Below are 134,187 nucleotides of genomic sequence, written 5' to 3'. Positions count from 1 at the left end.
GCACATTTGTTCGTACTCACCCACACATATGAATGTGTCAAAATGACTGTAGTGCAAAAGGGACTATGTAGCTGCAACAGTATGTTATTAGAAAATGAACATGGGTTATAAAATTCACACAAACACAACCCCCCACCCCCTCAAACACACACACACACACACATACACACACACACAGAGAGAGAGAGAGAGAGAGAGAGAGAGGAGAGAGAGAGAGAGAGAGAGAGAGAGAGAGAGGGAGAGAGAGAGAGAGAGAGAGAGAGAGAGAGAGAGAGAGAGAGAGAGATGAGAGAGAGATAGAGAGAGAGAGAGAGAGAGTCACACACCCTGAGGCTTACAGAGGAAAATTTGAGTGGCAGGTAGTGAAGTGAAGCATCAGTCACCGCTAAAACTGACCACTCGTTTGGGAGCTTAAGGCTCTATGGGGAGATGTGTGTTTGTGTGAGGGTGTGATTACTGCCATGAGTGGTGATCTGAGGCCAAGCTGCACAGTAAATATGCCTGAGGAAAACATACGTTTTTGCTATTGTGAATTGCATGTGGACACTAAGGTGCACACACACACACACACACACACACACACACACACACACACACACACACACACACACACACACACACACACACACACACACACACGCATGCACACCCTCACAATCTATTATTACCATTAAGTGATGGTCTGCAAGGCTGTGTGTGGTGTGTGTGTGTGTGTGTGTGTGTGTGTGTGTGTGTGTGTGTGTGTGTGTGTGTGTGTGTGTGTGTTTGTGTGTGTGTGTGTGTGTGTGTGTGTGTGTGTGTGTGTGTGTGTGTGTGTGTGTGTGTGTGTGTGTGTGTGTGTGTATGTGTGTGTAATTATTACAGCTGTACAGCGATATGGACCCTGGAGCCTCCCTTGGGCGAAGTTCAACACCATCATGTTTTCTCTCCACTTACAAAACACCTCTGCAGTCCATTCGGCTTCTCTTCCCTAGGTGCACATCTACTGTGTAGCAGTGCATTCCCACACACTCACCTTCCCTGTCTGTAATGTCTTCCCTGTGGGTTTGAAAAGGCCTCTATATCAGTAATTGTGATGCTGCTTGTGAAACACCTTGGAGTAAATTGTACTTGAATATAGCCAGTGTTCACCATGTAATTTCATGCACAGTCTGTTAAGTTTCCTACACCATTTACTTGCAGAGCACACAACTTAACTGGCAGCACTCACTAGTTTCTGTAAAACATTAGCTTGGCAGTGCCAGTATTTCTTAAAATAATTAAATTTGCCCCTTTCAGCCAGCTGCTCATTAACCTTCGGTTTGACCCCCAAAATCTATTGGACATTATACTAATAATGGTAATAGATGGCATGTAGGTTAGTGGTCTGCATGGACCCTTTTTTTTTTAAAGATAACACCCACCTGCAGCTGCTGTTTCATGCACCATGGACTTTCACAACACCCATCTGGTTCTATAATCCATTATACGAAGTGCTCCTATTAGCTGCAATCTGTATTATGTACCAGTCACCATCACAATGTACAATATAAAATTTGACAGTTTTAAAAGCTCTAAATGGATGATACATGCTGTTTTAGTGTTATGACGTCCAACCAGCTGATGCTAGGTAAGGTAGTTGTTCATTTTCTCCCAAAACACAACATGATTGCCCATGTAATTCTTCAAGTACCTCCAGTGGTTACACAATATGTAGGTGCCAAATGCATCAGAGATGACACCTTTAGATGATCTCATGTGGTTCCTGTTGGTTAAGTAGTCACTTTTTTATGAGTGGAGGTGAGCACACACACACACACACCCACACCCACACACACACACACACACACACACACACACACACACACACACACACACACACACACTTCAAGCAATGTTTGTGAGGAGTTCAACAGTGTTGCTCAGCAAAATTGCTATCACACAAATGAATATGTATGCACACACATACACACACAGTCTAAATACTGCAGGTTAACCTTTAGAAGACGAACAGTAGCCCGCTAGCTATTAGACCTTTAAACACTGCTACTTGAGAAGCATACACACACACACACACACACACACACACACACACACACACACACACACACACACACACACACACACACACACACACACACACAAATACACGAATACACAAATAGCATACAGATAAATAAATGGAGAAGGTGTTTTAAGTAAGAATCTCTGTTTATTTTTCCCAGTAAGTACTCTCTCTCTCTCTCTCTCTCTCTCTTTCTCTCTCTCTCTCTCTCTCTCTCTCTCTCTCTCTCTCTCTCTCTCTCTCTCTCTCTCTCTCTCTCACAGACACACACACACACACACACACACACACACACACACACACACACACACACACACACACACACATACACACACACACAATGTAATGTGAAGTAAGTGGCCCTTTGCAAGGAACAGCTAATTAACTGTAAAATGGACTGATGTGGACAAAAAAGGAGAGTGACTACTGGACTTACCTTGAGAACAGTATGCTCATACCCGAGGCTGTGTGTTTGTGTTTTTGTGTCTTTGTGTGTGAGTGTGTGCAAGACAGAGTGAATCAAATGTTGAGTGAGTAGGAAAAGTATTAGAAAGCCTAGAGACAATTGGAAGGCTCCCCTGTCAACCTTGCCATGTAGTGGAAGGACATTTTGTCTATCCACTTCATGTAAAATTGTCATAATATAGTTCAGGACTGCACAGGCAGATCTATAACTTGTTCAAGGTCAAGTTCAGGCTGTTCTGTAGCTGTCGAGGAGGTATGATGCATGTCACAATGATAAAGTGACAGGATAAACAAACATTGTAAATGTTTTCTTGCCCTGCTCGCTCTGCATAGTAAACCATTATTATGTTTAATTTACATACAGTATGTTCAGTTGCCTTCCTTTATTTGTGATGAATGGACAAGAATGCACTTCTGGGTAAAATCCAGAGATGCCTATGAGCTACACATTTGTGGTCATAACATTTGATGCATGCTCAGAAATGTGTTTCTTTTGTTTTGCTTTGCAGAAGCAAGCAAATTATGTTTTTGGGATCAGAATAATTCATGTAAGACAGAAAGCGATGTTAGATGACAGCTGTTCAAAGGATGAGGGAGACGTCAATCAGTCTGTTTGAGTCTTTGTTTCTTTGTGGATGCAGATAAGGGGATCCCATCCCCAAGGCTGAGAAACTGCCTGGTAGTCACATGTGGCTCCATATCAATGCACAGCTGTGCAATCATTTGGCACCCAGATGAGCCTTTATTATTTATGTTATGTCACCCGAGGTAATCCCTAATGCATGGTTGCTACGATTTTAAAAATGGAGACATGAACAGGTTTGGGAAGACTCCACTAACACAGGGATAGGCGCCTTGGGCTCAGAGTGAGGTGGCCGCTTTTCAGATAGTACAACTGTCACACTGGCAGCTTCAACAAACTTGATATATTTCACGCAGCACATTAATTCATCAGTTCACGAGTGGTTTACACTTAGGCTTGTAACATGCTTAAACTGAACTGGTGTAACCTGCTTATACACAAATGAGGAATTGTGCTTGCCTGAAGGTTAGAGAGGAAGGCTCGGGGCTGGCTGGCTTAAATGAATGAATAATGTTCTCCCATCCCTCAGCAGCTACTGTTGAAGTGCCCTTGGAAAAGGCACTGAACCCCCAATTGCTCCAATTGAGCTGCTCAGTGGCCAGAAATGCAAAACTGAGGCTGCACTGGGTGGTTACCAAATGGGTGTGTGTGAAAGAGTGCGACCAGGGTGGGAAGGCAGCCACTATGCAAATGCTGGTTCATTCTGGCTGTGGCTTGTACCATAAGTTGGTTTACTTTGCCAGTCACTTTGGCAGGTAACTAACCATCATTTGGATGTTCTGCACTATTCTGAAAATCTAGTTGGCCTGTAAAATGGTGAAAGTATTTGATAAATATATTTAGACTAGCGCCACATTGTCAGCTAGCCAACCCTAATTTGAAGGTCTTACTCTAATTTTAGGTCTTTAATTTTTTTGGATTGAAAAATAATGAAAGTGCTGATCCGCTGAAGTCCACTGAACACTTTTTTTGTTCTTCCTGCCATGACAAGATGGTAGCATAAGTATTCATTTGTTTTCTTGGAAATTGCGCAGTTAAATCAGGGTTAAATTATAATGCTGATATAGCAACTACCAAAATGAAGCTACTCTTTGCTTTCCCAATATCTGTTCCTGTTACAAGTGGAGTCCCTGATCTAGAGGGTAAAATTCAATCTGACTGCCTTTATTATACTGCATATACTTTATGGTGCAGCTATTACTAAAGATCAATAGCACTTAAACTGCTCCATTGATATTGAAACCTGCACTGATTTACAAGCAGATAGGTCTTTGGTCAAATTCAGACACGCATATACACACAAACACACACAAATGCACACATACCATGTGTATATTTGAAATAATGCAGTATCTTCCCAATGTCCCAATGTTGCCCTTGTTCACTGTTCATTTCCTGTGATTGCTCTTTGAGGCACACACGTACTCACACTCGAATGACTGAAAAAAAACAACTGGCTTTTCATTAGATTGGATTGCTGTGCGTTTGTATGTGTGTGTGTGTGTGTGTGTGTGTGTGTGTGTGTGCGTGCGTGTGCGCGCCGTGTGTGTGTGTGTGTGTTTCTTTCAAAGTTTTAAAGGCCAGCTGGCCAGCAAACACTCTCATACACAAGTACACATGTTTATTTGAATGCACTTGAGATGACACTGTATTGTCTTTTATTTATTACCATATATTCATAAGAAGTTGTGAAGGATGGGTCCTTATAAGTGAAGATAAACTGAAACAACACGCACACAGTGGCGACCTTCACTACAAATAGAGTTCACTGCAGGAGACAGTGTGATTGTGTGTGTGTGTGTTTGTAAGTTTAAGTGCCAACTACCAATGTACTAGGACTCAGGGATTGTCAGCAGTGCCAAGGATATGACACCAGCTCTGCAGAAAACAACTAGCAGATGGATGGATAGATGGACTGGTGGAAGTGGACGGAAATCCTTTAAATTCAACAATGCACTAACACTGCCAGGGTTGATATTTGATTGGTGGCCACCCAAGGCTGTCACTTATAAAAGGATAAAAGGATTCTTTGGGCCCACAGCTGAAGATGTCCCACAACCATGTTAATTACTTATAGCCATAAAAATGATGATGGAAATGATGACGTTTCTTTGGAGGGTTTTAGGTTGCTTGCACTTTGAGTCGCGCTTCGATATTAAGTTACAGAACACAAAGTTAGCATTATCTGTAGCTAGAGTGGCCATGATTATGAAAATTGGTCGAGAAGTACTTACATTTTTCCTTTAACATATAATGATCTTGGAGTTCTAAGGGTTTATCTGCAAGTGCAGTTCTGAGATATTAAACATCAGAGATTTGACATCTTAGCTGGCAAAACTATCATGTTTATTTTTAAATTATTTAATCCATCAAAGTTACAGTTTGAGTTAGTCCACACCCACATAAAATAGCTTTCAAAGACAGCAAATGGGTGGACAGTTCTGTTTTAATTAAAAATAAGTCAGATTGAGCCTGACTTCAAGCTCACAACATATTATTCATGGACAGAAAACCTACGTTGCGCTTAATACATATCATTTCTGAGTATTATACACTTCCTGATATATTATGTCACAGTATCCATTAAATGCCAAAGAAAGGTTGTATCAAAAATTGTGTCAGAAATAACCCGACAGGCCATACATATGACAAAAACCAAAACATCAACGCTCCTACAGTTCTGCAGGTCAAGTTCATTGGCGAACAGTTAAGGTCATTTTTAAATCAGAATGTCAATTTCCATCTTTGGTATCCGCAACCAGCCAGCTGAGTCAAAGTCAATTGAGAGCACTGCATCAGCGTAGTATTGAGGTCCCCTTCTCAGAAATTTGATCACATAAAATGTTACTTGAAATGTCAAACCCCTGGGGGAATCTCATCGATTTCCTGATTTATCCAGTAACTGGTTATCAGTAACAGCAGCAGCAAATAGAAAATGAACATTTCCGCCTACAATTCCTGCCTACATTGCAATCCCTGATGATAACTCTGTTTGACAATTAGACTTACAGTGTGGTATTTAATGTATTTAGTGATATTGACCTGCCTAAACTTCTTGGCTTATTATTGCTGATGTTATCACTCACATATTTCTATATTGAATATCATTGATTTTTAACAATGAGCTTCTATTCCTGTGCAGACCCACAGTTTTGCTGTGTGAAACAGTTTTCCTTGTATCACTCAAATGTAGACACTCTCCAGATTTCGGATGGCTTCGAGTGAAATGATACATGAAAACAGTTTAGCTTATCCAGACTGAAATTACGAGCAACATTTGAGTGAATGTCTTGGTGATAAATGGTAGGTATACATTTTCAAACCATCAGCACAGAGGGAACATAGATTTCGCTCATGTGGAATCCAAAAGGATATTTCAGTGTTTTTTCATCAAGTATGACATGCAAGATTACCAATGACAAGCACACACAAACACACACACACATCAGTATTTACCTGCACATCGTTTGGTTTAATAGATTAGAAGTGAAATGGGGGTTGTCTGAGCTTCTCAATGTGCTCAACACATCTTTTAATCTCCCATGACATACACATGATCCTGGCCACATGGGCACACATAAACATATAGGTGTGTGTGTGTGTGTGTGTGTGTGTGTGTGTGTGTGTGTGTGTGTGTGTGTGTGTGTGTGTGTGTGTGTGCTGAAAGGATCTATCTCACAAAGAGAGAGTGAGAGAATGAAAAGCTGTAGACTATAAGCAACGACCCAGATCCTATACCGTCCACACACACACACGCACGCACGCGGGCAGGCACGTAGAATATTTATTATTTTAGGAATCGCTGACTTCACTTTTAAGCAGGTAGCTACTATGCACTGAACTGGTCACGATCTGAGACTATTTAAACATCACTAGGGGGAATAGGTAGAGAGAGGTGATAAGTGGTCGCGTCCTCCCATGAAATTTTTTCATAGACCCTCTGCAAAGAAAAGCCGTCTCGTAGGGCAAATCCGTCCCGTATATCGAGCGTCCCACCGACGCCCACAACAGCGCTCTGCAACAACTCTCTGTGCAAGCAGAGCATATTGAAATTCACCCCACGCACAGAATACTGACATACATACTCCCCGCTCTCCCTCTCTCTTTATTTCCCAACCATCATAGAAAGTGTGTGTGTGTGCGTGTGCGTGTGGACCAGGTATTTCTCATGTTGTGAGGACATTAATCTGTCTCGCCCACCTTATAGGGACAAATAGCAAGTCCCCTCATTCCAGGGTGAAGTTTAAAGTTGAGGTAAATTCCGGTTTATGGTTAGGGTAAGTCTCCAGGAAATGAATGCAGTGGTGGAAACATCTCTCTCTCTCTCTCTCTCTCTCTCTCTCTCTCTCTCTCTCTCTCTCTCTCTCTCTCTCTCTCTCTCTCTCTCTCTCCCTCACCCTGTGTGTGTGTGTGTGTGTGTGTTTGTGTGTGTGTGTGTGTGTGTGTGTAAGAGAGAGAGAGAGAGAGAGAGAGAGAGAGAGAGAGACAGTGAGACAGACAGACAGATGCTCTTGGATAGTGTTGCAACTACCCAGAACCGGGTACTCCGTCAGTGGCGAAGTCCTCCTTATAATGCAACACAGCTTTGCTCCACAGCACCCTCAAGCCACTGTGTTCACCAACCAGCCCAACAAGTCACCCAGTCACTCATTCCAGCAACCCAGTAATTCACCCAGCATACCAACTATACCCGTCACCATCAGCCAATCAGCTGTGGATAGTCCAACCAGGCACCCGGTGAAAACAATCATCCGATGTACCACCCATCACACCCAATCAACCAAGAGGCCACCCATCTATCCATCTATCCACCCATCCAGTGAGGGGGGATCGCAACTCTGACACAAGTGCACAGCACCCGGCTGCGAGCGTCTTACCTTGAGCGCCTCTATATCCAAAGACGTCGAACGGTCCATGACAGAGAGTGAAGTACTGCAAATCAGTCAGGAAAATAGAAGTCCCACAGGCGAAGAAGAGGAGAGGGGAGAGATTAAAACGGATACCAGAAAAGTTGGGATGCTCTCTAGAGTCCCAAAGTCTGCTGCAACATCTCCTGGGTTATTGTTGGGATCAGATTTGTTTTAATATTCCACCACGGCGACGGATTTTCTCAGTTTCATTTCTCCCGGTGGGTCGCTTGGTAAAATCAGGACTCCATACTGTGAAAGTCCCCCAACCTCCAGTCCCCGGGTTGTCCGTATAGGAAACGGTGGGATTAGAAAATAAACAGAAATAAATCAGAATTAACCGTGCGTAATGTTTCAAGCTGCGGCTTTTGCGCACTTGACGACCCAGTGCGTCTTTTTGTTTGTTTTTATATATGAATTGGAAATGTTCTCCTCTGCTGGAATGAAGCCGGAATTCAGACTGTCCTGTCAGTCGGTCAGCGGATGAATGCCGTTATATCCCCTTGAATCCCACTAAATGTGAGTGTGATGTTGTGTCTGCTCGCGCAGTGGTCGGCAACTGGAAGGAGTCCGGATCAGATAGATGATATTCTGCCTTGCCTGGGCGACTTCCATGCGGCAAACCGCCAGAGATACCAGCTCTCCCCGAAAGAAAAGGGAGAGAGAGAGAGAGAGAGAGAGAGAGAGAGAGAGAGAGAGAGAGAGAGAGAGAGAGAGAGAGAGACCTGGTGGCTGAAGAGAGGATATGAGGAGAGCTGCGAGAGTTGAGACGGGAAGAGAGAGAGAGAAGGAAGGTTTATGCTGTATATTATTCCAATGACTGACGCACCAGTGTATGCGCGTGCGTGCGTGTGTGTGTGTGTTTGTGTGTGTGACAGAGAAAGAGAGAGAGAAGGGGGATAGAGAAAGGAGTGGAGAGGAGATGAGATGAGAGGAGAGGAGAGGAGAGGAGAGGAGAGAGGAAAAGGGGGGTTCTTTCTAATCAAGTAGATGAAGCGAAATGCTGCTTTGCCACTGAAGACAAGAAAGAGATTTAAATGCAGAGGCTGTTGGAAGGCTGTTGCAGAAAGTCTGGGGTTGCTGCTTCTGTGTATGAGTGTGTACGTGTGTGTACAAACAGATAGGAGCACTAAACTGATATAAAGGATTTTTAAAAACATGACATAGGGCCTACAGTGAGACCATCACTGAGTAGCACATAGGCCTACCTATTAGAACATTATAGGGTATAATAATATATTGATTAAAAAAAAAAGTCTTTCTTTCTTTCTTTTTCTGAGTGTGCAAATTGTCCTCATCCTTCTCCTGCATAGTAATAAGTTGTCGCCGCCTGCCGACCACCAACCACCAGGGTTTTTTATTATCTGTCACACACCTATTCAATGGAGGACAACAGCAGTTAAGAGGAGAGGAGAGGAAGTAGAGAAGGTTTGGTAAAAAAAAAAGAAGAGAGGAGAGAAAAACTGTGGCGAGAAGATGGGGAAAAAGAGGAGAGGAAGGAATAAGTGAATATAAAGTGGATCTTACTTTTTGGCAGATTACTTTATGGTACATACCACACACCACATCTCTAGTGTGCAGATGAATAAACAACAAATAAGGGACATCTTAACAATTCAATCATTATCAAATAAGGGACATCTTAACAATTCAATCATTATGTACAATACACAATTTCAAAGGCAGATTTTGAAATTGACTTTGCTCAATGAATTTTTTGCTACTGTCTGCTAGAGATTAGATGTGACTGGAGGCAAAGCAAGACAGGTAAGATATGCTGAATAATGTTCTCATAGACTCAGATATCCTCAGCTAGCCAAGCAGAAAACACCTTGCCATGCTGTAACAAGGAGGGATATGATTATCACTTCACCCAATCCCATTCTCCAGAGGACCGATAAAGCTCAGGAACTACTATTTATTTTATTTTATAATTTATCAATATTCTCGAAGTCTGCAGTGACCCAGAGTTTTGTGTTTAGTTTCAAAACTGTGTATACAAGTGTGTATCATGCCAGTATGTTAGGGTTAAATGCTGTACAAGAAAAATATTTTTTTCAGAGCAGACAATGTTTAATATCTAATATATAATAGATGGGTACAAAATGTTTCTGACAGAACAAGAATTTGGAACCAAATTTACTTCATCAGACTTTTCTTTTTCTGTCTTTAGTTTGAGCAGTACCCCTATCTTATCTGTTTTTCCACAAGGCCCAACTGAATACTACACAAACCCTTTATTTGTTCATTATCTTTGGTTGCGTGGAGGCTTCTGCTGCAACTTATCAGTCTCTGTATTAAAGACCATTTCAAGTCCCTTCCACTTCCCACTATTGTGAGGCCATATAGACTTCAGGCTCAATTCAATGTATTTTGCCCATGATAATAGGCACACATATGCATTCATGTAGTAATGCAGTGCAGAACTGAGAGACTTGATAAACATATACACATAGTCAAACATGCACACACTCACAGCTATAGGCCCATTGAATGGCACACTAGAGAACACAGAGGAACATTTGTTGAAGGAGTCAGTCAGAGATAACGAACATCATATTAATGAATGCCTCACTCATTCTCTCTGCTCCTCCCTTTTTGTTTGTCTGACTCTCTTCTTTGCTGCTTTTCTTTCTTCCTTCTCGACACACGTTTCTCTTATTCTCTCTCTTCAACCCTCTCACCCTCTCTTTCTCTTGATGCTTTGCCTCTTTACCCCCAGATTTCTCTCTCTCTCCCTCTCTCCTCTCTCTCTTTTTTTTCCCTTTTGATGTTTGTCTGCTCTCAACCTCTCTCTCACTTGCGCTCTTCCGCTATTTCCTGCTCCTCTGTAACTCAGGGACCCCCCTACCCCACCATCCCAACACAACCACCCACCTCCACCTCTCTTTCTTTTCTATAAACTTTGTGCTGTCGGGCAATTAATCATTTTTCCGAGGAATCGTTATTTTTTATAAGGGAGCAGCTGACCTCGGATACGGGCACGCAGTCCTGTGCCAGCTGGAAATGACATCACCCGTCTCTCCCTTGCTTCTCTCTCTCTCTCTCCCCCTCTGCCTCCAGTCCCCCCTGCATTTTAAAACACTTTAAACAGTTCTCGCTCTCTCTCTCTTTCTTTCTCTCTTCCATACTATCTCTCATTTACTTGTCTTTATATCTCAGCTGCTGGGTCACATATGCAAATGCATAGAATCCCTCTCTCTGATTTCAGTGACTGTTGTGCCGCAACTGTTCATCAAAAACAAAGACAGCTAAGCACCCAATGTAATATCTCTCACAAAAAAAGCACTTGAATCAGAATGAAAGATGTTCCATGCAATAGATAATGTGATGGCACGTGTAATTTTGCATAGTTGACATTTAGGCTACCTGTGTGTGTTTGGTCATGTTATAGATGCTTTACATGTATGCATGTACTCTCCTCTCTATTTATTTCTCCCAACTAAAGTGTCATCATGTACATGTATATATGAGTTATTTTACCTGCACCACTACTCTAAAAAAAAGAAGCAAAAAAAAACATGATGCAGCTGTGCAGTGGCAGCGACTTACTTTAACAGGCTTTTCTGTCTCTCTCTCCATCCCTCTGCTCTCTCCCTCTTACAATGCTCCTCTAGGCTGTGATCAGATAGGAGCTTTATTCTTCTGCTCAAATGCAAAGTGCAGCTGTTTGCTTTGCTAGCTGCAGGGAGAGTAAAAGCTCATGGGAGGGTCACATCATTCTTGTTTCCATGCAGAACAAAGTTTGACAGCAACTTGCAAGTTATCTGGTTAGCATCAGCTAGCTAATCTAATATTCCATAGCCTAGGGGATGATAATTGTTGCACATAAAATAGAAAAGAGAAAGTCAGTGTTTACTTTGCTTGCTTAGAAGGCTATTGGGGCATTTGAGGAGTTCAAGGCTCCCTTGGTAACCTGGCAAATTAATTTGGAACTGTAGTATTTAAAAGTGAAGACAATTAGATACTATATCAGTAATACTGTTATAATTACAGGTCCCCCCAACAACAGTATGAAGATAAAACTATACTGCTAAATTATATTGGAAATAATCATACAGTACAAATGTATTAGGAATCAATAAATGGTGGCAAAGAAAAGGTGGGTAAACTATGACTGTAATACAGATTTATTTTAATTTGAGTTTATATGAGTTATATAACAAACTTATGAAATCACATAGACTTGTTGATTAACAAAAATTATTCGGAATAAGAAGAACAACTGGAATAGTTCATAAATCTTTAATCTATAAATGTTTAAGCAAAATGGAAGTGGAATCTAATATTTTCTGGCTTTCTTCCACAAAACAAAATATTTTTGAAAAATTGGTTATATTCAGTTATATGAATATGTCAACTTGGGCTACAACAAATTGTGAGGAGGATTTTTCACTATTTTCTGATATCCTATAGCCAAATTGAGAAAATAATTTCTAATTAAAATAATCATTGCAGTCAGAAGAGCAATAAATGAAACTGGTAGCTTAAAGTGTATTAACTTTACATTAAAAACAAAAACTTCATCTCTATGCAATAAACATGTGAGGCAACCATTTTACAAATTCTGAAACCAACCCCAGCTAGTCTGGGAATGTTTCCATGATTGAGCTGCTATAGAGTGAATGAATTGTGGTTTAACAAGACTGCAACACGTACTGATTGTTTCATGGTGCATTGACTTTAATATTCTAACATGCGTTTCATTTCAGCAGTGTGTGTGTGTGTGTGTGTGTGTGTGACACGTGTGTGTGTGTGTGTGTGAGAGAGAGAGAGAGAGAGACAGAGAGAGAGAGATAGAGAGAGAGAGAGAGAGACAGAGAGAGAGAGAGAGAGAGAGAGAGAGAGAGAGAGAGAGCAATGGAGTGCATTTTTGTGATACAAACTTCCTGCATACAAAATTACGTCAATCATCACTTGCTAATTTGGGACTTTTGTGTTCATTCATGTGCTTGTCTTATTTATATGTCATTCGTTGTCAGTTCATTTTCTCTCACTAACATTTGATACCACAGGTTCTTTTCAAGTTTAAGTAAGTCATTAGACTTTGCACAAGCCACTTACGCATCTATTAGTGGGCCATTAACACCCACCCGCTACATCCCCTTTTAGCTGGAGGGATTTATCCTCATTGACTGTTTTTGCTGTAACGTATCACCACACACCATTTACATTGTTCTTATGAGCAGTGTTTGTTTTGTATACCTGCTGCTTTTGGCTACCTGGATTCGTGAGATTATTCTACACTGTTTGTAACTTTTGTATCATATTGCAAAATCATTTATTGCCACTGTCATTGGAGTTTTTTGGGGGAACTCAACTCACTGTCTCACACGAATAGAAGAAAAAAAATCTTTTCTTTTCTTTTTAAATTTTTCTTAGGATAAACAGGTCTATCTACAAAGGATCAACAAAGGGTATACCAACTGCGTAGGTATGAAATCTAAACGACAGACAGAGAGGGAGCTTTCTTTGCTCTATAGAGTGAAATTTCAACACAGCAAAGTGGATTAGCACTTCCTCTTGGTTGCCTCTGGGTTAGAGCCAGGGAATTACACAAAGTGGCCAGAAAACTAGAACAATGTAATGCAATCCAGTACAATAACCCTTGACACTTACATACTTACAGGTCTAATGGTTATCTTTTGCTAAGTGTTTTAAGGAGATGATGCTGTAGTTTTTGTGGTGTTTTGCACTGGATTGCATTACACTAAGAAGTGCACAGCATCCACATACATCAAACACAAAAAAATGCCATAGAGTCAACACTGACTGTGAAAACGTTCTCCATGGTAATATCAGCCAAATTAATTTCTTTGTCAAAAAGTGCTTAGGTATTATTTCATGGGTACACAGGGAGACACGTCATCCCCAACGATATCACACAAATCATTTGTCCCCCTCAATTAACTCGATCACTCCATCCAGAACATAGAGAAACAAAGAGACAGAGAGAAAGTCTACAGTTGGTTCAGTGACATCCAATTCAGAATACACTTTGACAACTTTAGGCACAACTGTAGACTAGTGATTTTTAAACATCACCAATGAATTTGTGTTTCGTTAAAGTTAGAGTTAAATTTCTGTGCTTTGGTGTCCATCCAAGAAAGAACAGCCTTTCATTTATTATTACATGCCCTCTTATCTACCTATATGCCAAGTTCAGGTCCAGATTTATACTAATGCAGAGTATAGGGCATGGACGGTTTCACATTATACACTGGGAATAACCCAAGACTGAAATTAATGATATGCCTTAGTTTGAGATGTGAATATGTAAGATATTTAAGACATTTTTTATTATCCAGAAAGGTGTAAAACTGTGTTTGGCCCATCTAGCAGTTCACATTACACCTACACACACATCACAACACTCACAGTGTGTCCTTAAAGATCCACTTTCATTTAGCGTCTCTCACTCTGTAAAACTACAAAACCCAGAGGCTTCCGCGATTCAAATCTCTTTGTGCTGATTGGTCTACTCAGAATCCAATCCGTTGGCGGAGACGTGTCTTGCAGACAGAGCATCCTTCCGTCATGGCGTCTGTTTGGGCTAAATCCTTCGCTAAACTGCCGACTGTGTCTGTTTTCCTCCTGCTGTTGATATGTCTGCCACCCGGGGGAGGCCAAAAAAAGAAGGAGGTAATGCTTCAACTGCCTAGATGTATTTTTTTAAGCGAATATTGTCGTGTCGAAAGGGGAGTCCAGGTCTATGTGTGATGTGCGTTAAGCTAGTGAGGGTTAGTCAGAGTAGGACAGGAAGTTCGCCGGAACCAAGCTATTATTATTCAGGAAAAATAAATGCCATTCGTATTAGATAACGCTTAATGGTATTTTTTCCTAACAAAGACACACTACTTATAATTTGTCTGGTTTAAGCTTTGTTTGGGTCCTATTCTGGGTAGCTAAGCATTGCTAGCTTTCTGCGCATGACAGTATTACATGGTTATGATTTGATACAGAAAGTTATCTTAAATGGTCCATGGCATACAGTTCAAAGCCTAAAGTGTGTTATAGAACGACTAAATATTGTATTTGCTTCTAAAGAAACTGCAGTATGAATTAAAGATTAACCTCCATACTCCAAAACATCGCTGCGTGAGGGCTAAGATACATTTTATGTCGAAGATCAGTACAGGAAGCGCTTGTACTTTTTGGAAGCTTGACAGTAGCGAGATTAACACAATATAATGCAACCTGTACAATTAGATGCAAGCAGCTAGCTGCATGTAGGTTGCTGTACATTTCCGGAACAACCGTATACCACTAACGATACTGTTGGTTTAGAGAAAGCAGACTCATTTTGTTATTTTATTGAAACTACAGATAGCAGGAAGGGAAGAGAGGAGGACGTTGCTTTGACTTGTTTGCTGTATTTTGTCACCGGTCTGAAAGGATATTGTGTCAAATATTGCGTCTCTTCACGTGCTTTGTATTAGATTAACTGGATTTGGTTTTAAACATACTAGTTTGATTCTAGTAATGTCACACACACATATTGTTGATGGGTTTGGTGTGAACTGTCTCACAGCACTATGAGTGTCATAACAATATTGGATCAGTTGCTCTGACAGTGGAAGTGTAATGTGCAATTTGTAGTAATCTTTGTGATTATTACTCATAATTATTCATTTGTTCCAGTGCACTATGATCTCTTTAAAGCAAATTGAATCCAAATTGCTATGTGTGCCTTTCATAAGGTACTTTATCATGTATGTTTATGGGGTGACTATAAATAGGGTCTTTAGTTATGCATACTATTGATTCCTGCATTTTGTTATCTATAGTTTTTTTTAAAAATTAGAAATACTAAGTATTATTTCTGATGCATCCCCATCAATATACGATACATAGAATTATGACAAATACTATATTATTAATTTGAGCATGAAATTTCATTCTTGACCATGGAAATAGTAGTTTGACAAATCTAAACCCAAGATTCAATATTATCTTTTCTTTCAACCAAGCTTTGTAGACTGTGAAATTATTTTGTTGAACTAAATTACTCAGAGCCTTTGTCCAATTACACTACAGTCCAACACACCTGCACAGCAGCCGTCTCAAATTAAACCCCTTGAACAGCTTACGTGTTAAGTTCTAGGTTTTATCTGTGCAGCTAACATTTTTAGTGCATTTACTGACATTTAATGTGAGCACCCTCTGCCATGTAAAAACCTCACATTTTCACACAATCAAAGAAATAAGAAGTGTTCATCCTCCTGTAGTTTAGTTATAAAATGTCTGACAAATTGTTGAACACCTGTCCCGCTGCGTAGCCACCAATGACAGCACTGATTGCTGAAATTGCAGTCACATTAGAAATCGTACATCTGGTCTGGCTGAGGAGTTTAGTTGAACTCACCAGCATTCAGCACAGCCGAGATTGTGTAAAAAAAGAGTGTCAAGAAAGAGATTATACTTCTTTAGTCGGCTTCCTCTCGATTCCCTTTAAAATAATGTTTGCAAGTAGATCATTTAGAGACAAGAAGAGGCTAGACATTTGAAGCATCAGACTGATGACAGATGCTGTCAACGATTGTCAACATGGGGTTCAAATCACAGGTTTCAATCAGTGAAGTTTAGTGGGCAGTCTTAATTTGTAGGGACCAAGAAATCTGTACAAAGTCAATGTGCTGTTAAGAGCTGCAGCGATTAGTTGAGGAATCATTTAGTCAAACAAAGAAAATTAATGTGGAACTATTTTGATAATTGATTAACAATTAAAGTATTTTTTAAAAAGGAAAATACGTTTTATGATTTCAGGTTGTCAAATGTGAGAATTTGCTTCTTTGCTTGGTGTGACATTGTAGTAAACCGATGACCTGCTGTTTTATCAACCAAACAATTTATTAATGAGAAAAATAATTGAGAAAACAATCTGCAGATTAATGGATAATGGAAATAATTGTCAGTTGCAGCCCTCGTGCTGTTGTTAGTTTAATGTTGCACCACCTCATCAGCACCTCTCTTCTCAGCTGACTTTGCATATGAATAGAAAATTGATTGAGTGGACAAATTGGGGAATGAATCAAAGAAGTTAATGCATGGACAAATACTTGACAGGTCAACAAATATTTGAATGAATGAATAAATAATGGAATATGAAAACAAATCGATTAACAAAGGACTGACTGATTGAAAGTATAAACTGATGAATAAATGGACAGATTAACCACTGATGGAAAAGTGTTAGAATGAGTTGAGAGAAGGGTTGAATAATTTAGACTGACATATTTGCCCTGCAGTTCCCTGCAAACACACATTTTTTCTATCAGTCATTTTGATGGCTTGCGAGGTGTGCAGCATGCTGTGTGTAATGAAGGTGTCATAACCATTGGAGCTGTGCAGACCTTCCTCACTTTTTTATTTTAATATTTTGGAGATAATACAAAACATCTTTAGCCTTGTTAATATTTGAATCAGGGAGCTATAGATACAAAGAACTGGATAAATGATTGTATAGAACCAAAATGCATTTCAAGATGTGTACAGTTATGTCTTGAAATTGAAACACAAAGATCTGGAAGTAGTATATATTTACATATATTTGCATTTGAGACAATCTCACTGTCATCTCTATCAAAGTGTGGTCTGTGGACACAATATAATCTGTGCATGACTGAAAGCAAATTGTAATATTTATAACAGTTACAATTTTAACCTTTTTTTGCCCAAGGACAGTCTGCTGACACCAGTACTTATTTTCAGCAATGCCTTGCTTCACATTCACAAAAGTACACCAGGGAACTGCCCATTATAGCCACAGTCTGCGACTGTTAGGCACTGACCTACTCAAGGACACAACTCTACATTATCTAATGAGTGACACAGAGAGCATTTCTCAATCACTTACCCAGCTGAAATTTATCCAGCTATTATTAGTTTGCTTCTTTGACATTGACGATGCAACTATCTTTAAACCTTTAAGTTAAATATTTTGTCCGTCAATCATTTAACTTTGGTCCATTCTCTCTGAAAGATCTCTGCACTTTGCTGGTTCCAGCTGCATAACTGTCCATAAGAAGATGGCTCTTAGTATTACTGGGGACAGCTGTACCAGGTAGTAGACAGCAGATAGCTACACACACGCATGCATGCTCACAGAAGACATACTTTCAATGAGCCACAGGAGAGATATTGAGGAGTTATAATGTGAGAAATGTACTTTCCCAGTTGCCTGCCTGGAGCTAAGGCAAAGGTGGTGGACGAGGTGGAGGAAGATCTTATTTAGCTGGAAATGGACAAAATGGTGAAGCAGCACTTTGTATTCATCTCACCAACTTCTGCTCTCCCTCACTGCCCTTCATCTTGCCTTGGTCACCATGAGCTTTGGCTCTTAACTGTAGTGCGGAATAACATGGGCTAACGGTTATAATTAAGGCTGTCCATAAACATTCAGACATTCAAATGTTTGTTTGTTACATCTGTATTGAAATATTGAGTCAGTATTCAAAGCTGTGATTATTTTATTTGTCCGTCCTTGTCTCGTTTCCCCTCCTTGGTTCAGCAGTTAATTATTATGGCTATAATGACAGCTGCACAGCAGACTAAATCATGTCCCATTTAACAGTTGCACTAAATGCAATTTTAGACTGTCTCTACCTTTGCAGTATGGAGAGAGGGAAAGGGCAGAGAGACAGAGAGAGAGAGGGCAAAAGAGACTTCTGTCATTAAGACATTGCAGGCGAATCTTTTCTGTTCATTTCTTTTTGTAGTGTGACTGATTATCTACCACATGGAAAACATAAGTGTTCAACATACTGATCTTGTCCATGCAAGTGTTTCCATTGCTCTCTGACACTGTAGTAGGCGCTGTGGACAAAGACAGCAAACACAGGGAAGGCCACTGTAGAAGAAGAAAGCATGAAAATCTGCACAAACAGTCATTTATTAAAACTTTTACAGTGGCTGCGTTTCACTGTTATACAACATGTGTGTTGTTTGCTGGAAGCGCCTGAGTGAACTGTCATTACTGCCTTTTTTTATGCTGTGTCATTGTATGTATTGGAACAATGCAGGATAATGACATGACGAGCTTTAAACTTTAAGAGTCTCGTCTGAAACTTACCTAACTACATAACTGTGATGCAAATAGGGAAGGTTGATGGAAATGGAAGACAGCGCCACACAGAGGAGTGTACAAGTGTGTTGGCTAAACTACTTTTGAACCAGATACTGCTACATGTTTTTCTGTCCTGATCGACAGCAAATAAACTTTATTACAGGTTTGAAGACAAGGTCCAGTTGGGTGGATAGTAAAAAAAAATGACACTTGATGCTGTTAAGAAAACTCAAATCAAAACTCTAACCGCTGCCGCCCTCACATCACTAAGGACATGCATATTGAGTCTTTCAAATATTTCTTCTTGGTGGCATGAAATCACATCTCTGGCAAATGTGTGACTGATGATGAAGTTCAGTTGAGGAATGGCACCGTCATGCTTTGGCTATACTTAGAAGGCAGAGTGGGTCAGCGTGCTAATCTTGCTTCATGATTTTGCAACGGAATTTCAAAAGTGTGCTGTATCCTGCCGAAGGAAAATGGTATTACTGTCAGTGCCAGACCCCAGAGCACTGAAAGGAGCAGTTTTCAGCAGCTGATATTTATGTTCCAGAAGGAAATTGTCCTTTTCCTTATTTTTATTTTCTTATAGCCAATCAGGATGGATGTATAGCCAAGTGAAAGATAACAATAAAATTGGACTCTAATAGGGAAAAGTAGAAGTTGGAGAGGAAGTTAAGCATCAAGATTGTGACAGAATAAGACAGGAAGAAATGAACCAAAATAAAACCAAAAAAAAGTTAGGGCAGTGGTGCTGGACCCCTGTCTTTTTAAATCCTGCTATATGCCCCTGGGGGAGTGGAAGAAATAGTCATGGAGAGAGAAGGAATATTTATAGTCTCTCAATACTCCCTCGTTCATCACCCCAGCTCTGCTAGATATTATATCTAGTTTGTGTTGTGTTTCTGTCTTAAGGCTGACTACAGCACAAAGAAAGAACCAATGTAAGCACTTCCTATACCTAGGCATATGGAGGCAGGGGAGGTAAAGAGGGGGGGGAAAAGTCCAGGGCAGCAAGCCTGAGGCAAGGAGAATTATATATATCTAGAGAGTTATATATCTGTAGAGAGATAGAGATTGCAAAGTAGTGGGCTTGCTACCACACCCAGGGACCCGTCTAGTAAGTGGAACGGAATAATAAGAGCCATCTACTTTTGCACACATAGGTGCAATAAACTACTGGGTAGGCCCTTCAGGGCATAACCCGAGCCACTTGCAGAGTTTAGACCGGGGCTTATGAAGCTAAACACTGTGTAAGCAGTATTGACTCTTGGTTTTCTGTCTAACCTGCTCATTGGAGAATAAACCATAGCTCACTGTTTAAACATTCTGTACTATATGTTTCTGCTCATGGACTATAGTAGAGCAATGGGACTGTCGGTGTTTCCCCATGGATTTCTCTGCATATTTATTTTTTGACATGTTTCAATTTTTCAGTTTGTGCAAGCACTCTTAATGACCATTTCCTACCACATTGATATACTTGGGGTGATATGATAAAACAGATTTCATGTTGGGAGATATTGCAAATATCTGACACTGAGACATAATGTGTGTAGCTGGTATATGGCTGTCTTCAACTTCAAATCATACACACCTGCAGAACACAGCTTGACCACATGTTTGTGGTGCAAGCTGTTTTTGATTACTTAAAATATTGTCTTTGACTGAGCTGCAGCAGTATTATTGCATTTTTCCAAGTGAGCTAACTTTAGCTTTGTGTTGCACAGTGGCAACCCACTGACAGACAGCCTGTGATGTACATTAAAAAAAATGCTTATTGTTTTCTGTGGAAAATCCCATGCACCATTTGGCATCTTGACACGTGTAAACTACAGGAAAGCATCAGTTTTTATTACATTCACTACTAGCACCACTACTACTACAACAACAACAACTACTACTACTACCACTGCTTCTGTCTTTATAGGGCATTCAATATGATCTAAGGTACAGGATGGTGTATTTTGTGCTGATGAGGCAAACCGTTTTTTTGCTAGGTTTGACAAACATGACATCACTGTTGAACGTGAAAGAGCTCGCTCCACTATCTCTCTAAGGGGGTCTGATGTTAATCTCAGTCCCCCTATAACAATTACATCTGATGAGGTCTGCTCCTAGCTAGGGATGTGACGATTACAGATTTTCTTGGTACAATTATTGTCAGAGAAATAATCACGATATTACGATTATCGCGATTATTTTTGCATTAATTAATTTCACACTACCGTGAATAAGTTAAATCACATGAACACTCCTTATAGGTCTTATTTTAATTTATTTCCCTCTTTGGATGCTCTCATAACCAAATAATATAGCAACAATGTAAAGTAACCAAAAACTACAAGAAAAATGATAATAATCCCATTTGGAATTAAACAAAAATCACATCTGCTCTGTAAACAATCAATAAATGCTACATATTACTTCTCTCAGGGAAAACATATATAAAGGCTACAGGACCTTTACCTGGACTCGGGAGGTTTTTTTCTGTAAACTACACTACAAAAAATATTTTTGAACATTTCTTTTGAATCTGTGAAGAGAAAACACAAGGAAAAGACATATAGCTAGCTTTTGGCTTACAGCTGCCCATTAGCAGCTTAGCTACCCCTTTAACATAAAAATAATACTGTGAAAATAAATAAATAATAACTGAAATTAAATACAAGCTAGCTATGTATTTCCTTTTAAAATAAAACAAGGGGTGAAAGGCTACAGGTCCAAACTGCAGGCTTGCTTTGAGTCTTTTCAGTTCAGGTTAAAGTGCAAGAATGTCAGCATGTTCACATGCTCAGTGCTGAGTCTTGATCGCTGAGGAGAAAGGATATGGCCACTTGTGCTGAACACTCTTTCGGAAGGTACACTTGTGGCAGGGATACAGAGGTATTTTCTGGCCACTTTTGAAAGCATTGGCATTTCTTGCACATGTTCCCTCCACCAAGCCAATGGGTCATCATCAGCACTGACAGTAGGGAGGGACAAGTACAATTTGCACTCTGAGTCAACTTTGTCTTTAAGTGTTCCCATTTCACTTCCTGCGGCAGCTGATCTGTTCTTCTTTGCAGTTGTTATGTGCTTTAATAACCCAGACAGGCTCTTCTCCTTCCTTTTTGTGGTGATCGTGGTTGATGTGGTGGTGGTGGAGGAGGTACCCTGTTCAGTGGCAGCTGGAGGCTCTGATGTGTGCTGTGCAAGTGCCAAGGCTTCATCTCTACATGCTTTGACGGTGTCATCCAGATTTTCAACAAAGCTTCCTTTGAACCTTGGGTTGACAAAACTGCATATGTTCAGCACTTTTTTCATTTGGCCTGTATATCTCAGGTGCTGTAGCAGGTCTTCCCTGATTACCTTCTTCATTTGTTTTATGAGATTGCTGTCTTCAGCTTGTTCTTCTAGTATCTCAGTGTTGATGTGTTCCAAGACTGGCTTCAGGGAGGAGAGTGTGACCTGTCTCTCTGATGCAAGGATGTCAGTGAAGTCATGGAGAGGACGAAGGAGCTGGCTTTCCTCCTCCAGGACAGTGATATCATTGTCCTTGGGCATCAGATGCCAGGTGGATCTGTCTCCTGCTAGCACTCCACAGATGGCCTGCTGTTGCTCCAAGAACCTTGACATCATTTCAAATGTGGATCCCCATCTGGTGACAACATCATGTATCAACGAGTGCTCTGGGATGTTCAGTTCAGCTTGCTTCTTTTGAAGCTCACGTTTCCTTTTCCAGCTTCGAGAAAATCCCTGCACCAAATGCCTGCATGCTCTGGTAGCAGATTCTACCCTTGGTATCTTGAAGACTTTGGAAATGGCTAAATTCAAATTATGACCAAAACAAGAAAACCAAACACAGGGAAATCCTCCAAAGGCCTTCTTCGTGTTACTTGCATTGTCTGTTGTGATTCCAGACAGACATTCTTTGTTTATTTTCCAGTCTGAGAGCATGTTCCCCATCATCTCTGATATATGTTCAGCAGTGTGGTCCTCTGGAAAATAACTCAAGTCTCACTGTCTCAAGACAGTGAGAGAGTGGATATGTAGTGGATAGTGAAGCTCATGAAGGGCTCACCTGTACCACCGGTGCTGGTCCATAGGTCAGTGGTTGCACCAAACCACTCACCCTCTGACAGCTGTTCCTCCATACCCTCTTTGACTTCGTTGTACATGGTTGGAATTTTGTTGGTTGAGAAGAAGTTTCTTGTGGGTACATTGTACTGTGGTACAGCCTTTTTCATGAGATGTAGGAATCCAGGTTTTTCCACAATCTGATATGGCATCATGTGCTTGTAAATAAAATATGCCACAGCTGTATTAAAATTCTGAGCTTGTTTAGAGGTAGGAGCATAACTGACACACTTTGCTAAGGATTCTGCAACAGTCGGCTGTTGAGCTGCCGTTCCTCCAGAATAGACCTGAAGGTGCCGGTGAATAAGAAAAGAGAAAATAAATTTAAAACATCCAGTTGAAAAAATATAAATATTAGTGATTATATGCAAATATTTGAAGTGTTTTATAGGACCAAATATTAATCCTCAGGGGTAATGTCATATATACTAAATGTTTAAGCTATTAAAATCATTTTAATAATTTGTTTGTCTAATCTTATGTGGCCAGATAAAAATATGTATCTATTATTTTGGTCCTTTCATTTTATTTTTAAATTACATTGCCACAAATAAATGGAGGTAATGATAAATGTTCACTGACTGAGGACCTTTAGAAGATTACATTACTTTTTCTTATACAAGCCATTGCACAGTGATACTGAAACTGTTTGACGACTTACTACTATGAGACATGTTCGGCCTTACGTAATGTTACGTGAATGCGGCTTAACTTGTCCCGTTGCACTGTATGCCGAATCGGTGTCACACACAATTAATGGCAAATGACACGGTAAGTATTTTCTACCAGTTCATTGTTTTTTTAGGTAAACATTGACATGACTTAACCCAGTTACTATTTACCTTTACTTTTGCGTACAACGCCGGGTGGTTATCCCGCAGGTGCTGAAACATATTTGACGTATTGCCTGATTTCACGGCAACTTTTTTGTGGCATGTCTTACACTTAGGCAGGCCGTCTTCCCCTACTAGGTAGGGGAAGGTGGTCCCCTACTACAAGTATCTTGGCGTCCTTGTGGATAACAGGCTGGACTGGAAAGAGAACACCCGAGCCATTTTTACAAAGGCCCAGTCCAGGCTGTTCTTCCTCAGGAAGCTTCGGTCATTTGATATCAGCAGGTCACAAAACCGAAATAGGATCAACAAGTTAATAAAAAAGGCAGGATCCATCATTGGTTTGCCTCCTGACTCACTAGAGGAGGTCATGGAGAAGAGAGGATGCAGGAAACTCAGTAGCATCCTGCGCAATAAGGACCACCCATTGTTTGGTGTTTTTAGTGAACTGAAGAGCTCCTTTAGTGCCAGATTAGTGATGCCAAGGTGCTCTTCAGAAATATTTAGAAGGTCCTTTATACCTGGTGCAGTGAGGTTTTTTAATGAACATTGCTGTTGACTGCTGAGTGTTGTGGATTGTTTGATTGATATTGATGTGGTGCTTTGCACTTAACTTGTACTGCCTGAGTCTGTATGTTTCCTTGCTGTATGTTGTCTGGCTGTTTGTGTGAGAAGGTGACATTCAATTTCCCCTCCAAGGGATTAATAAAGTACTTCTTATCTTTATTCTTATCTACAGCCCTTTTTACGTGACTAATGCTATGTGATGGGGTCAGCTGAGTTTTACTGCCAGCCTTCATTAAGTTTAACAGAGAGAAGGAGAGATGTAGTCAAGGAAGAAAAAGCGTCAGGAAAGAAACACATGGCTATAGACAACAAGCACTGGCCCAAAGATGGATAAAGTGATTAGGGTTGCTACTATCTTTATTGTTGCTGAATGTGTTGATTGAATATGTTATTTATTATTTAGTCTCTAAAATTTCCCAGAGAGAATAAATAGTTTGATTGATATTTGATTGATATATCATACAAATCATCATGTGTTTATAAATAAAAAACAATGTTGATTTCTTCCCATGGAGCTGACATGTAAATTTACTGGTTCAGTACATTTCTGCTGTCAGTCAGCCTGGTGAAAGGCTGACCGACAGCTGCTTCCATAGTTCTATAAATAGAGATGCTGAGCGCAGGTTGGAGCTCATCATCATCATCACCATCACTGGACAATGATGATCTTGTCCACCATTCACTGCGTTCAGTGTCTCAGTCCACAGAAGTATCGGTCTGTTAGCTGACTGACGACAGAATGAGCTGTTACAAATCCATGTTTCTGTCACATATTTATATCACTGCAGGTATGAGTTGTCGCATTTTCATATTGTTTACTCGTTACGTCCCCAGTTTGTAAAGGCCTTTATTGTGGGACATTTTATCTTGTCAGGAAAACAGCAAGGGGTATGACCCCACCATTATTAATGAGGCCACTTACCTTCTGTTGACAGTTCAAAAAGTGTTTGTGAATGGGACCTAGTGCCTTAACAAATTTATTAAGTGCATGATTACCAAATGTTTTGGGGATTTTTTTGGTACCATATTACTTCCATGAAAAGTCAGCTCTTTAAACAAACACACTGTGCCTGTTATCATGCTGTGTATGGAACATGGATTGTAGTTTCAGTATTATCGCATGCTGTGTAGGTGCTGGTGTCAGTGTGTGGAGTTGGGAGGAATGAAGTTGTTTACTGTGTATGCCTGCATGTGTGTATGTGTTACAAGACACCACACTGGGTTTGATTTAGGCTCAGTACTACCAAATGGTCCTGTGTTTTTCTTTACATTTTTGTCATTTTTTGTTAAAAGCTGCTGCACTCTAGCAGCAGTTGTGAACAAACGCTTACATCATTGCTTCTTTTCATCTATCCCTTTTCTGACACACTTAATTATCTCAGTTATTTCTGCCTTTTGTGAAATGGGCCTTTTCCTTTGGTGCTCATCTCTTTCTCTCTCTGTCTCTCTCTCTCTCTTGTGCATGCTTGCTGATGCTGAATCTCTGTTGATTCTCTCTGTCCATTCTTCCTTAAATAAATAAATATGTTTTGAGTGTGAAAGAGAGATGAATCTAGTATCCAGTCCTCCCTTTCCCTTGTGTGTTGCCAATAAAGTCCAAACTGCAGCTAAAAAGCAGCCATAATGGTGCCATATTTTGTGCAGTGAAATGTTTCAGTGTTCTTCCAGTGAATTCAGGGGTGATTTGTTTGGATCTCACTCATTAGCCATAGTCATCTGAATTATTGATGCAGTAGTGTCAGGCCTGTTTTCCCAGTGATTGATGGCCTGTGTTCCCAAGTCATTTTCTTCCTCTGTTATTCCTCCCTCTCCTCCTCCTTTTTCCCTCCCCTTTCCAACACTTCTATAACTAATTTTCTAAGTGGCAAAAGGATTTTATCTCCTGCTCTCAATCTCCTTATCCACCCCTTTCCCTCGTGTGTCACCTCTCTTGTATTTTTTTTATGTCAACCACCTTTCTCAGCGCACCCCTTTGACATTTCTATAATTATGTGGTGTGATGAAATGATTAGCGTACTCCAATGATCCTGAGAGCTCTGCGAGATAGGGTTATACAGTCCTGGTAGGTTCAACCAAAACTGACAGGTCAAGGGGGAGGAGGTAGACAAAGCACTCCCCGGTCCTTTAGGTTGGGGGTTGTTCGTGGAGTTAACTACATCATCCTGGAAAAAAGTGTTACATACAGAAAATTTGATTTGAATATGCATCTTTAACTCCATCGTGGAGCAGGTAATGCTGTACAGATCAGAGACTTGAAGAACAACAAACCATACCACAAAACAGGCTGTAAACATTCATTAACACCTGCCTCAGGGGAACACTAAACATCTTGCGGAGAGGCAAAGTAAGCAATGCGAACTTGTGGAAAAGAACAAGTCGGAATCCTGTTGACAAATTTGATGGAGGAAGTGGAGTTGGATAGGGTGCAGCCTCAGAAATCTAACATAAACATCACCCAACAAGCCCTGAAGTGGAATCCCCAAAGAACAAGGAAAAGTGGTCGCCCCAGCTGGAGAAGAGGTGTTCAGGCAGGAATTTCTGGAAGTGGGCTTAACTGGGGAGATCTTGAAAGAAGAGCTAACAATCAAGTGAGATGGAGGACATTTGTCAACACTTGTCATGATATAATTTCTCTCTTTTACTTCACTTTGTTTCCTACTCTTCTCCTCACCTGGTTCTCCCCTGTTCCTCTTTGCTTTCCCTTTCCCTCCCCTTTTCCCTCCCTCTTAACTTGCCGTTTTCCTGACATTTTTGAGGCCAACCTTATTAAAACTGAAAGGAGTGCAGGGTTGTTTTTACTTGTTGTTGTGAACATTCATTTCTCAGAGCCATTTATCAATAGTATAGGCACTTGCAGCCTCTGAAATGTCCCTCTCCCTGTTGCCTGGTTAGCCATTCAGTGAGTCATTTCTTCTGCTGGATAGTCAGTTACTTATTTAAAAAGTCAGTTAGTTATTTATGATGTCAAGCTTGTTGTGGTTGTTCAATCTGTCATTTATTTAGTCACAATTATACTGACTCACTTAGTCAGTCATCAGATCTGATTGTCAGTCAGTCGCTTGGTAACCTGTTTAGAAAATAACTCAGTCAGGAAGTCATGCTCTCAGTGACGGGTTAGGGTTATTTTTCATTCATTCAGCCAGTTATTTAGTACCAATTCATGTCATATTGAGTTTACTGGTTTCAGACTAGTTAATGGTGTTTATGTCATCATTACATTTGTATTTACATCTGAGAAACATAGCTTAATAACTAAATAAATAAAATGGAATTACCTGCATCATTTCAGGCCAAGTCAGTCTTAAATTAAACCCAAATTCCCAAGTTTAGAGTTGAAGAGTGCAAACCAGGTTATTTTATATGGCAAGAAATTGCTATGTCCCCATAAATCAATTACAAACTCAAACTCCTTGACTTCTGTGTGACTGCCAAACTTTAATATGTTAATATCCCTATGTTGTCTGACTGTTGCATCAGAAGAATTAATGCTATGATTGCTGATGAGACCTTTTGGTTACTGGCCGGACAGTCTGTCTAACTACTAACGGCTACCCTACCATACCTCCTCTCTGATCATTAATTCCTGTCTTTCTTCATCACTCCTTATCTCCAGAGGGAAAAGTTGTCATAACTCTCTCCTTTGCCCCCTCTCTCCTTATCTCTCTCCTCTCTGTCACTTCTCCTCTCCTCTCATCCCATTTTCCATTTTCTTTCTTTATCCCTCAACTTTCCCCCTTGTCCTCCATGCCTCTACTCCCATCCTTCTTTGCTCCCCTCTGTCGTCTCCCCCATCCCACACCCCTGCAGTGACAGGCTTTGCCGTATGGCTGATATGAGGTGGTATATTATCCCATTGTGTATGTGTGTGTGTGTCTGTCTGGCTTGTGGCTGATAAGACGTCACACTCTTATCCTCCCAGACAGACCTGTGTTGCCGTGACGGTTCACAGGCCACACACACACTCTCATACTCATACACAGTTGCACAGAGAAACACATAAGTATACACGTTAACAGATATGCACTTACAGTCTTGAAAATGTACTGGATTGAAAGCCTTATAGTGGAGCTTTTCCTAAAGCTGTGTATGTGTAATCTATATGCGTGTGTGTGTGGGTTTTTCTGTGTACATGTTGCCTGTCACAGATATCTGATGATTCTCTTATTAAACGATTAGTCTTTCTGCTTCACTGGCAGAAAGCCTGTTAACACTCAGAAAGCCTGTTAACACTCTGCACAAGGCTAAAGACTGTGTATGTGTGTACATTTGTGTATGTGTGTGTTGTTTTGTCTTTCTCTGCATAGTTGTGAGACTGTCATAAGACTGCCTTATTGAAAACACTTTTCATGAGAGCATAAGTAAGACCGTAGGGAATATGGTTGGGTACTGAACTTGGAACTTCAGGGTATTGACTGAATTATATTGGTACTACCCAGTACTGATTCATGAGAGTGAGCGCACATTTACCTGACTGAAATATCTCTCATGGAGGCGCAGACACTGGAAAGGTTACACATTTGGGGATACAAAGAGGACACAACTGATTCATTTTACCAGTCTGCATGTTGGCTATCAAATAGTAAGCATAGCCGTGCTGTGTGTAGACTGTGTAAAAATAAGGTGTAGTGGTGGTATCACTGGTTTAATAGCACCATACTAGGCAGATGACAGGTGTGTTTACAGTGTGTGTGTGCTCTGAAAGATGTCATGATGTGGCTATATAATCACACAGCTGATACACTGTTACATGCTAATCTTATGAAAACACATGGGTGAGACATTTGTTTACTTATGGCCTCAATGTAATAGAGTAGTATTACTTTGTTATTACAGAGAGAGTAAGGTACTGAAAAAAGGTACCGTTGGGTATCTGTTCCAAATTCCAGGTACTGGTAAGGGTATTGGTTAGAGATAGGGATACTCAATATTGACTTTTCTGCCGATATCCGATATTCCCCAACTCTTAATTTCCGATACCGATATCACCCGATACCGATATTTGCAGGCTTTTTACACCAAAACTATTAGGTAACAACATAACATATCTCCTACTGTTGAATTAACACATTATGCCTAATTTCATTGTGATGCCCCACTCGATGCATACTTAAATGCAACATGGCTTTCCAAATGTAAACACTGTCTGACTGTGCAAAATAAGAGAACAACTTCAATTTAAGTTATGGAAAAAAGTGCCAATATGGCACTGCTATATTTATTATGCTGCTTTGCAGTAATTGCAAATTACAAATGTACTATCCATAGGACACACTTGGAAATAGTTCCAAACCACAGACATAAGCCCCTTTTCTGGAGGCGGGACCTTTTATAGGACTCTCTCTCTCGTCCTCTCAGCTGTTGTGTCTCCAGCAGAGCAGGACCCAGATAGGACCCACCGGACTCTGATGGTGACGTCACAGAGGCGACTCGCCTAAAGCATAACAGAGAAAATTACGACAAGGAGGTAAACCTTGTTTCTTTTTGTGTGTACGTGTTCATGGCGGTGGACACTATGAACTTGTTAGCCACGGTTAGAGACCCACGAGTCTAGCATGTTGTTGTTGTTATACGTCATCAAGCGCTCGCCGGTAAATGTCCCATGCTGCGTTCATGCAGGCTCGGAAAGGCTGAAGCCTACAGAACAAATATCGGTTATAAAAACCCTATACCGATACTTCCCGATATTACATTTTTAAGTGAATATAGGCCGATAATATCGGAGGGCCGATAATATCGGACATCCCTAGTTAGAGAGAAAGTGAGAGAGACAGATTGCTTCTCCCCAGAGGTCTGTCTTGCCTTGTTTGACCTGAGGATAATGCTCTTGTGGCCAGAGTGAGTCCTTGTTTGGTAAAGCTACACCTAGAAATAATCGAACTGGGTATGAATTATTGAATTATGTTAACATAGCCTTTTGAAAGCATGTATTTATCCAGGGAATGTCAAGTAACCACCATGGTCTTTCTAGCTCTTCCCCTGCTCAGACATAGTCACTCCTAGGAGACTTTCGACCACTGAGCAGTATTATAGATTCAGCTGGAGCAGGGTGTGGGGTTTGAGGGTTGGGGAGGTGCAGGCATATCTAACCTCTGGGCCTCTTTGGTTATTGAGGTAGAAAAATTCATCTGAAAGTTGAGACAAAAAGTTAGAAATGTGCTCATCCTCCTCCAGCTGCTTGCATTGAGATTTATAAGAATTACAATTCTGTCTAAGCTTGCCTGTCTAACTGACAGATTATTTATGGCCCCAAAACAAGTTATTATACACGCACACACACACACACACACACAGAAAAATGGTAATATAACATGATGAACTGAAACAGTTTAGCATAAAGCTGTAGTCAGGATAAATGCTAAATGCCATTTAGTGTCAGACCCAGTCTTTTTCTCTCTTCCTCTCAATTTCTCACTTTCACCCCCACTCTGTTCCTCAGCTCCCTTTTTGTCTTTATCTTTTTTACTCTGCTTTTTTGGGAAGTAGAGTATGAGTGCAGCTAGGCCAACAAATCAGCAGGGACAGTACACAAGCCCATATTAGCCTTTTGCAGATACATGTCGGTATCACAGTATGTCAGTCAGTAACAAGACATGTCAGTGCAGTGCATGCAGACATGCAAAAATTGCTTGAGATTATTTAAAGACAGTGTTACCATTAAAGTTTGTCCATCCGAAAGCGCTGACAATGCCCTGGCCAGGTTTGGCTGAGACACAACACCAAAAAGACTCATCATCCTCAACTACCAAGCAGCCACAGAGATGGATTGCTCAGATTTAATAACAGAAATGTTTATTTTCAGTGTGTTTTAAAATAGAAGGAACTTGGAATTGACTTCAGGGTGAGCAAAGGCCAATATAACAAAAAAACAAATCTGAGTAGGAAAAGAATGAATGTAACCTAATAAAATCAAAGAAACTTTAAGAAAATTAACTTATAAAATAAGGATTTCAGTTTCAATTAATTTTGCTTTTGATAGATCAACACCCATTAACCAGTAACTAACCAGTACATTTTTAAGAAAAGTTGCAATGTAGTTTTCATTTGTAAAAACTCTATAGCAGTAATTGGTCAGAGCTTGTTTGGCCGGGCTAGCTTGAATTTTAGCTACACTTCTTCTGCTCAAAGTGTTTTTCAGTGTTTAATTACAGTAGCTCTCGATGGTTTAACATACTTGGTCTTGAGGTACCAAACTAGTTCTTTCAATCCCACAATAGAAATACAACAGGCCTGTAGCCATCTTACCATCAACCTGGCTAGATTTAAAAAGAGGCGCTTCTATATTCTGAAAAGGATCATCCTATTTTTTAACATCTATTTTAATTAACATGGGCACAGAAAACAACACACCTTAAATACAGCGGCCAGATCAACACCATCAGTCCATTTCCCTTGTGCCAAATAGGTCATTATCATGTTCCCAACTTAACAGATAATAGGGTTTTTTTCAAAAGTTTTGATTCCCATGCTGTTAAAAACAGGTTTTCTCAGAGTTGAAACTGCCCCAGCTAGAATGCAATGAAAGTGTATCCTGATTCTAAATGTAGTCTTCACTAAAACAAACAAGGACGGTAAGGGAAGGTTCTTTGAACTATGGCTGACAGATCATGTCTTTAATGAGGAGCTTGATTTGTGATGATGGTTGCACCCCTTTTTTCAACTGAGCAACCGGCTGGGCCTTCCCAGCTGTTCATATTATTGACCAGCCAATTAGTCTCAACAGCAGAGCTCGGAGCAAGAAATGATTAGTGCAACTAGCTCACCATCTCGAAGACAGAGACTAAGACAGCTGTAGCTTGCTGGACTAGAAGAAGTTACATTACTGCTATGACAGCAATGTAAGGCTGCATTCAGACTACTTGGATGGGGGGCTTTAAAGCATGCCTTTTGTTCCAGACAATAAAACAAGAAAGGTTCTGGACAGCAGCTTTCCTCTGGTGGCTTTATTGCCAACTTGTTCTGAAATTAGCTCTTTAGTCAGTACGCCAGCTCATTCAGGTCTAACTGCGTCATCATGACAATGGTGTGATAACATGTCTAGAGAGCATTGTGTAAAATGGTCCCAGCAGGTCATGACTACAGTGTCTGCTCTCTCTGTCTCTTCACATGATCTTTGAACAGAGAGATGAAACAAAAGGAATGCTACATCCATTGAGGCAGCATCAGTATAGCAACAGTCTTCATATTATCCTCATCTGTGTCCAATTTTGCAATATATGCCTCATGAAAAATAACTCTATGCTAGTCAGTCCTGCTTTTCCCACAAACTGCACACAAGTCATAATTTTGGCAGCATATTTACCTCAGGTAAAAGTCTATTTTAAGGCAATTATATGAGTAATCAGTGTTCCCTTGAATAGTGAAATTAGCAATACTTTCTCTCTGTGGGGAAAAGAAACATTCTTTGAGTCAACAGAGACACTTGAGACTAAGTTTGCATGTAACTACCATGAATACAACTGTAAACATAAGAAATTCTATTTAAAAAAAATGTTTTTAAAATTTTATTTATGTTGATATATTTTATTTATGAATTGATATAAATGGTCAAAACTCCCACCAATATACTACATTAAGACACCAAGACGTTAAAGAACAGCAACCAAAAATTTGATTTGATACCAAAAATGTTCTGTTATAAATGCATTTTTTCGGTGATTAGATGGCAAGCACATCTGTTTTATAAATTGTTCAGAACCCCTCGTTGTCATTATACTTATGAGAGCCATACTTCCTCTGAATGCCCTAATTTAGCCTAACTTTAGCCCCCTTCCTGACAAGCTAGCATGACATGGTTGGAACCAAATGAAATGACATGGGTCTTGGGTCTTTTTGCCTGTGTGACCTGTTTCAGTCAAGTAAAAAAAAAGGGCTCACTACAATAAAATATCTACTATGGGAACTAACATAATTTCTCTCGAATACAGCCGGACTCATTGAATCCACAACAGTCTCAGCTTTTCATTGCAAAAAAAAAAACTGCATGGGATTAGCATAACGTTGGCAAGTCTGTAAAGGGGAGACTTGTGAGTACCCATAGAACGCATTTTTATTCATATGCCTTTAGATGAGAGACCAAGGGACCCCTTTTGAAAATCTTTTCGCTTATCATAATTTCGCCTAACTTTGGAGCATTATTTAGCCCTCTTCCTGACAAGCTAGCATGGCATGGTTGGTACCAAATGTACCAAAACCAAATCTTGACTCTAGATATAAAACTGAGCCTGCTACAGACTGAAAGACAGTAATGTTGGCTGTTGACTGTTTTGAGGTAACTTGTGGCTAGTTTGTGTTTCCTTTGAACAATTAGCCAGGTGTACTTGTTATATTTTTGGAGATTCCTGACTGCTATTCTTCCACATGTAATAAGTCTAGTGAGACTGAATGCTCACCTAAGCAGAAGCACAAATGTGAATGGCTTATGAGGCTAATTAGGAGCCCATTAAGCTCACAGTTATTAGGCACTATTACTAGTGTTAGCTTTCAAAGGCTAATGAGGTAGCATACTAGGCCAATTACACTTGTATTTCTAATATGCTTATATATGCATTATGCACTTACCCCTGACTTTGACCATTAAAAATTATCACAGGAAGCAGAGGATAAAGTCTGCATGCTGGATAGGTGTATAGTTAAAGGACGGAGGTAGAGGATTAAGTGGAAGGTTTAGAACTAAAGGTTACATGACAATGAGACACAGCACACCTGGGAAGCAGAAGAGAGGAGGGCAGCTGACCTGATAGTCAGACAGGCTTGCAACATCATGACCTTTAGTGAATCCACACCCCTCACTTTCACGTTATAGTCTTTTACTTAACACATAAGTCAGCAGTTGCCACATTTGCTTCTCCCTTTCTTTTCTCATCTTGAAATTCCTGTTTTTGCTAAACCAATTATTGTTGCGACAGTATTTTTGGCAACAAAGGTGAATTCAGGTCAGTCACACAGGAATGATACAGTTCTCTCTTCTACCTGGAAACTGGGAGCTGGGAATATTCACTGATATTTTTTTAACGTTATATAAGCAGTATTTTTTGTATATTTAATCATTTTTTCTTAATTCAAGCTTGATATACAAGTACATATGTTTTTCTGTTGTTGTTGTGTTTTAATTTGTTTAAGGAATTCATCATTATTAAATTCCCAGTGAAGTTTACAGTTTCAGTGCACTGTCTTTATAATTAAACTGTAAAATATCATGCCTGCATTACATATCTTTGTCACAGGGATTTGATAACAACATTGCCAAAAAATGTATTCTGTATATATAAGATTATGGCCGATATATTGATATCGGAATTTTTTTATTCTCTAATATCAGTATTGGTATCCGCCCCAAAAGTCCAGTGTCAGTCAGGGCCTAATGGGAACAAGGCTATAACAGTATAGACTTTGTCTTACCACATTGATTTGACAGCACATGCATTCAGTTAGGTGATTAACACATTAAACAATCATTGCATTTACATGGACCAAAGTAACCAGGTGATCCAACCCATCACGTGAACCATGTGCTATCGTACAACAGGGTTTCTGACCAGCTTCTTCCACTTATATATAAACTAAAGACTTGGAAAGTAACAGTGGAGCAGATGGATGAAAGGACAGAAAATTACTCGGACTAATGCTTCATGTATTTAAAATAATTCCATCCAAAGTCCTTAAAGTGAAACTAATAAAGTAACCTCTGGAAGTCTTAATAACTTTGTTTGCTCCAATAGTCATGCACTCTCTCTCTCTCTGTCTCTCTCTCACACACACACAAACACATGTGCACATTCACACACCAAAAAAGAAAAACACTAGAGAAAAAGTGAATATCTCAATATTTTCATAGGTGTACTTTTACACACTAAGGTTGGGTTGTTGACTGACAGAAAGTTGTACCCCAAAAAGTCTCATAGCAGTTGCCTGGTAAAAAGCTTTACTTGTGACGCAGTGATAAAAATGTTATGTTTGTGTAACCAAAAACTTCACTTAAATCACAGTGAAGCTTATGAGGAAACTAACCTGATTTTTGATAATGATTTGTGGCTGCAAAAATGGGTTTCAGACATCTCATCAAATTACTACAGTGTTGTCTTTCAAATTTCAAGTTTCAGTTTTCTCAAGTTTCAAGTCTCTTTGTTTGAGTTGGATCTAATTATTAAATAGAAGCAGATGGCACAGCATATTAATGTTTCTTTCTTTTCTTCCTCTCTGATTACATCTTTCCTTTCCATTTCAATGTGAACGTTGAATTTATCAATGCACTAAATTCCCCTGAAAATGTAATGCATTTATTTCCCCCCCTTATCAGACCCTATTTCGTCCTTATCAGTCTCCTTGTTGTGTCTCTCTTTTCTCTGTTTCTCACTTTTAGGGAGTCATATGCTAATGATATACTCTTTAATCACTCAAAAACCTTTTAAACACACCCACTCACCATTACACACACTCCATCATAGCCTCTGACATCCTTTGACTGAAGTCCTTGAGGTTCGTTAATCAAGCGGACCTTTATTTCTTTCTAATTTGATTAGGATGGATTAAGAAGGATGTGGCTGTAGATCAAACTGTGTAGATCAAGCTTTTTCTGTTTTATCTGTAGAGCTTAATTACACCTTAAGACCACCCACAGCTGACCCATGTTACTAAATCACTAAGCAAACAAAATGCAAAATGTGGACTCTTTTATCTTCTGATCACATAACACAATGTTTGAAGGCGAGCACTCAGCACAGGCCAGATGATCACACACAGTCACAGCAGTAAGCCCCAAACATGCAGAGCCTTGAATCTTTTTGATTACTCAGACACTCATGGATCATTTTGCTTGAAGCAGCAAGTTGATAAAATTTTTTGTTTGTTTGTTTTGTTTTTTTTAACTAAAGCCTGCTTCAGAGTAGGAGTGAGCTCAAGTAAAGATAACAGGGTGTGGAAAGTCTTGATAGTAACATATCTCCTACATTATGATGAATTAGCCATGTGTCAAGAAGCTGAAGGAGCTCCTCATATTAATTTCCTTTCAAATTCAAGTGGATGGCTCTTTGCTGCAAACAGCACATCTCTAGGGCTTAATTTCGGTATTTCCTTACAAGAATACACTAGTTCGAAATACTTTTTTTTTTCTTTTTTTCAGTTTTTACCCTGAAGTTGGTTTTCATTGCTTTGTTCTTTTCTTTTACTAAAGGCAAACATATATAAACTTGGCTTCACTTTTACCATTTACTCTTCTTCTTATACTCTTTTATGTAATGGTTATAACAAATTACAATAATCCAAATCAAAATAAATTGCAATAACTTTGTCAAGACCCACCTACCCTACCTCTGCAACCCTAAAATACCCCTTATACTATTACTACCACTACTACTACTACTTCTACTACTAGGCTACAAATACTAATACTACATTGCTTAAAGAATAAATATGTGGATTTGGCTTGGGTATGTACCTCACCAATATATGACAACAGTGTGAAATGTGAGATGTGTCACTTATGATAGACTTACAGATAATTGTCACCGGCTCTGCTACTTGTCGTAGCTTTAATGCGCTTTATAGTATGTTTCAGCTCATTGCTAAGCTGTCCAGCAACAACCTTATCTTTTTGGTTCACTCTCACAGCAGTAATTTCCTTTAGTTGATTAACAAGTAAAGGCAAAATTTCCTTCGACAAAATTAATTTGTGTAGACCGCCAAAAAAAACAAAAAAACAAAACCAGAAGTGTTGAAGTACTGAAACAGCTGAGTTTGTTGTTGAAGTGGCAGCCAGAAAGCAGTTGAAACAGCAGCCAAAGTGGATCGCTGAAAGAAGCGCCAGCCGAAGTGCAAGAATTGAAAGGAGAAATATCAGTTGACATGTAAGTGGTGAAAGCAGCTGAACTTGCTTCGAGAGAGACAGAAGCAGCCAAAAAAAGTCAGTTGACATGCAATGGATGAAAGCAGCTGAAGGGTCAGTGAAAGTGCAAGTGATGAAAACGGTCAGTAAGGCAGCCAAATCTCCTGTGAAGCCGAGGAGCCAAAGCCAAAGTTTGATGATGTCAATTATCTGAAGCCTGAACACATACGCGCCACAACACAAATATCAGAACCACACAAAACCCGAACTGTGACCACAGAAGAACATGTAGTGCTGCAGGAAAAAGCTAAACTGTTAAAATAAACTACAAATAAAGTTGAAAGCTGAAAGAGGAGTCCAAAGTCCAGTCCAAACAGAGGCATAAACACCTCAATACTCCATTCATTCCATTCCAGTCCATTCATTCAAATGGTTAGAAATGTGGGAAAAAACTGCAACATTTCTAAAGATAAATTAACATTTTGAAGCCAGAATGAAATCTCCACACAAAAACACATTTAAGTAGTTTAACAGACAAAAATCCTCCAGAAAAACAACAATAATAAAGATATACATTTGAGAATGAGTATGCAAGGTGATCACACTAAATAATAGTATGATTTTTACCACCACCAGTCCTACCCACAAGTCATTATTTTAATGTTTTATTCTTGATTATATGTATTATATATTTAATTTTTTTATAAAAGAAAGAAGTAGCCCTGCTATTACCACCAGTAATGATTAAAATATAATTTATAGTTTGTGTAGTTTTCTCTTCCATACATCTTTGTGACCTGCTTCTTAGCGAGCACTTTCATTACCTACTGTTTTATGTCCCAACCCAGGAAATTCACCCCAGTTAAGTGGGGCCAAGCTCCTGAAATAAGAGTTTACCTAAGTAACTTTAGTTTATCGTGACTTTTTCCCACTTTGATAGCTTGGAGTCCCTTCACAAACTGAACCACATCTCCCCCCTTAGCTCCATCCCTCACATTAAATATCTTGATTGAATTTGGTTGTGATTTGATGGATAAAAAGTTCTTCTTATTAGCTGTGTCTTTCTGATTATAGATGGTTGAATATCTCCTTGAGGATTTATTTTCTTTGTTGACACACACCTGGTCTTTCCTCCACCTCTTTCACCTGTGCTCAGGTATCCTTCAGCTCTTGTTTAGTTTTTTTTTAAATCATGAAAAAGATCCATGAAAGCTTGTTTAATTTCAGTCCGAAAGTCTTTCCTCATATTTTACAGCTTCATGACCATCTGAGGTCAATTATTTAATAGTGGCGATGACTATTTTAAGTAATTTCTTAGCGTTTTATCAAATTGAAGATGGTAGGGAGATTTTGAGTAATGCTGCTATCACCAGTGTGCATCTGACAGTAGACTGTCACTCTTACAACTTCCCTGACTTTGAGTGTTTACTTTTTAGTTTTGGCCTGAACTAGAAAAATTACACTTCACATACAGGGATATTTTTGTAATATGTCTCAACCAGCTTTTTCAGTAATTTAATCTCATAAATATTTGTTTATTGCACTAGTGGTGGAGTGATTGCATGGCTTACAGAGTTCTTAACTGTAGTTCCCCATAGGTGTCTGGTTCAAGGGCACAAAGGTAGCTGCACAGGAGAGAAAAATCATCTTTTTACATCCCTGCTATGCATAGATTTTTCTGCCTAGAATTTGAATAATTTTTTTTCAAATCTCTTTTTAAAAAAATCATATTTGCATCTGCTGTTGACTGCTTTAAGTTAACACCCCCCACCCCCACCCCCAATAAATGTAAATCCTTGAGGAAACTAATTTAACACAGATTTGTTTTGCATTGCATTTTGCTAGATAATCATGCGCTCTCTTAATAACATGCCTTTGGCTGCTAAAGTGAAAAAATAAGGAAATCATTTTGTTTGTTTATTTGCTCAGGTGACAAAATGGTCACCTATTTTAGATGGAAGCCGCATCTAGTTCTAGAGAGCAGATTGAGTCAAGCAGGAAGTCAGACACAGGAACGGCACAGAGTATCCAGTAAAGACTCCCAATCATATATTACATCACTACATCAACATTACGTCATAAGTGGCAGCTTCAAAGCCAGAAGTCAACCTGTCAGAGGATATTTGTCTCTGTGGATAATGAGAGATTCACAAAATCACAAGATTTTCTGACACCACAGTTGCCATGACTGTCCCAGTTCCTGGCTTCCTCTCCAGGTAGAAGGATGGCTCCCTTTTCTCTGGCGCTGTCAGAGCAAAATGCTCCACTTCTGAAATTCTCCTGGTGGGGTATGATGCTGTGCAAAGGATGGAACAAAACTATGTCGCAGCCAGAACACGATGCAGCTGTACCTGGTGGAGTCGAGGCGTTAGACTACACACTGCTACACACAGTGTATTGCATTGATCATCCTACACTGCAATGGGGATAAGCACTTGCCCACATGTGTGCATCGATAAATACCATTGTGGTATCGAATGGCCTTGGGAATGGAGGGAGTTAAAGATATTTGAAAAACTGTCACACTCTAATATCATGTTTGCTGCTGGCAAAAACTAGCACAAGCTCCCTCAGTTCTTGACTTGATTTGTAATACCAACAAGCTGTATTCAGCTTTAGTTGTGTATTACCAGCTTTAAATTATGTTACACATACATACTAAAACGGTAGCATTAGCATTTCAGCAGCATTTAACAGCAATAAAGTCTCTCATATCTACTGGCCTGCCAGCAGAACTTAATTGTTAATATTAATTTTAAAACTACCGTTTTACTTTACCATTTCTTTCTTTGTTTTCTGTCTTTTCGTCTCTTTCTTTTTGCTTGCCCAAATCATTTTCCTCCTTCATGCTTCCTCACTCCCTGATTTCCTCCCTTTTTTCAATTACTTTCTTCTCCTCCCTCCGTTTCTCCATCCCTCCATCTCTTGGTATTATTGGAGGGAGCAGTATAGTGACCATATGCTCCTTGAGTGCCTTCATTTCCCCTATTGGTTTTACAGTAGGACTGGTTGCTTGCTCTGTGTGTCCATCCCCCGTTTTTTATTGGGATGCCTTTATAACAAAATCAAACTGAACTGATGCCCCATAAACTCAATTGGAGTGTGTGCTTTCCCTAGAGAAATGATATCTGCACAGACAGGGAAAAGAAAAATGAAGGGGAAACAGGGGGGCAGGAGAGGTCAAGCAGAGTGACTAAACAATTAGTCTCAGCATACTGCTCCTATTCTGCGACTGAAAAAATGTACAGTAACTACATAATGCTGACCAGTGTGTCCATGTGTCAAATGACTGGACCAGCTGTAGTTTGGCTTCTCATACTATACAATCTATTGTTAAATATTCTTGCATATGTTTGAACAGACAAAGTGTGTCTGGAGAAGATGAACGAATAATGCTCCTTCCTCCCACCACAATCTTGCTCAGGCTATACAAACAACCGGTGAAAACTGAATTGGACTTTTCAAATGCAGAGACAAGTGGAAACAACTGTAGAAATAAGTATATTTTCAAAAAGCTGCAATTTTCTAATAAAACAGTTCTATCTTAAATACCTTAATATAGTTTATGGTCTTAATTCGGTTGTGTTATATTTTGGGGGGTTTTCTGTGAGAAGTGAATCTATACCCCCCCGGACATAATGCACATTGTTTTATCATTTTACTGCAACTTGAAAATGAGTCTTACATTTCCTCATAACTTGCATTTACGTCATCAGAAAAAGTTAACTTGATGAAACTCACAGACACCCTGAATCAGTGGTTCTTAAACTTTTTCTGTCATTCCCCACTTTGGACAAGGGGGAATTTTCAAGCCCCACCTGTCCCCATCGCCCCATCAAATGCTAACAAAATACCACTGAGCTGTAAACCTCAGCCTCAGGGTGGAGTCAGAGGTCATCTCAGTAAACTGGTCTCCGTCAGCAGATATAAAAACAGTAGGTGCTTCAGATAAATATAAATAAAGAGACAGCAGGAAAATCGCATGGTAAAAGCTGCAGCAGTGAACAGTAAAGCACAACTGGCTTCATACAGAGTTGCATACCGAATTGCCCAATGCAAAACTACACACGATAACTGAACAGGCACCAATGAAGAGGGTTGCGCCAGATGCGCAGCTGACTCACTGTGTCATTCATAGGGAAGCACTACCGTCAATGCAGCTCACCCCCAAACTAAACAAGGTTTTGACAGAGGTTGTAACTGTGGTAAATTTGATCAAAACCCGACCCCTGATAGCGCGACTGTTCTCCGCACTTTGTGAGGAAATGGGAGCTGATCATACATCTGTGCTCAGAGCGGAGTTTCAGATCTTTTTGTAGGAGGAACACATGTATGAGACAGTGATGGAACTGTCTTGTGTTTCTCTGCTGGCGCTGGATTGCCAACTTTTGTGGTCAAATTTATCCATTTTGTAATGTTAAAATTATTACCCACACTAGCATCCTACCTCTCTGTGTGGAAGTTTGTGTTGTTCCGCTGTAATTAACATGCCAATGTTAATCATCAACCGTCTCCTATCTAATGTTCTTTTAATATAGGCTGCATGTAGACTATTAATGATTGCTTTGTTTGTGTGCGGGTGTTTTGTCTTGAGTGTTTGATCTTTGTTGTCAATAAAGAAAGGCATTAATAACGATAGGCATAAAAAAGAAAATGTCCTCCCGTTTGTTGCGCCCCACCTGTCATGTCTCTTTTCCCCACCAGTGGGGTGCGCCCCACACTTAGAGAACTGCTGCCCTAAACCAACAAACACAAAAGACTTTTACTGCAGAACTTTTGTCTCCCCCTTATGGCAGTTAGAGGAAACAGTAGTTACCTGGACCCAACTGGTTCTATGAGATAATGTGTGAGCCGGTCCCCGCTGCTACTGTTGGGGCTTTAAGATGTTGGATAAATTGTTTTGAGCATCACAAACCCCACAAAATGGTTTGTTCCATCATCAGAATTGTGTCTTTTTGGTCAGGTAACATCTGTAAAGTCGAGAAGAGCCACACGATTAAATCATTTTATTCCTCATGTTTAGCAGAGGGCTAAACCGGAATTCGCTAACAGATGTGTCTGGTTTGTATGCTCCATAGGTATCCCTCACCTTTGGCAAACCAATCATTACAGGTTGATATAAAACAGGTGCTGTAGTGTTTCCCATAAGTACATTCAACAGTGGCGCACCGCCGCTTTTGAATTATCAGCGCCGCTACAAAAATGACTGTGCTTGAAGTAACGTGACGTTAGCTATGTTGATCACTTGCTCGATTTCATTAGAAGTTGCTAGCAGCTAGTTAACCATATAACTTCGCTTTTGGCTTCGGTGTAGGCTAGGCCTCATAACACAACCTGCCCCCTCCCTTCATAAGCTACTGAAGTAGGGGGAGGATAAAATCAGACAACCCAACTCTCCCGCATATTGATAGCGGCTCCTTGACACCCGCAAATGAGACACAATCTCCCGGAATCTGGAGCGAGCAAGCAAGAGCGCGCACTAGAGAGTGCCTGCGTGTGTTTTTTTTTTTTTTTTTTACAGAAAATACATATTTTTGTGTAGCATACATGTGTATGTTATTTTGTTAAAGCTATCAGACATTAACATTTAGTTGTTTTGTTTAAATTATTATTTATAATTTAATATTACTTTAACAACTCAGGGACATCCAAGCAGCAACATGTTGTTTGAGCACTTTTTTGCATTGTCAATTTGAAATGTTTTTGTTTTTGAATGAAGGGGTGGAATGAAAAATATGTTTTTATCCGATTCATCGATTAATCGAAAAAATAATCGACTGATTAATCGATTATCAAAATAATCGTTAGTCGCAGCCCTATTATTTTTCAAATTTTTCTTCCGGGGGAGCATACCCCCGGACCCCCCTAGTGTTTCTAGGTTACAGACACACAGTACCACTGCTACAAACATTTCTAGGGGAAACACTGGGTGTGCCAGTGTGGTAATGTGGCCAGACACCTGATAAAAAACTAAGCATCAGTCAGCATTGCTTGAACTCATTTGACAAATGCTTGAATGTAATGGAGCAGTCCAACTTTTATAAAGTCACACCATGTGCCTGAAAGGTTTAGAGAGAAGCCGGAAATCTGTAGGGGAAAAACAAAGACATATTTAGATATTCTATAAGCATCACGGAGAGACGCAACTGCTGGCACTAATGGGGAGAGAAATATAAAATAAAATCACCAGAGGGTGACGGACGGGAAGACACGTGGACAAAGGTGGAGGGAAAATGTATTTTATTTCAAATAATTGTTATTAGACAGATAAGCTGACAGATCTCCACCCCCAGCCGCTTCACTGACAAGTCATGGTATTTCTGGGAATCGCAGATTATGGGCTGACAAATGTGGAGCCGGCAATATGAAAGCATGTTGGTTTGACTCAATAGAGATGAGAGATGAAAACAATAACACTGACTGACAAACTGACTCACATAGACAGCACAGACACACTATGAAAATGTGAGTTGGTGTATGTGTTTACAGTTCACAGTAATAACTGTTGTTTCTCTTTCTCTATTCTCAGGATTTCACTTATTGCTTCCAATGGTGTGTGTGTGTGGTCTGTCATAGGCCACTTTTGGGGACACATCTCAGACTCTGTACCAGTTAATTGGGGCTGGCTTGTCCATTTGGGGACAAAAGCCATGTCCTCAGTTTGGAAAACGCTGATGTTAGGGTTAGGCTAGTAGTGGTTATGGTTAGGGTAAGTCTGCAGGATATTACTCTGTGTGTGTGTGTGTGTGTGTGTGTGTGTGTGTGTGTGTGTGTGTGTGTGTGTGTGTGTGTGTGTGTGTGTTCATGGGGGGTGGAAAGTGTCAAGGAGGACAATACACATGAACACACATTCATGTGATTATTTGTTAAAAGTCCCACATGTGTGTACATATGTGCATTTGTGTGTGATTAGTACTCAGCCATGCAGACGCATGTTCATGTACATGTCATGTATGTACGTCTGTGTGTGCATCCTGCTGCCTGTGCACATGTACGTGTGTGCGCACACTTATTTTAATCAATTCAGGTGCTCCTCTCTGTTATAGGATACAAATTCCGACTGGCATTAATAGGTCACGGTAGCTTACTGGTAAAGTAATAAACTAGCAGTCATAATGTTGACGGTTAAAATCCAGTGTCAAGCCTGTTTTCTTCACCCATAGAAAATGCCCATCATATTTGTTTTTGTTAGAGCTTTCCATCATGCTGCATGCAGAGGTGGACAATTACCAACATTCTTCAAAGTAAGTCAGTTAACTTGTTTTCTTATAGAGTCAGGTAGCATACTGTTAGATAAAGACTTATTTAAACTTTTTTCCAGCATCAATGCCCATATATAATAAATTCATATTCATTTCAAACAGAAAATGCAAATACCACACCTCAAGAAGATAGGTTACAAGTGGATAAAATCCAATAAAAAAATCTGACATAATGGGTTAACTGGACAATTTCTCCAAATAAGTATAAAACTCCTCAGATTAAACAGCTACGTGTGAGCTGATAAGGTGCCAAACACAGTATAAAATGATCCTTCTTCCCCACCCTATGTAGATTTGAGCATGCTGCTGTCAGGTCTCTGTCTGCTCCGTTTCCCCCTTTCAGGTCTCTGTCAGTCTCTGTATTGGTTCCTCAACGTCATTATCATCTCCTCCTACACAGCTTGTCCAGTTAACTCAATAAGTCATGAGAACCGCAGTATTATTTGCATGACCCTAGTGCTCTAACACATATTTGCATAAATTAATTGATGACAACATCAGAGATAAAGTAATCATCCCATTTTGCAGTCTAAAGTGTTAACATCTTTAAATCAACATACTTATGTATTTCAATTAACAGTTGTTTCTGAAAGCGAGGTCATGTTTATTAAACGCATTGACAATAAGTTGTCACTTTGACACCAGCTGACCACTCAGGTCAAGTTTTATCCAGTATTTTATCCCATTTTTAATTGGATTGGATCTAGAATTTCCACTGCCCTTACATGTAGGAATTTGAATTGAAATGATGTGAGCCTAGAGGTATAGTATTTGGAGTTTCTTTATAAAATTAATATTTTATTTATTCTATATGGGCATTAATGCTGAAAAGAGTTTAAATAATTAAAAACAAAATATGATGGGCATTTTCTATGGATGAAAACAACATGTTTGACAGTGGATTTTTAGCTGCCAACATTATGATTACTAGTTTACTTGTAAGCTACGTTGACTTAGTAATGCCAGTGGAAATTTACATCCTATAACAGACAGGAGCATATTTTGCTCACTCTGTTCCTCTGCCCACTTGTCCATCTTCATACCTGCTCTGTATCATCTTAATATCCCCTCTCTTGAACCCTTCCTTTCTTCTTCTGCTTAATTTTCTTTCCCCTTCATTGATTTGATCTCTTCCCATTCCTACAAATAAATGAATAAACCTCTGAGTAATGTTGATCTTTTCTTCCCTCTGAAGTTCTTCTGACCTCCTGGTATCCCTTTGTGTGTGTATGTTTGTGTCTGTGTGTATTCTTTTTACTCAACACAAAGTCCACAAGTCATCATAAGTACACTGTGATTACCAGAATTTACTTGCAATTCATTTTTATTGTATCTTGCTTACAAAGACCAGTGTACTTCTTTATATGTGTGTGTGTGTGTGTGTGTGTGTGTGTGTGTGTGTGTGTGTGTGTGTGTGTGTGTGTGTGTGTGTGTGTGTGTGTGTGTGTGTGTGTGTGTGTGTGGCAGATGAGTTTTTGTGCCTTGTTATACGAAGCCAATTTCCAGTAATCCCCCTTTCAATGGGAGAATTGGAGGAAACTGTATTGGAGTCTGATGGCCAAAGCTAAGACCCATTCACTTACAATAGACCTCTGTTTACACCACTCAGAGCAAGGGATTGTGGATTGAGCAAATGCTGTTAGCTTTTCATGTGGAAGGTTCGCAGATCAAACCCCTGACTGGCTGGGGAAATGTATGCTGGCCCTATCCAGTGACTACAAGGGACTTAAAGGTAGCCTGTAGGGGTTTTTCAACACTAATGGTCCTGTAGAACACTGGTACAATAAACTTTGCCCCGTAGCACACAGAGACTTCTAAGCATTTCATGTCACAGTTAATTGTTACAAACATCTTAATGGCTGGGGGGGACAGTGTGAACCTCCCTTTGTTGCGCCCTCATCACTGGACGTAACACATGACAGTCACCTAGTCATGAAACAAAATCCTCCCACACATCCTCTTTGTAACTTGCTGCTCCTGGGGATAGACTTTCATCTGTAACATTTGCTCATATACAGATTGGCGGATTGAAAATTAATGTGCAGAATTCAGACGGCATAACAGAGAATTAAACTATAACAATGTTTGTTTCTTTGAAAGTGTAGAGAAACAGGTCAAGCACTTAGGCAACTTGAATGTTTAGACGTGATTTGGCCAGTTCAGTCACGATGCGTGTCTGCCAAAAGAAGAGATTATATCATCTTGGTATCACTACAAGCAGTTTCTTCATTTTCAAGGGCTTCCTCCTTCCTCCTCCCAACAAGGTTTTTAGCACATATTCTTACCCAGTTTTGAGGCTCTGATTACTTAGAAGGTTATGAGTTTTAATAAAAAAAGTGATGCAGGATGTATAATGCCAATCTCAAGCATATTCTTTGCACTCTATAGGTTATTACTGTTTGAATTTCCCGATAGAGACTGCAGGTAAACTTAAATCAACTTACCAATTGCTAATTAGCTAATCTGCTGACCAAAATAAACAACTCCAGCTGACAGAGTGACTGATCACTTGGTAATACTTGAGCTGGCTGGCTGGTACAGTGGCTGTATGATTAAATAACTGGCTGGCTGATAAACTAACCGTCTTCAATCATGCCACCCATAACCTCTCACTGTGTGGTCAGTCCAGTCTTACATTCCATGTCTCATCCTTTCCCTCTCTCTTATTTTCCTCTGCCTTCATCATTTCCTCTCCTCACTCCACTTGTTTCACTTTACCCTCTCAGTTCCTATTTTTTTTACTTTCACTCCCCATGGGAGTGCTATTTTCTTTTAGTTCTGAACCCTTTTTTATCTACGTCTCTGTGGTTTGTGGATGCTCTGCTCAAGAGAAAATTTTTCTTTTTTAAGTGATTTTATTTATTTAGCCTCTTATTCTTTATTTGGTCTCGATATCCGCTTCTCAACACACAATAGTGACTTTGCATCACAAGAAATGAGGAAACGAGTGGGAGTTGCTAAGAAGATTATAGGAAAATAGAAGAGTAAAGAAGAACAGGAGAAAAGAGAATTGAAGATTAAGTAGAAAAATGGACGTAATGATAGACGGGAATGAGATGAAAAGGGGAATTGGAAGGGAAATGTAGTGCTACCAATGAGACTGCCACCCACCCTTTGACCTATAATGTATGTGTGTGTGAGGGAGAGATAGTGGTTATGACATTCATAGAGTGAGTAACAGAATATGAGACGGATAAAGCAGGATATCTGCAGACAATTTGTGTGTGTTACTCACACACACACACACACAGGCACACAAACACAAGTACACACACATGCGCATATGCACACTCTAGATGTGATTCATTTCAGTGCCCTCTGTGCTCAGTGGGGTAGAAAATAAATGTTTTTAATGGTCTTAGGCTGTTTGGAGTGCTTGTGTGTTGAATAGGTTTGTGTGTGTGGGTCAGGTAAAGCAGGGAGTGATAACACTGATGTGGAGGAGTCACTTGAAGGTCTAACATAAGGTATTTAAATAGCTCTGTGCATGAATTGCTCCTTGGAAGTCTGTGAACTACTTTGTCGTTTACAGCCATTGTTACGCCTTAATAAAGACAATAATGATAACAGGAAATTCTTAAATAGTGGCCATATTTACCTCATCTGAAGAGTAAATCAGGCCTTTATTTGAGCCAGAATATTATTATTATAGATGAGTCTTTTATTTTGAATCCCCTCTGTGTTGGAAGTTCAGATACTAAGAAGTATTCTTATTCTCTGATCTGCTACTATTTGCTGTGTTAATTTGCTGTTGATGCTATCACACCCACAAATCAATTCCAACTGGTTCAAGTTTGCATACCAACAGCGATAGCTTAATTCTCTTAAGTCTCTCTGAGGACAGCACGAGTGGATCCTCATTAATTTGGAAACAAAAGGGCCTTTTTTTGACAAAGCATTAACATGGAAAGTATTTTAGTTTTAACAAGTATTTTTAATGTTGATGGGGATAATATTTGAGTCTAGTCAGGAAATTATTCCATCTTACTCCTGAATTGCACCATTAGTCCACTTATAAAATAAGGTAACAAAATGCTAAACCTAAATAAAAAATATAATAAAATAAAATTCTTCAGTTTTATCTTACAGTACACAGAATATATTGTATCTTACCCAATAGGTCAGAGGCAATGCAAGATTAAATCCCAAACTTCCACATGTGATGGTGAGTCTAGTGGCTATGGTAGAGAGAGGAATATAAAACCATATTCCTCTCTCTACCTCCTCATTTATATCAACAACTCTACTATGTTGACATGTTTTTTAAAAGTGTCACCAGGGCTGTCTATTTCATACCTCAGACACATAACTTGTGTAATAGAAATTATACTTTTGCCAGCTGCGCTGCTCTTCTTTGTTTGTCAGCACTTTAAGCATCTCATACTTCCCTCACAAGTAATGCTTTACTATGGATTCAGCACTGTCGGTCGTGTGTGTTTGTGCACGTGTGCAGACCATTAGTAAGGCAGTGCATCATTATTGCCAGCATGATTGGCATCCAGGAATGACAGCTTTCGTTTTGGGGCTGAATGCACACGGGCCAAAACATGGATAAATGAAATACAAAAAAAAGAAAAGGAAATGTGTATAGAAAGGAATTTGTACCTTCTCTGGACATGCACACCCCATGTGTTTGTGTTTGTATTGCTGTGTTGTACCCCATTTGTGATGTGTTTCGTAGTGAATCTCTTGCCTCATTATACATGGCCCATTAGTGCAGGAGTTTGTGTTGTCTGAAATGAACGAAATCCAGCAGAAACACATGTCATGCTACTGGTTGTCTTGTTCCCTCTATGTCTCTTGTCTTTGTCGAGTTTGTTTCCTGGAAGCTTACTGGAGAAGATTTAGTCTCCAGCTCTCTCTGCCTTGTCTGCAGCCAAGCCTATGACCTGGTGTGTGTGTGTGTGTGTGTGTGTGTGTGTGTGTGTGTGTGTGTGTGTGTGTGTGTGTGTGTGTGTGTGTGTGTGTGTGTGTGTGTGTGTGTGTGTGTGTGTGTGTGTGTGTGTGTGTGTGTGTGTGTGTGTGTGTGCATGTGTGTGTGTGATTTACAGAGTGAGAGAGAGTTTGTGCCTGATTAGCGGCAGGAATGAGGAGCAGTACAAAATTATTTAGCTACCATCTACTTGATCTAATACTTGTGAACTGCTGGGAAAATAGAGGGACGAGGAGGGAACAAGAGTGGCCAAAGATGTCATCATCATGCATCACCACTTGAAACTGGTGTAAATGGATTTGCATTGTGAAGAATGGGCATGTTTTTAAAAGACTACAACCACAAACCTGCAAGTTGAGTTATATTTGTGAGCTGCTTACAATAGAGTTCTTATATTGGGATTATTTGTATTACCACTAATATTAAACTATGAGAAATATTATTTCATCAAGCAAGAACATTAAATGCAATGATCTTAAGTAATACAAAATAAAAAATCCTCTATTACCTGTTTGACGTTTTAGGGAAATGGCTGGAGAAAGAGCAGGCATTTTTATATGTGTAAAACTTGAAAAGATGCTGAGATATGGACAAACATCATGGATGAAAAATGCTTGACTAACTTTCAGCACAGATTCTGCACAGTCTAATTCACAGAGAAATGCTTCATGGTGTAAAATGAGAAATGCTACCTGAACAGATTTTTTATTAGAAGTGGTTGAAAAAACAGGCTTCATCATTAGATTCAATATTTCTTCGTTCATCAGTTTTTCAGAACTCAAGTTTGGCAAAAAAAAAAAAATTATGCTGGTAGGATCTAAGCAGTGTTACTGTAAAAACACACACACACACACACACACACACACACACACACACACACACACACACACACACACACACACACACACACACACACACACACACACACAGCCTTGTGTCCTCAAGACACTCACACACCCAAACTGTCAAGTTAGTCCCCCTTTCCTGTAAATTATCCTTATTCTTTGTTTGCATCCCATCAGTCAGCACAATCTGATAGTTCAAATTTAGATTTCATAGCACCTTGCTGTGCATCAGCCTTGGACTTTCAAAGCAGCCAGTATATGTACTGAGGCCTCTGGCAGGTCAAGGGATTGTTGGAATGCCATAAAGATTTTTGAGATGTTGTCTGTTTTTAAGGCAAGTAAAGCCAAGGATTTTTGATATATTCTGCGAGGAAGAACAGAAGAGAGTAGAAATGGGAAATGTTATGAAAATATACTTTACTGTACATGCACTTGTTCCAAAAAATTGAGTGTTTGTAAAGCTTGAAAACAGTTTCTATTTCTCTACCATTCTCCTTGTCTGTGTGTCCAGAACCTGCTGTCAGAGAAGGTTGACCAGATGATGGAGTGGTCTTCTCGGCGTTCAGTCGTCCGGATGAACGGGGACAAGTTCCGTCGCTTCGTCAAGGCTCCACCAAGGAACTACTCTGTCATCGTCATGTTCACAGCTCTGCAGCCTCAAAGGCAGTGTTCTGTCTGTAGGTAAGTATACAGAGACAGAGAAACACTCAAGACCTAGCACCTACAGTACTCCACGATTTGGCATACCTTTTGTAGTAACAGCCATTCATCCGTCCTCTCTATTTCCTGAGATGAGTGATGGCCTTCTGCAAGTTTACTCAGTTCGCTGAAAATGCACTTACAGTGGAAAAGTCTGTGAGCACCCAAGTCTCACACACGTGCATATACACAAATAGACACACACAAGCACCCAGAACTCATTTGATATTTCACGTACCCTCCTTCCCCATATACATATGGAGTTGCAAACCTTGGAAAACACAGAAAACAGGATTATATAAGAAGAACCTGTGGGTCGCATTGACATTTGGATGAAAGGCACTCCAGCCAGCCATACTACCAGAGGGGAATGAATAAATTCCACAGAACAAGGCCATCAAGACCCTCTTACCCACTTATGTACGTTTCATGCATTGAGCAGTAGCAAACTTTGGATTAAAATTTTTTTTTTTACAAAAACAGATGTACATTATGTTTGCAGCAGTATCTTGAGCAACACGGCACCTAAAAATGATAATAAAATACTAGCAGTTTCATTTGAAATGGTTTTTTAAATTTTTTAAAAACGTTTTATTTGTTTCTTTTTCAGTTATGCTTACAAAAAAATGATCTGCTACACAACAGTGTTAATATCATACTTAGCAAACTCAGAATGCTATAAAGGGAAATGTAGCATGTCACAAACACAATGTAGCATGTCCCAAAACACATATATATATATATATGTATGTACACATATACACACATATATAGTATAGAAATGGTGGAAATAGCTAAGTAAATAATTTTAAAGAAAGAAAGAGAGAAGGAAAAAATAATAATAATAATAAAATTTAAAATTAAACCGAGGGGGGTTACTTTGCTCTCCTACTCCCTTTCTTATCATGTCCACTGAGGATGCAACCATCTCTTCTCTTGTATTCAGTCCATTTTTGCAAGCGCTGATCCAGCATCCCTGGTTTCATTCTTAGATAGTGAGTTAGTTTTTCCATGGAGTATATCTCCTCTACAATGTCCAGCCACTGTCCTGGGCTTGGAGGGTCAACTTTCAACCAGCTCTTTGTGATACACTTTTTGCTTGCCAGCATCTGTCATCAGACCCAGGTACATAGTCGGGGGTTCCCTGAGAACCTTATACTTTAGAATCTCTTCCAGGATCAGAGTTACCCCATCCCAGAATGTTTGTAATTTTGTACATGACCAGAAAACATGGGGGTAATTGGCATTCATCTGCCCGCATTGTCTCCAGCATTTTTGCTGTGTGCCTAATTGTTTATTTTTATTATGGGGTGTGATATTGAAGCAGATCAAGTTATTACCTCCATCTTTTAGAGCTGGTGGAAGATTGTTGCGTATTGCAAATAGAATGTCAATCACTCTCTGACAGTTCAATGTTCAGTTCTAGCTTCCATTTCAATTTCACATATAATGAATTTCTTCTGTTTCATTTTTGTAAGACTTTATACAGTTTAGAGACAATCTTTTCAGGTGTTTGTTTATAGGCACTCCAACACTTCAATCACTACAGAATGTTCTGCTGAAATTCCTTTTTTAAATTTCTGTATCATAGAAATGTGTTAGCTGTAAATATCTGAACAATTCCCCATTTTCCAAATTAAATTTTCCTTTTAGTTTTTCAAATGTTTTAAAACTTTTGCCCTCTAAGAGTGTACACATCGCTGTCATCCCCCTTACTCTCCACCTTGCAAAGATGTTATCAATCACTCCAAGTCTAAACTTGGGTGTTTGGGAAAGCCAAACCAAAAGTTTACCTTCTCCTTCCGATTTATATATATATTTCTTGCATATTTTAAATGTTTTAGTTTTAATATTTCGATTTATTTCGATAATTTTTCAATTTTGTGCCCCTTGATGAACCCAGTATTTCAGCACCATGGACAGCTCTCCAAACAACTCATAAAAGAACTCTGGAACTGTCCATGGTCCTGAAATCTACTTCGGAATGCAGTCAATTGTCAAATTATGCTCTGTTGATATGGTTATTCCAGGATCCTCATGTCTCTATTGCAAGATTACTACTTTGCTCTGTTTCTAATTTAACTGTATCTACATGTTGGAGCAAATATGAAATAAGTGACACACCACTGAAAATGCAGCAATGAGTAAAAACAAAATTGTTATAGAGTAGTGATAGTTTGAATGTAGGCTTTGTCCTGTAGAATGATGGTAATGCTGACTAACCTCTGGGGCTTACAATGATGAATTAAGAGAGAACCTACTGTTTGGTAGCAGCAGTTCCTAAACTTTTTTAGACCATGGCACCGCACCCCCTTAAAGGGATTTTTTGTCATGGCAACCTGAGTCACCCAGTTTTTATTTCATATTACATTAAATAATATTAGGCTACATTATATGAATATGAATTTAATACTCATTTTCACTCAGAATAAAAACAACAGGTGCTGTGCAGATGTAGAGATGAATAATTTTACTTAAGTAAACAATGGATATTATTAAATATGTTAATATGTTACATGTTTTCATTATCCTCCATGAAAATGAGCGTGTATTTAAAAACGTGCAGACATTTTAATGGGACATGTGAGCTGCTGGTTGGGATAGAGACCAATCTGCAGCTTGTCTCTTGTCTTGTTTTCATAACACAAATATGCGTTTGGGAATGTGTAACATTGCAGTGAACGCATAGACAATAATAGATTGCAGCTCTGATGCTCACTTTTTTTTTTACTGCTGAGCTCCTCCAAAACTCCAGAGCCAGATTTTGATATTGATATGTTTATATTTATTGCCTATTTATTCTATTTTAATATGTTCAAAAACATAACATAAAAATGTGTTAATGTAAGTTTTTAAAAATGCACAACAGATGAACAAAGATATCAATCGTGTGGCGCCCCGGCCTGTCTTCACAGCACCCACTTTGGGAACCACTGGCATACAGCACCTACACAGAGGGGTTTGACATTATTTTTTGTAATGCTTTTCTCAGGTCCTGTGAATTTGATTTTGCCTTTCTTGCTTTTTTGTATTCATATTTAAGCTACTCCTTTTTGAAGCACTTTGTAACTGTGAATGGACTGATTTGCAGCTAAAGCCTGGGATAATTGAAAATTGTGGCATTCCACAACAAGTCAGGCTCTCTTTCTGAAAAGTATTATTTGGTAAACCCAGATATGAGCTGGTCAGACATATATCAAGAAACAGAAAAATGTGGAAGTTAGAATTTTTCATTGTTTAGATATGAACATGTTAAGTTAACATCAAGACTCTTGATGTTCTAGTTCAGAGTAATACATGATCGCCTCATGGTGTAATCTTGGCTAGCACCTTTTGATGTTTAGTGTAAACTAAGCTATTGACCCATGTCCTGGTGTCCTAGAGGAAGTCCAGCAAGGTGATGAAATCAGCATTGACCTTCTCCATCCTGACCTGGCCTGTTACTGTAATCAGCCATTCCTCTACTTCATCAGTCACTTGATTAGATAACTTATTCATCACTCATGTCAGCACCTCTTCGCATCCTCTCTCTCTCTCGCTCTCTCTATCTCTGTGCATGTCTTTCTTTGTTTCCCCTCATGAAAAATTCAATGCAGACAGGTACAACACGCACACACTATTTTCACAGTCGTCACACAGCACACACTCAAACACAATCTATTTCTGTGTCTCCTTCGTTGCTTTGCTCTCAAATTCAAATTTGCCTTATTGGCATGACCATAATTAGGTGTGGTATTGTGACAGCAGGTGGTATAAGTTTTAAAATTTTACTCACACACACACAAACACAAAACCTCTCATAATTGTATGTGGGCTGACCCTTGACACATGTAGACCTTAGACAAAAGAGTAAGAGTTGAAGATAGATGTCAGATGGTGACCTGAGCATCTGCATTAAGAACACGATCAGGCAGTGAGAAAGACGGCTAATCACTGGGATCCTCACTACCACATCACTCTTAAGTTTGTCCTAGTTCTATACATATACATTCTAAACTGGCTTATAACTAACTATTGCTCTCTCACTGGAAATATGACAAACCTAAGTATTGTCAAAGACAAACTTTACATTTTTCTTATTCACCTTACCAGTGAATTTGTATTGAGGTTTTTTTTAATCTCATTTTGAAAGAAAGCAGGTCGGGTCTGAATTAATCATTTGTTTTTTATCGATTCAAATTTTAGGCATAAGGACAGACAGGAAACACAGCTGCTTACAGTATACCTACAACAATACATCATTTATATACTGAATGTAATTTATGTAGGAACAGAAATGCAAACTGTCTGCAGTAGTGTAGGGGTTTCATTACCAGACATTTTAAAAGAAATTATTAAACATGTCCCTACTTTGTTGTATTGCTTAATTTATGATGCTTTGGTGAGGCCGATATGGAGACTGCTATTAGACTTAAATTATGCGTTGTCATAGTTACACAGATAAAATGGGACTGCAAAAATTAACACACTGAGATTGAGGATTAGATAGTTGAAGCTGGTAGGGTTTTGGGAACACACACTTGGAAATCAAAAATAAGAAGTATTGCTGTATTAAATGCAGATTAATAGATAAAGGAACATTCTTGAAATCAAAATGCATTTGCCTGCAGCAAGAATATTCATGCATTCATTAGATTTGAAAGTTAATAATTAAATGTTATACATCTTTTTTGTCCTTTTTAATAATTAGATAATGTTCAGATAACATGAATTACTTCACAGCTCATCCAGGTATATTTTATTGAATTGTATTAAGCTGAATGACTAAACACAAGCAATCTAACATAGTTTTTTGTCTTTCTAAAAAGGCCACAAATTTCCATTAGTAAAAAGTCAGGAAGCTAAACAAACAAACAAACCATAAATAAAAATCATGGACTATCACAGTGATGTTGATAGGTTTTCAATATATGGACCTACAGATGATCATACATGGGTTATATGGATATAATAATGGTATCTAAAAATTAAACAATTAAATCCAAAATCTGAAAACTTATATCACATTGTCATGACATACTACTCTGCAAAATTCAAATAAACAAAATAGTGTCTGTTGCAACATAATAGCACCAAAATCATTATCAAATAAGACGAGCAAACTACACACCAATAGCACCAAAATAATCTACTCAATAGGTGCATGAGATATGTGGAAGAAGAAAATGGTGGCCTGTGAATTTTTTTTTTTTTTTGAAACCAAGGTTTGTTTGGCATCATTGATCTTCACTGAAATGAGTGAATACAGTATCGATCATAGTTTATCATTATTTACCAATACCAAAAATAAGTTTGTTGCCTTATTGATTAAAATGAAAACTGTGCAGTGATTATTGATCCTGTTTCATTGAAAGTCACATTGCTGCAATTATTGAGACCATGAACATTGGTCTTTGTCTGCCCAAGATAGATGCACAGATGGTAAGAAAATGGGGACTGTTGGATTATTTAATGTTTTACTGCGAAGTTTCTGTTTTTTATTTTCTGTGATTTGTAGCATTATCAGTGAAAAAAATAGGTTGTGTCGTCTGGATAGTGAGTTTACTGTGTCCTTTCAGATCTTAGCATGTCAGACAGGACATGTATCTATCAATATCCTGGCTATAAGCACAGTTAAAGTCAGATCTCACTGATTTAATTGCATCTTTTTGTATGAAATGTGCATAAATAAATTAAGTTTCATTATTATTCATTTAATTATGAGGTCTAAATTGATATTCATAGTCACATATGATCACCACTCTAATCACTGACACTCTGCTGGCCTGAGTTTCAACTTCATCTCTGCATACTTTTTTAAACAGCAGACATTTCAAAGGGACTGTCCTAACATTAACTGCAAAAATAACAATGCAACATCACTGCACACAATGCGTCTTGACAGATCATTTCCCAATTAAAGCCAATACAAGAGGCAGTGAATAGAAGACAATGTCAAAGTGAAGTTCAGCAGAAAGAGGGAGCCACATAGCTTAAGCCAGAGAAAAACAAATGCAGAGATGATAGAAAAGAGACTGCCTCTTGTCATTTCACTGTTTATCTTGTCAACCAGGAGGACAAGGTGATATTCCCATGACTCGTTTAAATATGTTGATTGGACTAAAAAGGCAATGGAAATGAAGAGGTTCTAAAAAGAGAGAATATCTTACCTTCAAATGTCATGAAAATCATAATATGATATCAACAGAGACACTGCTAAGGATCCAGTGTTGAGTTTACCTATTTAACTCCCTTCATTTTAGTCCTTTTCTCCTGCCTATTTTTCTGACTGCATCTTTTTTTTTTTTGAGTCTAGCACATTCTCTTTCTCCTTGTCTCAGTGCTTATGTCCTCTCTTTACCATACCTTTGTCTATACCTTTTGTTCATGAGGTCATTATTTGGTTGATTGCCAGGTGTTATTTTCCTCCTTTTCCAGACTCCTATTTGTATCTGTATGAATAAATGCATTCATTTCATCCTTTGTGCAGCGCCCGTACCCATAGCTTTTCAGAATCAAAAATAACTTTCTGTAGTAAATAAATGGAAAACTAAAATAACAAACAAAATGAAAGTAAGTATTAGTAAAAACACTTTTAGAAGGAAAGGAAAATAATTGAAAACAATGTCAACAAGACATCCTGTGTACATAACATTTCTTATTTTGGCTGACACAAAGTTGGTTCTTTTTTGTTAACAATATTCATCACATGCCTTTAGTTTTACCAAGCATGATACAAACACAATTCAGAATTTGTGGATAAGGAATAAAAAATGATTCAACTACGTTTTCAAAAAAATAGTACATCCCTATCCTTTTGTATGAAGTCTGGTATAAAACTGATTAACTTGCCCCAGAAAAGAGTATTTTGAGTAGAGTCATAATTATTTTCACAGTACATGTAAATGTGTAACTAAGACTCAAAGATTTGCTTTGAGGCTCAGAGCGTTTAGCAGTCCTTTTTGCCTGCTTGTACTGTGTGTGAAAAATTTCTGTTTGACTTTTTTCTTGATTTTTGTTTATCATTCTTTCTCTTTCTCATTGTCATATTATAGGCAGGCCAATGAGGAGTACCAGGTCCTGGCAAACTCATGGCGTTACTCATCTGCATTTTCAAACAAGCTCTTCTTCACAGTAGTGGACTATGATGAGGGAGCTGATGTTTTCCAACAGGTAACCAGTTATTTATTGTATGTATGTCCAAAACCTGCCTCAAGTTGCAACTATGGTGCAGTTTTTTTACTGCATTGTTTTACATTTACACGTATTGCTTTGGCAAACGCATGTCCAAACTAATTAGGTCTTATCCAAGCCACAGTAGATCAAGAAGAAGCCATTGAGTTTCAAATGCCCCCTGACACAAATGTCACAAGGTTGCAGGGGCATTCTGCAAGACATAACTCAACAGGAAATGAGATGTTTTTTAAATTGTATTTTAGAGAAAGAACATGCTAGAAGATTTCATTTTCATAGTCACCATATTTATTTTTATATTCTTCAAATAGCTCCAACTTGTCATGACACTTAACGAAAAGTGTATTTAGAGACGGCGCTATGGCATACAAATTCAAAGGTAAGACGCAGTGTGGTCAAAGGTGAAGGCACATCTGTGCAAGTTAAAACCTTTAGTGAAAGGTTTATGTTCCTCCTGTATGACTGCTGTGATATCAGAAATACATAGAAGTTATCAGATGAGTTAAGAACTTTTAAACTGAGACAGCACCTGCACCTGGCCATCGTCTCTAGGCACCTTTACATGAACGCAGAGACAGATACAAAATATGGATGTCAGTTCCCTGTTGTCCTTTTTTAATTCTGTCCTTCATACTCTCAGAACTTTAAATAGATATGCCCACTTAGAAATAGTCTGTTTTTTCTTCTTGTTCCTTTATGTTGTTTTTTAGACTGATAGATACAGTGCAGGTGACATTAAAAACTACTACTTACTTCTGAAGTCTACTTTTGCTGATGATGATTTTGCTTGCTGTCTTTCTTTTTTTTTTTTTTTGCAAGCTATTGTCCTTTATTGCTATGATTGTTACATCCTTCTCTTTTGCTTTTCTTGTGACATTTTTTGTTCTTTTCCTAAAGGCTATTTGCTTTTCATGTTACTGTGTACATCTTGGCTATTGACATTTAAATAAGAATTACTAGCACATGTATCTAATACATTATTCACCTTTACCCCATGAAAACAGGAGGCTAGTCGTACAATGGAGAACTATATACAACTCTCCTCTGAACTTATTTCTGTCCTCTCCTTCCTTTTCCCCTCCTCCAGGTGTCTTGGAGATAACGGGAGAGAGTAAACCAGTTGACTTTATTGTTGTGGATAATTGTAGGGAGTCTTGGGATTTAGACTTAAATAGGTGTGAAACATGGAGGGACGGAGAGAGGGGTTGCAAAATATAAGGAACACTTTTCAATATTATAGACTGCAGTACACCACCACCCACTATGGCCTCAATAATAAACATGAAATAGAATTATCCCCATTCTGTAAATGTCAACACAAACTAAAAATGTATGAGCTTCGTAAAAGTAAAATTTATGGCAGAACTGTTGTACTGGATTGCATTAGATTGCACAGGTGTTCCTGGTGAAGCGCTTGTTGAGTGTAAATTCTCATGAACATATGAATAAAAACAAAAAGAAAATAGGGCTTGGAGTTGAAATTTGTATCTTTGAAGAATGTGTTACTTCGTATATTTGTCTAGTTGGACATTAAATTAACATCCCCCACATTAATTCTCTCTCTTTCTTTCCAGCTTAATATGAACAGCGCCCCAACCTTCATGCATTTCCCGGCTAAAGGAAAGCCAAAGAGGGCTGATACGTTTGATCTGCAAAGGATTGGTTTTGCTTCTGAGCAGCTGGCTAAGTGGATTGCAGACCGCACAGATGTCCAGGTACTTCATACTTATGTATTCGCAAACACAAGTGCACATTTGCAAGAAGAGTAAAAGCCTTTTTGGTACATAATTCCCCATTATACACAGATGGATACACAGATTTGATTTGGTAAGTTTGAACCCAGCAATCATATCATAGTGTGAACACAATCATACGGACACCCTTTAGTGAGAGTGATCTTGGTCTACTCACAAATTAATTCAGGAGCTGTTTGTTTGTTTTAATGGGAGGCGTGAAAGAAGATAAGATAAATCAACAGTTGTTAGCAGCTATTTGGAGAATGAATCAAGGTCTTTCCCATGGACTAAAACAAAGTACTTTGTCTTTCTGATAGTGGGGCGGATCTAATGACATCTGATATGATCTTATCTTATCTTATCTAATTGTATCTGATCTTATCCTCTTCAGGATCTCATTCCTGTGTTTACATTCTTGGTACTGCCCCAGACACATGTAACCAATAAACACAGTTAACATTCTCAATTGACATTTAGTGATACATCACTTGACTTTTTTTTCTTGAAGGGGTAGGACGGGGGGACTAATCTAAGGGAAAATTCAAAAAGTTTACCAGCTCATCCACTTTTTCAGACCACAGCAAATATTTTATAGTCTTTTAGTCATTTCAGGGGCAGGTGCAATACTGACCATGTCATAGCCTTTACCAGCTCCAAGTAGCAGAGCTTGAAAAGGCTTTTGCATGCTCGTGGACGTCAGATGGCCCTGCTTGGAGGTACTTAAGTTGTTGGGACCTGAGAGATCAAACCTTCGACTGTCGGACAATAATTTCTTCTTCCTTGAGCAACCTGTCAGCCAAATACCAGCAGACATAGTCTAAGCATCCTGCTGACATCCTGTTGATGGATCTGGATTCAAAAGGCTTCCTTTCAGAGAAGGCAAGGGGGAGCACTTACACTAAGTGCTAGCTTTCAGGCACTTCAGTGTGATTTTGTGAATAAAGAACAGAACAGGAAAGGAAAAAGAAAGCACAGATATGTTATTAAAAACACAGAGATTTGTGTGATAGAGGAGCTATTCAGATGTTTAGATGTAATGACGATAAGGATAGTGGATAGTGCAAGGGTTTGAACGAAAGAAAGACAGGCAGGCAGAATTTTCTGCTGTTCTTTTCTGTTCTGTTATATAATGCTTAGCTTCACAAAAGTAAGTGTCTGATTGATTTAAGGTTCTGAGCCACCACATTTGTTCAGGACATTCAGGGTGTTCCAACATTACATTACATGCACTGTCATACCCATATTAGAGCTCACTATAGTATTAAATATTTTATTCAATTACATTTGGAACATGAATTTTAGACAGACCTGTTTTTGATTTTATTATTTTTTTTAAAGCAGCATCATAATAACTAAAATTGTGTATTTACAGTGAGCAACCCTTAAGACAAAACACCAAATTCATGTAATGTCACATATTAGATCAAAGGCCAAGCTTCAGACTCATATGTTGCAGAATTTTAGACTTAATCTTTTCCCCCTTTTTTCTGTCTGAATCATGTTTAAATACCATAGCACTTCAGAGCAACACATAACATACACCTTTTGAAGGGGGTGATATCATCAGTGTGGGTGGCACACAAATGCTCTGTGTTTCGGTAAATTTTACCTTTGCATTTGTTAATGGCAAACATAGCATGTTGTCAGTCTAGCTTAATGGACTCAGATACACACACACACCCACACGCACGCACACACACGCACACACACGCACACACACACACACACACACACACACACACACACATACAAAGTCACAGCCACACACAGTGAAAGAGAGAATCACACAAATGAGAACGTTTTCCTGGACTATGTTTATTAAATTGAATGAAATGCTGCAGAGTTATTGGTACAGTTTGAGGTGTTTTTAATTACCATTATTATTCATTTAAATAAAGGCATGCAAATCATGCTTTTTTATAACATTTTTCATTAAATTATTTTTTTCTTAAGCAACATAGCAAACACTAACAGGATTCAATTTCAGGATTAGGACATAATCGAGTAAACCTTTTTCCATCATTGTACTTGTTTTAAACCGCTCCAATGGGATGTCACATTTCTTTAAGCTGTCTTTTTTAGCTGTTTTTTTACAGAAGAGTATAGAAACAAATGGATGGATTCTTTCAGTGACATCTGCATTTAAAAACCTAAAGATAAAATGGTGATGAATTTGCTCTTCAGCTCACAGCCGGCACATTTTGACATAAAGGAAAAGAGCTCTAATGCTGCATTGCTGTGAATAGCACTAGAAACCCACAGGTTTCAATGAACAAAATCTGCAGATGAACGTCTTTCTGACTTTTTCCAGTGAGGTAAATACTTCAAAATATCTTTCTGTGCCAACAAGTGAATTGATGTCTGTTTCTTTGTTGAAGTTTTAAACATAAAATGCTCCATTCTCACCACCCACACACTCTATTTTGCTTCTTAGTTAATCTTCTACTATGTTGCCAAACAAATCTAAACTCAGAGGTTTTTTAAGAACACTTTTACCTTTCAGTTAGAATGAGTCACTGCCAAGTCCAATCGAAACAGACGCCTTTATTAGATAGCGATAGCAGAGAGATGACAGGAAATGGAGAGAGTGATGCAGCAAAGATCCACAGCTGGATTTGAACAAGGGGTGTTGCAGTTCATGGTCAGTGGCCTTAAAACCTAAGCCATACTGTCATTGTGAAAAGAATAGTTAATTAAAAAAGACAAAACTAAATATTGAAAATACTATTAAAGTTAAGATTCTCAGTCATGGGAAGAGCTAAGTGAAGGGCAGTAGAACTTCTCATCCAAAAGGTAATTTGGTTCTGAAGAAGCAGTTTGGAGAGATGGAGAAAGTCAACAATAAATGTCTTCAAAAATCTAAAGCAAGTCCAGTTGCCACTGACTTTACCTTTATGGATATTAAAATAAGTCCTAAACATATCTTGTCATATTTAAACTTGTTTTTCACTTTCTTACCCCCTGTTTTTAATTCATGCCCATTATCTCGGCATTGTTATTGTCTTCCCATTTCTGAGTTGGTGTGTGTTTGTGTATGTGTTGAGCTGTCTTTTTGTCTTTATTTTCTCTCAGTTTATTCCTGACAGTAAGATCTAGTTATTCTATGTAATTTCCCTGTCTATCTCTTCAAAAACTCAAGTATACAGTACAGTACATACACTATGCTATTGCTCTATACAGAGGTACACAATTAAAGTATATATTTTCAGTTGACATCAGTTTACTAGGGAAAGGTTCCAACCCCCCGAAACACTGACGTTAGAAAGGAAAAAACAAACATATTTTATTGGTTTTAACTGCGGAAAAATGTGTATCCACAACACTGAGCACATAGAGACATTGTGTCATTTCTACAATTCTAAAGTGAATATATACAGTAATTTTTAAAAAAAGTATTATTTTGTTTCTTTCTCTCTCTTTCCCTTCAGATTCGTGTCTTCCGTCCTCCTAATTATTCAGGGACTATTGCTTTGGCTCTGTTAGTGTCTCTGGTAGGAGGTCTGCTGTATCTGAGGAGGAACAACTTGGAGTTCATATACAACAAGACTGGATGGGCCATGGCTGCACTGGTATGACATACACACACACACACACACACATGCACACACGAACTAGGGGAATCCACTGGGAAAATTTAAATATACACTATGCCAGAAATATCCACCCTCATAAGCCAGGGACATAAATTAAGTGAGACTGCATTGGAAACCAGCTGAAAGGACTTATCCCATCTTATTAGCAGAATGTTCTGCCCATTTTAATAAAACTTATATTTTTATGTCTCATAGTGATTTGTTGAGTTGGATCAATTTCACACTGGCTCAGTTAAAATCATGATAATAATACTAGCATTTCCATGCTAATGATGTTTCATTCAAATTCTCTTCTGTCTGACTCTGTCCCCTTCTTTCTCTCTCCCTCTGTGTCTCTGTCACAGTGTGTAGTTTTTGCAATGACATCTGGTCAGATGTGGAATCACATTAGAGGTCCTCCCTACGCCCACAAAAACCCCCAGAATGGACAAGTGGTATGAGTCACATTTCTTTCCTCCTGCCTCTGTGTATAAGCATCAATCTATCTGTTTTCTCTGATCTTCATTCTATCCTTCCAAGTTTGTACTTTTCTGTTTTTTTCTTTCTTGCTGCCCTTTCCTTCTTTTCTTGCATCTATCCTTTATTTTATTTACAATTGGTAGCTGTGTTTTGAGGAAAATCATATTTGAAAGTTAAGATTAATCTGTTTTACAGTGTGGAGGGTAAGGATGTATTACATCAGTGATAAGAACATCTGTAAAACTATTGGCCCTGAGTAAAATACTGTACACTCTGTAGCATTACCAACTGCTAACAGGTGTGTGTGTGTGTGTGTGTGTGTGTGTGTGTGTGTGTGTGTGTGTGTGTGTGTGTGTGTGTGTGTGTGTGTGTGTGTGTGTGTGTGTGTGTGTGTGTGTGTGTGTGGTTTAGTGGGCAGCTGGGTGCAGTCAGTGTGTGTTAATGTCACCCCAGAGACATGTCAGAGTCATATTAGACCAAGCAGAGTAAGAGACAGGGTAGAAAAAGTGTCTTTCTTTCTTTTTCTTCCTTACTTCATTTCTCTGCTTTATCTTTATCTACTTCACCTCCTCTATTTTATACAGTTTTTCTGCACAATTGCCACCTATTACCAGTATGTGTGCAAACACTCAGTTACGCTCACACACGCACATCATTTGCAGATATAGTTTTGCTGGTCATCATTTAAGTTTGTTCACTCAAGGGTGAAATTAAAATAAAAATATGAGCAAAAACTGAGAAAATGAGGGAGTAGTGGAAAAAGATGATCGGAAGAGTGTGGAACATGGAAGAGAGAGATGACTAGAGGGAAGCAGGAAGACTTAAAAATGTCATCATGTAGCAATAGTATTATGTTGAGAAGTGCCATGTGTGCATAAAACACACTCTCTCTATCACTCTCACTCTCTCTCACTCACACACACACAGGCATACGCATGCATGTAAACCTTTCCACAGTGAGTGATGCGCAGGGTATACACAGCAGTGAGGTTGTTGAAGGAAAAGTCATTTCAGCTCATGCAGAGAATGAAAGTATCTGAGTAAGAATACATGCAAAGCCAAAAGAAAAAAGAAAATAACTTTTTAAAAAGTATCCTAATCTTTCCTTCTACTATCCCTCACTGTCCTTTTGTCTTGTTCTGTGTAAAAGGCATTCTATTTGTCAGGCTCTGTTGGTTTGCTGTCATTTTTCGGTCTGTTTGACAACAAACAGGCCACATCCTCATCCTCTGTAGCTCTACTGTTGCTCACAGCCTGTCTTTCTTTTTTCCTGGTATTTCCTTATCTCCCCACTGCCCTTTTTTTTCACCTTCTAGCTTCTAAACCACTTTGATACTGGCCAGGACAAGCCTCCACAGGTGACAATCACCCTATCGTTGCTGATGAAAGAGATGACTTCCTAAATCCTTTAAAAATTCATGTGATTGCATTGCTGTCAAGAGTTTTTACTTTTTAGTGAATGATTATACAATACGATATACTAATACTTAATACACTCTTACAGTAGTGTGCCACTTTTTTCTACTTTGGACACAATATACTGTATCTGAAAATATCCTGCTGAATATCCTGAAAACTGATGTCACAGCTTGTGATTATTGTGAAAACTTCCACTCAACTCTACTCGCCTCAGGATTTTTGACCATTGTAGCTGTCGAGTCAGGAATGTCAATACCAATTTGACTTTGGGGAATCTCAGCTCATTGTGATTGTTTTTTTAGTTGGAGACAGATTTCATTAGCCAGTGGTATGGCATAATCCTATATTACATTTTCTTCCAATCTTATGAGTTTTTAAATTTTTTTTAACATTTGGCAGATTTACTTTTTTTCTACTAGATCAAAGATAGACTAGATCAAATTTTATCCTTTTTTCGATTTTATTCTTTTATCTCACCTTTCTTTCCTTTAATTGTTTCCTCTATTCATGACAAATCCCCTATTTGCCATTTACTTCACCCCATACTTCTACTCTTGCTCTATAATTTTTCATCCTTTTTCATTCTCAATCAGTTTTGTTTCTCTTTTTTTGTCTCTCCCCACCATCTCCTCCCTTCTCTCTTCTCTCTGTCCTCACTGGTATCTCTATCATCCCTCATACATTGTAATAGTATTCATAAGGAAGCTGTACAGTCAGCTAGTTTGAAAAACTTGGAACTTCCTTTCTGCTGCTTCTTTCTTCTTCTCTTCTCACCTTTGTGTGAACTGGGCAGAGTGATGGGGAAGGTATTAGAGCTTTGACATGGTCAAGTGTTGAAACAGCATTTTGAATAAAGACAAAAAATAATTCCCTACTTTGTGGGAGCAATAGCCATAGGCAACAACTTGATTCAAATACAAAGGTGAGCAGGTCATAAAAGATATATTACTGCGTGCGGAAAACAAATATTGCCAGTTAGGGGCAGCAGCTGGCGGAGGGCCATTTGTATGCCCTGTTGAATTTGGGAAACTACTAGTTTACACGGGCAGTTAGGGATTCATGGTTTGGGAATTAAGGAAACCACAAAGGCCGCCTCTGAAACAACTGAAAAGAGCAGCTAGCAGTTCCAGCTTGAAATAAACCAGGTGAGGTCCAAAGTGTCCTCAAAATGTGTCACATTAATTCAGACAATTCTGTTTTTACCTGTGTGGAAAGAAAAAAACACTTCTGGCGATTAGCTGCATCCAGTGTTCATAATAAAACATGATTAGTTATCAAAGTAACTAGCTACAAACTGTACCTTCTTACACTCAGGAAGGACTTTCCACAAATGTCCTGCCTGATGATTTGTATACTGACTGTGACAAAATAAGAGAAGTAAACTAACAAAAGCTACTATCTGCCAGAACATCATAAAACTACAACACTTAAATCTCTTAAGATGTTAATTATCCCCTCAACAAGTGTACAAAGTTCTGGCATAATGCTTAAAACAACAAAAAGCCATTCTCCTTTTATATTTGTTATTTCTTAAATATAGGGCAAAATCTAAGTTTCTACCATGAAATTTACTGTCTGAATCATATTATATCACACTGCAATTAAAGAACAAAATTACCAGTGTTTCACCTTTTGGTTGGCAATGTAATCTAAGCTTTAAGATGATGTGAACAGCCCTATCTTTTTCCTTTTTTTATATATTAAAAGGCTTCCCTTTAAGTAATTAATCATCAGAACATCAGTGCACTTGTAGGGGTTATGTGTCAAGTCTTTGACCAGTTCTCCCTGATGAGAAGGTTTAATATTAGAGCAATAGGTCCAGCCTTATTATGGTAATAGACAACATTACATCACTGTAGGTTGTGGCTTGCTAGATAGCTACGTTGGCTTTTTATCTTTAAAGAAGAAACAACAGCTTGAACATCAGTGATTGTGTAGTTTCACAACTAATAATGACAAACATGTAAACAACACAACTTTTTTTATACAGATTAAGTAAACCAAGAAAGATGCATTATTATTATTTATTTATTTCAGATACTTACTAAGATCCATATTCTTTTCAGGATGTTGTTGGTATGATGTACCTCATATGCTGCTTTTAGTCAACCCTGTACTGATAGAAAATATGTGAACCAGTTAAATATGTGAGCCTATTATGGGCTGGCTTTACAACTTCCTGGTAATCCCTGCTATAGGGTTTACCTCATATGTCTCATAGCCTGACCTTAATCATCCTTCTATAACAGCCGTAGTCTCATTGATAACCCCAGCAACGTACAGTAGACGTTTTAGCCCATCCACTTTCTCTTGAGTTTCCAGGCCAGATTGCTGCTCTCTAGACACTGTAGACACCAGAATAGCAGCAGGGATGGCTACATTAGATCTTGTGTAAATGGCCCTCATCTCTTTCTTATTTCTTCCTCCTTTTCACACTTTCCACCTTTATCCTCCCTCCATTGCTCTCCATAAATCCCTCTTTTCCTTTCCCTGTCCTCCAGCATTGATTGGCTTCAACCCAGGCAGATTATATTAAAAAGATACCCCTATTATCCTTCCTGTTCCCCTTCCCTCCTATTTTTATGTTACTTCCTCTCAACCCTCCTGTCTAATCTCCTACACCTCCCCCCTTGCTCTCTCCCTCACTTTCCCTTGCTATCTCTCTCCCCCCGACAGTGTAATTCCTTTAAAATGATGAGCGAGCGAGGCCAGGTAGACTGTATTGAAAGGATTTGTCAACTGACGAATAGCACGAGCAAGCAGATGAAATTGTATTGGGCGTCTCACTGTGGAGCCAAGAAAATACTGCTAGCTCATTTTTACGCAGACACACACACCCACCCACACACACACACACACACACACACACACACACACACACACACACACACACACACACACACACACACACAATGAGACACAGACACAGTGCTTCAACAACAATATGCACACACTAAGACAAGTATACACATGAACCATTCCTGAGCTCACGTATATATGTACTTCTTCAAACATGCAGACACCATTCAGACAAACTCACACATATAATGACACACACTCACTCAAAATGTTAACAATCACTTGCAACATAAAACTCACAGATGTTAATGATGAAGGTGATTTATTGAACAGTATCTAATTACAAACATCTCTAATATTAACATGGTGTAAACAGCTTCAGCCTGAAAGGGAGAGTGGGGTGGGGTACCTTTTGTGAAGAAAATGTTCTCCCCTGGTTTTACTACGGCGAAGCACTTCCTTATTTCCACACTATTGGCTGATGACATTTCCATATTTCCAGCTGATTTCACATGATTGGTTGATGGCTTATGGCAGCTGTTGGCAGCAGCCCTCTCTACATAACTGCTAACCTTTCATATTTTAAAGAAACACTGCAGTCGCTTTTATTGGCTCTCTGCAATTAGATGACTTTTGGCTTGAGGAGTGTGCATCAGTGTGTTTCCTGTGTCAGTGAGGGTGTGTGGTATGCCAGCTTTTTTGTACCTGTGTGTGTGTGTGTGTGTGTGTGTGTGTGTGTGTGTGTGTGTGTGTGTGTGTGTGTGTGTGTGTGTGTGTGTGTGTGTGTGTGTGTGTCTGTGTGTCTGTGTGTGTCTGTGCCTGTGTGTGTTTGATTGAGAGAGAGAATGCTTGTGTGTTTACCTGTGTGTTTTGAGCCGATATGGAGTGAATTGAACAGTGTAGTGAAGCAGTGAAATAAATTGTCCTTTATGCTGGATATTTGTTCAGACCAGTAGACAATGACCATCAGTCTCTCTTTTTCTCGCTGCACTCACACCCACACACACCCACACACACCCACAGCCACACGCAAAGTGATTGGAACCATTGTTTTTAAAAGAAAACTGTAATGAAGAACCATATATTAAACACATACCCACTGGGGGTGGGAGAAAAGGAAAAACAAAGGGAATACATTTGTGTGTAAATATTGGCTGTTGAGAAGGTTTATTGGACCAGTTGGGGGTTAACTACCTTGCTCAAGGGTACCCCAGCAAAGGAAATAAGAGTATAAAATGCTGTCCCCCTACCTCCTGCCACAGATTTATTTAGAGAGTAATGTGATAGAACCAGCAGTCCTTTCATTTGCAAGTGTGTGTGTATGTGCATGCTCTTTTTGACAGCTCCTTGTCAGCAGATGAAACCTTCCATATATTTCAAAAACACTAAACGCTAATTAAACTTGAGGCAATGAAAAGTCATTTCATTTACTGATTGACATGTTTTCAAAAACAAAAAACAGCTTTTAAATGGTTTTAATTGACTCTTGGGTAATTAAACAAAACTCTCCATGGCCTGTGTAAACATTGAACTGCATAAACAGTGAGCAGATAATGAGATTTTAAAGCATCACCTGAATTCCTAAAATAGACTATCATATTTGTTCAAATGAAGGGTTCAGTGAACCTGCTCATAGTCCCTCTGCTGTTCTGGATAAATCCTTCTCCACATGCTCTTAGATCTGCTTAGAAAGACATTAAATCAGTGATGTGTTGCAGTATTTTTTCTCTTTTAACTAATAAATATTCAAATTCCACTATAGCTATCAATCAAACATGATTTATTGCTATTTTAGCTTTATTTTACGAATGCATCATCCAGCAACTATAAATATATCCAACCAGGGCTGGATGTTGCCTGTCCAGTCTGTGTATATAGCAAAAATTGTCAGGGGAGGCATATTGTTACAGTCAACAAGTTTTATCCTTGTAGTTTTATTTGAGCACATCTGTTTAACTGTTTTATCTTTTTAACTACTGCTTTGTGCACCATGGCCAAGTAGAAATGCTATTGTTTCAATGCATATACATTGATGGATCTAAAAGCGATTACAATTAACTTGAACATGCTTGAAGAAAATAGTTTATCTCACTGCCACTCAAAATAGGAAGTTGTATTTTGAGCAGTAAAATAACTCACCCAAATCCCCCAATTACAGTCCTAAAGGTTTCAGGTTGCAGGTGGGCTTTCATTTTACCATTTGCTTCTCCCTTCATTATTTCTATGAACAGGAAAAAAATCTTGTCCATGGCAGTGGTTAGATGGATGCTTGTCAAATCCCTTTATTGGTGGCCTTAGATTTTTGAAAAGGGAAAGAATGAATGGACCTTGCTTTGAAGAGTATTCTAGCGATGGCCAAGAGGGATGCCACTTGGGTCAAATGCACATGGACCCTGTAAATACAAGCATTAAGCACAATTTTAGCATAGGCAACAATAATATATTTGAGTTTAAACTGTGGTCTGAATCAATGCTAACCTGTTATTGGAAGGGGTGCGGGGATCTGGGACAGCACAGACCACCCCAGCAACCCCTTAGATCAGAGCACAACATGTCCAACTTGATTTTTGCAACATTTTCAGTTGACTCACAATTCAGGTCTGAGCTCTGTTGTACATACAAAAAGTACTGCTTGTTTACTTTTCAGTTTACAGATTCAGTGTAGTTGTACCATGCTGCTAACATCTATCCCTCCCTCATGGTTTTCTCTTTCACGCTGTTGCTCTCATTTTATGTAGTGTGTATTCAGCTGACACTACCGCCCAGAGCACCTTGCAGGGTTCACTTCCTAGATCGCCTGTCATTATACCCATTCGCACAGAAACACAGTCAAACCTATCTTTTGTGTATACAAATGAAGCATATATTTCCACCCCATCTCTCTTCATCACTGTTGCTTACTCTTTCTCCTCTCTGTACTTTCTGCTTTGTTGACTTTTCATTTATCCCTCTTCCTGTCTGAGTGCCTCCTGACCTTTACCAAACAAAACACACACTATCCACACAAATACATGATACAGGAAAAGGATGAATATAGCCATTTGTAAAGGTTATCTGGGCTACATCTATTAACAACTACCACTACAATGGTTTGATTTTGGAGAGAGAGAATAAGTAAAGAAGGAGGGACAAAGTGTACTCACTGCCCACATACATTGAGTTATCAGTGTTAAAAAATTGCTTCCCATGATGTCATCTATAACATTTTAATAGGTGCTGTTCCTGTTAGGCTTTCTGTAACATGTAACAGACTAGGATGTGAGACATTTAGGAAATCATTGATGCTTTTAACATAAAAATATATATGTGAGATGCCTGTGGCGTATCTCTCTGTGGATGGTGTGTATGTGTGTGTATATGTTAATGGATGTTATACGTCTGCCTTGGTTAGACACCTAATTTGCTTCAAATCCTGAGAAATGGGCAATTGCGTCATGCAATTCTTATATAAACAAAGTTTTTTTAATGTTGATGTATTCAGAAGAGTTAATGACCAGAGACACACACAGAAAGAATGTAAACATGTATATTTCCTGGATCTTGACTCCAGGAGTATGCTAATTGAAAAAAACAATATAGTAAATTATCCTCAGGGTGGGAGTAGGGGGGGTTTAGATTTATTTTAGAGATTTAACATTGATATGTGGGCCTTTGATTGAGCTAACCTTTTATCATTTATTTTCTCAAGACTATCTGGAGGAATAATCCCATCATTTACACAAAAATGTATTTAATGAATAGCCCGTTGAGATCTCATTTTCGAGGGGGTCCAACACAAAACATACAATATACTAGACTAGAGGCTTTCAACACATTATCCACACACCCCCACCCCCACCCACCCACCCACCCCCATAAAAAAAACCACAGCGCCTAACCAAGCAATAAATAAATGAATTAAGGTTTCCATGTTATTATGAAATAATAAAAAAACAATGATGAAGCTAATAATAATATTATTAATAGTAATAGTAATAATAATAATAATAACAACAATGATAACAGAGTGAAGCAGCAAGCAAAAGTCTTATAATGATACAAGTCAAGAAGATATAATTAAAAGCAACAACGTGATATTTTAAGAAAGGGTACCGAAAAAGGTCAAATGAGTTTATTGTTTTTATGGCATTCAGCAGGTTGTTCCAGTCAGAAGGAGCTTTAAATTTAAAGGCATATCAATTTCTTCATTAGTTTTGGAAATAAAAAAGAATTTTCATACATGGAGCACTGATGAATTTGATAGCAACACTTTAATATAAATCTACAGAGACTATTGTAAATAATATTGAGGGGTTGACGGTGTGTTGGGAAAGTGTCAGCGTAGTCCACTATAGGCAATAACAACTGAGTAACAATTCTTTTACCTCATCTGGAAAGTACAACAGTTTATAGAGCAATACATTATACCTAGATTTCAACTTAATTTGTTTATAATGGTGATCCATCATTAAAAGAAAAAGTCAAATCAAATTTAGGTTAGATTGTGAATAGACTTTCTATGTGTTCAAGTTGAAAGTGTATTTGAAATGTGTATAATAGCCAGTGATGATTTAAATACAAAGGTAGATTTATTAGTGATTTATTTTCTTTAGCATTTGTACAATGACCTATGCTCATAATTTCATAGCATAATAAGTCATGTTAGCTGAAACAGGTGGTTCATTCGGTGAAAACAATTTTAAGTTCAACAGACTTTAACTTGGTTTAATCTCCATACAAACCGAACTATAGAAGACACATTTCTTTTACCTGTCAGTCTGATTTCTTTTTTCATATACATCATTTTTACATTATTTCAACAGATTTAATGTTTTGACCTCATTCGCAGACATGTGGATCTTAAAACGTAATCCATCAGATTAATTGGAGCAGTAGTAGACAGCTCCGCAACGTGAACCTGCTTAAATTATGAATATGAGCCCGAGTGAGGATATTTAAAAAGGGGAAAGTATGTGTCAGCATGCTGTGTGGTAAATAACATCAAAAACAGTTAAAGTATATGGTTTTGTTATGAAAAAGTGGACATGTCTTTATATAAGACTAACTCTTAAATTATTGATTTCAACATAAGTTTGCTGATATTTCATATTTTTCCCGTTCTCAACAAAAACAGCATTACTAGATCCTGCTAACAAGTTTTGTCCGTGTATCCCAATCTTGAAACAGTCTATTCATCCCATTGTTGTCCAAAAACTAGTAAAAAAAAACGTCAGCCACATTGCCCTGAGTGACATGTTCCTATTACAATTAACTTTTTTTTTTGAGTAGACCCTACATACACCATTCTGCTGCCATGCACGTAAATACTCACTAGTGGGGCTTTTCCACTATACAGTTCTAGCACTACTCGGCTCGACTCGACTCTACTGTGTTTTTTTTTTGCTTTTCCATTAGGTATAGTACCTGGTACCTGGTACTTTGTTAGTAGTGCCGTGCTATGACGACCCCACTCACGTTGAGTAGGTACTATGAAGTAATGGAAAAGGTCGTTCCTGGTACCAAGTCGAGCCGAGTAGTGCTAGAACTGTATAGTGGAAAAGCGCCATAGGTCACCAAATGTCTGCACAGCTAAAAGTAATCCCTAGCATAAACAATGTTTTTATTTGTTTCACATTTGCTAAAAACTATAATGCATACCTCTTCTGAGAAATGCAGACCTGCCAAGCTATTCACTTTTTGCATAGCAGTCATACATTTTGACATCAAAGTACTCTGGTATGAGGGGTCTTCTTCTTTTTTTTTTTTAACACTTAAATAATGGATAAAGAATATATCTGAACCAATCAAGACATTAAGCTGACATGATTTGTTTTCTCCTCCTACAATTAAAAATAAAAAGACCAAAGATTTTACTTTGTACAGTAGTTTTTGTTTTTTTCTGAATGAAATGAGTTATCGCACTCACAGGTTTGATATACATTTGACATACAAAACAGGCATTCCTCACATCACTTGTCCGTTTGCTGCTTGTATGCAAATGATGTACTGTAATGCGTACATGTATGCAAATGTCCAAATAATAATGTACAATAATTCATTGTGGGAACAGCAGTGATTCACATCTGATGCATCTAGGTCGCCATAGTGGTTCTCAAAAAATGTGTCGAGAGTTGGTAGGTCTGGTAATGGTTTAGCCTTTTTTTTTTTTTTTTTTTTTTAACTATGTATTCCTGACCTGTTTTTGAAGATTTATGTTCTCAGGGATTTGGGATTTGTTAACAATTATACAATATAGAATATTGCCTGCCTCATCCTTTTAGTTGATAGGATGTTACAAGTTCCCTGGTGCAATGATTTCATATTTCCCACTGCTTCCACTCCAACTTATTAAGTGCTGAATTATGTCACACAATGATTCATGTGAGAAGTTCTAGTTAGATCTAGAATGTGGTTTTCAGCTTCAAAGTTCAAAATGTTTCATTTATTTAAAAAAGAAAATAGCTTAAGGGTCAATAAAAACCCTCAAAACTTGCTTTTTAACGTGCTTTTTAAACATGTCTTCCTGTAGCCTTTCCAATAAATGTTGTGAAGAATGGGAAATCTTCAGCTGGCTGTAAGGGCTTTATATAGTTTTAACTAGCCACCTGCCCTTGTCCTTGCCATGTGGTCCAACATTGTAGTGCAGTTTGGATGAGACACACATGCTAATAAAAGTTGATTCAAGCATTTACAGGATTGATTCAGGCTTTTATAGAGATGGGTAAGGTGTACGTTTGTCCCTGTACTTTGAAGGTGTAAAGGGCTGTATTAGTTCAGTAGGGCTATTTTGTTGATGTGCCATATATCAGGTGATGGTTCTCCGAAAGCCTTTTGTCGAAGTTCTCTTGACGTATATTTGCTGGTAAAAGCATTTTTTTCAAAGTAGTCTTTATCTATTTGATATAGAGGTGTCTAAATATATTCATTTGTCTGAGTCAATTGTCATTTAAATAAATATATAAAACAGCCCCTTCTTTGAATAATATCTGGCTATATTCAGCACCAAGCCATATGTATAACTGTATGCATTCAGTATATATGTTAGTCTGTGTAGGTAACGTGCATGTTTGATTAAGTAAGAGAGCTAGAAAGCGAGTTGTAGAGTTGGACTGTTGAGTTAGCGCTTCCATTCATCTCCATGTTAGCTCAATGATCTATGGCTGCTTTTACTTCTAGACCACCTCAATGGACATTTCTCTAGTGAACACACACAGACTTTCTTTCACGCTGACAAATTCTCCCTAAATAGTCTCATTCGCAAACACACATTTACCTGCTAGTTTTTAGTATACATATGCATAGCTACATACGCTGAAACACACACACACACACACACAAACACAGAACTGCACACCAATGAATGGAACTCCTGCATTCTAATCAATCAGATTAATTGGAAGTGCCTGGCCATGGATTGAGGAATTTTTCATCCCCCAAGCACTGCTCTTGCTTTTAGCCTCTATCTGCCGTTTCTGTTTACGTTGAGGAGGTAACACGCAGAGAGCAGTGTATTGAAAAATAGCAGGAAGTAATGTTTACTTAGGTTCAGTAATGGAAGAAAAATTCCACCCTTGGATACGAATGTACTTGTGTCTCGTTAAACTTTTGTTTTCCAAACTTTTTTGTGATGTTATTTGTAATATGTTTTGTTTTCCTCTACACAATTTCCTTTAACCTGCTTCATCTACTCCTGGTGTATTCACTGCACCAAGGTTGCACTTACATTGGTCTCTGTATGGCTATAGTTTGTAGTTTTGTTGATTCGTATTGTACCATAGTATTTCACAACAGTGCAAGTCACTGAGCACTCAAGTCACTCCCCCCAGTTTCATATGAATGCTTGTCTCAAAGCCAAATGACATTAAGAATTTTCTGTCAGCAAGTTGAAGCATAATATGTTTCTTTATTTCTATGTTTGTATTTCTCCCCATTAATTTACTGTCTGTTTAGATGAGAAATTGCCCTAACCCTTGCGCTAGTGATCGCATAATCTGGAATTTAACACTTTATACAACAGCGGGGTCAGCATTATGACCGTGTATGTCTGTGTCTGACCAACTTGATTGAGATCAGATTGAGTCGTGAGAGGTAATTACAATGGTTATAATTAGAATTACAATAAGTTCAGACATCCTAAGATATGAGTGGAAAGTATTGTTCTTGCAACTGCTTTTATACTTTTGTTCATTGTGCTAATGAAGAAGCCCTGGTTATTTACTCAATGAATAAAATATCATGATAAGAAAAACTCCAGCTAGTGCAGAACAACAGGTTTGTGTTGAAGACAAAGGTATCCGTTTCAGGCTTGAGTCTTTTGTCGTCTTTATGTCTGCTCTCAAGTACAAAAAATTCTTCATTTCTCTCCACTGAAGCAAGAAAAAGCTGCCCACCCTTTACTCCTCCTTCTTTGTCATCTTCTATTCATCTCTCCATCCTCATTCCTGTCTGATAGGAAAAAGAAATGAACACTGGGGCAGTCAAGTGGAAAAACAGACCCTAGATGTGCCATAAACCTAGAAACTAATAATCAGTGGGGATTCAACAATGTGAAACACACTGAAAGACTTCCTTCTTCTCGCTCTCCATCTATTTGTCTCAGACTTCCTCTTTGTCTCTCTTTGCCTCTCTCTCTGCCCTACCTCCATCACACAGATAGATGCCAGTTGAATTAGGCCACTGGCATACCAAAGAAGCTTGGAGTCCTAAATATTGTACTGTTCGTTACCATTTTCAGTGTTTAAGATAATGGGATAAAATCAGCCTGTGCTTTAAAAGAGGTCAGTGTTCAGACTGTAATACAGACTATTATAGTTATTTGTACAAAGATGTGTCTTTATTGGTCAGCCAATTACAGCATATTTACAGTATCACGGATGTACATATTCTGGTGGACGTAACAACTAAATTCCCCTACCTAACCTGTAACCAATATACTACTTCTAAGCTAAACACGATCCTCAACCTTAAACACAAGAACAACCCTCAGAATAAGTAGGAACTGATCAACATAAAAGACAACATGTAATTTATGCTCCAACTATGCTCATATTATAAATGTTTTGCGATGGGGCTCCAGTACTCTATACCCAGATGTCTTACTTTCTGTATCACAGATTTTTCTAGCATCATTCAATGCAGCATCCTCATCCTTTTGTAAATTGCTCACCTAAACAGAGGATGTACTGTAGCTGCATCTTCAGTCCCTGCTGAAAACACCCCAGTTTAAAGGCTTAAAGGTCATATGAAGGGATACATTGGTAATATGTCAATGATTGAGGTCAGAACATTTTTGTGTTGTTTTCTGTAATAAAACAGATACTTAGAGATTTGCTTGACAGTGTTTACCTGTTTTTCTCTTTGAAAGATTAAGGAAGGATAGATGCATTGGGTGAGGATTGTACAACAGTGGCAAGTTTAGCAGTACAATTCTCAGTTTAGAGGTTGGGCAGTGAATTTAAGTTCATATGATCTTGTGTATGTGTCTGATCATGAGTGTTCCTGTAGGGGTAGATTGACCTCTCTGCCCACTCAGTGAAAAAAGGTAGCACCTCTTTACACCTACGTACTACACAGAAGAATTCTTTATGACTCAAAAAACACAGGCTCACACACACACACACACACACACACATACATGTACAAACTCTTAACCTTATTTGCACAAACGGAAATTACATATTCTTGTTCATACATTTGAAAAAAACATGGAGCGGTGCATCACACACATACACCAACATCTTGCTGCTCCCATACTGCAATGAAAACATATCAGTGGGCCAGTCTGTTCTGTTTCCCCTGTGTTTAACATGATAAAGCAAAAGATGTGATTAAGCAGGGATCCATTGGATGCCCTTTTGACTCCAAAAACCAGGGTCCACATTTGCTTTTGATTAGGACAGTCATTGTACTCAAAGGATAAAAAGATATGAGGCATCATTGTAGATTTTTAAGCCACATGGATGGATGGAGCCTCAGGATGGATCTTGTGTTTACTTTTTCTGTATGTCTTTATGAAAAATGAAAACCTTTGTCACAAGAGGTTATGATTTATCTTTATTGGTGATTTTTCAACCTCTTACTTTCCTTCATTCACTGTTTCCAACATTTCCACTGGATATCTCATAAAATCCTGTTCTTAATTTTTCATAGCTAAGCCCATCCAATTCCCTCACTTTTATTTTTCTCGTGTCTTCGAATTGATTTGATTTTAAACTAATATGTCTGCTTGTCTGTCTGTTTCTCTCTCTCCTCTCTCCAGAGTTATATTCATGGAAGCAGTCAGGCTCAGTTTGTGGCTGAGTCTCACATCATCCTTCTCCTGAGTATCCTTTAATCAGTGTGTGTGTGTGTGTGTGTGTGTGTGTGTGTGTGTGTGTGTGTGTGTGTGTGTGTGTGTGTGTGTGTGTGTGTGTGTGTGTGTGTGTGTGTGTGTGTGTGTGTGTGTGTGTGTGTGTGTGTGTGTGTGTGTGTGTGTTTCATGTGTTGACATAAATTGAAACACAGTGCTGGAAAATGCAAATTGTCCTGAGCAATTCAGCACTCTGTGAAATGTACATTAGCCAAATTTGCAACAAATTTCATTCATTTTTCTCACCACAATTGCACCTTCACTTGCTTACATACAACTCCTATGAATACCTTTTTATATGTCTGAAGCAACATCCAAGTTTATCTGCTACATTCATTTTCACAACACAAAAAGCATTGTGTGCAGTCTCCATAGGGAGGCCACTTTCTGGACTGAACAAACAGACAATACAAAGAGAAGTGATTGTCCTCTTTTAACTTCACCTCCTTGCCTGATTTGTTTCAAATTCAACCTCTAATGATAGGCTGGGTCTCTGTGTGTTTACCTGTGTACTTGTTTGGCAGGCTAGATGTTTCTGTTTGTGTTTGTCTACTTCTCTGTCTGCTTGTGTACTCGTGTGTACTTGGACTGCTGATGTTGTATGTGTGTGGGTAATGATACCGTTCATTCCTAGCTGTTGTGCTCATCCCCATAGGAAATAGCAGGTCCAAGGTCGCACCTGCTGCAGAGCAATATTTGTTTGTCCACGCTCACACAGTTTTGTTTTTTTTCTTCTGCCCATCTGATTACATCTAAATGAAACACACACACACACACCTGCTGAAATGCAAACACACCTATTCTTCTTGTCTGTGCAGGTGGTGTAAACACATTTTATAACAGTCATTGATGCAGTTTAATTCCTTAATGCGGGCACACACGCGCACACACACACAGGTACCAAATGTAGGTGGATGGGAATATAATTTTAGGAAGAGATAGAAACACAGATATATTATATGTATATATGTATTTCTCTCGAATTCTGACCTCCACAAGGACATATAGACAGACAGATGCAGGCAAAACCTCTCTGCTTGTTTGATTGGCCTATATTGGCCTATATATTTCGAAGCAGGAGGCCAAGGAAAACAGGACTTAAGCTTTCAGCACTCAGACTTCTTGTTTTGGTAATGGAAACCTCTTAAATATTGTACGTTTTTCCTTAATATATGCTAATTTGGCTTTAATAACAATCAGCCAAGCAGGAAAAGCGTCATTAAGGTGGTACTTCACACATTGTGCTCTGTTGATGCAAACAAGTGCGAGTGCAGGATGCGTGCAGGACCTGGAAAACTCTACTTTTGTTGTCAAAATTTAATCCTGTTGTACAGGCTTATTCTACAGTATACAGTATACTGATAGGTCTCTATTTGTCATCATGACCGTATTATTGCAAGCTTTCTACAACCACCCAGGATGCTATTTCCAGTGTATCAGATCCATTGCTGTGTGAGAAGAGTTTTCATGGCAGACTAGCATATCATGTTGTTTACCATATAATCAAGAGGATGCCTCGAATTCTGCTCTGTATCCACCCATGCGACAGCCTTTGTTTGTTCCCCCCATCAGGTTTTCTTCAGTTACATGGATCAGTATGCAGAGCACACTGAAGAAAACAATCTGTAATGTCTTAAGCCACATGAGGCTGTGCTTTGCAGTGATGTCAGTACAACTCAGGTGTTGAATGGAGTAACACCACCTTCTGTAAAACAGAGATCTTTAAAGTATATGCAGGGCCAAATGTACTAAGAAAATGGTGTTGTGAAAATGTGTGCTGTTGTTTTCATTCAGTTTGCAGTAGGGATGCACTGATCTAACTTTTTCAGTCCTGATACTGATACCGATATCTGGGCTTTGGGTATTGGTTGATCTGAAGTACTGATCCAATAGCAGTGTTTAATTAATAGGCTGCATGCCTCGCTGTGTGGAAGAGACTGGGATCATTATTTTATGTGTGTGCAAAATCAGGCTTGACTTAAACATTACTTCCCAAACTTTCAGAAAACAACTGTCCAGTCAGAGAGCAGTATGTAAATTACGTGCTCATTGTAACACACACACATGCTTTGTATCCATATGTGAACATACCATAAGACAGCAGCTTATTAGGCAATCAGCTCCTTTATTGCACCTGGTAAAACTCTGCAAGTACATTCTGTGCATGAAGGAACTCAAAAACTCAGTGAGTGCAGTTTTCTATGAGATCACCAGTTTCAGAAAAAAAATTATATCATGTTTTTGATAGATAATAAAGAACACATTATCAGATTATTTTTCTGAGATAAACTGTTACGTATTAAACAAACATAAAAGAAAGAAAAGTTTAGTTGCAGCCTAAAAAACACAGCTTGCAGCCAGTTGCAACCTTTAGTGATTTTACAGTGGATTCATGGTCAAGCTCAAATTCAAGTTTGATGAACACAACCCAAAACTACCCATTCACCAGCCTATTAATTTGCTAGACAGTAATCAGACACAGAGTTAATTAATAATAGCCTAATTGCTTCATTTGTTTCCAAGAGACAGGTTTTAGTTATATGCAAGACTATATTGAACCAACTACAATCTTCCTTGTAGCTCCTGTTAATCCCATTTGTTTTTTGTTTGCATAGGGTCTTTAAAGGTCTTCTACAGATGCAAGGACCATAACTGTTTTACAGCATCAAAAATAATGTATTTTCCTCTGTAAACAAACTGTGCTTTCTCCTTATTCGATTATTTAAACAGGATGTGTTCAAAACCAATAATGTGTAAACTTCCGTCACTTCTGTTGTCAGTCTGTTTAAAGTCTACAGTTGAATTGGGAATCTATTACGGTGTTTTGCTTCCAAGGCCAAGATAACAACAGTGCAGATTTATTGAATTTTTACTTAAATTGAAGAAACAGTTTGTTGATTTTGTGTTGCCATGTGAGCTTTTACCCTGGCCTACCCATAGTCTTAACAAGGTTACTTAACATTTTAGTTGGGTGTATTCAGTTTCGTTATACACTGTATATGTGTGTATCTGTAAGTACATCTGTGTGTCCAGCAGTTTTTCCTGGGGCAGTGTGTACATCCAGCCTTCCCTCTCTTGTATGCGAATGTGTTGTTTCCTTGACAACCATGTCCCAGATGCTGCAATCACCATGGGGATGGTGCTGCTGAATGAAGCTGCCACCTCCAAGGGAGATGTTGGCAAGAGAAGAAGTAAGTAGAGAAGATTGTTTTCTACTTTTGTTCTTCTTATTGTCGTTTTTCTCTCCTTTTTCAAGCTCCAATTCCCCAATTTCTGGGTGTTCCAAGTGTCAGAAGGTGTAAGCAAGGTGTGTGTTTGCATTCATGCTGGGTGGCATAGTGGTAAGAGCCACCTTGTAGCTACCAGGTAAGTGGTTTATCCTTGCCACAGTCAATATGTTTTTGTTGTAATACATTTTTTACAAGGTAGCACTGTTGCTGGAGAGGCTCAATTTTTGTGGCACAAAGATTTCATGAGATATACAATTAGTATTATAACTGAGAAAAATATTTTGATAAGTCACTCATGCATTCACACACACAGATATTGTTCAGCTATACATATGTTAATGAATCCACATTTCTTACACTCCTAGGCAAGTTAGGTATTTAATAAAATCTACTGGCTCCTCTATTGATATACTGACTGTAGCATTAACAGTGGGGAAATCCTTTTGCCACTAAGGTTATGATTTGTCTTACTTACCCTGACTGGTAGGAGGATTCTCCTTCTTTAAGATTGGACTTCATAAGAGGTTATTTCTTCGCCGGGCTACCACTCTATCACATCAAATTGCATTACTTGGCTTCCCAACCATCTCCAGGCTACACTGTGTAGGAATAATGCTTTACTTGAAATGAATATTAGGCACTTGTAAGGTTAATAGGGGCACCACCCCCACTGATTAATTAATTAACAATTGACTTATTAATAAATTAGAAGGAACATTTACTTACACTGAACTCCATCTCTGCTTAAAGGAACAGACAAATGCAACGACGTGGCAGTAAATCAAGATATTTATTGAACTACCAAGGGATAGGGATGAAAACTTAGAATGTGTACATATATTTAAATAAAACAGATGAATTAATGGATGCATGAATGAATGATTAATTAAATGAACAAGTTACTGCCCTCAGAATGAATGAATGTCATCAAAATCAGGTCAAAAACGCAATGAGGGGCCAAGACTAACAGCCAATAGAAATTAAATTTTTGCATAGCTCTTGCATCAACTCCGAGACAGAAGCATGGCAGATGGTTTTCCTACTGTCTCCACGGTGAGGCTTGATGATGGGCAAACTTTCCGGAGAGCTCTGAGCATGGCGAAGCAGACTCAGTGATACTCGGGTGTCCAGGGTGACAGCCAGATGAGAACCGCTGCAGCAGGTTCAGTGAATTACGTTTGTTCACTTGTTCGATTCTCATGAGCATGAATCCAGTCTCAGACTAGCTGAGGCCACACAGCAGGCACACAGCAGGGGTGTGTGTTCCAGTCTTGTTGCATTCAATATCCAGCTGCAGAGTTCTTCTTAGTGAGAGTGTCTTTTATGGAACTCTCAGGGAAAAAGAAAAAGACAACACCTGGAAACACGGGCCATCAGTGCTGGCCAGACTAAAAAAACAACACAAAAAACGCTGCCGCAGCAGCCGTCAGCGAGCAAGCGAAAAAAGAAGCCAATCCAGACAAAGAAGTGTAAACGTAGTCTATGAGGTGTGTTTTGAAAGAAATGGTATCCTCTGCACTCTTCTGAGTTAAGGCCTCAATTATTAATTCATTTTGTTTGTGTGAGGAGAAAATTGACCTTCAAATAAAATGGAGATGATTTTATTCTCATCAACTATCTGACAATGACATGCGTGCAAACTGGATACTCGCTCATTTCTGTCGTAAATGCCAGTGACATCAACACATCATGAAAATCAGTGAGAAAACAGAAATTGTAACATTGATTAACAAAATAAAATACGGAATAGAATTCAATACACTTTCATTTTCAAATATGTGATTAAATCTACTAAGATAGCTTTATCCTAGCAATCGAAGCACAACTAAAAAATACATTTACACTGGATCATATCAAATAAATTAAATGCAATATGTGTGACTTATAATTAACCCATTTTGAAGCAGAGTTTGAATTTCCATAATATCAAACCACATCACACAGTGAACGTTAACATGGGTTGGACAAGTCAAGACTTTACACATTTAGTAGCATTCTATGACCAATCCAGACACTTATTGTGCATTGCACTCTTTCTCCTCAAGCCAACCGGTCAAGGCAGATGGCCACCCACCTGAAGCCTGGTTCTTCTGGAGGTTTCTTTCCATTAAAGGAGAGTTTTTCCTTGCTGCTGTCACCACGTGTTTGGTCATGGGGAATGTTGGATTAAAGAGTATGGTGTACACCTGCTCTATGTGAAAAGTGTCCTGAGATAACTTCTGCTGTGATTTGGTGCTATATAAATAAAATTGACTTGACTTTCTACCAAAACATATCACTGCAGTCCAATCCAGAGTAACCAGGACATTTCTGAAAATCCAATTTGGTGTATTTTTTTCCCCCAAATGTAATTTTTCTGTGCTATGTGCAGCAAAAACACAATTCCATTCAACCCCATTGTAGTTGGGTGGCAGCAGAAGTTTCAGTGATGGATATCTCTAAATCTTACCGACAGCAAGTGAAAAATATTGTTTGGAGATTTCAGAGAACAGATCTTTTTACTTTAAATAAAACATGTTTAAACCTACCAAACAAAAAACTTAATCTTTAAATAATTGTGAGTTCAATCTCAACCAGTCACCAGTCATACTCCTGCCATGTTCTTAATGTGATGCTTGGTACTCTTGTTGGTACCCATTTAAATGTAGATATGAACTGTATTGATAAGTGTGTGTGTGTAAGTATGTGTAGAGAATAGTTTTTGAAACTTGTATGATATGATTTAATATTAAAGTGGTAGAAGGTGTGCAGTATTTAACAGCAATACAAAGCAGATGAGAGACTAGTGCATACACACATTTTTGCAGCACTTTCATTAATGTGACGTGTATTTGCATAACTGTCAATTAGTTGGAGCATCTCAGAAAATTAAAGGTACTTCTTTCGCTCTCCAGTTAATCACTGAGATGACCCCTCAACTCCCCCATAACTGCCTCTGAACACACAATTACATTATCAAAATAGGCAAGATGATTGGGTGATTAGGTTTGGCATGCAAAGATCCCTCTTCTAGATTTCATCCTTGATATACCGTTAAATGTACTGGAGCAGTGGATGATGAACTTTGACTAGCAGGTAGATTTTGATGACTTTATCGAAATGATCCTGATTTGGCTTAACAAAAAAATAATTGAGTTCACTTGTAATTACTCAACTTAATCTTGAGACAATTAAAAGTTAGTTATTGCACAATCTCCTCTTTGTGTGTTTAAAGTTCCTTTCTTTGATAGGTCTAGTTTTTTTATTTTCACATTCTTGTAAGAGCCAAGTTGTTCTTTTGAGATATATATATATATTACGAAGTCATTCTTAGGAACTACACGGTCACTCTTCCACTAATTGGGATTGAACTTTGAGTTTGAGATATATATATATATATATCTCAAAAGAACAACTTGGCTCTTACAAGAATATATAGAATATATATATATATGTATATATATATCTCAAAAGAACAACTTGGCTCTTACAAGAATGTGAAAATATATATATATATATATATATATATATATATATATATATATATATATATATATATATATATATATATATATATATATTAAAATAAGTAAAGTAACTATTTTTCAAAAGAGGTTTCCCACACAGAGTCTCGAACCCTGATCTCCCAGACCAGGGATATTTGTGTTGGCCATTCACACACACACAAACACAGACCTGAACCTATGTATGCCTCCATAACACAGAGACAGTAATGTAACCGAGTCCATGTCCTTTTTTTATTCCTAAAAACAAATCATTTAAACAAAATAAAAACCCACTATTTGCACTTTTCCGAATACTGGATTTGGATTTGGTTCCACCCCTAATGCATTTCAATTCAGCTGGGAATGATCTTTTCTCCATGTTTTCTGTAACTCTGCCCTGTTGCCTGTCCACTAAACAGCGAGGATTGCACAAATATCGTAAGAACTGCTCAATCTGTTTAAATTGTATCTGATTTACAACAGCAGCAACATACAGATTACCAGTGAAGGAGCACTTAAAGGCACAGTTCATTGGTGGCCAGCCAACCCCAGACAATTAATAAACCAAATATTTGGCATGCCTGAAACACCCTTGTGCAATATCACTAAAATGCATCATCTAACAATGTATGTAGTGTATGGTATTTGATCTGATTTATAATTAAAAACAGCCTGGTTAAATAATCTAAATTGAAAATACAGGCCTAAAAGAACCCTTGAACAACTTTCTCTATTTTGGCCTGGGTTGGTTAGAATGCAGCATGGCTCTTCATGGTGAGGTATTGTCTGAACAACTAAAAAATCAGATTGTGAGACTCTGTAAAGATGACAGAGGGTTCAAGATTATCAGTAGGCTACTGAACAGAAGCCAAAACACAGTTGCAGCAGATAATAACAGAAGACGCTGTGACTGTCCTCGAAATATTTACACAACCTTGCATTGAAAAACAGACAGGCAAGTGACTTATCACAAGTATTATCTGTAGAAATTGGTGTTTCAGTGTCTGCTCAGACAGTGCAAAGGACACTATATGATGTCAACTTTTACAGAAGACTTCCAAAAAGAAAACACTTGCTCACAAAAGGCACAGAACTGCAAGATTAAACATTGTCATACATTAGGAAAAGAAGCCTGATGAATACTGGCAGCACAAACCAAAATACATTTGTTTGGATAGGATTAAGTCCAGCATGTTTGGTGTGCACCTGGACAGGACTACCACAGTGACTGCATAGTGCCAACAATGAAACATGGAGGTGGGAATGTGTTGATATGGGGCTGCATGAGTGCAAAAGGTGTAGGGGAAATAACATTTATAGATAGTATTATATGTACATAATATTGACACAAATACACAAATATTGAGTGAAAAGATGACTCCTAGTCTTAAGAAGGTTGGCAGGAGAGGAATTTTCCAAGATATTTCCAATAGAACATATTATTAGTATACATATTAGTATTTTAAAGAAGAAGGTAGAGCAAAGAGCAGCTGAAAAGAATCATCTGTGAAGAATGACAGATCATCTCTCCACAGATTTGGGCAAGATTGGTGTCATCCATGCCCAGAAGAATCCAATCTGTTACCAAAAACAAAGGTGGTCACACAAAATATAAAAAGTAATGAGTGTGCTGGCTTTTGTTGCAGGTCATTTTTAAATATGGACCTTTAATCATAATTTAATTAGACAAACATTCTGTTTTTCACGTGAATCAACTTAATTCTTCTTGGGTTTGTCTAAAAACAAATAAAACTGCGCTAAATAGAGAGAATTTGTACTTACTTAACATTTTAGTGATATTGACCAGGGGTGTATTCAGTTGAAAAGAAAATCTAATAATAAAAATGTATGAAGGCTGCACTTCAACTCAGCAACCATGAAAAATGTGTCTGTACAATGTGTCTTCACAATATTACCATAATGGTGCTATAGAAAACATCATATGTAAACATTAATTAAGAATTATTTTAAAAGTCTAATTTAATTAAAATGTTTAAGAAATGTAAGGACACGTACATGCTCAGAAGAATTAAACCATATAAAGAATCCGTGGTGGACCAAAACAGAAGAGTGAACTGATCAGCTATAATGAGTCCAGCAGACTCTCATAGCAGAGCAGGTGGCAGACATTATTGATATGGCTGATGTCTCCCTAGTTTCCCATGGTACCTGTAGCCAAATGAACATTTGTAAATGTCTCGTCAAACAAGTAAATTCCCACTTGTGCAGCAGTTGCTCCATTCAAATATGCATGTACATACAGAGCATCTCCTCCACATTTTTGTCATAAAATAATCAGATATTGTGTTAGTTTTCTGCTCTTTTTTTTATCATTATTATTTTTTGCATTATTTCTTTTTTTATTTACTGCAGCTCTGTACATGTATTATGTTCAGTTCATGCCATTTTGTCTTTTTGAGTTACCTACAGAATTCAGGTTTATTAAATGGTCTCATACCTGGTATCATACTGTAGCTTTTTTAAATTGTACCGACTCTTGAGAAGCAGAGTTTGGTACACAAAACTGACCCTCTTCTGATCTTTAATCAATCCAGCACGATGCCACATCAACCAAACGTACACTGAGTGGTTGAGATGTACTTCACTGATTACACTGAAGGTGAATCTCAGATGACAAACTTTCAAGCTGATGTGCCTGTTTAATAGGTAACACATGTCTCTGGTTGTAGAATGAGTCTGAAACCACGAGCAAACAAGGCAGCCCTTTTTCATCCTTGGAGAAAAAGATAGTCTTAATGAGTTAATTTAGAATAATGGAGTCCCTGTTTAAAGCTTTTATTCTTAGCCAGAAAGGCAATTTTCTAACTGGGCTTTTCTTGCTATTTGAGGATATGCACAATGCTTAGTTGTAAGCCAAAAAGTGCAATTTGTGCTATTTTTAAAATGTATCATCAAATGAATTGTTACACTTTGGTTTCATAGTTGCTGTCACATTGTAGTTTTACTGGTAGTCTTTTAAACATGTATGAAGGATTTTTAGTAGCTTGCTGATTAAAACAGTCACACAGTTTTCCACAAAAGGCTGATCAAGTGTAAATACAATACAGATGTCACTACAGTCTGATATTCTTCTCAGTAGAAGACTTTTAAATGAGGGAATATAAATGTCGAGATTGATGCCATAATTTGATTTCATTTTATTGGCTCCTCTCCCGTGATGGAAGATTTGAAACTGGCAACGTGCTGAAAGCCTATCACTAGTGATGTAGTTGTAGTTGATTTTAATACATGAAATTAAAGAATGGTGAAAACCTTTAACTTGCATTGTTTTGTCTCTGTTTTCGAACAGACTTTATTGATATTGTCAACCAGGGCTTATCTTGCAAGGCAGCTGGATTCACAAGATCATGACGTCACAAGATTATACTGATTACATCAGTAGAATTAGTTGGTCTTAATATTTATGCAACAGACAGGGTTAATTAGGCTAGTCTAACCTGACAATCTAAGACTGACCAGACTGAGGCCAAGATTAGTCTGAAACTAAGTTTATGCATCAGGCCCCAGGACAGCTGTAACCTACAGAAGTGTACAACATCTCTCAGTAAGGAGAATGTTCCCCCAACCAGTGTAAATGTAAGTTTAATTTTTTTTAATGCTATATACAACCATTTACGTTTGCTGTCAAAAGGAAACACAAACACAAAGCATACCAACAAAAAAGAGACTCACATTATGATTGAAGAGCAGGTAGTCTCCCAACACTTGCTGATGATTCATGTCTGGAGATGTTAATGGTGTAACACAGTTGATCACTTAAAATGTGAGGTGATCACTTGACCACACCAATGACAATCTGGTTTATGACCTTTTTCTTTACTTTCCAACCAGAGTTTCTGCTCTGCATAATCCCTAGGTTATGAAAAAGGGAGTTTAATAGTAGATGGCCTGTACTGGTAATTGCCTCAAACACAGAGACGCAGTTACACACAAGTGGATTTTAATTAGAGTCAGTGTGATGAAAAAGCAACTCGAGAAGCCTTTCAATTGCCTCTGTGAGGCCACACAGTTATGCATACACATATGCACACACGCTGAAAAATCTAAAAGCAAGATTATCAACTTTTTGTTCTACTTTACCCATGAGTTCTCCTTGAGATGTTAAAGCTTGGCAATTAAAATGATAATGACTCAAGGCTTGTGTCTCAGTATCAGACACACTCACACACATGTACATGCACACAAGGACACACATGCATATGGGCTCACATAATTATCATCCGTGTAAATCTGATACATCACGTTTAGTACAGACAATTCATTTATCAATTCTCAGCGGGTTTCTCTTTTCCTGTCTTTGTTCGTCTTCATCCTTTCATTTTCTATCTCACCCCTCTCGTGTCCTCCTCCTAATATGTACAGAAACTTGTATTTATTTTTTGTATTATTACATCAGACGTTTTAATTCAACATCAGTCTTTGTACAATTACCACCTGCTAATTTTAATAAACTGAAGCAAACACATCATGCAGATTACATTTTTTACTGCAGCACAAGCATACTAATGCTGTTATGTAAAACACACACTTCATCAACACACAAACATGGATAGAATAAATAATTATATCTCACCGCTGTCACTGGGACGAGTTTGCACACACTCATGCGCAAATATGGACACACAAATTAAATAAGTGCATTATAGAGCAGGATAGAGAATAGTCGTCTGTCAGTAATAGAGAGAGGATTATGCTTGAATGGTAGTGTAATCACTGGATGTGGGTGTTAAATTCCTGGCATATAGCTTACATACTGCTGAGTGCAGCTACAGGAAGTTATCTGCTGCTTCCATGGCCATCTGTAGCAGAAAGCACAGTGCACACACACACACACACACTGTTTTACAGCAAAGGAGGTACTGAACAAGGAACGAGTAAATTAAGTCACAAATTCACTACATATGCACTATCGGTGTATGCATTTGGGTGCGGGGGGGGGGGGGGCTGAGATAGACAGACAGGAGGCGACAGTGAAGGAGGATGAAATGTGAATGAGAGTTCAACATTACGGAAGGGGGTGGAACAGGAACTAGAAGTTGAGTCAGGAAAAAGTGAGATGGGTTTCTGAAAGAGCAAAATACTGTAGGGTAAACTTTAAAGCAAGGCCACAACCCCTAAAATTACCATATCTTACTGGTGAAATGCCAACATGCGGTGTAGCAGTACTAGATTTCAAGAAAGCAGAGCTTATTAGAGTGGAAATGAAATCCAGCCAACTCTAAGACCTGACCCCAAAATGTACAGACTTAGGGTATCTTTTTATGTAGCGCCTAATTAATGGATACTGCGGTAACAACTGTTCCCCATGCTGAATCAAAAACAACCAAGGTATGAAAAAAATATATTTTCCACCATGTTGCAAAAACAAATCACATTAAAATAATGATAAAGGAGCCAAGGAAAAGATACTACTAATGTTCAGTCAGTTCCATTTTACTTTTTTTTCCAGCCATACCCTTTATTCTTGTTAGGTAGTAAAACAATTTAAAAATGATTGTTAAAAAAACTAAAACATGGTTTGATACCAGTGTTCAGTTATTTCCTCGTTTGTTCTTTTAATACAACAGGGGGGATGAATTTGACACAAAAATAGCAGCCTGTTGTTCATGTTTAACCATAATTAGTGAATGTAAGTAAAGTAAGTATTTAGAGCTGTTTAAATAACATATATGCCTAAAGTCTCTGGTTTCCTTGTAATTGGCCAGTGTAAACATTAATAAGCAGGTTTTCTGTCTCCATTTGGCATAAAAATAATGAACTGTGGGTGATTATATCCAGCAGTTGAGTCAGTTAATGTGTCTTGCAGTCAGTTGCACATCAAAGAATGAACTGCATTTAGCATTATAATATCTATTCATATCTGTCCTGCTAATTAGACAGGCTTTACTTAATATGGTTATTGGCTTCCTCATGCTTGGGAAATGTAAATATACCGCATTTTACCACGCTAATATATCATGATTTGAGTTCATCCAAGTCACAGTAAAAAGAGGGATTACCACTTTTGTCACTGAGTGAAATCATTCAGCTTAAACAACTTGTCATTTCGCCAAGGTCATAAATCACTTGGCATATTTGCATGCATGGTGCGTGTGAATGGGAGTGTCATTATCCATGGATGCATACTAAGACACCTCTCAGTCATAATTGATGAGCTATGGGAAATACATCCCACTATAGTTAATGAAGATACACAGACGTTCTGTCGCTCATGCACTCAGAGGCACATACGTATGGAGCACAGGGCACAAGGGCTCTCCCTGGAGACACACACTCAAATATGCAGTGCTTCTCAATCAAGTCACTCAATCAATGTCACACACAGGTTTGTATTGCAATACTTGTCAGGAAATTTCCTATAATTAGGTATCAATGTTTCCTTTATATAACCACAGATAGAGCCGTCCACCTCTAGAAAACAATGTATTTAATGAACTGTCTGATTTTTTATCTTGGCTTTGTATCTGATTCCCTTCCATCATCACAAGAATAGAGGTAGTATAGTAAAACGAATACATACTGATTGCTGAGCGGTGGAGCAGCCTCCTGTGTTAATGTATAAGTGTGTATGTCTTAGATGTGTTAGATGGATTAGGACTTGAATGTCATATCAGTTGCTGTCTCACACTCGAACACACACAGACACAGAAAGAGAGAGCTCAGTCACAGTATAATATAACCCCTGAGGTTTGTGGGTGTGTACCAAAACTCTCATGTTGAATTGTTAATGCATGATATTGCGTAGAAAGTGAAAGAAAGAAAGGGGAACAGTGATGATGGAGCTGACATTGAGAGGTGGCAGCAAAACTGTCTGTATCCATAGTTTGTTTTTCTCTGTTCTGACTCAGACCAGCTACGTGAAAACTCATTGATCAGATGTGTCTGGGGTGGGAGAAAGAACATGAACAACCTGAAGGATCAAATACGACATACTACGTTACGCTAGTCAAGGTCTGACCTCGATAGTAGCTAGTTGTTAGCAACTGTTCAATTTACTCATTGGTATCCAATTATGCAAAGCTCACCTGGCTTTGGGAACAATTTTGCTCAAACTTGTGGCGTACACCTAGCAGTTGAATTGTTTCAAGGTCAGATCACATTCCCACAAACTGCTTCAGAGTTCATTGGGACAGGACCAAGACCACCACCTCTAGTGTCTCAGTATGGTTGTTTTGGCCTGCACCCAAGTGCAATTACTGTGTTCAGACCTGCCCAAACCACTAGCACCAAGGGGGAACATGAACCAGAGTTGGATTTAACCAAAAGTACAGGTGTTAAAACACCCTTACACACGCATGCATCATAAATGACATTATACACACAAAGCACTGAAATGGAATGACAGCACATACACACAGATTAACACTGACAATCTGTTGTACATTTTCTCAGTCAAATGATTTGTTCTAACATTGTGCCTCCTCCCTCTCTTTCTCTCCTATACACATAACTTTCCAGACACACACACTGAGAACAAGCGGATATCTCACTATTTAGTCTCCAGGAGAGGTCCTCATCCTAATCCCTGATTAACAATATCAGTCGGTGGTGACAGTTTAATTTAACACAGTGCTTCTCAAGGATTAGTTGCTACATGAGGGTGTATGCATAGACTCATACACCCACACAAGCAGACACACAATTCCTCTGCAGATTAAAGATCATGCTTATGTATATTTCAGTTAAGAATGGCCACCAAGGAAATAAGATGATAATAGTTGCAACACAGTTTTCCTGCAACAAGGCAGGGTTCATAATGAGAAACGGGCAATAGCTTATACATGGAGGAATTGTGTAAATAAATGTGAACATGAAAATCTTTTATCGTTAGGGAGAACACCAGGAAATGTTTACGGTGTCCTTTTTAAAAAATCATTTCAGCAAAATGTTTGAGTAACTAATTAATCTGTTATCATTCGGGTGTGTGTGTATGTATGCCTGTGTGGGTGTTTACCATACTTGTATGTGTGAACCACCAACATAAAGAGAAGAGGATGTAGTGTGTTACACCATGTCTAAACCCTGCAAGCACATTCAATTTGAACAGAGATCAAACAGTGAGTTGCATCAGCCTTTATAATGTGCGTGAAATGATTTAAATGAATACCTTCAGCCAGAAATCAAATATTCTCACAGGCCATTGTCTAATAATTATTATTCATATATCTGGGCGTCTGCAGGACCTGCAAAAAATTACGTTAATTCTAATACATTTAACTCCTTGGTGTAGTTGTGGTCTAGCTCAGTTTTAGAGATCATGTTACAGAGTATTCATGTACTGATTTTCTTTGCTTTCTGGTACTATATGTATAGTTAACATGACAGTGTGTGTGTCTCTTTGCAGTCATCTGCCTGGTTGGCCTTGGCCTGGTGGTGTTCTTCTTCAGCTTCCTGCTCTCCATTTTCAATAGTTAACGTGACAATGTGTGTGTCTCTTTGCAGTCATCTGCCTGGTTGGCCTTGGCCTGGTGGTGTTCTTCTTCAGCTTCCTGCTCTCCATTTTCAGGTCCAAGTATCATGGATACCCTTACAGGTAACTATAGTAACCATACAGTGGTTACCACTGTACAGATGCTCGAGCAAGTTTCATCCAGCTTAGTCAACAATTATTCAAACATAATATTCAAGCACATGAAGAATCTCAAAATCACTGAAGTTGACATAAAATCACTGCAGTTATTGCAGACACTGGAAAAAATCCAGGCCAAAACAGGATCCATCCATTTCTATTATTCATTTGATCTTAAGACAGCTGCTCGATCAGTAACACTCCCTCTAAAACCAACACAGAGCCAAGGCTGTTTCTCAAGAAGGCTCATCCTATACATAACCTTTAACACAGATTTTAAGTTTGACTTAAAATGTCTCTGACATTTTCTTGTATAGTCAATATATATTCACACATTTTTCCTCTTTACCCTGAATGTTAGGAGTTACAAATGTGTCATGGATGTTTTCTGAAAGTCGTCAGTCAGTGAATGAGTTTGAACAGTAAAACCCTCCAGCTTAGTGGTCCAGAACAGCAGCAATTTCCTCCCACTTTGAGCTAAAGGTCGCCACTACATAAAAAAGACTTAACAGAAACTTACCTCTGGAGCTGGAAGGGATTCAGGATGTTGAGGGCACTTCACCAAGACTGAAAATTTACTGTCATGGGGGCTTGAACCCTGTTGTGACCTATAGCTTGAAATTAAGACCAAATTGCAATGTGCCAGCTCAGTGGAGGTGTTTAAAGTCCAGTGATTGTTGTCTAGTGACTTCAATGCATTAATGGAAGGTTAGTTGCGGTATGATACTGGTAATGTTTTATTTTACAGGTTTGTAATTGCCAAATATTGTCATTCCAAGACATTTCCTAGAAAGAACTAAGAAAACTGGGAAAACAAAAAAACAAAAAACAGATAAAACTGATTAAATATTTATTAATCTTTTTTTTATTTGAAACTTTATTCTTTCATATATGTTGAATTGTAGTTAAGTTTCACATTATTGCATGTTCAGCTGACCTGCTGTACACTGACTAAAATACTTTATTTGAAAATTGCTGATTCTTAGTTTACTAATGCAACTAACTATTTCCTTTGTAGGAATAAAACTACACTTAAGCACTGTCAATTATATAGCTATAACTCTTCACTCTGAAGAGAAAAAATTAGAATGCACAGTGAAGGACAATTAACTTCATGTCAGGCCAATAACAAAATATTTTTGCATCAATTCATGGCAGTTGGTTTGTCTACTGTTTCCGTGGTGATGAAGGGCTGATGATGAGATGAACTTTCCACAAAGCACTTATCAAGGCATGTTGCTTCTTTAAAACAAAGATGAACTTTTCCTTATTTTACTGCTGTTCCTGGGTTCATTATCCTACACCTTATACTATGTGCAGAATTACAGATTTCTTTCCAAGAAACTTGGAAATTATGAGCTAATTATTCTTAAATGATGGACCTGTAAAATAAAGCATTACCATGGAACATAAAGTATCTGTGGTGGGAATGTTTTAATAGAGGTAATGTGTTGGTGCTCATTAATCAATTAAACTTTTTTAAAATATCTCAGAAATATTTATGTGAAATGTAAATTTATTTTTTTTAGATTCAGTAAAAAAAAAAACAGCCTGAGAAGAAGTACTTGTATAATCTGAGATTGCATTTTTACATTTTTTATAAAATAGAAATTTGATCTGTTCTGCATTAATCATGTGCAATAATAAAGCAGCCAGTCACATAAAACTTGCGTGATAATTTTATTGTAGAATTAGAAATTACACAGTACTGCTCGATATTGCAAGATGAACCATTTTAAATTTCTTTGTTTACCATTTGACTTTGAGTTCATATAGAGTTGAAGTGGATGTTTTCAATTTTGATTTGCATTTTTAGAGTTAAGTCTACTATCATGTCCTCAGTTTCGATTGCTGTTTGTTTTGTGCAATTTTATCTGATTATATTCTTCCAGAAACTGAAGCTAAACTTACAGTAAGCATTTTCTAACAAAAAATGATCAACATGTTGTATTTCTCTGTCCTTTTTCTACTTTCTCTTTATCTTTCTCTGTCTCTTAGCTTTCTTATTAAGTAAAAAAGGAGAAGAAAAGGTCAAAGTCAAGACGAAGAGGTGGTAGGTGCGAGAACAAGAGAAGATACTTGAAGAGGAGGAAGCAGTGTGTGGTTTCTTTTTATTTGTATGTTCTTTATTTTTAACTGCTATCATCAACTCTGTAAGCTGAATTGAAAGTAAATTATTCCTTCTTGCCCTGAAAAATAAAGTTGTTTGGCATGTGTGTGTCTGTGTGTGTGTCTGTAATTTTGTTACGGTTCCTTTCAGTGGTTTAATATTCTCAAAGACAGATATGATGACTTGTGACAGTGCTACGTTAGAGGCATTTATGAATTTTAGGTAGGAAGGACAACGACAACAGGTCCTCCACCATCCTCAACAAGGCACTTTTTGCATTGGCACCAAACCTGATTCAAATCATTGATGCAAAATAGTATCACATGAGCATAAGCTCACAAAAGACTAGTTGCAAGTAGTGTAACTTCTTGAATGTGAGAAGCATCATTTAGAGAATATATACATTTCTAATTCTTTCACTTGTGGACTGCCCACTAAAACACTGAGTGGGTTGGAGCATTGAAACTGTTTATGTAAGCTGCTCTGTGTGGGCAGGAACAGGAACAGGAATGGTGCAACAGATACATTGACAAATGTAATAAAACTATTCCCTCTCAGATTTCTTATTTTTTTCCTTTTTTGTTTCAGGCCTGGGGAAAGTGAATCATTGTGTATAAGCTAAAGGCTGTATAGAATTTAGAAATGGTCATTGTGTTGACATTGCATAGAACATTAAGTTTTCCATCCCTTATTTATGTAGTCAGGAACTGCAATATACTGAACTTACTAGAAATCTTTTGATTCAGTTTGCTATTGACTTGTTGAATTGTGTATTTGATCTCGCCAGAACAAGAACGCAGTGGAAGTAAGTCAAAGGTTACTTCGAATGGAAAGATCCTGTTTACTGCAGGGAGGCAGTATAATTAGAATAATAAAGGTTACAATATTATAACCCTATGTAAGAAAAGTCTCAGCCCTCTACAATCGCTTGCACATAATTGCCCACTGAAATTTGCATATACATAGCTGGCCAATCGGGACACAATTCCGATGACATGTGACTCACACTTCAGTGGACGGTGTAGGAGCGGCAGGGTCCATAGAGGGATCCACCTGGCTCATAGGAATCATTCATTAGTGCCCCATCAGCAGTAGTTCCCACCAGGACATGCATTGCTGTGCATTGTCAGCCTATATTAAAAAAAACCTTTCTTGAGAGGGTGTGTGAAGGCAGGTCTGTTGCCAAAGTACTCATGACACAAGGAAAACGCTGCTACATATGCTTTGCATGAGACAAACTTTCCCAATGCACAACTCCTTTACCTGCACCAGTATAGGAATCTTACCTACTTTGCTTATAGCAAGCAATGGTGGAACCAACTCTCGCAGGCTGGATGGTCTGCACTATTTGTGTAAACAGTCCAGCCCACATCAGCCTGTCAGGAGCCAAACTTGATGGATGGACCAGGGCGGGGCCACTATCATCTGGGTCATCTCTGCATATCATGGCACCAAACAGTCTGGGGCTATCAGGATGACCAACAACCACTCTTGACTCACTCTCTACAACAGAGGAGGAATGAGACGAAGAGAAAGAAGATATAAAAGTGCTTCCTTGGCCATGGCTTGTGTGAAAATGCATCCACTCCCATGGATTGATCATGTTTCAGCATGGATAACCAGAGTGGGTAGTAGGTGTTCTTTTGATTGGCAAACAGGTCTAATTCCATTCTCCCGCAGTGATTCCAAATGGCACCATTACGACTAGCAGGTTGTCTCTCGATATGAGGTCAGCATCCCTGTTTTCTGGACCCGGAATGTGAAGGCTCTCAGAGATAGAAGGTGTTCTGAGGCCTACAACAACAACAAGACTTCCAACATCCTCAATAGGGCAGCATATGTACTGCACTATGTTTCCGCTGACAGTCATTTCAGCACCGCAGACTTTCCCAGTATAGGCCTTGGGCCTTTGAGCTAAAGAGTGGATACCCTGTATTCATGAACTTTATCAAAGACAATGATGTAATTGTGTTGACAGAAACATGGTGTCAAAATGATCTGCTCACTCACTGTCCTCGAGGATATAGTGAAGTCATAAAATTAAAAATTAAAAAAACAGGTCAATGGGGAGTCAGTGAGGGAGTTAAGATCTCACCAGTAAATCACACATTTGGCTAAGGTGCTATTTATTTATGTACTATTCATACTGTCTACTCCCAATAGATGTTCCATATATGATGAAGACATTTTTGAAACTCGATTCAGAAATTGCCTATTTCCAGGCCAAGGGAACTGTGCTTCCAACCAGGGATCTGAATGGACCTAAATAAAGTGAACTTGGTGTCATTGACCCACAGGGCAACAACCATGTGATTGGTCAATTTCCCCTTTTTACTACACCAACCATCACCTGTCAGAACAACCTTAACTTAACCTTAACTTAATAAATCAAAGTGGCAGGGAGGTAGTGCATCTCTGTTGGGCCTTAGGCCTGATCATAGGTAGCTGGTTCAGAGGGGACTCTTACAGGAGATTCACATACCCCTTAGCTCTTGTGTCAAGTGTAGTATAGTATGCAATCACTGCCTTGGACAACTTAAAAAACAGTGCATTCACTGTCAAACAGCACCCCCCCTTTCAGACAACAACCAAATAAATGTGTTATTTCAATTCTCCGTTCAAATGAGGAGAAGGATGAAATTGGCTCCTAAAACACTGCATCACTGACCATGAATATACCCTTCACACTGATTGACCGACATGTGCACCAAACAAAAAAATGGTAAGATATTCACTTGTTTTATTTATTTCAAGAAAGTGTTTAACTCTATTTGTCATCAAGGGCTCTAATACACTTCTACATTGTGGTATGGGGGCAAAATGTTTGATCTGGTTAAATCAATGTGTTTTGAAAATAGGTGTGTTGTTGAAATTGGAGACAAACAAACTGAAGTCTTCACCCAGAGAAGAGTTGTTATGTCATGGTTGCAATTTAAGTCCAACTTTATTGAATGTGCATATGAATGAACTTGCTAATGTTATAATTTCTAAATTCCAATTAAAATATGGCATAAAATGTTTAATTGTCATTCTCCCCATTGAGCTGTATGGTAGTGAAGTATGGGGTCCACTCGGTTATCATAGCTATTCCCGCTGGGACAAACAGAATCTTCACATGCAGAATTCTGCAGATACATTTTACACATATGTGAGTTGTGCTCAACTTGGTTAGTCTGTTGGTTGATCTGTCAAAATCTAGATGGATGGACCTGAAGGAGGCAGTGCTCAGTCGGCAGTGGGGAGCAACAATGACAGCTCTGACTGTCATGCAGGAGTTGGGGCTCATGGTGGTGGGCCATCCAGTCATTCCACTGTGCTCCTGCACATGCATTGTCTGCGCTTGGTGAACGTTCCCCCATCAGTGCAAGTGGAACAGCTGTTTGTGTGCTATGGGGAGAGAGTGAGGAAGTCGGTGACATGTGGCAGCGGGGCAAACATTCCTTGAGCTCCACTTACTGCACCCATAGAATCCAATGGAGGGCAGAGCCTGTGTGAGAACAAAGGTCAGAATACCTTAGAACCCTAGTTCTATAAGCACAAGGGGAACCCTCTGTCTATGGACCCAGCAGCGGCTCCAATACAATCCGCTGAAGTGGTTTTGGAATGGGAGCTAGGACTAGGAAATTGTGAGCCTGGAGGTATAGCTCAGGGCTTGTGCCCTTTTCTTTTCATAGTAGGTGTTCTTGTCTTGATTGGTCTTTGGCAGCAGAAGAGGCAGAAGGAGCTGGGCGACTCCTGAGGTTGCAAGGCGTTGGCCAAGGCAACAGAGGGGAAAGATACCTTTGTGTATCTGTTGTATGTTACTTACATTGATGTGTGTTTGTGCATGTGGATGATATTAAGCAGGTGATGGGAGCTGCAGCAAGATGCTGCCTTTTATACTGCATGAGAGACACATAATCAGTGTCCTGACTGGCTGGCTACATACATGCAAATTTCATTGGGCAATTGTGTGCGGGTGATTGGAGGAGAATATTAACCATAGAGTCCAGTAGAGGGCTCAAACTTTGCTTAAAGACCTAGAGTTACAACATTGTCACCTTTGTTTATTTCACTGTAATGTGCTAGCACCCTATTCAGAGGGCTTTCAGCCCAATGCATGCTGGGATAGGCCTCTGCCCCTATGACTATAGAACATTCACAAATCTAATTTAATAGAGGTGTGTTGTACAATTCAAAGGCATTATTTGTTCCTCAGCATGAGTCGCTACAGTTTGCATCCATTCAGCTCATCGAAAATGAAATCAGCTAGGTTAAATAAAAATAAATAGGCTTTCCAAACAACAGAGGAGCACATTCACAAGAAAAGAAACCTTTCAAGAATACATTAGGAGGGTCTGACTAGTTGTTATTGTTCTTTTGTACCTGCTTGTGTTTATTGTGCTTTCATCTGAAGAGAAAAAAACTAAGAAATGCTATTGGCATTTAGATGGTAACAGCAGGTTTGGCATTTCTGGGGGTCATGGTGGACATATTTTACAGATAGCAATTCAGAGACAACTTCAACTTCCAGGAACATCTTTTCTCATTCCTGAAATCCTGTTAAAGAGCTGCGTGTTTACAGTTTAGATTGCACACAGCCAATAACACTTTTTGCTATCTCCTAATTAAAAAAAATCAAGAGATGAGCTTGTGGAATTCTTCATCTTTTGCTGTTTATTGGAATTTTCTCTCTACTCCATTTTTTGTTTGTACTCTTGGGCTTTTTTCTTAGTTTAATACTCTGTGTCCACAGATGTCTTTCTATCTTGGAACCAATTTCAGTTGGAAACCATGGTTGTACATGGTAGTACATGTCTGTGTTGGGCGGTCCTCACAATTTCAAGGGGCAATTTGAGAGTTAAGATTTGGTTTTCAGGTTAAAGTTAGAATTGGGTATAGGTGTCGGGTTTAGGCATTTAGTTGTTATGGTTAAGAATAGATTCAAGGGTTAGGGAATGCATTATATCTATGAGTGTCTTCACAAGGATGTAAAGACAAACGTGTGTGTGTGTGTGTGTGTGTGTGTGTGTGTGTGTGTGTGTGTGTGTGTGTGTGTGTGTGTGTGTGTGTGTGTGTGTGTGTGTGTGTGTGTGTGTGTGTGTGTGTGTGTGTGTGTGTGTGCATTGGGAATGTTGTGACCTTGACTTTGAAGTACTGTAAAGCTTAACTTACTCAGAGCACCTTACTACTTTTATTCATGAACTGCTGTTCAGTGAGGTTGTTTGAGCTGTGAAAAGTCCTTTTACAGTTTTAATGTGCTTTTCAGTTGTCATTCTCCAACTTGATATATTATAATTGATTTTAAATAAATTCACAGACATTGTTTCTGGTGAGCGGCATAACAAGTCAGCACAGGGCCACAATGCAAGATAGTCGATGCAGGCCTAGCCATCACTATCAGATGTAACATAACTTAATGTCAGTAGCAAATGAAAGAAGAGAAAGCACGCAACTTTAAAATGACAAGCAACAGTGGATTGCGCTGCACAGTTGACAGCTAAATGAAATGATTACAAAGAAAATTGACCACTGGACTATAGAAGTGAAGACATAATAGCACGGCCAAGATAGTGATAGACTAGCACCATAAGAGGTGTCACTGATTATTAAAACATAATCCATGACAGAGCACCTTGACAAATATAAAAACATCTTACCATCTCCAGTGGTGTTGGATGGCACACTGGTGCTATTAGAAGGTGTCTTACTCAGCTCTTGCTCAGTAGAACAAGTAGTGCTTTTAGTATATTAGTATGCATGTCCGTAATAACCATAGGCCAGATTTCTACGCATGCACATTGCACGTTTTTAACATCAAATCACCTATTAATAAACTTAATTTAGAAATGTAACATGATTGTATGAGTTATCAAACTATGTGCTTGTATATGTTAAACTGTTTTATATTATTGTATTTTTATTTATTTGGTGAATGAATGTCATCAAGTATGTGACCCAATGAAGTAGACAACTTCATTCATTGAGTACTATAACTATAACTAAAGTTTAGTGGCTGCGTAGACTCAGTGCTTGAGATGCTCAAGATCTTATAATACTATAGTGGTGAGATAAAGAAGGGCCCTTGTGTGTGGGCCTCAAACTGTTACAGGCCCCAATGCAGCTACCTTACCTGCATACAGTATATGGTAGTTTTGCTGCTTTTTCTGGTCCCGCCATCTGGCCTGACTCAGCCTCAGTGTCTGATGTTCCGGTCTTATCTCAACTCTGTGTGGGCATCCTGCTGCGCCATTAAAAACTCTGTAGAAACTCTTCGGCTGTCTGTCTGTTTAGGGCATGATGCCACTTCACTGTGGACCAGCCTCTTCTCTCATCTGCAGTCCACAAACACTTTCTTTCAGGCATCCACACCACAGCTACAGTAATTATCATCAGAGCGCTGCTTCAGTTGTTGCTGTTATGTTGCATCAGTGTCTGTGTTTGTGTGTGTGTGAGTGTACATTTGTCCTTGTATCTTTGTGTGTGTGTGCACATGTGTCTGTGAGTATATGCATGGTTTTTTTTAATTGGTTATGTAATTTGGTGTGTGTGCTTGTGTAATTTTAGAGGAAACAGTCAAGTTGATGTATTGAGCTGAAGAGAATTTACATCTCTGTCTCTCAGCTGTTTGGATAAAGAAGAAAAAAATGTCGTAAAAAAACAAAAAAAAGTTGTTGATTCTCTAACTTCTTGTCTTCTTTTTCTTCAGAGTTAACCAGTAAGTATTTTATTGATATCCTGTATGTACAAATAAATACATTGTGTTTTGTGAGCCGTAATCTAAAAATGTCATCAAGTAACAAAGCTTAGTGATTCAGGTTTCTGGGTTGCAGAATTAATGTAGTTATAGAAAATTCCTCATGAGCAGTAACAGCTGTGTTTGTCTCAAAGTATGTGAGGCTTTGCATGAACTCATGTAAGCGTGGTCATGCGCTATGCACAACATCAAATCACCACTGTGTGTGAGTATTCATTTATCTTCATTTGACTCATTCGACCGAAAACATCTTCGAGTGGCCTGAACACCCTCTACAACTTCCTACAGTAATCATTCCACTGATGAGAAAAGATACTTGAGGAAACTTATTGCGGGGAGTATAATTCAGTAAAGTATTGCCTTGATTCCACTGCTCCTGCTGATGCTGCCATCACCATTCCTACCAGATCCGTGATGTGGATAAGCCTGTATCTGCCCTGAAACATAATCACTGAGACTTACAGCAATCACTGCAGCATTACCTGAGTGTGTGTGCGCATGTGTGTGTGTGTGTGTGCATGACAGACAAAGAGAGAGAGGGAGCTAGAAGACACAGAATGGAAAAGCAGAGTCTGTTATTGAAAGAAGAAAAAGTATAAATAAAATGATGTGTTTGCAGATAACACTGGATAATGCTGTGGCGTGACAGCTTGTGATTTGAGAGATTCAGAAGTACCATCCACACCATATGATATTACCACTTTTATTTGCAGGCAAACCCATTTTGAGGAGAGAATTCGGCTCAGATCTACTTTCCTGATTAAAAATTGATAATAACAAATGGTACAGAAGTTGGTGAGCGTATGTGTGTGTAAGTGAATTGTAGTGAAGGGGAGATATATACAGTATTTTGTGTGACTTTCATTAGCTCTAATTCCCACAAAATGTTCTCCTTTTTATGATCATTCTCAAATGTACACTATGGCTATCAAGCAGAAAACAGTGTTTTTTTAGTGTTTAATTAAAGTGAGTATGAAAGTTTGAAGAGGTGGGTTTTAGACGGGATTTGAAGATGGATAGAGAGTTAATGTTCCTGATGTCGGGGGGGAGGGAGTTCCAGAGGCTGGGGGCAGAGCGGCTGAAGGCTCTGGACCCCGTGGTGGACAGACGGGCAGAGGGAACAGTGAGGCTGATGGAGGAGGCTGATCTGAGTGCCCGGGAGGGAGTGTTGATGTGGAGGAGGTCAGAGAGGTATGGGGGGGCGAGGTTGTGGATGGCCTTGAAAGTGTGAAGCAGGATTTTGAAGTCTGGAGACAATACGAGCAGCTGAATTCTGGACCAGTTGGAGCTTACGGAGGGACTTGGCATATTAATGCCAGAATGATAAATCCTGTGTTCTGTGTTACTATGTTATAGTGTGCATTTTATAATCAGGATTAAATACTGAATGATGATAGTTTTCTTAGTTTCCACATAATTACATATCGTTCATTTAAATTCATCATTCACCATCATCTTTCATTCATGTCGCTATATCGAGTAACAATCTGTTGAATTCATATTGTATTGCAAACTCATCATTACCTTTATTTATACATCATTTATTAGTAGTGTGTAGTTAATAAAATCCATAAAACCCAATCAATTGTGTATGTTTATTCTTTGAAGTGATACAGGGGATCTATTGAACCGTAGAGCCATGAACTTTAGATATTTGACTGATTCCGAAATTTCTTGATTTATTAATTATGATTTATTGAATAAAAAGATTTATTGGACACACAAAAGTCCAATCAATCTATTCTTTACGGAAAGTTTCAGGTGGTGCCCCTGATTAGATTACGAGAGCTAATTTTAATATCTTATCATTTCCATAATTCGCCTACACTCTGTTATCTTTGCTTCAATGTTGAAACAATTGACATTTTATCACTAACATTTACAAAATCAAAGGTATGAAAACTTTGCAAATTGTTTTTTACAAAAGGAAGCAGGGAGATAGTCAAAACAGACAAGATAGTCAGCAAGATGGAAACAAGAAGAGAACTGCTGCACCAGTCTAATGTGCACAGTTGACTATTAATAAGCCATAAATTCAGCCTGTCTCTGAAAGCAGGGCGAGTAGCTGAGTGATAGAGTGGTGCAGTGGTTGAGAATTACATTCTTAATTGTGCCACCTTAATGACTGCGAATAATACAAAAAAAAATCATGTCTGGTAGTTAGCAGACGTGCATGGCCTTTCTTTAGCATGACTGACTACAGGGCTTTTAATAATTTGTACTATTGGTATGCATTTTCTGTTCCTACCCTGAATAAAATATCTGGTTAGAAGAAGGCCATATAGAACATAAGATATATGAACAAGGTCCTCTCTCAACCATACTGTACCTAGTGCAGCAGATTTACTCCTCGCCAAGACAACATCCTGAACCCGTCAATCAACAGTCAACTTCCTCAACAAGTCTGAAAGTTTTCCCTGGCAAAGATCTGAGGAGCTGCTGTCAATTGAGACCCTCTATCCTATAACACCTCAACACTGTCTCCATGGCAACCAATGCCCTAAGACCTACTGTATATAAAGTGCACTTATATCACTATAACAGAGTAGGAGAGTAGTGTGGATGTATAACTGGTGTAGGTGTTCAAGACACAGGGAAAAAAGTTAAAGGAAAAAGAAGACAGTTACACAAGCCAACCGACCCAAACACCATTTGCATTTTCTTCTCATGTCCTCTAAATATAACTTTAAAAGCTTTTAATTGTGTTGTGTTTAAACAGGATCTCTCTACACATTTCCTTTTTTAACATGACTCATTTTAAAAGCAGTCTCACACTTGCAGATGGTTAGTCAGGATCTTTTTTTTCTTCTCTTCTCTCTTTTTTTTTTTTTTAATTCTGGCTTTAAAGCTGTAATTGCGCTTTGTAACACACACATATACACTAAAATACAAGTACATACACACACATGCAGACACCTAACTTATATTCCCATAAACAGTGTGTCATGCCAACTGTAATTACATGCTGTTACAGTGATGGCCTTAGGACCTGTCAGCCTCAAGTTTGCTCCAATATCTCAAGGAGGTGTCCTGTCTCACACACCCAAACAGACACACAGACACACACACACAGCCACAGTGATACCAGCTAGTGCAGGAGAGTTCGCCTTCAAACTGTTCATTAATTTTCTGTGAAATGTACTTGTAGCAGAGCAATATGTAATACATGTAATACACAGTCATTTCAAGTCTTTACACCTCCTCTGCCTCACTCAGTTTCTCATCCGTCCCTCAATCTCTCTCTCCACGTCCCCCTTTTCCCTCACTCCGAGGACACTGAAGAAGACAACAATCACAACTCATCAAATCACCATCAGCTCCTAATTAAAGCTATAATTGTTGCTAATTAATAAATTGATTAAAGTGCCTAGGCAGGAACCAAACACACACCCATCCTTTTTTTCCCAGAGGGCTGACAGCGGCGACGCCTCCTCCCACACCCCGAATACAAACAAACGCCTCCCTCCATGACTTCAAAGGGGGAATTAGACAAGTCAGTGGCCGTCCTGCGAGGGAGCAGCAAGCTAATTTTCACACACAATTTTTCACAAACAAACTGTCAAAGCACAATTTTCATACGACGACCGGAGGGGTCTGAGATCGTCATCAATGTTATGACTTTAAAGGGAAGTTCCTTTTTTAGCCGCACAGTCGCTGGGTGTTGAGAAAAGAGCCCTTCAAAGGGTAGCCTTCAAAGGGAGGTTTAATTATTACAGGGAGACTCTTAGTCTCTGTTGTCACCTCTCTCTCTCTCTCTCTCTCTCTCTCTCTCTCTCTCTCTCTCTCTTTCTCTTTCTCTGTATCTCGCTATATTTTCTCATCTCTCCCTTCGCAACAACCTGCCAGATTTAGATGAAATCAGGTGAAAAAGTAATAACCCTCAAAATTAGATTTTAATTATATCAACACTGTATCTCTTGTCACCCACCACCAATACCTCCTTCTCACACATTTGCCAGATTCACTAACAGGGTGGAAACAGTAGTGACATTCAGTTAAATGTATGTCAGTGTCTTATGTTCAATCACCCCTAGCCAAAATCAGACAGATGCAATTACTGCAGTTCAGCTGATGTTTGAAGGCTGATGCGTGTATATTTGTTAACTTATTTACAGGATGTATTGACTGCAATTTTAATTCTGTTATGCACAGGAAGGAAAAAGCTTCTGACGCATGAAGGAAGAAAAAATCATAATGAGAATGATCATTTACAAATGCATTTATCTGTCAGACATAAGGAAAATTTCCCATAATAATCAGTTCATTTGAGATGATACATGAATATGAATAAATATGAAAGGATCAGGTTTGTAACTCTTGGTACATTTTCATCACAGTACATTAAAAAGAACTCAAATGTGCAAATTTGGGGCCAGAAAGCATTTCATTAATATGTTACCTGACAACAAAAGAAGAGCAAAGAATTAACATTGTTTAAAAAGTATAATATGAATTGGTCAGCAGTTTGCATCCAACAAGGAATATTTATGAAAACAGTCTCAACCTCTTACTATGTTACCATGGGATGATAAGATAACCTTGGCAAAAATTTAAATAACATCGGGGTTTAAGACATCATGCACATCTCAATTTTGCTGAGGTATTTATATTCTGGGGCTTTACAGGAATATTTCTGCATGGTTTACATTTCAAGAAACTCCTTAATTATCTTATACTGGTCCTTTGTAGCTTTAATGACTACCTCCAGATGAGCCCGCCCTCCTGTTCTGATTGGCCAGCCTCCAGAAGATGCATCTTGGCTACATAAACAAACTAGTAGTAGGATTTTACTCCTTTCTCTCCTTCTTTACTCAGCATGGAAACTTCTCAGTCCATACATGTTCAAGGGCTTTTGACTTTTAGGGAGAATTTCACAAACATTCACCTCAAGTTTCGAGTTCAAGGTTTCAAGTGAACCTTGATCATGCTTTACATACACATCTGACATCATAACAGTATGAAAACAATAGAAAATCACAAGAAAAGCATGACAGTCCCCTTTAATTTATTATGAAGTTAATTCTAAGTTATGTGCTGAATAGCAGGAAATACATCTGTAAACTGTGTGTGCTTTAAAATATGGAAAATATGGTAGTAGTTTGAAATTTGTTTTTAATGGGACAAAACATTAAAAAACTATCTTTCTGGTCCTATAATTCATTCCAGAATTACCATAAACAAGTATTAACATTGTCAAGAAGAGCAGCCTCTGCTAATTAACAATGTGATTTACAGTATTATGAAATGAGATTTACTGCACATATTGCTGTGTCTTTATGGCTGAAAAAGGAACAAAGAGCTGTGCTTGCACTTGCTGACTTTACATTTATTGATTGATATTCTTTTCTTTTTTTTCAGTACCCATTTCATATATTTTTCAAATGTCTCAGTAACTATCTATAAAGAGCACCAAACAATGTGTCCCTTCTGCCGCTCTAGTGTCTTCCCCAGCTCGTCTACTCCACTTTTAGAAAACATCTCTGTCTCTGAACATCTCTGAACTGTCAGGGACCCTGCACTCCTCCTTCTCGTTTCCCTCCTCCGGTTTCCCTGGAGATGTTTCCTTAACAACCACCCTCCGAGGCCCTGGTAACCGAGACAGCTGCAGTTGCAGAGACAGTGGAGGGACAGTTGTCGTGCACCTATAGAGAGATGCTGAGCAAAAATAGTTTCTATGCCAAGGAAGTCAAACCTCCTGGTTGGGGTGGCATGTGCCCCCCCTCCCTACACACACACACACACACACACACACACACACACACACACACACACACACACACACACACACAAACACACACACACAAACACACACACACACACACACTAGGTGAAGTGAAGTGAACACTTGCTTGGTGATACTTCTAAATTAAAGTTGTCCATAGGTGACAGCTGTTTCAGGAAGCCCTGGGTAAAACGTGGGGTCTCATTTGCATATTCGTAATTTGAATATCACCTTTGTCATTTGTTTTTGACAGTGATGAGTAGCTGCATGGCTTTTCTGCTGCTTCACACACACACACACACACACACACACACACACACACACACACACACACACACACACACACCTAAGAACGCAAACACAGAGAAGATTTAAGACACAGTCACAGAATGAAACCCACAAAGAAAAAGATAGGCAGACAAACAAAACAAACCCAAAGCTGACCGTTGGTGAGATTAAAAAGAAACACACAGACACAAAATACAAACACACTGTTGCATGCACACAAAGACAAAGAGACAGCTAGAAATTGCTAACTGTGTGTGTGTGTGTGTGTGTGTGTGTGTGTGTGTGTGTGTGTGTGTGTGTGTGTGTGTGTGTGTGTGTGTGTGTGTGTGTGTGTGTGTGTGTGTGTGTGTGTGTGTGTGTGTGTGTGTGTGTGTGTGTGTTGAATATAAAGTGATTGATTCATAGTTGCTTTTTCTTCAAACTACTTTGCACACAAACTAACTTGCTTTGTCACTTTGGAGAAGATTAAACTGACTTACATTCATTCCCTGAGGACCCTCTGGCAAACTCCAGACCCTATACTAACTTGTGTTCGTGGTTGAGAATGTTAACTCATGTGTATTTACTCACAAAGACGGGCATCACTTCCAGAGCAGCAAGATTAGAAGGGCACAGCCGTGTGATGGTAGAAGTGAGAGAGAGAGAGGGGATACATCCAGATGTAGTTTCCAATGAAGAAAATCTCCTTCAGCAAATCCTGAAGTGCTGTTGTAGAGATTGGTCATTTGCGGTGACAGCTCTGAGTTTTAGGATGTGGATGAGATCCCTCTCAGGTCTATACAGGGCAGTTATTTTGTTCTGGACTCACAGCTCTGATTGTTAAGGTGACTGGTGATGTCAGTCAAGGTGGGGTTAGGTTTAAAGTGTGGGTCTTTTAACTCTGGCTCATGTCTCTCCTTGCTGTCCAGGAAAGTGTAAATCTTGGGGATGTGACTCAGGAACCTTTCACACACCTTTTCATGAGACAACCATCTCACCTCACCATGTATCAAGTCACCATACTTCCATTCATAGTCTTCTACTAAGTGTTAATGCTCTAGAGACAATATGCACAACCATTACATCACTTTTGTAATGTGTAATTTCTTGCATATGATGCAGTGAAAACTGAAAAAGTTGAGCATTGTCCCATCTCTTTGTCTCTTTGGTTGAGGCGCCATCTGTGAACACAAGGGACAAGTGCACTGTAAAGTTGTATACTACATCCGTCTGTGGAGTTTTGACCTTTGACTTTTTTCATCATAAAATGCCAGAAGTGCAGTCAGAATATCCTCACCCCTCGTTTGTCCAGTGAAAGTAAACATACTTTTTCTCGAGACTTCTCTTTTCTGAGAGAGTTCAGGGAAACCACAAAACTGAGCAACATCTCTCATGTCAGTGTCTGAAACACTGCACTGCCAACAGATCAGCGAGTAATTGGTGTCTCATGTCCTTGCTGATGTCTTCTCTCTGGCTCCTAATGGTTGTGTAAGACACTTGTAATCCCTTTAGCTGCTTCACATTTGAGTGCTTGTCATAATCTGTGAACAATAATTCTGCTGTAACCAAAAAAAGAGCAATTTACTATTTTTGTTTGAAACTAGCCAAGATCCATGCAAGCTAAAAAGACAAGTCAGTTTAACACTATGCTGTAGAAGTTGGTCTGTGGATGAGCAGCAGGCTAGTGCCTTAAGTTATTTCATTTAGGACTGGAGGGGTTTAGGTTACATATCATTCACCAAGGACCGGATCCTTAGAGAACAGTAAACGTGTGTCTGTCCATTTTCTTTTTTTTTCTTCAATTCCCTGTGCTCGTCTTGTACGGCTTATATCTTTCTTTCTTTTTTAAACTTTGGCCTCTGCAGTTTGCCTAAAAGTCCCTATTCTGGCATCACTTTGAGTTTTTCTTTGCTGCATGCTCCTCATTTTCCTCACTTCTCTCACTGTGTTATTTTTCACCATCTAGTTTGCCACTGTATAGTTAGAAATCCATCCATTTTTATTGTTGGTGCACAACATGTTAAAATAAGAACCTGCAATAGCCAAACTAACATTACTACACAACTGAGCAATGTTGTCAGATTCGTTAATACAATGACTATATTTACAAATGTTTTATGAATTATATTTTCATAAATATTTTATGAATTATATGTGTTAACTGCATTGTCATATTATAATTGTCACCAATTAAAGCTTGGCAAACTGCATGGGGCTCAAAAGCTGTACAATGAGTAACACTGCCCTAATTCAAACAAAATGATTGCCAAAACAGGTATTCGATGTTAAAGTTTACCTTGTAGGTATCAGCAATATTAAACATCTATATTTAATCTTTATGTTTGGATTTCTGTTCCAGACTTGTCATAGTAATGTATGATTATTTTATGTGTGTGTGTGTGAATGTGAGCTAGGTTAAACCTGATTAAATATGCAGCCAAAACTAATATCTGCTCTCTATAGTAACAAACAACCTCACCATGGTAGCTGCCACTCAAAGAAATTACTGCTGTTCCAGGGGGGGAAAAGCCTATAAAAAGCATAGAAAGAGCAGAGAAAATAATCTGACATTTTGTTTAAATCCTGTGGTTATTTGTTTGTTTGTGTGACTCGTGGTAACTTATTGTTGTGTAAGTGTTAATAGCACACAGTGCATACCTGGGAGGATAAAACATTAAAAAGCATTCACACATTTTTAAGCCGCATTGATAAACATAAGATAGGCCTGGCTGCCATCTGTCTGAGTGTGTGACAGACAGAACCCACATATGCAAAACAGTACATGAAAACAAAAGGAAACAACAAGAAACCAGAGGGACACTATCTCAACTCAATCCTACTCTGCATTAATGTAGTTTCTTAGTGACACGCTCATCCTCCCACACACAGATACAAATACAGTTAGAAACACATGCACAGAACATCCCACTGAAACTTAACTAGAAATAGAAATCAAACTAAAAACATATAAATGATCATCTTGACACAGGCCCACAAAGCATAAATCTACGTATATATTCTCAGAAACACTACAGTGCACATATTTCACGTTCTCTTACACACATATACACACTCGCATACATACATGCAGACTCATTACAGAGTGAATACAGCCTCATCTTCTGACTTTATATCGTTCTCATTAGTTCAAATATCAGCTCAGTGAACAGAATGGTAATGGAGGTGAACGCAAGGAGGTGAATGTCAGATGAGAAGTGAGAGTGAGGACAGAAAGTAAAGGGTGAAACAGGCAGGGGAGAAAATGGCTCCTGTAGGTGATATAACACCCGTTCGCAGCCATATTATTCAGCGAGGATGGCTGAGAAGGGCTTGTGCTACTGCTAAACATAGTCTACAAATTGTCTGTCTCCACAAAACACAAAGTCAACATAAACATGGTTACTCTGTGTGCTGTTTATAGGACCTCCAATTTCACAGGTGATATGATTGTTTGTTGAGGAAATGTCAGTTAGAGTACCTGGTTCGGTAATGGTTTGATGAAATGTTTAAAATACATTTCTCCAGCTGAAAAAGCATCAAATGGTGAGAACGGAATAATGTTTATGGATAGGTACTCGCAGTACAGTCATTTGAATGAGTCATTCCACATAACATATTTAAAACATGTTTTCTGACAGTTAAGAAAATACAAAGAAGGTAGCCCAAAAATACAAAAGGAATATTTGTTTGTTTCGAGATTGAACAGTTTTTTTCTTTCTTCTGGTGAGTTGAGGCCACCACTACAAGCTGTAAACACGATTTTGACATAAATGGTAATTAAGCCAGAGCCAGTGGCTTCAACTGAGTTGTGTGTGGAGATTTACTCGTGCTCACCTGCCTTATTGTGTGCCTGAATGACACAACTTTTAGTACTAATTAAGCTTCATACCTGCTACTTGAAGAATTCACTTGTTTATTTCCATATTTTGGGCATTTGTTAAAAGTTGTTTGTCTAGCCATCATTTATTACTGTGTGCTAGTTTAATTGCCTTGCTGCACATGCTTATTATTGTGCATCTGCTAATGTTGTCTAAACTGATGGACTGTTCAGTGCCTAGTATGAGTACCAGAGTAGATTCACAGTATGGCAGACTTTTATTTGAAAATTGTTATTAAGTCAGTCTACTAATAATTATTTTGCTGGCATTACTTGGAGATGCATTTTGCCAATTTAATTGTTAATCTGTAAGTGAGCTTATTACAATTCTACAGTGATTCCTGACAGTTTACAATTTCAGACCACAAATACTTTCCCTGATGCTTTGACTGGAGTCATTCCATGGTATTGTCAACCCAGATAAGTGTTTCCTGAGGTCACCTCCTCAACAATCTTATAAAGGTGTTCTGATGACTTGTAAGGCGCCCCAGGCAAAATCCCATTCACCGCCCCCCATATATATATGGATAGATAGATAGATAGATAGATAGATAGATAGATAGATAGATAGATAGATAGATAGATAGATAGATAGATAGATAGATAGATAGATAGATAGATAGATAGATAGATAGATAGATAGATAGATAGATAGATAGATAGATAGATAGATAGATAGAAATAATCATAAATACCAAAATGATATACAAACATGAAAACCAAAAATTAAATATGAAGAATATAGAAACAATTTTAGTATATAAATATAAGTAAGTTATATTAATTATTACGAATTACAACTTTTAAAATAAAAGTAAAATTCACAGTATGAATTGTGGTTTATTTAGTGTGACTGATTTTAATGTTTGCATCATTAGGCTGCCAGACAAAATTAGGTGTGTTAGATTCCTTGCTGCTCCTACCTCAGGCTTCCAGTGGAGAGACCTGAGGTCAGCCTACCCCTGCACCTCTCCCCCTCTCCCCCTCTCCCCCTCTCCTACTTCTGACTGTGGGTAGAAACCTGCTAGTTCATAAACTACAGATAGGGTGCTCGCTGAAACAAAGTTAACTGATCCACAGTGACATTATACAGTATCATTGATGTGACATGTGAATGAGCGATAGAAAACCGATTGTTTTTTGTTTGTTTGTTTGTTTTTTACAAATGTTCAACTCAACTATAGTAATATCACACCTTTGATACAAACATAGCTACAGCTCAAAATGCTTCACATAGCAGGATTACATAACAAAGACAAAAAAATAGAAACAAAAATAGTAGACAATAATAAATAACATTTTGATTGAAAATTACAACAATAAAACAATAAAATGTTGAAAATAAATAAATAAAAGTCAATAAAACAAAGTAAAATAAACAGCAAACAACAAAACAACAACAAAAATAATATAAACACAAATGATTAAAACTTAAAAACTAAAGCTATAACATTATTTTGAATTAAAAGATAGTTAATTTTAATAAAAAGATAGTTCTTTAATTTCCTTTTAAACCCACGGAGAGAGTTTACCGTTCTCATTTCCAGAAGCAGTGTGCTCCACAGTTTAGGGGCATAAAAACAGAAGGCAGGCTCACCGTTACTTTTATGGGACATATAAACATTAAAAAGAAAAGCAGTGGAGGACCTTAGTGATCTGACTGGAACATACAATGAAAAAAGATCTCTGATGTAGGGAGGAGCAATGTCATTTAAAGCTTGATAAATAAGTTTTAAAAAAACAACTTTAAAATCAATTCTGAAAGATACATGTAGCCACTGCAGTGTCTTCAGCAGTGGGGTGATGTGATCCATTTACTTTGTTTTCGTTTTAGCTGGCTGCAGCATTTCTCAACTAGGTGTAGTTTTCTTATAGACTTTTTAGGTAATCCAATGAAAAGGGAATTACAACAGTCTATACAGCTTGTACTAAGAGCGTGAATGGACATTTCAGTTAAAAAAGTCTGACTTTGGCAATATTTCTAAGATGAAAAGAAGATGTTTTAATGATCATGTTAACACGAGAATTACAATTTAAATCATAGTTTAAAATCACTCCCAGGTCTGTAATGTGGTTTTTAATCTGTTTGCTAAGACCACCAAGCATTAAATGCATTTTTTCTGTTGCTGCTTTGGGTCCTAATAAAAGATTGATGTTTTGTTTTTTTAATGTGAAGGAGCTACTAGAACTTTTTTTTCATGCTGTCCAAGACAAATTAGTATTCTTGGTTTGAAGTCTTTCTAGCTTGCAGTTTGCATTAGGTGTAGGTCTCACTTGATTTGCGAATTCACTAAATTGATCTGCTGGCTTAGGCAACATCCAAAAGTGACCAATTCAGTTTGTTGTAGTAAACACACCTGAAGCCTTGCAAGCTCATTGTTTTACAAAGAATAACTTTTTAAAAACAAATGCCACAATCTATGTATGCTCCAACTTTATAATGTGATGTCATATTTTGTGATTACTTATAAGCCTCTCTAGTGTCCCCCTATAATTGGGCAAAAATGTATGGTATGAAGCAAGACAATCAAATATGCTGAGGTATAAAGAAGAGAGTGAATCTATAACAAAACTGAGATTTTTACGCTTTAGATTTGATCTATAAGAAATATTGAAATAAAAGTCTTGGTTCATGTATCTGTTTAAACAACAAATAGCTTTAACCTTTTACTGTAATACTATTTTCTAAGAAAGAATCTTCTCACAATCAATATTCGGACACCAGTATAACTAATAACATTGATAATAGCTGCATTAAATATGGGTTTACCAGTGCCAAATTCCTGCTATTGCACATGCTGACTCATTGGCATACAGTTTACAAGGAAATCTAAATGAAAAAGACATCAATAATTGTTTGGAGAGATGTTTGCTGCATGGCAAACCCATGTTTTCCGAAAACTACCCAATTATTGGCGCAGTGTCTCGTTGTGTTTTTCGTAAATTAGTATATTTCTTTTAGAGTGCATCTGTAGCTTCAAACAGAATCTTAAAAGCTGTGCTGAATTTCTTTGAAAAGCTCTTTGGAAGCCTAAAGCAGGCTGTACTCTCTGGCATTTGAATGAGTAATGGGATTTTCTAGTATAATCAGGTTTAGCATGTATTTTCTCTGGTCTAATACCGTTAATTTGGGACTGAGATTAAGAGTTTTGTTGGTCGGACACCTCCACCTATTCTGCTTTCAACAGTTCAGTGGATATATAGTTAAAGCTGACAGTCATTTGAAGCTACTTCATAATTAAATCTCAAATATTTTACCTAAGGGAGGATATAAACACAGTAACACTCCACTTTGTGTCTTCATTGAGCCTACAGCACCTTTTCAAAAGAACTAGATGACTCAAACTTCCACAGCACCTTCTGTATTTTTGTACAGGGCTAACCACGATATGCCTGAATAAATGTCTTTAGACAGGAAATAATTTCCAAGATCTTTGATACTGACATTTGCTGAAACATTGTCATTTTGCTGCACTATGTAAATACACTTTGTAGTCTAAATTGAGGCCCTGTTACAGAAGTGTTTGCGTGCTGTTGCTGACAAGAGTGTTACTGACAAGTGTTCAGTTTTGTTTTTGTTCGATCTTCTTGCTTAGCTTGTTTTGATGTGGCAATGGGCTGAGTGTCCATAGGCCACCCAGAAAATGAATGACAGCTGTCAAACTCTTTTCATACTGTGCATGCTGTAAGAGAACTTCCATTGCCATCTACAAACGAGCAGAACAACAATGGCATTTTTGGCCTAAACATGCACAAAAATTCATGAAAATATCAGACCTGGTAAAAAAGATTATATTTTATAGGTCCCAGAAATGGGTGTGGCAAAATGGATCTATGGCACCACCTAGGACACCTTAAAATATGAATTTCTTCAGTCCAGATTGACATGGGAGAACGAAATTTGGTATGCAAATGTATCATTTCCAGGTGCACACCAAAGTTGGGGGTACTACACTGTCCCTCCTACAGGAAGTCGGCCATTTTGATTCCAAGTTGCGATTTTGGTGCTATTTTTGCCATTTCCAGCCCCCGTACTTTAACGAAATCTTTTGCCTGTTTTATACATGGTGGGCATAGCAGTGCGGCAAATTCTGATGTTTCGCCTTGAAATTTCAAAGCCTTATACTTGACTCCACATTGTCTGATCTTTTCCAAATTGTATATGCTTGTTAAGAGCCCTGGTGTGAAGACATGTACAGCCCCTTATTCAGTGACAGTCATAGTGCCACCTACTGGCAACAGGAAGTAATAAGCATCATTCTTTGTATAATTACTCCTAGTAGGTCAGGCACCTACATCTGAAATTGACTCAGTTAAAATGTAAGACCTTGATGATGTTACTTCCTGAAGCTCATAACCCATAATCAAATGCTGTTGCCATGGCAACACATTCTGTGCCATTAACGTACGATGTTGTTTTTAACAGGCAAAGGATGCTTCTACAATCATGAAACTTGACACACACATCTGAAAGGCAGCCAGTTAACATCCTATATTGGTCTTTTACATAGTTACAACAGGGAGAGAGAGTGGATTGAGAGGAATGATGTGCAGCGAAGGTCCCTTACGTATCGTACCAGGGAAGTCGCCAGTATGTGGGGTGTGCAGTAACCACTCAACTACCAAGGCACTCTGTTTAATGATGTATCATTGTTGAAGATGTATTATTATTGCATTGAATTTGTGTCTCTTACTTTTGTATGTATGAATAATCCTTGTGCAAAGATGTAATAAAGTATATTTAAAAACTCAGGTTGGATAAAACAGCTATGTCACTTTAGCGCAAGTCACCAGCAGATAGCATAGGATAAATGATCGACATTGCTGTACGGCCATACAGTTACATATCCACCTCAAAAAAATTTAAAAATTCAAAAGAAGAGTATTTATTGTCCAATTTTACATTCATTATTTATTGTCCAATTTCATATTTATTATTAGTAGTGAGAGTCAAAATCAAGTAGGTTTTTTTCTTCAGATCCACGGGAGGTTTGTGCCCTCCCTGAATTCTCCATAAGTCTTGTTTGCATAAGCATTTGACAAGTGTATTGCCCCAGTAACTCAGCCACCAAGGCCTCAGAGCATGGCGAGGGGCACCCTATATATGTTATGGATCTGATAGGCACATGCACCATAACTAAAGCCCGGCCAATTTTACTACTCTCAGGAATCAATGACGCAGCCCTCAGTCACCAGTTGGCACAAGGCCCGCCAAACCTGAGAGAAGACCCCTGCTGTAGCCACCGGGGTTGAGGGGTGGGCGGGTGGCCTGCCGAAACCACATCAACCCACCACATCCCAGCACCCAGTGGCTTAAACTCATCAGAGACCGAAGCTTGACACAAACTTGGGTTACCGGCGAGCCTGCAGGCTGGAGGAACTGTCCAGGCAGGTCACGGATGCCAATCGATCAGTGGGACAAAAGTGGAAGAAAACCACAGTTAAAGAGGCCAAAATCCTGTTTAGGCAGCCCAAAGAGCACCCCACGCAAGTGGGCTACAAGTCTGGTGAGTTGTTGGGGCCGCTCTCTAGAGCCCTACGTTTCTGAAAACTGGGTTACTGAAATCATGACGATGGTAGCTTGGACTTTCCCCCCAAAGTGAGCCCAAAATCGCTTTCGACCCAGACGGTCTGCCATACGCCACTGCAGAGGTAAAACACAACATTTTTCAGTTTGTGCTTCGTGCATCTGGTACACTAACTTTGTGGTCCTGGAATCCTATCAAGTATTTTTGCAAAGTGTTTTGCCTCCATTATACCTGACGGACGTGGCATTACAGTGAATTTTGGTGTTTTGGGGGCGGCGTAGCAAGGGCCCTGTCATTGCTGCTTGCAGCTTTAATTAGGGTGGTGTATTTGGTAAGTACTCAATACATTTGGGTTCACAGTTGTTCATTTGCAAATATTCAATGGACAAAAAATACTTTTTGTTTTGTGTGTACATTTCTCACTACGCATAATCCATTCAAAGAAATGTCAGAAGAATTAACAGTTACACAGCAGCTACTTCTGGGAGATTATTGCAAAAGTGTACTGAAAAATAATAGCAAAGGATAAGAACCATAAAATAAAGTATTACCAAAACTGTTGATAGAAGCTCACTCAAAATACTTTTTCTATCTGCTAAAGACTTGTAAACAATGTAATTTATTAAGAATTTTTGCAAATTTAGAACTACATATGAACCCAGATATGATAGAATATTATGGACCTACAGGATTACTTTGTTTTAGATTTGTTTGTTTTTTCACTAATGTTCTGTCTTTCACATTTACATTCCACTGTGCTCAATTTGACTCTATTCCAAGCAAACTCTTTTCCTTTCTCTAGCATCCTAAAAGCTTTACTTTTTCTTTTGCTCTGTCTTCTTCACCTCTCCACCAGCCCTATGGCCTCTCATTGAAGTCTGTCTTTGTTAATATTCTGAGGATCCCGTCAGGTTTGACCTCAGGGCAAGCCTCTGAAAAGATCTCATTTTGACTGGAAGCTGCCAATAATGCTCTCATAAAGTTGTAAAGTAGGCCCAGTAATAAAACACCAGCGCAGGCACACTCTACACACATACAGTACGTCATACAGTGAAGAAAGCACATTCATACATACACTGTGGATGTGCAAACATATTCATTTATCTCATTTTCAACCACTTGAGCTTTAAAGTGGGAATGAAAATGGTAATCTTAGTTATATCAAAGACAATAAACTGAGCTCTTTACAACAAATGCAATGCAGGTTGCTTGCATTTGACTCAATTTATTAAACAATGAAGCAGAGAATATTCCAGAGGATAATTTTAAGAAAGCTGGACCATCATCCATTACGGTTTCCTGCTGTCTTAGTTTGGCCTGCGTAAAGAATGAAGAACAATGACTTCAAACAAGATGAATGTTTCCCTCCAACTTCCTGTTGTTATTGCCCACCCCCTCTCATGCATACGAATACGAGCAAGGGGACATTACTTTTTTCCTATATGAACATGCTGTGAAGGTGTTGTTTATACCTATATAACAAATCCAATGTGTGCAAATCGTCACTGAATAGTTTGGATTTTAATGACGTAAGACCTTTGCAAATAAAATTGTAACAATTTCAAATTATTGCAAAGACAGTAAAAATCAATTATGATGTGTATGCTTGTCAGTATCTGTCTGTGATGGTACAGTGGGTGTGTGGGTGAATTCTGGTGTTGGGGAATTGTAACAAGAAGCAGAAAAGGCAAGAAATTATTGGTCTGGATTATCATTGCATTTCTTGACAGCTCGTCATAATGAGGCTGTGGTGTTGCCAGGTTACTAAATCCAACATTTTAGCCTTCAGGCTTTATAATTCCCAAACTTAACACAAAAGGATAATTTCATAAATGAATATACAGTATATTCACAAAAACTGAACTCAATCAACAACACAAAGCTGTTTCTGAACAGGTTGATATTTGTGGAAATGAACAGGGATGGAGCTCTCACATTGTTGAGTCATTGAGTGTTTTTACTGTTTTTTGTGAGCTATTAGGAATAAAGATAGGTATTTTATATTTTGGTCACTTAACTATCTGTCTAGTTAGCTTCAATAATTTAAAAAAGAGTAGTGGTGAAAAAATACAACTGCTATGCTTACAACAATTAAAAGTAATATAATGACTGTAAAATAATGACTCCACCATAAATCTTTGACTGCCCAATGAACATTTACCCGGAACAAAGTCCAAAGTGGTTACGAGAAGTAAGATACAGAAGTAGTAGACGATTGGGGTTTTAGTAGTAGTTTTAGTTTGAGTGGCGGAGCTGCTTTTTCATGTTAAACTGAAAAAGAAGATTATTTAATCAAATTATTTTTATCATATAAAATTGATATGGCAAACAATTCAACAGTATTGGAGCCATACTGGTGAATTTAAGAGCAAGTTTCACTCTCCTTTTAAGTACAATAGTCACTCTCCTTTTAGCCCTTTAACCCACTCCTGTGAAAAATAATAAGCTCTTAAGCAGCTAAATGCTCCACTATGTTCACTAGCACATAGCTAACTTCATCCACAAGCCACTTGGTGCTGAACAGGTGGTGTACAATGTTTTAATCAGAACTTTTTGGCTGAAAAAATCTGCCTTCTGTAGTTGGAAATGAGGTAAATGAGAGCAATTTCACTGACCAAAACAGTAAAGTTGCAGGACATAAAAACAAAAAAAATGAACTGAAAGATGCAAAAATACTCCATAGAGCTTAAGGAAATAAAAAAATAACACGCAACACCTTTCACATATAAAAATGTAATATTCAAATTTTGTGCAGCCCTAAGTGGACATATTTTCCCACATTTGGTAGCCAGGAAGGAGAAGAATTGCTACCAACATTGAAAAGCAGACAACAAACCTTGTGCCAGTCAAACCATACTCCATTCCTCAGCCTCTTTCAAGGTTTTTCAGGATGCATGATCTGAGAAATTCAGTGACAGTCAATTTTGACTGCTAAGAATGATGCAATTTTGACTGCTGCTAAAAAGAAAGCTAAAAGAAAAATTTAAAAAAACAGCATGACCTCTGTTGTAGCAAAGAGGATATACCCATTAAAGATGTAGTGGGATGAGAGAAGTTGTGTGCATCTGTGTGTGTGCATGTGGGCGTTGAGATTGGTATCACGGTAGGCCATGAAGGCCTGGGCCGTTTATTTAAAGAGCCACTATAAATGCTGAAGCAGTGATAATGGCTGCAGGGCAGTGGGATGACATTTTGACAAACATGGCTTATTATAGAAATGGTTTTATCAATGTGTTTATGGCGCCTTTCAAGTTGCAGATTGTGTGTGAGCTCTTATTCACAGATGTGTATGTAGAGCTGTGTATATGTAGAAATGCATGTGTTTAAGTGTGACAGAGTGTCTCTGTTTATGTGTGTCTGTGTGTGTGTGTGTGTGTGTGTGTGTGTGTGTGTGTGTGTGTGTGTGTGTGTGTGTGTGTGTGTGTGTGTGTGTGTGTGTGTGTGTGTGTGTGTGTGCGTGCGTGCCTTGCCACTAGCCTGCTGAATTGCTAGAGCTGTAGAGTGAGAAAGACAATAACCACTAAATGTGCTTGTTTTCGCTCATTTATTTTCTGAAGTGGGAAGATGGAGGGGGAAGAGATGGAGAAAATAATCTAACAGCTAAAAACAAAAGATAAAAGGAGGGAGGGGTGGAGGATTGGAAGAGGAGGGACAGTCAATTGAAGCATAATAACTTTTATACATCTTGTTTCTTTTTCTGTCGGCAACTTACCTATTGTGTGTTTGTTTATAGGAGGTGAGGCAGCATTAGTTTTATTATAGTCACATTACTGAAGCATCATTGCCAATTATAACACTACCATATCAGGGGTTTGTATTGTGTTTATGTGTCTGCATGTGCCCAAGTGTGTCCACATGAAATTAGTCTCCGATCTCTGTGGAACAGCTGATCATCTGTTTATGTTTAGGACTGTCATGATTTCCCCTGTTGGGCTGTCAAATTATTTCAGACACAGTCAGTCACAGGTGTTTGGGTTCTACATGCTGACAATGTTCTGCATTGGGCCTTTTGTGGGCAATTAATTGGTCTACATCTGTCTGTCTTTTGCTGTCAGTTTTTCTCCACCCTTTGCATCCCTAAAAAAGTCATCTCCAGTTTACATCCTATCGGTTGTTTATGGTAGGACCATTGGAGACAAACAATATCTCAGAGTCTTTGAGAACAACCAAAGCATATCTGCAAATGCATCACTGGTAGAGGTCAAAAGAGGATGGATAGACTTGTGTCAGTGAACATCTGGCCTACACATATTTAAATAACACCCAATGATCTGAAGGGCATCTCAAACCATGTGACTCACTCAGCCTTGAAAAGAATAGGATACAACAGTGGAAAACAACAGTGAATTCAATTCTTTTCAGCTAAGAACAGGACAAAGATGACTTTAGAGAGCAAATATGGCATCTCGCTTTCAGCTAGTCCAAGTTTCTGCGTTGGGATAAATGTGGCTTTATAGATCTATCCTGGTGTATAAATATTTCCTTGGCACACATCATATCTCTTATTAGTGTAATATTGTGAAAACATGTACAACAGTTGCATTACTTTATAGACACAATAAGGTGTTTGGAATTGAGATTCTTCTATAGTGTGCTATGTACCGAAGCCGAATGAATCAGGCTAGTTTCATCAAATCAGCATTGATATTAGTTCCTTTTCCCCCATTTATTATCTTCCCATGACCTTAGCCATGCTCAACAAATCATTCTGATGTGCAGGGTTGATACGTTCATTAAACGTATTAAATTAACGTATTCAATGTTCGAAAATAGAAAATATTTTTGAGGTGCTAAGGGAAAGATTAAATGTCTTCAAAACTCTCTTCCTAAGGCCATGAGAACCCACCAAGCGGCAACTACCACAGCTTCAGGCTGAATGCGGAAGTTCTTCAAAGTGAAATGCTCCTAAAGGCTGACAAATGCTGGCTCCAAAAAAAAAACCTGACTCTAATTGACTCCTATTCAAAAAGCATCAGTTTCTCTTTATAAAGAGTAAATCAATATATTTTTTTCAATGGCTCATTATGGTCTCAATTGCTAAATGTGTGTCCTCAAATAAGTATGTTGGTGGTCATTTGGGAAATTACTGCTCCATTATTGGGATTTGAAGATGTGCAGTAGCTTTGATGTCTGCCGTGTGGGCGTTGATTGACAGCTGTGATTGCTCACCTGCTGCTCTCTCCGGCTCCAGCCTCTCACTGAGTCAGACTACTGTCACAGTATTTTGGTAAGTTTAATTAACATTAGTTCAAGTGCATACCACCGGATGTTCCAGTGTTTGCTTCGGTCCAAGGTAGAAGGACATGTACATGAGCACCCTGCCCTCCTTATTTGGAAGGTCGTGGCACCCACCATAAGCAGCAATTGGGCTTCAGACCAGGAATATGGAAGAATAACCTGTAGATTTTGAGATACCATATACTGTATAAGTATATGGTATCAGAGTATAAATCAAGGACCACTGTTGACCTGGCAGTGACATGAGAAGGTCAGGGAGTCACCACAATATTCGGAGTGATAAGTCATCTGATTGTTTCCTCAGGATTAAATTGTTTGATGGACAGGCAGATCGATAACATTATCCTTTAGGCCTACAGTACCACTAGCACAGAAAAAAGAGAGAAGTATCCTTGAGAGGTGGATATGCTGTACAGTGAGCATCACAAAATGTGTTTTTGGCTGCTTTTGAAATGATGTAGCCATATCATCTATTTTATTTAGCCCAACAGCTGGTACATCTGAGTTACTAGTGAGATCTACAGGACACAGCTGTAAGTAGATCAAAAGGTTAATTCCCCATTTTGGTTGTAACAGGATAAATTGCCAAAAAACTGAGGGATGGCAATAGGGCCAAGACTTTATAGAAAGGTCCCACGCACATTTTTTGGAAACCATGAAGCAAAATGGCTGTTTCTTAGGGCAAAAGTGCAAGTCAGGTGTACCAAATAAGTGACTGTACTTATCTGTTTACAGTAGTTTGGGACACAAACTGAAGCAACATATGGCACAAAACACAGTAAAATGACACATTAGCTTTAACAGATGTTTAAAATCACATTCATTTTAAAACTGGCTGTGAATATATCTCTCTCTACGTCTCTCTCAGTGTGTTGAACATACACACACAGGCACATAAATACACTCCACAGAAGTACAATTAGCTGTCAATTTTTCTTCTCCCACAAGATTAACAGAAATGCCTTCATCTTTCCCTGCAGACCCCATCCTGTCATATCATCCTGCACTGATGCAGGACAGGGCTTTGATTTGAATCCAGTGTACTTTATATAGATCTTTTTGTGTATGTGCTTGACATCAGTGTATCACATTCTTTGTTGATGTTTTTGATGTCTGTTTTTTGGCAGGGTGTCACCTCATCAACACACTTGCGCTCAGGGGTGTAGCACCAAATTCTGGGCCCCCATACATAAGCCTCCTGAAGGGCCCCCAACCCCACCCTAGACCCACCCCCGTCGCCTTCCAAACACACACACTGTAGTCTACCCTTAAGTTGTTTTACTGTGGTTTGTGAATTGTGTTGTTTTCAGTTTGAGCTCACAGTATTGGAGATCACAAGGCCTATTAATGACCCCCAAAGTAGACTATAACACACCTGTTATAATTAACTTCCTAGGTTACTTCAAAAAATTGCTGAGGCTACTGTACAATAATATACAACCACACAAGACTCACCAGTCAGTCAGATTTAACTTTCAAAAGAAATGTAAACAGGTTTCCATAATGCCACACATGGCTTAACATTGCTGTGATGTGATGATGTTAAACTCTGGATCCTTAATAAACAATAAACAGCAAAAAAATTCTACATCCAAAAACAGACCATGACTCAATAGTCATTATGACCTTCACTCAAGTCTGCAGTAGAGGAGAATGGAGTAGCTGATCCACTTTCTGCCACTGTTTCTGAAAGGGACTTTTGATTGAAAAGCTAAGATTTAGATTTGCTAACAGGCAATGGACATTTGCTGTATTATGTGCTAGGTTACTTATGCCATTAACTAGATTTTTAAATTATTATCAGCATCAATATCATCAATAATAACTGCTTAGCATGTTTTAAAATGAGTAGGCTGCTACAATAGTTACAAATAGCATTTTATAATAACTGTTATAAGTCTATTTAGCCTAAGAGGGCTATTGATTTTGGTGAGCTTGGATGTGTTAATGTGTTGTCTCCATTCAAAGCAGTCTCACGCATTTCAAGCAGTTCACACACTCTCACGCCACACCTGACACGCCCCCTCCCCCCCTTCAGCAGATTGGGATGCGATCTCACGCCAATCATGGGAGGTCTGATTAAAACCTGGTATTTCATCTATCATAATGGGCTTTAACATTTGGGCTGAACTAACCTTTCCTTGAAAAAAACGTAGGCATCTGGTTGCCTAGTCTTTGCTTCTTTCTTTCTCCTCTCTACTTCCTCTTCTGGCAGCCTAATTTACTCTTTGACACGTTACTGCATAGAGCACTGTGTAGGAATGAGTCGATTAACAACCATAGACTGTATATAACAGGTTAACAACCGTTAGCGAGTCCTACCAGGCGGAATGAACCATTCTGCATTTTTGCAAGGGGGTGCAGGTAGTCTCAGACAGTCTTAATTTGATTAAAGCAACCTTATTATTGAACTTTCATTGCAACTTTGATTTTATTTTAATATTTATGACGTCGTTTTTTATAACTGATATATTTAAACAAAAGCCCAGGGCCCCCCCATGCTTGGGGCCCTGGTACACCATTCCAATTTCTCCCCCCACTTCGACGCCCATGCTTTAGCTTCTCCAGTGTCTTTGCCAGATGCTACAGGTAAAGTATCCCCGGTGCAGCAAAATCACAGCCTGATATATTTGTCACTGCTGGAGGCGCACTGGATATGTCACTTGTGTGTAAAAATAATTCCATTATTTGCTGTCTAATGCAGTCACAAAAACAAATCACCACACCTGCCTTACACAAAAAGGAAAATTAGCTCTTTTGACACTAATATAAATTGCCCTCATTGTTGACACATTGTTGGTCAACTGTGTGCATGAGTTTGCCTGTCAAGTGATGTATTGGCAATGATATTCAGAAAGACTAAATTACTTTATATGTTCCATTAAAAGATAGTTAGGCAACTGCAAGGTAAGAGCTTCCATTCAATAGAGTAATTATGTGGGGGTATATTAGTGATAACAGGATTAATTTTGCAGATGGACTTCATTTGGTAGTCTGTCTGTGTTCGCTTACTTCCACTCACCTTTCATCACAAATACCATGCTGACTGAGTCATTTAACTCAGGTTGCTCAGGACCTCTTATTGGAAAACCATGGACAACATAATTTATATTCAATTAGAAAAGGGTTTAGTTATGGATGTATTAAGCCAATTACAATCAAACAGGAGAAACATTGGGTCATTTCAGGATTTAATGCTTTTGAAAACTACTGTAGCTTAAAGTGACTAGTGACACTATAAGCTTTTAAAAAGTGTGTGGGCTTTTGTTTTTTCTGTCAACTGGTTAGCTGCACAGGCACTCTGATCAGCTGTGAGTAGAGTATCTGTAGCCCTAACAGTGGCATCACAGTGACCCATTAAATAGGAGCAAGATAGCAGCACAAAGCCTGAAGGCCCATAGAGCTCTCTCATGGTAATCTGCTCAGATAAAACTGAGCTGGATCCAAGTTTCTAATCCATTGTTGCACTTTCAAGCAACAAAAGCTTTTGTTGGTTAAAATGTTAAAATAAAGGATTTGGTGTTAGTATTGAATGTACTAATTAAGTTGTTGTTGTTTTTTTATTCCTACTGTTATCCTCCTTTTTGACCTATATCATAATGGAATTTGAAACAAAGTCCTTTTGTACTCATATATGAACTGTTTTTAGCCCTGCTGGTGGTTTGTCCATTGGTCTGTTAGTTGGTCAGTCCACTGCTTTGATCCAGACTGAAATATCTCAGCATTTATTGGATGGACAAGTACACAAATTCATAGTTTCTTGACTGTATTTCCTGACTTATTTGTTGATCGTCGAATGCCACCATAAGGCAGTTGTGTTTTTAAGTGAGATATGTCAACAACTATTGGATAGATTACAGTGAAATTTGGCAAATACATCTACATCTAAAAGGAATTGTAATGACTTTAAATGTAATCCCTTTGCCATTAGCCTCTGCTGTACTTTGTATTTAGAGCTAATTAGCAAATGCTAGCCTGCTAACATGCTAATTTAAGATGGTTAATATGGATAAAATTATATCCTCTACACATAGGCATGTTAGCATTGTCATTGTGACCATGTTAGCATGTAGCTCAAAGCATCCCTCACAGACCTACTAAAATGAATGTAGACTTGGTTACGTTGTACAAGAACTTGCATTGACATTCACTTTAAATTCCATGTAAATCATCAATCTTAAAATGTAGGCAATGCAATGGCACCAACATTTTCAGCCAAATGATACCTTTCTGGTGGTTATCCATTATTTTTTCATATAGAGAATATCAAGCTTGTTATGGCAGCCAGTTTAAATGTACCAGATAAATAGGATTCACATCTGAAGAGCACTGACTGACTGTAAACATTTACATAAAGCTGACAATGGAATTAGCAGATATACCATTCATTCAAATAAAAACAGAAACAGACACACAAATAGGCTGACTGACCAATTCAGTATTTGATAGTTTGACTGGGGATGCCATTAACATTTACGGAACCTGTGTACCGTAATCTCAGACAAGGCAATGGATCACTGTCTTTAGCAAATAGCAGCAATGTGGAGAAACAAAGAGAGAAAGAGAGAGAGAGTCTCTGTTTTGTTTCACGGGTGACTGCAATTCTCCTTTTGTTTCCTGCTAAAAGCCTGGTGGATTGGAAACACATTTTCACCCAAAGTCTGCACCTCATCCCTGAAGGCTCCCACATAAGCATGCACACACACACACACACACACACACACACACACTCACACAGACTGAGATCCACTCACAAGAAAAACCAAGAAAAAAACCCCACACAAATTAATTTCCGTCCTGACTCTACACATAACACACACACACACCCACACACACACACACACACACACACACACACACACTGATCGCTTTCTCTCTCTCTCTCTCTCTCTCTCTCTCTCTCTCTCTCTCTCTCTCTCTCTCTCTCTCTCTCTCTCTCTCTCTCTCTCTCTCTCTCTTCTTACCTCTGTTTCACACAAACAGCTAAAGGCCAGTGGTAAACAGGCATTTGCATTGGCCTGCCGTCCTGATAATCAACAGCTAATCAAGGGCTTATAGGATCGTTAAGGATCATTAGGGCTCGTTAAGTGCTGATTTATACACTGTGTATAGATGGTTCCAGCCCACTGCCTCATATTCATGGGGACACTAGGAGATGGACACTGGCATTTTGCATTGATAGATTGCTTTCACATCCTCTAACCCCTTCATTTGGTCTGAGTGTTCCTGTCTTTCTCCTCAACAGCTGTGTGTGGAATAGTAATCTTGATGTTATCCTGTAATTAGCTAATTACTATAATCAAGCATGACATTGTGAGGGTAATCACATGCTTATAATCACACACGCAATCACAAAGACACACACAAATAACACATGAACAATTTTATTGAAGTGTAATCGATAGTTGATGAGAGTCATCTCAACTTACTATGCTTTTGTCTGAGACCACACACTCCCTTTGTTTGATATATAATAGCTGTTTGTGATTTTATTGTGGTTTGATTGTGATGTCCATGCCATCATATATGTCATCATATAATTTATTTTAAGAATGCAAGTGAAGGGCAAAGGTCCTTAAAGACACACCTCTAGTAATAAACACTGATAGCAACACAAATGTTGTTGACATAAAATACTGGTATCTGGTAACTAAAAAAGGATGGCAAATTAACGTATTCTTATTATCTATTTGTATGATATCATACGAAATGTTGTGCACTACTTTTCGTACGATATCATAAGAATTTAAATACATGCAGTAACACGAGCAATCAGTACCCCTGAGCATAATAGCCCCAAAATGTAATCTATTGATTCACGTCCAGTAATCTACAAATATATTATATAGTACTTTCAAAAATATAAACGCTATATTATTCAACATTTAACCAGGACTTTTCACCCCTGTTGTGTCTTTATCAGTCCTGGGAAGACCAGATAATTCACTGACGATTTCATTTATATCCTCAACATTTCTTAACACAAAAACAAGAAAGTGTCCTAGATAACTCAACAAAATGCTGGGTGAATGCTGTGACCATCAGTTTTAATTATTTCACCTCCGATGATGAGAAATACATTTTGTTTTTGCTTTTTAGGACAATAGCCGGAGTGGCTACATTAGCCTACCCATGATCCTCAACGAACATTACCTGTTGTGAGGAATAAAAAGAGAAATTAAAACCTTTGTGTCTCAAATCTTCTGCTCATAGTTGTCTACAACATCTGCGACTCAGATACACACTGAATAATGTAGCGTTTATATTTGGACATGAATCAATAGATTACATTTTGGGGCTATTGTAAGAACTGCCGTGAGACTTGATTGCGCAGGCACACTGATCGCTCGTGTTACTGCATGTATTTAAATTCGTATGATATCTTACGAAAAGTAGCGCACAACTTTCGTACGATATTATACGAATGGAGTATGAGAACGGCCTGATCTGTATCAGCCATATAAATCACTAATACCATGTACTTTTTCAAAATTTAAAGGTATAATAAAAAATATAAAATGTATGCCCCCAGCTTGTATGAAAACTTCAATTAGTTGCAATTTTTTTTACATTTCTTTTTTAATGATTACATTGTATTTTTAATATTTCAGAGATGCTTTCTGAACAGCAGTAATCTTTAATGTCTAACAGCTGGGCTGCACTTGCACAAATCCCCTTCATACTTACTATGCCAAAAAATGATTGTCCTTAAGATAAACATAGTACTTTGTGATTATAAGTATGTCCCTAACATTTAACTAAGCGATACTGTGGACTTTGTGAAAATCCTTGTTAGCTTTTTACAAGGAATAAGTGACCCAAACTTAACTAATGTGTATCACATTGAGGCCTGACCAGTGTATTGAAGGGAGCTCGACTAATGGCCTTTTAAGCTTAATGACCTGAGCCAAGCATAACTGAATATTTATAAACCTCTCATTTGTCAGTGAAGTTTATTCAGGCGATCCTAATGGATGTCCTCTAAAGCCATGCTAAATGAGGTGGTTGTTCTTTAAGTCTGCTGCTTATTTACATCTTTGGTTAAATGCAAAGTAAGGCAGAATTAGTTTTATTCATTGTTTTTCTTTACTTAATAAAATAATAATATTAATTATTATTACTATTATTATTATTATTATTATTATTATTATTATTATTATTATTATTATTATTATTATACTTTACCCATATAGAACTTTTCTGAACAATGTTACAAATTCACAAAAACATGAAATACAATAAAGCAATACTAATGAAATATAAATGCATGCCGGAATTGGAGTTATATGATCTTGTTTTCTTGAACCAGTGATAGTCCTTGCAGCAGCATTTTGAACCAATCGAATACCACAGAGGGAAGCCTGGGTATTACCTGTCTAGAGAGCATTACAAAAATCCAAACGAGAAAAAATAAAGGCTTGGACAACCCTGTGTAAATCTACAAAGGATAAAAAGAATCTAATTTTTGAATTGAAAGAAACATGATTGAACAACCTTATAACTTGGCTCTCAAAACAAAGACCAGCAAACAACCACATTTCTTGCAGTTTTCTTAATGTTATATGACAGGATTGCATGCTATCTGAATACAAACTGGTTATGATCATTTACATTTCGTCATCATTAAGTTTGAGGAAATGGTGAGAAGTCAAGCAAATGATATCAGAAAGGCAGGCAGTAAGCTGCTATAGTTAGTGGATTTTAACGGGACATACAGTATAACTTGGTGTCGTCAGCATAACAGTGGTACTGTGCATTATGCTTATTGGTAACCTGATACCAGGTCAGCATATAAATGGTGAACACTAACAGCCCCAAGATTGACCTTTGAGGAACACCATGAGTGAAATGGGAAACAGAAGATGGGGAACTAGGCTGATCTTGCTTAACAAATTTGGTTTAAGCAATAAGATTCAATAAGCTCCTGGAAATCGCTGGAAAGAGGGTAAGATGGAAAACATACATGGATATTTAAGCCACCAAAGATGACTACTCAATCATAATTTGGTATAACAAAAGAGAGAAGTTTAGAAAATTAATGGATTAAACCATTTAGCTTGGGAGGTCTGTATCAAAGTTTACAAAGGAACTGGACCCGAAATTAAAAAACAAAAGACTTAAAAGAACCAAAGGACTGGGGGGGAAAACACTTAAAACTAGTTCTATGGATAACAGCAGTGCCACCATCCAGACCCAAAAGGTGGGGGAAATGAAAATGGGAAAAGTTACAAGGGGCTATATAAATTAAAGGGACATCATCATTTGGAATGAACCAATGCTCAGTAGCCATAACACATCCAAGCAATTAGCAGTTCCAAAATCACTGTAAATAAAGGACTTATTGGAAAGGGAATGCACATTTGACAGGCCACATTTTAGAGGGATGGGTGACAGAACAGGGAAAGGGGAGCTGGCAAACAGTTAATATAATACAGTGATCTCTTACTATAACCACCCCTCTTCCAGTGAGTTGAGGCAGAAAAACTGGATCTGGAGTCCCAGATAACAGGGATATGAGATACTGTAGACCAACAGGGGAAGCTATCATACAAGACTGTGGGTGGAACAATTTGGTTTCTAGCCTTCTTATTTACTATCATAGTGGATGAGTAGGTGGAGCCAGAGTATAGTGACTGTGCTGGTTGCAAAGTCATGTACTGTTAGAGTACTGCTTGTGACAGGTGGATTGATGTATAGCGATTATCACGTAGCTGGGCTACAATAATAATAATAATAATAATAATAATAATATATTTGTATATGTCATATATATATATATATATATATATATATATATATATATATATATATATATATATATATATATATATATATATATATATATATATATATACATGATAATCCCATTTAAAAAGTATAGTTTGCTCCCAGAACAAATTAAAATGGTCAAAACCGGGTCTGTACAAGGGGATCTGGAAACCATTCAATGACTCTATTAAAAATGAAGACATAGCAGAGCTTCTACAGTTGGAGAACCCAATTTATATAGTTATGGTAGACCCCAGAAGGCAATGGAGGCATAATTACCACTAACATGCTGCTGAAAAGTTGATGCAATGTAATATTATTTGGATTTATTCTTATTTATTTTTTTGCTAAGGTACCATCGACTTGATTTGCACATTGTATTTTGTATGAACATTGTAATATGATTAGTATAACTTTATGCTTTAAACCCAAGAGGGAAAATAAATGTATGTGCGTGGGGGGGGGGGCAATGTTCTGCACCCTGCAAGGAAGCTGGAGCCAAGAATGGAGCTGAAGGAGTCTGGTGAAACGCCGCCCCACTCCATGGCCCTGAGAGGGAATGGGTCCAGAAAATAAGTTTTTTGCATTTAATTCAGGGAGCTTAGAAACTCTGATGAAATCTTGTTTGATAACTTCAGATTGCTGCTGGGGAGTATCATCAGTACCAATGTGTATGACTACATTTTTAATATCTGAATGTTGTGTGAACAGGCGGGGGATTTTGACTATTAAATGTAAAACAGTAGCACCCAGGAAGGAATGAGTCATGCCAACTTTAGTTTGATATCACTAATAACGGAGTCATCGATTATCAGCCTCTTAAGTCAGGGGTGTTGTGCTCCAGCTGGCTCAGTGCACTGACGTGAAGCTGGCATGGGTAGTGTGGGTGCAGGGTACTGACGGGCTAATGAGGGGAAATCTTGTAGATCCAGGATATTTAATTTATTTTTGAGCTGTATCTTCTGGTGTATGAGAGTAATAAGACTGCTTGCTGCCGTGTTTACCCCTGCCCACAACAAGACTAGCCCCCCTGCCCTCCTGGCAGGAGCTTTGGCTTTAGCTCCCAGGAGGATCCAGAGATCTACAGGTAGGCAAGGGTAAGCCTCCAGAGCTCCAGTAATAATGTAGCAGGACCATGGAATTGTGTGTTATCCGACACCAGGGCTGAGTAGTTGTGGGAGCAGCTCAGGCCAGTCCTGCCCTGGACATTGCAGCCAGTGAACCCAGGACGGCAAGATGTTTAGCCTGAGCAATAGCGACGATTGAGAAGTGATGCTGTCCTTTAAATTTGAGAAGGTACAATGGCACGACTCAGACAAAGTTAACATCCCACTTACCCTCAGTCATTTGAGTGGAGAGTAAGACCAGTCCAGAGCATTATATAGAGTTAGAAAGGTAACCTCCAGGAATAAAAACAGCCTAACCAAACTAGTGCTGGAAGGCTGATCAGAGTCAGATCACGCCAAAATCAGAGTGACCAGTCAATACTACCTTCAGTTGCTAAAACGTCTTCAGCAAATTACATATGTGAATTAAAAAACAACTACAACAAACAGACAGTTAAAAGTGGGTACAAATAATAATGATAAAACAAAGCAGTTTCACTGAAAAAACTCAGATGCTCCCAGAGGACAATATAACATTTTAATTAATCCATTAAAAAAGCACCATGCCTTTACACAGCAAAATGGATAAGAGAGATGTATGTCTAAGAGAATGTAGAAACCCACAGAGAAGAGCAGATTTTTTTCCTCCAAAGCTTTATGGTGAGAGACTTAACAGGATTGCATTGATTTTGGAAGGTGCAGTCATGGCAATGAATTTTTTTTGCCTTTTAATGGAATTTCGAAGGGTAAAAAGGTAAATCAAAGAAAAAAGACTTGTTTGAAAAAAGGAAAAAAACGTATCAAATAAATAAAACCTTTGGGAAAAATAGCCAACTTAATTGGTGGGATGATTCATTGTTATTCTCAGTTTTTGGAACCAC

General features: G+C 38.5%; 1 protein-coding gene across 1 annotated transcript; it reads left to right on the top strand.

Annotated features, from left to right (window-relative positions):
• Nucleotides 1–14,380: 14,380 nt before the first annotated feature.
• Nucleotides 14,381–96,171, top strand: tusc3 (tumor suppressor candidate 3). The gene is made up of 10 exons (XM_062430469.1): nt 14,381–14,641; nt 50,955–51,124; nt 58,177–58,294; nt 59,890–60,030; nt 63,480–63,620; nt 63,989–64,078; nt 78,559–78,622; nt 81,765–81,839; nt 93,827–93,917; nt 95,952–96,171. The coding sequence occupies exons 1-10, from the start codon at nt 14,537–14,539 to the stop codon at nt 95,965–95,967; spliced, it is 1,011 nt and encodes a 336-aa protein (XP_062286453.1). The 5' UTR covers nt 14,381–14,536; the 3' UTR covers nt 95,968–96,171.
• The last annotated feature ends 38,016 nt before the right edge of the window (nt 96,172–134,187 follow it).

This window comes from Scomber scombrus, chromosome 2, assembly GCF_963691925.1.
Source record: "Scomber scombrus chromosome 2, fScoSco1.1, whole genome shotgun sequence".
Lineage (NCBI taxonomy): Eukaryota > Metazoa > Chordata > Actinopteri > Scombriformes > Scombridae > Scomber > Scomber scombrus.
The sequence above is the reverse complement of the archived record's forward strand: the minus strand, read 5'-3'. Positions and strand labels throughout refer to the sequence as shown.

What these genes read in the sequence shown, in the direction of transcription:
- tusc3 (XM_062430469.1), top strand. Translation starts at nt 14,537, where the DNA reads ATGGCGTCTGTTTGGGCTAAATCCTTCGCTAAACTGCCGACTGTGTCT. An exon ending in GAGGCCAAAAAAAGAAGGAG is followed by an intron (nt 14,642 to 50,954) that starts GTAATGCTTCAA and finishes CTGTGTGTCCAG; the next exon opens with AACCTGCTGTCAGAGAAGGT. An exon ending in AGATGTTGGCAAGAGAAGAA is followed by an intron (nt 81,840 to 93,826) that starts GTAAGTAGAGAA and finishes GTCTCTTTGCAG; the next exon opens with TCATCTGCCTGGTTGGCCTT.